Source organism: Ruditapes philippinarum, unplaced genomic scaffold (assembly GCF_026571515.1).
Source record: "Ruditapes philippinarum isolate M1 unplaced genomic scaffold, ASM2657151v2 ctg1164_1_1_1_1, whole genome shotgun sequence".
Lineage (NCBI taxonomy): Eukaryota > Metazoa > Mollusca > Bivalvia > Venerida > Veneridae > Ruditapes > Ruditapes philippinarum.
Window position 1 is genome coordinate 1262 of NW_026862141.1, and position 102124 is coordinate 103385.

The 102124-nt window shown below is 30.9% G+C and overlaps 1 protein-coding gene across 14 annotated transcripts; it reads left to right on the forward strand.

The window, feature by feature from the left end:
• The first annotated feature begins 4955 nt into the window (after nucleotides 1-4955).
• LOC132718075 (dual specificity calcium/calmodulin-dependent 3',5'-cyclic nucleotide phosphodiesterase 1A-like) lies at nucleotides 4956-93286 on the forward strand. 14 transcript variants are annotated; one of them, XM_060701702.1, is made up of 20 exons: nucleotides 4956-5010; nucleotides 26383-26448; nucleotides 32469-32486; nucleotides 45155-45335; nucleotides 45981-46094; nucleotides 51499-51558; nucleotides 54703-54885; nucleotides 55545-55611; nucleotides 58217-58474; nucleotides 61039-61139; nucleotides 61584-61709; nucleotides 63756-63857; nucleotides 64959-64988; nucleotides 68175-68295; nucleotides 69737-69818; nucleotides 70085-70264; nucleotides 70621-70692; nucleotides 73307-73456; nucleotides 77419-77479; nucleotides 81106-81805. In XM_060701702.1, the coding sequence occupies exons 1-19, from the start codon at nucleotides 4971-4973 to the stop codon at nucleotides 77463-77465; spliced, it is 1998 nt and encodes a 665-aa protein (XP_060557685.1). In that variant the 5' UTR covers nucleotides 4956-4970; the 3' UTR covers nucleotides 77466-77479; nucleotides 81106-81805. The 14 variants fall into 14 exon arrangements, with proteins under 14 accessions (XP_060557685.1, XP_060557684.1, XP_060557675.1 ...); XM_060701701.1 differs by lacking the exon at nucleotides 81106-81805 and adding an exon at nucleotides 78772-78872; XM_060701692.1 differs by lacking the exons at nucleotides 77419-77479; nucleotides 81106-81805 and adding an exon at nucleotides 92072-93286.
• Nucleotides 93287-102124: the final 8838 nt, after the last annotated feature.

The following is a 102124-nucleotide window of genomic DNA, read 5'->3' on the forward strand; positions in this document are numbered from 1 at the left end:
GTGATGCGTGTTACAATGATTATTCTTGTTATAAGATGATGCTTCCATTGATATTCTTGTTATTAAGATGATGCTTCAATGTTATTTTTGTTATATGGTTGATGCTAACAATGATATTCTTGTTATAAGGTGATGCTACATTGATATTCTTGTTATAAGATGATGCTTCAATGCTGTTATTTTTGTCTTTATTATGGTTGATGCTACAATGATAAATTCTTGTCTATAAGCAATGCTAACAATGATATTCTTGTATATAAGGTGATGCTACAATGATATTCTTGTTATAAGCGAGTGATGCTACATTGATATTCTTGTTAAAAGGTGAATGCTACATTGTATTCTTTATTTCTTGTTATAAGATGATGCTTCAATGATATTTTTGTTATATGGTGATGCTACAATGATATTCTTGTTATAAGGCAATGCTACAATGATATTCTTGTTATAAGGCAATGCTACAATGATATTCTTGTTATAAGGCAATGCTACAATGATATTCTTGTTATAAGGTTTGATGCTACATTGATATTCTTGTTACAAGGTGATACTTCAATGTGTATTCTTGTTATAAGGCAATGCTACAATGATATTCTTGTTATAAGGCAATGCTACATATGATATTTCTTGTTATAAGGCAATGCTTCAATGACATTCTTGTTATTAAGGTGATGCTACAATGATATTCTTGTTTATAAGGTGATGGTACATTGATATTCTTGTTAATAAGGTGATACTCAATGTTATTCGTGTAATAAGGTGATGCTACAATGATATTCTTGTTATAAGGCAATGCTACAATGATATTCTTGTTATAAGGCAATGCTACAATGATATTCTTGTTATAAGGTGATGCTACAATGATATTCTTGTTATAAGGTGATGGTACATTGATATTCCTGTTATAAGGTGATACTTCAATGTTATTCTTGTTATAAGGCAATGCTAAAATGATATTCTTGTTATAAGGCAATGCTACAATGTTATTCTTGTTATAAGGCAATGCTTCAATGATATTCTTGTTATAAGGTGATGCTACAATGATATTCTTGTTATAAGGTGATGCTACATTGATATTCTTGTTATAAGGTGATACTTCAATGTTATTCTTGTTATAAGGCAATGCTACAATGATAGTCTTGTTATAAGGCAATGCTACAATGTTATTCTTGTTATAAGGCAATGCTTCAATGATATTCTTGTTATAAGGTGATGCTACATTGATATTCTTGTTATAAGGTGATGCTACATTGATATTCTTGTTATAAGGTGATACTTCAATGTTATTCTTGTTATAAGGCAATGCTACAATGTTATTCTTGTTATAAGGTGATGCTACAATGTTATTCTTGTTATAAGGCAATGCTTCAATGATATTCTTGTTATAAGGTGATGGTACATTGATATTCTTGTTATAAGGTGATACTTCAATGTTATTCTTGTTATAAGGCAATGCTACAATGATATTCTTGTTATAAGGCAATGCTACAATGTTATTCTTGTTATAAGGCAATGCTACAATGATATTCTTGTTATAAGGCAATGCTTCAATGTTATTCTTGTTATTAGGTGATGCTACAATGTTATTCTTGTTATAAGGCAATGCTACAATAATATTCTTGTTATAAGGCAATGCTACAATGTTATTCTTGTTATAAGGTGATGCTACATTGATATTCTTGTTATAAGGCAATGCTTCAATGTTATTCTTGTTATAAGGTGATGCTACAATGTTATTCTTGTTATAAGGTGATGCTACAATGTTATTCTTGTTATAAGGCAATGTACCCTTCAAATGTTATTCTTGTTATAAGGCAATGCTACAATGTTATTCTTGTTATAAGGTGATGCTACAATGATATTCTTGTTATAAGGCAATGCTTCAATGTTATTCTTGTTATAAGGTGATGCTACATTGATATTGTTGTTATAAGGTGATGCTACATTGATATTGTTTTAAGGTGATGCTTCATTGGTATTCTTGTTATAAAGTGATGCTGCAATGCCTTCACTAAAATGACAATTATAAATTATTGATAAATACATGTATGCTTCATTATATTTCAAAGAACATACTTTAATATTTATCATCTAACAATTTTGTGTCTGTATTGCTGTTGTGTGTTTTTTTTTCTGCAACTGGTATTTTTTGTATCACAATGTTGTCCGGTAAAGAAGAGAAAAAAGACACGATATGCTGGAAGCAGGCTGTTTAGAAAATTGAATCTGGGAATGTCATTCATTTTGTTCTCGCAATCTCCAGCCCCGAGGGGAGCCAAACAATGTAAGAAAATCTATAGAGGATTTCTATGTATATTTAGTGTCGTCATGTAACTAAGCTTCCAGCCTACAACTCTTATGTTAACTATCTATATTCTGAGGCAAATCTTTTCCTAGCTTTTTCTCAAGTTTTTGTATGAGCTATATACTGGTAAATTGAAACTTCTTTTGCCAAGTTGATTGAAATAATACTTTGTTTACCATTGACATTAATTTAAAACCTGAGTTACAGAGTTCACTATAATCGGGACGTATCTTGGTTTAAATGTATTTGCAGGCCAAAGTCTGCTTATGCCTTCCTAGAACTTTTTTTGTCTAAGAATGTCAGAGGTGCATTTTGGCATATATTAAGTACAAGTAAAAATGTATGTTGAATGTTACTTTCAACTTGAAAAGCTTTGAAGGAATTCAATTAAATGTTCACACAGTAATATGGACTGGTGGGAGGAAGTGCACTGTCCAAGTACCATAACTCCGCCTTGCTTAATTTTAAATCTTCCATAATGCTTGATACACTTGCTTATATTGCCTTTATTTATAGACTGATGTCTTACATATTTGGTAAGAACATTTGATGGTCTAACTTTGGGTATAGTCTAGAAGGGTAACTTGGGTCAAGGTCACTGTTGCTTAATACAGACATTTACACTTTTGCTCATAGGTGAACTTCTTTCATATTTTTGTACATATACATGTATCATTGGTTGCGTCAATTCTTGAAAATAGATTTTTACAATCTTTACTTATTGACTAATGTGCATTAAAATACATTGACAAATATGCAGGTTGGGAGAATCAGTCACACTAAGCAATATTTTCTTGATGTCTATATTTAGACATATTACAATAGAGAAGACTAGGTATTTATTACAAAAATCATCATTCTCTCATAACCAATAATTACCAGTTGTGTTTCAACCCTTTAATTTATATAGGAGATAATTTACTAGGGATGTCCTTTGTGTTGGAAACTGGGAATATTTAAGTACAAGAATTATTCTTTCAGTTATTATATACATATGAAATGTGATGACTTAATGATTGTCTCCTAATATCTTCATGTTTATGTCATGTACAGTATGTAAGACTACATTATAACATAGTTTGACAAGGTTCTGTAAGTGTAAAAACATTAAACATGTATGTACCTCCTTCTACACTTGGATTTTAGGTGTATTTTTAGCTCACCTAAGCACAAATTTATCAGATCTCCTTAACCACTTAGAAGGATTTGATCAAACTTTATAGGAATTTAGGTGACTGACTACATAAGTTATTTGAATGGTTCAAATCAGATTTACAATTGAAAATTAAATCTTAAAAAATCTACACCTCAGAAATTATATTTGCCCAGAGCTTAGATATTTGACATGTTGTATTTCCTTGTGATTCTCTGCAAAATTTATTATAATGAATCTAACCTCCTAGGGTAAAAATTGGCCCAGAGTGTATTGGGGTCACTTATTTTACATTAGGAAACAGAATTTTAAAATGTTCACCCCAGCGTCAAAATTGGTCCAACCATTGGGTTGACTAGTTTACACAGACTTGAAAATTGCTTGTGGGAAGCTACATAACTCATGGAAGAACTTAGATATTAGCCATATAGCTTTGCCTATTTGACCCCCTGTAAAATGATTTGAATCAACGCCCTCTTGTCAAAAGTGACCCTGGTCCCAATATCACTCCATGACTTCAGACTTATCTGTATTAAAAAATAGTAACAGGTCTCTGGTAACATCGCCCTCTTGTTTCTGTATATTTTATTATAATTATTATTCTAAAATGTTCCCTGAAGATGAAAAATTCTGGCAAACTTGGGCAGTATTAGTTTTTTTATCGTTAGTATACAAGTTTCTGTGATGGACAATATGTAAATGAAATCTCCTACAGACGTTATTGAGTGAACATTCGCATGTTAGGAAAGGCAAATTTTGTCCAATTTGCATGTCTTGTCAGATAAGATTCACTTAATCATTGTGTTTTAGTTTTTAAAGATACTTGAAAAACAGTAGGATTATGAACTAAATCAAGTTGTTCATAAATTTTTGGCTGCAGCATGCAAAATAATTGACAGTGTATGTGAGAGGTGATGGGATCTTGTTACAGGATAGCTGCTGCTCACATCCTTTATGGAGACAAAAGTTTCTCCATTCTCTAGAGAGAATATAGGGAAACATGATGAACTGATTTTTCCACAATAAAATATACAATTTTGGACCTAAGTTTGTGGTTTTGTTTCGCACATGTTTTTAAGTATATAAGTGTAGTTGAACACCTTATTATAACAACATGGTTGGAGACTAAATTATAAATGGACACTTGTTTGCTGGATTGATGTGACTGTAGTTATTGTATTATACAGTCTCTGCTGAACAATATTTACATTCCAGTCTGTCAATAACATACTTGCTGGAAAAAAATCAGATTGGGGGAAAAAAAAGAAAAATAGAAAATACAGATCGGGCAAAAATAACAGTGTTTTGATTGAAAAGAAAACTTAAATGAAAAAGTAACATTTTGGGGAAAAAAAGCAATTAATAGATAAAGACTTACAGGTTGAAAAAAAATACATTTAATTTAAAAAGAAGTTGATCCAGAAGAACTTGAAATTTACTGTTTCTGTTATTATATATGGATGTGAATGATTTCTTGTTGAAGAGGAACATTGAGGAATACAAGTTATAAGTATGCAAAGAGCACGCAAAGTATCTCGACCACCACAATATGGTGAGTTTTAATTTATGACACAAGTTTTATATCAGTCACATAAATGTGACTAAAATTGAGATTTATTTATGCTCTCATTAAGCCCTAGTAGCAATATTGTGGTACATATGTCACCAGATTAGAATGGGGACAGGTACTGTACATCCATGTTATCTCACATAAATGTATGGTTTACTGCAAATTTCCCCTACATCAAAAGTATAATTTATTTTGATTTTTTATCAAATTTCCCCTAAATCGAAAGTAAAATAAATGGTTGACGGTCAAACAGTTATGGTAACCTTACAAGATACAAAGGCCCGTGCTATCTAAGAAGCTGTTTTGTAATGGTTGATATAGCTTGAATTTAAAGTTTGCAAGTTTAAGTGTTTGTGTCCACTGTGTAGATTCAGAAGCATAAAAATTGCTGACAACTTATCTATTTACTAAATTTAAGAAAGGATTGATCAAAAAATATTTTTTTATCTATATACATTTATACCTTAATTTATAAGATCTTCACTGACATCTAGCCTAAGGATTCAGGAAAATAATAGTATACAGTGAGACAGCTGTCTTTATTTCAATAACTATCACCAGTTAAATCAGGTAAAATATTAGTAAATCTCAGTTCTCATGATTTCTTTTATATAGGAGACAAAAAACTAATTATGATTTGATGTGTTGAATCATTAATGTGCTTTGTAAAATAACAAAAAAATCAGCAAGGGTGGCAAAATCAATTGTCCATTTTGCCCAGATTGTCCCACAGCCTGTATGGGCAAGTGGAAATATTTAAGAATTTACAGTATAAATATTATACAGACAAGTTAAATAATGCATCGGATAAAAACAGGCAAGTAAGTCAAAATCTCATATTTATGTCATTGTGTACAATATCTCAAGTTTATATGTCATTCTGTGCAATAAACCTCATATTTATGATATTATGTACAGTGCCTTATGTTAATGTCATTGTGTGCAATGTCTCATGTTTATGTCATTGTTTGCAGTACCTCATATTTATGTCATTATGTACAGTACCTCAAATTTATGTCATTATGTACAATATCATATGTTTATGTCATTGTGTACAATATCTCATGTTTATGTCATTGTGTATAATATCTCATGTTTATGTCATTGTGTACAGTACATCATGTTTATGTCATTATGTACAGTACCTCAAATTTATGTCATTGTGTACAATATCTTATATTTATGTCATTGTATACAATATCTCAAGTTTATGTCATTGTGTACAATATCTCATGTTTATGTCATTGTGTACAGTACATCATGTTTATGTCATTGTGTACAGTACCTCATATTTGTATCATTGTGTACAGTACCTCATGTTTATGTCATTGTGTACAGTATCTCATGTTTATGTCATTGTGTGCAGTACCTCATGTCTATGTCATTGTGTACAGTACCTCATTTTTATGTCATTGTCTACAATATCATATGTTTATGTCATTGTGTAGAATATTTCATGTTCATGTCATTCTGTGCAATGTCTCATGCTTATGTCATTGTGTACAGTACCTCATATTTATGATATTGTATATAGTGTCTTATGTTTATGTCATTGTGTATATTACCTCATATTTATGGTATTGTATATTAGTGTCTTATGTTTATGTCATTGTGTGCAATGTCTCATGTTTATATCATTGTGTACAATATCTCATGTTTATTAAATTGTATACAATATCTCATGTTTATGTCATTGTGCACAGTATCTCATTTTTATGTCATTGTGTACAATATCTTATGTTTATGTCAATGTGTACAGTATTTCATGTTTATGTCATTATGTGCAGTATATCATGTTTATGTTATTGTGTACACTATCTCATGTTTATGTCATTGTGTTCAGTATATCATGTTTATGTTATTGTGTACAATATCTCATGTTTATGTACCGCCTCCGTGGTCGAGGGGTTAGAGTGGACGACTTCTCATCCAGTTACCTCTCTGAAGTGGGCTCGATCCCTGGGAGATGCTTTGGTAGTTTAGCACAGAGGAAGGTAGTCTAGTAGTGGTGTAACACTCCAGGAACAATGGTTAGGAAACAACCCGCCTATATGACTGAGAAATACTGTTGGAAAAAGGCGTAAAATGAAACGAACAAACATCATGTTTATGTCATTGTGTACAGTATCTCATGTTAATGTCAATGTGTACAGTATATCATGTTTATGTCATTGTGTACAGTGTCTCATGTTTATGTCATTGTGTGCAATATCTAATGTTAATGTCATTGTGTACAATATATCATGTTTATGTCATTATTGTGTATTTTGTTGACCTGTTTTTGTCATAATTGTGCAGAATATCATATGTTTATGTCATTATTGTGGTCTTTGGTATTAACATGCCCATGGCTAGTATATGAGTCCTTCTGATATAGGTCATTAGGTCAAAGGTCAAGGTCACAGAGACACTAAATGTAAAATCCTGGTCAAATCAATAATTTGAAAAGGAAAAAGCCTTGATTATTAAAACTGAATAGTTATTGATTATGGCCTCTTCACAACCCCAATATGTTCTGAAGACATTATAAATGTAAAAAATCAAGGTTCCAGTATCATGGTGATAAAATCTTGTCCAATCTATGACTTGAGAAGGAATAAACCTAAACTTAATAGGGATGTTACCCTTAAGCAGTAGATGACCCTTATATTTTGTGGTCATTAGGTCAAGGTCAAAATGACATTTAATGTGAAATCATTGTAATATACTTGAGTTTCTCACTCTAGTTTTCTGAAATTTATTAATTAAAATACTATTTTTACATTTTTTATATACATTACTTTTTAATAGTAGAAGGTAATTACTTTTGTATCTATATAATGTCACTGGTAATTATAGACAAATAAATTGGTGGCATCAGTGTCATATGGAAGTATTTCTAGTTATTCTTAAAACCCAATGAATTTATTTCAAGATCTGCAAGTCATCATACTGCAGATATGATTATGATAAACTCTTCAAATGATGAAACAATAACCCTTCTTTATTTGGCATAAAATGACTAAAAATGTGATGCCAACAAAAGCAAGACAAAAAAAAAGAACAATGCTTCATTGAACAGGGATTTAAAGCAAGACCATTGTTACCAGTAAATACTTAGAGGTTACATACCATCTAGAATTCTTTATCGAGTTTAACTATTGGTATTCAGTCTGATACTTGTAATAAAAGAGAAATTTAAGTAATTTCTGGTTACTTTATTAGCCGATTTTCCATGTTTGATTTCTCAAAAGACAGCAGTTATTTACCAATAAAATGTAAATAGGGAATTATTACAAAAATAATTGAATAATATCTTCAATTGTTGGCAGAATACAGTAAAATAAACTATAATTTGAAATGATTTGAATATTCAGTATAATTAATAAGAAAGACACAATCTCTACTGTGGTTTAAGTTCAGTTAGACTCCTAAACTTGGCTTGTCTTATCCCCCCCGGCAATGTTTAGGCATTTGCTAACATATCATTCTATAGTTTTAACCTTGTTCTACTGTATGCTACTAGAAATTTTTGTGAATGGAAGTTATTCTCAAATATTTGATTGTGCAAAAATTATTTCTTCTTAGGAAAACTTTATTCTATCATTTGCAAACACGTTTTTATACATGAATAAATTTGACTGTTCAGGCTCTGAGATTTTTTCTCATTGCATGTTTGTTTAAGTTTTAACAAATCATAATTTTATGTTTTAATGAAACAATATATGTGTGTTAAATAACACAATAGGTTATTCATATAACAAAAGAATGTTTCAAAATATGACAAAGAAATGTGTGATCAGGTCTTTATCAAACTAACAGAATTTATATTTCAAACAGTTATATATGTTAAATAATAAAAGTATGAAACAACTGAATAGGGGCCTCCGTGGCCGAGTGGTTAAGGTTGCTGACTTGAGATCACAGGTCCCTCACCGCTGTAGGTTCAATCCTCACTCGGGTCGAAATCTTTCATGTGAGGAAGCCATCCAGCTGGCTTACGGAAGGTTGGTGGTTCTAACCAGGTGCCCGCTCGTGCCTGAAATAATGCCCGAAGGGGCACCTGGGGTCTTCTTCCACCAATAAAGCTGGAAAAAAATCGACGAAAAATCTCGGCGGGACGCTCTAGGATGACCCGACTTGAGTGTACGGTCGCCCATATGGGCTTTCCGGCGGCGACCTTAAATAAACGCATTAAAAAAACAAAAAAAACAACAAAAAAACAACTGAATATATTGATTACAATAACGGCATAGTCTTAACATGTACCTGCGTAATTAACAGTGTTAAATTCAAGAAATCATATTTTTGCAAAAATTTCTGCATGCTAAAACTCCAATTTTTGACATTCGCAAAATTTTTGTGACGCATAAATATCCACTTATACAGTATCTAGAAGTCATTTGTCAGATAATTATTAAAATATTAGCATAGTTGATTCACCATACATCAGTCAACTGATCGCCAGTGTTTTCTAGGGAATAGAACTGATCATGATTTTAAAGGAAAGTATTTTAAAGACAACAAGCCCTTGAACAATAAGCATATATAATATGCCTTAAATAACAGTGTCATAAAGGGGACATAGGAAATCTTTTATTTACAATGTGACCACACAATAGATATTATGTATGCACGCAATAGCTGGTACATCTGCTGACAATAGTGGCCAAACAGTAGCTTATATATGGCAAGGGGATGCATTTTACATATGAAAGCATACATAATATACATCACATGTCCAAGTAATAGCTGTCACATGAGCATGTTATAGCCATAGTGGCCTCAGCCATTGTGGCCTCATTATATTGTCACATGTACACATACTAGCTTTTACATGCACACATTGTAAATAAAAAAACTTGAATGTCTCTTTTATGCCATAGTATTAAATAGAAAATATCTGAAAAACAAATTAATTCAACTTTTACTTTGATTTTTGTATCACTTGCTACAGAGTAGCTGCAATATATATTAGGATCATTTCTCACTTGTAAGTCCATCCATCACAAAATTTGTCCGGACTACTCCTTAATAACTATTAGTGCAATTTCATCCAAACTTACTGAAATGATCTGTCAGTCAAAGTGTGGCTATCTTCAGCATTTTCAAGTGCATTGACTTTAAAGCTTGGCCAGACCAATGTCTCAAAGTAGCACTGGTGTAAAAATAAGACATCTGGCCTGACCAATGTGATAAACTAGCATTGATGTAGAGATAAGACTAGCACTGGTGTAGAGATACAAAGCCATCTGGCCTGAACAATATGTTAAACTAGCACTAGTGTAGAAATAAGAAGACATTTGGCCTGATCAATGTGTTAAACTAGCAATGATATAAAGATAAGTAGACATCCAGTCTGATCAATATGTTAAACAAGCACTGATGTAGCGATAAGTAGACATCCCACCTGATCAATGTGTTAAACCAGCATTGATGTAGAGATAAGAAGACATCTGGCCTGATCAATGTGTTTAACCAGCATTGATGTAGAGATATGTAGACATCCAGCCTGATCAATGTTATAAAAGTCATTGATGTAGAGATAAGAAGATGTCCGGCCTGATCAATGTGATAAACTAGCATTGATGAAGAGATAAGTAGACATCCCACATGATCAATGTGTTTTAACCGGCATTGATGTAGAGATATGTAGACATCCAGCCTGATCAATGTTATAAAAGAGCATTGATGTAGAGATAAGAAAACATCTGGCCTGATCAATGTGTTAAACTAGCATTGATGTAGAGATAAGTAGACATCCAGCCCTATCAGTTTGTTAAACTAGCATTGATGTAGAGATAAGTAGACATCCAGCCCTATCAGTTTGTTAAACTAGCACTGGTGTAGAGATAAGAAGACATCTAGCCTGATCAAGGTGTTAAACTAGCATTAATGTAGAGATAAGTAGACATCAGGCCTGATCAATGTGTTAAACTAGCACTGATGTAGAGATAAGAAGACATCCAGCCTGATCAAGGTGTTAAACTAGCATTAATGTAGAGATAAGTAGACATCAGGCCTGATCAATGTGTTAAACTAGCACTGATGTAGGGATAAGAAGACATCTGGGCTGATCAAGGTGATAAACTAGCATTGATGTAGAGATTAGTAGACATCCAGCCTGATCAATGTTATAAACTAGCTTTGATGTAGAGATAGGTAGGCATCCAACCTGATCAATGTGTTAAACCAGCATTGATGTAGATATAAGTAGACAGTCAGCCTGATAAATGTGATAAACCAGCATTGATATAGAGATAAGAATACATTTGGTATGATTAAGATGATATTAAACTAGCATTGATGTAGAGATAAGACTAGCACTGGTGTAGAGATAAGCAGACATCTGGTCTGATCAACATGTTAAACTAGCACTGATGTAGAGATAAGACTAGCACTGGTGTAGAGATAAGCAGACATCTGGTCTGATCAACATGTTAAACTAGCACTGATGTAGAGATAAGACTAGCACTGGTGTAGAGATAAGCAGACATCTGGCCTGATCAACGTGTTAAACTAGCACTGGTGTAGAGATAAGACTAGCACTGGTGTAGAGATAAGCAGACATCTGGCCTGATCAACGTGTTAAACTAGCACTGGTGTAGAGATAAGACTAGCACTGGTGTAGAGATAAGAAGACATCTGGTCTGATCAACATGTTAAACTAGCACTGGTGTAGAGATAAGAAGACATCTGACCTGATCAATGTGATAAACTAGCACTGATATAAAGATAAGAAGACATCCAGCCTAATCAATGTGATAAACTAGCATTGATGCAGGGATAAGTCTAGCACTAATGTAGAGGTAAGAAGACATCAGGCCTGATCAATGTGTTAAACTAGCACTGATGTAAAGATAAGAAGACATCCAGCCTAATCAATGTATAAAATAGCATTGATGTAGGGATAAGAAGACATTCAGCCTGATCAATGTGATAAACTAGCACTGATGTAGAGGTAAGAAGACATCAGGCCTGATCAACATATTAAACTAGTACTGATGTAGAGATAAGAAGACATAAGGCCTAATCAATGTGATAAACCAGCACTGATGTAGAGATAAGAAGACATTCAGCCTGATCAATGTGATAAACCAGCACTGATGTAGAGATAAGTCGACATCAGGCTTGAACAACATGTTAAACTAGATAAGAAGACATCTTGCCTGATCAATTGTTCATTTCTTATGTAGTTTATGCTAAGATAAGCAATTTATTTCTAGTTGATTGTCCAATAGATTTTATGTCAACTTATTTGTGCCCATTATTTCTTAATGTTTTGTTTTCCCAGTATGGAAAATGGGACAAAGTCTTTGTTTGTTAATCTGTCAATTATATTGTAATGTCCAGTATACATATTTGTGTACTTGCAGTGTCCATATAAAAATAGTTGAAAACATTATTATTGTTTGTCATTTAAAAGGAGCTCTGCTCAGGTTCAAAGACCCAAAAGAAAATGAAATTCTTACCAAGGTCAACTGGGGCACTTAAAATGGAAAGAATATATGAAGGAAATATGCTTAAAAGTTATGGTCAGAATTTAAACCACCTAACCCTCATGGTTGTTATTCAGATCAGAGCAGACACAATGGATGACATTCCAGGAAGTTTGCAGCCAGTTAGCTAGGTTATGTTGACTCAGATACCTTTCTTGTAGGAAAGTCACCATTATGATCATGGCTGTCTCTGTTTGAGACAATATAAAATGATATCAACAATAATGATTGTCAATTTAATACAGTTATAATAAACAAAATATATATAATAGTCTCACAAAAACCACATCTATTTTAGAAGTTTTGATGCCAAAACATGTTATAGATTGTACATAAATTTTCAGTTATTGTTTAAGTATATTGATTTGTAATTAAATAGGTTCATATTGGGCCAATTCTTCGAATATTTCAATATAAAAGAGTATAAAATTGTTTTAGGATGTTAAAATCTTATATAAAATGCTCCTTTCACTTAGATAGAAAAAATTGTTTATAAGAAAAAGTAAAGAAAAAGAGTTTACACAAGTCACTTGTTTGATTACATCTAACAAATATAATTACTGCCAGTATATAGATACATGGACACAATATTAGAGTGAAGTATATATTATTTCCCGAGGGAGCAGGCATGATTAAATGGTGGGAATGTTAGAATGAAGCCTGCAATTACAGCCTGTCACCTACAGCTGCACTCACTCCACCTCCTAGAATGGACATACCATGTATATTTGTCAAGATGTCAATCCGACTGACACACGTTCACATTTGCCATTAATCAAATGAGATTATTTGAGTTGTTGTTTTTTTTATGAGAGATTCTAAATGACATTGAATGGATTAATTTAGATATCTGAGACCTTCAGGGCCAAGTGGTTAAGGTCTAAGGCTTCTTCTCTGAGTTTTAACTCACGATGGTGGGGTTCAAATCCTGCCATGTGTGAAAATATACACATACTTAAGTGGCTATAGGACAATAAGATAAAATAGATTTCGTCATTTATTCAGTAAGCTATTATGTGGCTTCTCTTTCTCTTACATGGCTAGAACAATAGGGAGAACAAAAGGTTAGCCACATAAGTACCAAAATTTAAGGATGTGTGTATGGGGCAATTTCACAAAATATCTCTGTCTATTTTCCTTGAAACATTGTAGGAATATTTATATGAATAGGGGGATGATGATCAACATGTTTCATATAAATCCATACAGTAGTTATTGCCCTTTGTAACTTCAAAAATTGGTAAATTGCCATATTGAGCCATATTTTACAAGCTGTTGATCACATTGTAATTTAACTCAGCAAGAATGTATATAATAGTAAGTCAATGTTGTTCATGAAATACTATCAAATTCTTAATTATGTCAACATACACATTGTGTTATTTATAGATTTGAGTCAGGAACATTGTATTTTATGAACATATTACATTTATTTCAAATGTTTTGAAATGTTAGGTTTTGAAATTCGTGTGAAAGAATTGACTGATATTGGCATAAGAACTTCAGGAAGTGATATAAACAAATGGTCCCCAGTATTGACAATAAATTTACCAATGTTTATGCAAATGATTTTCTTTGAAACAATTGTCATATTTTCATTATCTAAGTAATGCTTTATCAGATTATTTGTAACAGATTCTCATTTGTAACTGTATGTTAAAGTCATAATACAATCAACCAACAATGACACTTATTCTTTATCCAGATCTTCCTTATGAATATTACTAAGAGTGTCATTCAATGCTATACATTCATATCACAGTCAATGCTGAGAGAACAGTAAGATATTATAATAGACCTCAGCATCCCCTGGGATTTTCATAGGAAAACAAATGGACATGTGCCAGCACTTTAAATTACCCAATTATTGCTATGTGTCCAGCTATCAATCTCAAATCACTGACCTTATACTCTCACAGTTTTCTGGGTAAAATGATACTGTTGAAACAGTATTTTCTGATTGTCTCTTCCACTTTATAATGTTCAATATAATCATTATATGTAACTTTGTAGTATCCTTGATAATGGGGTCAACATCCTAACACAGAATCACTTAACTTAAATGAATTCTTTTTTTATTTATTACTAGGATCTGTCCTGCTTTGAATTTTACAATATAAAGCAGATGAAATTTAAGATTTGTCAGGTTAGGCAAGTTATTAATGAAAGGGACTCCACTGTGGTCCATAACATTTGGAATTCTAACATAAGATCTATTGGTGCATATGAAATGAAAAATTATACAACAGATAAAACAGAAATATGCTCAGTATGAAATTGAAAATCAATTTTTATCAATTCTCAGGAACAATTTGAGTTTTAAGTGTTTAAATGCTTTCCAGATACCGTATAAGTACTTTAATTTCTGCGGGCTTAATATTCTGCGATTTTTATTAAAATAAGGGGTTTTAAATTTCTGCGTATCTTATTTCTGCGGTGTCATCATTCTCGCATTTATGTTTTTTATTTCTGCGTTTTAATTTAGATATTTTTACAAAATTAACCCATACAAATAGACAACATTTCAAGATTTGTTGATGTAACATGTACATTACTTCCGGTAACCATGCAGATGACTTATAATGTGTTTCATCATAATCATCATGTATCGGTATATAAACGTTAATAAACAAAAATCAACAACGTGCGTTTATTAATGACAACAATTAACTGTAATACTGCATGTGTATAAATATGTAGTGTGAAAAATAAACAATGGTAAAATTGCACGTAAACACAAGATATTGTGTACAAATACAAAAGGGTATGTTTATTGCACCCGTCACACTATAAAAGTTTTATTTTACAAAAAAAACAAAAAAACTTAGGGTGAGCGAAAATCATACAAACATGATATTTATTTAAACAGAAAGAACAAGTAAAGTAACTTTTTTTCTAATATATTATTCATGACAGATACATAAAGAAACATATCTATAAAAGCCGATAACTCTACAGGGTAATGTAATTATACAGTACCGGTAGTTGACATATTCCGACATAGACATATGGAAAGGCTTAATTTTCTGCGGTTTTTAAATCTGCGGTGTCGTTACGAACCGCAGAAATAGCAGAAATAAAGTTCCCGCAGAAAAAAGTACTTATACGGTCATTTTGAGCAATAAAAATTATTATTCAGGAAATTGTCTGAACCAACATGGTATAGTACACAAATCTTGAAGAAATAAATTCTTGTCTACCAGTTACACAAGCCCATGTATTAATATTATGAACTGTGTAATCTGATCCTAACCAGAATATATTTTTCCCTCCTTTTTTGACAATGTTCAACATCTGAATAATTTTTGAATTTCACTGATAATTTAAGCATTCTTTGTTTCTTGCTTCTTCCATGACAAATATTCCCATGCATTATAGCTGGTAAAAGGGTGTTTTCTTTTTGACTATTTAACCAAAAGAAGTTAAAGTAGATTACAAACAGGTAAATTATCTGGTGCTCATAGTCACTCTTGTGAAGACTCTACCAGTTAGCTTGGAAGAATTTGAGGTTGAATCGAGAAAAGAATGTTGGCTATTTTGTTTCTAGAAAATGTACCTCTTGACCAGGTTTTTACTGTAAAAGTGCACCTATATATAGTCTGATTTTATAGACCTGTCAATTATGAATACATTATAGCACTCATTTAAATATTCAATACCACTGTAGTTTACGAGAATAGTTATGGAGTAATTATATAACTAATGTTTTGAAAAGTCACACCAGCTTAATATATAGGTTGTCGTCACATCCACAAAAGCACTATAGGTTAAGTGATTGCCTAATATGTGAGAAGTCTATGGTTGGATCCCTTACTGTTGCCGTTGTTTTAGACTAACATGTTCCCTTTCTTTATTTTTGCAGTATAGTTTAATGGAAATGGCCGAGTGCTTGCAATATTGTCTACACGGATATGAAGCAACTTAGAAACACTGTTTTGTCTCGATTTGTATTTTGTTTTATGGCATTGAAATGAAATTTATTGATATTGTAACTTGAATATATTTTGAATATATTAATTCTTAATCTATGTTATCTAAAAAGAGTATAGATTTTAACAAAATAAGTGCAAAACATATTAAAAACAAAACAAACAAATTTGACTTAAACTTTATAGAAAATAAAGTTCTAATTACCTCCCTTTATTAACATGAAATGTAAATTGGTTATATCTTTACATATAATTCTTTTTGGAATTTACAATATTGATAAATCTTCATTTGAGCATTATATTTATGATATAAAACCATAAAAAAATTGAGTTACATGATCTTTAAAAACAATCATAGCTTCAATAATGTTGTAAATAAAAATAAGAAAATTCATGGACCTAACCTTTCTGTATCTAATTACAACATGTGGGACATATAGACATTTACCCTATTGGCTAAAATGCTGAGCACACAAATTAAATTAAATTGCATCTTACTGTGTAGATCTGGTGGACCTTACTGAAAATCTATCGGAGATTAATATGTTGTCTGTATTGACTGAATAATCAGTATGCAATTGACAGGTTAAAAAATCAAACAGTAATAGTAATCAAAAATGTAATTGTACAAATTTCTTGATCACATAGAATAATTTTGACCTAACATCACTTTTTAATTTGAATGACATTACTGTCTAATTTGGCTGACTTACTGTTGTTAGTGTATGATTATGATTATGAATAACTTGATGTAAGCTTTCAGAATTATTTTATGTCTCCTGTCAGTCTTTTATCTTAATTTACTGACAGAATTTTCTCTCCCAGACAAAATTACATTTGACCAAACCTTCATACACATATTATTCCTTAGATGACCGTCTTTTAAATTTCTTGAAATACTACAAGTCTGATTGTCATAGCAACCAAAAGGAAACACTTACAAAATCCACTTTTCAAAATTGCTGGACAGATTTCTGGGAAAGGATTCTAAACAAAATTTGATGACATTATTTTGATCTGTCAATAAAAATATGTTCCTCATATAGATTGATTTTTATCCAAACCTTAAAATATTCTTCATGAAGAAGACGGAACACAAAGGATATAATAAATATATATCATTATAAGTGATGGAAAATAAGTTGATATAAGTTAGAAGTATTAACACAAAGAAGCTGTAAGAGAAAATAGCAGGGTTCATTTATATTAGGTTAATGCCAGTATTTGCCTGTTAATTTCCAGCAGAAGATACTGTGATCCTTTTGTCTAGTAAAAAATACATGCTGTAAATATGTCACCAACATTGTGATTTATTGCCTATTATTCACACAATTCCATCTGTGATTTTGTAATTAAAAGTTGTAATGAGTACATCAAGCTGATCTGTAGGACATCATTGAGGTTACAGGACAAGTTGAAGTTATTTAGAGATATGCCAAGGTTATAGGATGGGATATGAGTAAAGGGTATGTTGAGGTTTAATGTGACATGATGAGGTTAAATGTGGAGACATGATAAGGTTAAATGTGGAGACATGATGAGGTTATATTGGTTGAATATAAAAGACATGATGAACATGATGAAGTTAAATGTGGAGACATGATGAGGTTATATGTGAAGACATGATAAGGTTGAATATAAAAGACATGATGAACATGATGAAGTTAAATGGGAAGACATGATGAGGTTAGATGTGAAAACCCGATGAGACTATATCTGGAGGCATGCTGAGGTTAAATGTGAAGACCGTAATGAGGTTATAGGGCATATTAATGGTCCTGCATGCTTTAATTTAGGCTGTTACCACATTTTAGTGAAATTTTATATATGTATATGATTATGCTTCTAAAACAATTTTCGAACATCAAAGACTATGTAAAATATGTACTGCAAATATTTGTCCACATTATATGTAATCATTAAAATATATGCATTCAATTCTTATTGAAAAAATTGACTTAGACTTTAAAGAAAATAAATTTCTAATTACCTCCCTTTATTAACATGAAATGTAAATTTGGTAATATCTTTACAAATAATGCTTTTTGGAACTTACAATATTGATAAATCTTCATTTGAGCACTATATATATGATATAAGACCATAACAAAATTGCGTTGCAGGATCTTTAAGGCTTTAAGAAAACACATGAGAAAACTTTTGGTAGTTACATGTTATATTGGGATGCTACCAACAGTAAACAGTAACCCTTGTAACTTCCTTACAACCTACCCGATCATTTATCAATCAACAGTGCAGTCAGTTTACATATAAATGTCAATAGTATGTAAATATGGACTTACCATATAGAGGGTTGTTTTGTTAGGAATTATATTCAATGTATTGTAATATATTAAATGTATTGTTATATTAATGAACGGAGCTTTCATTTTAAGTTATCTATTTTGCTATGTTTTGTTTTCTATGCAAAACTTTGATTTGATTTTTGTCAACAATTTTCAACAATTAATTTCATGCTAGTTCACTTATAACATTCCTACAAGTAACCTTTATTTCATTCTTCCCTTCCTGACCAGTTTTCTGTCCAGTTGGCCTGTATTAATTATGCTGCATTGTTTGCTCTTACATATTATCTCAAAGTCTGACATACGAAGGTTCTTTATTCTTGATCTCAAGCTTTGACTGTTAATTATAAAACCTATGTCACATGTATAGACCTTAAAAGGACAGCTGGTTTATTATTGAACACCATCAAAGTTTTAAACAAGTGTTCAAGTATTTTTTACACCAGTTCAGCTGTTTAAGCATAAACTTCTGTTACCAAGTGGTCAGTCTAAAACAATCATGAAAGTTTATGGTGTCACACACACTGTTGACACTTTATTTCTACACATACTAAACAAGAATCAATAGTTTGAGAGATTTGTTTGTTAGCGCTGAAGTTAGGTATATACTTGTTGTAAGCAGCTTGCTATATTATGCAAGCAGTGCCCTATTTAGCATTAAATACAAACAAATTTTGTTTCTGGCATTAAGCAGACTGTTTGGGGAGGCTAAAGACAAATTGGGATAGAAGATTATTGATAGTTATTTCCAACATTTGGCGGGGACTTTATAACGGGCTTTCTAACGGTATTGGAAATCAGTGTACACTTGGAATAGTGTTGCTGTAATAATTGGATAGAAAAAGTTTAGAACATTAATGTCATTGATTGTTGTCAGATTATTTTGGACTTGAAGATATGAATCTATCCAGTGATAAATGGTGTAAGTTATATCTTTTATATCTTATCCTCATATTGTTTTAAGATAGTATTAAAACTTCAAATGTTAATAAAGTGTGTATCTTTTTATACATTTATTTGTTATATTTATTTTCTTATCTATCATTTTCTTGGACACAAATAACATGGTACATTTACACATTTTAAAATTCTATATAGCGTGAAATAGTTTGCCAAAATGTTTCACTCTCTAATAACAATGATAAATGACTGTTGCTAATAAATTGTCAATGTAAATACAATGATTGCATTGCCCTACTTATTGTCCAGTAATTTTGGTTATATCCTAGCACTTGCCCCATCTTGGTGATTATCCTAGCACTTGCCCTGTCTTGGTGGTTATCCTAGCACTTGTCCCATCTTGGTGGTTATCCTAGCACTTGCCCTGTCTTGGTGGTTATCCTAGCACTTGCCTTGTCTTGGTGGTTATCCTAGCACGTGCCTTGTCTTGGTGGTTATCCTAGCACTTGTCCCATCTTGGTGGTTATCCTAGCACTTTCCCTGTATTGGTGGTTATCCTAGCACTTGCCCCATCTTGGTGATTATTCTAGCACTTGCCCCGTCTTGGATACTATCCTAGTACTTGCCCTGTCTTGGTGGTTATCCTATCATTTTCCCTGTATTGGTGATAATCCTAGCACTTGTCCATCTTGGTGATAATCCTAGCACTTGCCCTGTCTTGGTGGTTATCCTAGCACTTGCCCTGTCTTGGTGGTTATCCTAGCACTTGTCCTGTCTTGATGGCAATTATAGCACTTGCCCCATCTTGGTGATAATTCTAGCACTTGCCCCAACTTGGTGGTAGTCCTAGCCATTGTTTACCTGTTAATTATGTACAATGTTTAGAACAATCACATAAATTGGTATATAACATAAATTGGTATATAACATGAATTGGTATAAGATAAATGGTTATATAAGATAACTTCTTTTTAAAATGTTATCAAAAACTCCATTCTAAAGGATAATCTTGAAAAAAGTTAGGTCAAAGAACTCTTGATTTAAATTTTGTTCTCAGAAACATTGATGTCTTGATAAATATTGGTAATTTGTGGGCAGACTTCACATAAAATGCAATGTAATAAGATCATGACTTCAAAAGAATTTTTGCTTCAAGTGATCTGTTAATTATGTAAACACTGTTAAGCAAAGTGTCACACTACACAAGTGTCCACAATTATAAGATGCAGCACATTTACACAATTAAGCTTTAGATTTATTTATTTCAAAGAAATTTAAGTAGTTAACTGTTTTTTATGTCAGTCCCTGCTGAAGTTTTGTAATTGAGTTGCCAAGCTTTGAATTCGGATCAGTCCTTTTCAGGGATGTCAATATGAGAATACAAATATTGAGGTACCAACAGTATAGAGCTTAGTCAGGCTACACAGATGTGCAGGCTGGCCTTGCTCAAAGGCTGTTCACTTCCAGTTCCAGCAGATAAGGGTTAAAATATATAGCAAAGTCTCTAAGGCCATATATTACAGGACTGGTTCTATCTAAAGCCAGATATCTAACACCAGAAAAGACAGGTTCCATCTAGGGCCAGATATGACAGGTACTATCTAAAGCCAGATATGACAGGTTTTATCTAAGACCAGATATGACAGGTTGTATCTAAGACCAGATATGACAGGTTGTATCTAAGGCCAGATATGACAAGTTTATGTAAGGCCAGTTATGACAGGTTTTATCTAAGACCAGATAATTCAGGTTCTATTTAAAGACAGATATGACAGGTTTATCTAAAGCCAGAAAAGACAGGTTTAACTAAGGCCAGATATGAAAGGTTGTATCTAAGACCAGATATGACAGGTTTTATCTAACCAGATATGAGGGGTCCTATCTAAGGCCAGATATGACAATTCTATCTAAGGCCATATATTAGAGGTTGTATCTAAGACCAGATATGACAGGTTGTATCTAAGGCCAAATATGACAGGTTCTATCTAAGACCAGATATGACAGGTTGTATCTAAGACCAGATATGAGGGGTTCTATCTAAGGCCAGATATGACAGGTTTTATCTAAGGCCATATATTACAGGTTGTATCTAAGACCAGATACGACAGGTTTTATCTAAGGCCAGGTATCTAAGGCCAGATAAGACATGTTCTATCTAAGGCAAGGTATGTCAGGTTCTATTTAAGGCCAGATATGACAGGTTTTATCTAAGGCCAGGTATCTAAGGCCAGATAAGACGGGCTCTATCTAAGGCCAGGTTTGACAGGTTCTATGAATCAATCTCTTAAAGGACTCTTTGTTGATTTAACTAGAAGCTAGTTAGAATATTCTCTTGTTCGCCTGCCTACCTAATTCAGTTTTGGAGGGCATTGGACTTATAATCTAGGGTTCACTCAGGTTCGATCCTCAGGCTAGGTGTGAAATTTCTCGTACATTATGGTTATTTGTCTCTCACTGCTGACTTAGAAATCACGTGAGATTAGTTGTCAGACACTTGCAAGAAATTGGTAATTACTGGTAAGTAATCCAGGAAAACTGGTTTGGCGGATTAACCACAAGATCATGACCAAAAGAAAGTTAAAAATAGTGTAAAAAACCAGACAAACAAACAAAAACATTAAGAATATAGAGTATAGAATTACCACATATTTCATTCATGTATCATTTCTATAATGTTTTCATAAGACTTTTAAGTCTTCAACTATTCTAAGCATCTATTATTTTCCTCTTATTCTTTTACATTTTCAACTATCTCATTTACTTATATGTCTTCTGTGGCAGTGGTTTCTAAATTGTCTAAAGCTCAGAACTGTTACTTTTGTCTGTAATTTCAGCTTTCATAATTATATAAAATTATGTTAAAGTTGTCTTTAAACTTCATTCACTGTTAGTTAAAAGGTTCGTGTAACTGGGTTACATAAAAGCTAAGTCAGATAAATCAAATTCAAGAATGAAACAATCAAAGTGTTTAAAAACTTTTTTTCTGGTTACAGTTTGCACTTTAACACCACACTTGTCACCTTAATACAGCACATTTTTCTGTGACATCTAGACATCTATTATCATTTTGATATTTATTGATACTTATATCCACTAGTTGTCATATTGACCTTGGCAAATTATTCTTGTGGCATTAGTTTTGTTTGTTTATACAAATTTATTTTAGTTTGATTGTGTTGAAAGCTATAAGCTTAAATTGAAACACTCTTGAATAATTATGTTCCACAAACTAACCAGTACTAAATAGCAATGAGTGTAATGTTTCTTTGCTTAATGAAACAATGACTTGCTCCTAACGGGGTCTGAACCCACATGGCATTAAATTACTAGTGTGGCGTGTTAACAACTTGGCCACCCAACCCCACATGTGAGGCATTCATGTCACATGCTCAATTAACCCTTTTCCTCATGAGCATATTGTGAAAAATGGCCGTTTTCATTGAAAAGCCTCCTGTTACAAGTTCAAACTGCTATGAAACTATGAAAAATGCTTCAATACTAATCAAACTTGGCACAAATGTTGACTGGACCATTGCCTTTGTAACGACATGCTCAGTCTTAAATTTCCTGTTACCTAGCAATGAGGGGACATCTCAAAATTGCCAAAAATCACTGTTTTGCGTTGATTTTTTCCATCAAAATTGATTTCAAAGTGCTGCAACTTCTCAATGGATTGAGATAGAGTCAAAGGCTTTGCAGCGTTGGTTACACATTACCTTATGATTGACCTGGGATCATTTTTAGCCTCTCACAATTCCGAATTTTTTTTGGGCCCCTGATGTACCTTCTTGATAGGGGGCAGCGCCGAAAAAGTGATCACTTTTTTTAGCAACATTTCCAAAACGAAAAACAGTGTTTTTGGCCTAAATATGGTAATTTTTCACTTTTTGAGGTCTCAAAAAAAGGGGGGGGGGGGGGGGGGGGTCGAAAAAGCAGTAAAAACACATCTATATGAAGTCTTGAAAGCTTTTGAAGCTGTCAACATTGTAATCTGTACTTTATTACATAATATTGCCTGTTCTAGTGAACATATTTTTTTGTATTCTATATATTTCTGTTTTGAAATTGATTTAAGGGGTAAATTTGACCATGGGTAATGCATTACCTCCACTTTGAAGAGTATTCAAATAGGCTAGAATCGCTTGTAAACTACATTGAAATTGAAGGGCGTGGGTTCAAACCCCAGACGGGGCAACTTTTTTTTTCTTTCTTTTTTTCTTTTTAACATTTTTTATGTATCTCCTTGATCCCTTATGGAAGAAAAAAAGTTTGATTTAAATTATATAATTATTTTAGGTAATTTTTTTGCTAAATAATGCCAAAATTTATAGCAAATATGATACCAGATACAGTGTATTTTCAAAGTTTGATAAAATAAAAACTACACGGTAAAAGTATTTTATATTTCACATGATCAACTAAAATACCTTTGAAAAAATTTAGGCAAACTTTGAAAACAGACCCTCATTTCGATAAATTTTAGGGATAATTTGAATAAGGCATTTTAGATAGGGAAATGGTAAAATAAGTGTTAAAAGTGGGTGGGGTAGGGTAACATTTTTATACATATTAAGAACATTTTGTTTAGAAACAAACATTTTGCTTGTGTAATGTGTTACCTGAATGTTATTATTTGTTTCTTAACAATGAGCAATAGAAAAACATTTTTAATAATGATGATTTTACAGATTATTTACAGTTTCCTCATTTCTGAAAATAAGCCCTTCTAATGGCAAAGTCTTAGTTCAGAAATATATCCATAACTCATAAACCACACGGTAAATTTTATTTAAATTTTGCATATAGGTGACCTTGAAGACATATAACTGTCCTATGTTGTCAATTTTACAGTTCCTTATGGTGCCCATTACCCATGGTCTACCTTAAAATGGATTATTAACGGAATGAAAAATTTAGGCAGCTGACAATATAATTTGGTGACAGCTTGCACAAAACTGCCCTGCATATTATTTTGAAATTACATTATGGTATTTTATTAAATGACAACACTTTTAGGAGACATAGCTAGTTAAATAATATGAAGAAAGTTTATGTTAGAAATCAATGTTCTTTATTTATGACAGTGCTGCTTCAAGCAATGAAAAATAGTACATTTGTTTTTACATTAAAATTTAACTTGAATAGAAGACATGATTAGCTCCTCCTGGTGAGTTGTCAGCAGCCATGAGAAACTACTCCAGGTCTTCTTGTACAATGATAATTCTTTCTCTGCTATGTACCAAGAAACAAAATCTTTTTAGATGTATTGATACCAACTTTCAATAGATTCTGTTTCAAACAATATTTCATGTTTTATTTTCCATTAAATTAATTTTCTTGCAGTAACAATACTTTTAATATTGAATTCTGTGATGAATTGCCCACAAACAATATTGTAGATACTGTTCTGAAAGCTTGTTAAAGATCAATTACAAACAAATTGAAGAAAATTGAAGTAATTCATTGTTCCCTGTAAAAATGGAAATTTGATCAAAGCCATGATTGAAGAGGCAAACTTAATTTAAATACTTTATAATAAGATATATATAACTATATATAATTATATATGTTTTTACAGAAATAATACCAGTTTCACCACTGAAATACATTTATGCACTTTATTCCCTATATATGTTATATTATAATAATAAAAAGAAATCATTAAAAAAACAATCTTTGTCAGTTTTTGTTATAATTTTTAAGAAAATTATTCTTAGCAAGATTGGTCAAATAATTATGTTGTTTTCGTGCCAAATAGTATTCATCTTATGGCGTTTGGTAGTTTCCCAGTGTACCTAGGTGGGGGAAAAAGAAATTACGAATCTTATTGTAAACTCAGATAGCCATTACTCAATCACAATGAATAATGATTATAAACATGGAACATAGGGCACTTTGTAATTTCTGTATTGTACAGTAGGTAATTTATCAGTCAGTGATTGGAACATTTATTTTAGTGGCTTCATATTTTCATTCAGAGTTAGGAAATATTGTATAATACTTGATTGATGATTTAAGAGAGAGACAATATGAAGAAATATTTGGAAATTTTCATCTAATACAATACACAAACTGTAGAGGAAAACTACTATTTTTGAAACATTAACATCACAGCATATTGTTATATCAGTAAAAATTACAAACACTCAAATATTTTCTCTGAGACGTGTAATTTTGTGTGCCTTGAATTGCTCTCAAATGATGCTGTATTGTATAACGAATAAGAAGATTGTTCGTAAAGACTTAATTAAGAAGAAAGAAGAAGCCATAAACCCTAAAGCTACTTACAATACCAACAACAAAACAAATATTCACATACATGCTCATTATATTTTCTTTTTGACCGGCATTTTTTTTGTGCTGTTCTTTGTATAATATGTTTTTGATAAGGTCTTATATAAATGAATTTAATCACCTTGTAGAAGAAATCGATGTGTATCCAGTTACTGTCTTTGTCTCACATTGTCTCAAGGGAGATTATCCCATTCAGCGCATTCAGCGTGTGGTACGAGATGTGAGATATTTTTATTCTTTTATGTCATTGATATGATAAGATTAAAAACTTGCTTCTTTTTCTATCGCATGTATTATTCAAGTAATTTCTATTTTTCTATAGTATAGAAATGATTGGTTTCTTTAGAACTGTTGTCAGCAGGACCTCCCTATTTTAGCTTCAAGAAAAGTTGTTTTGTTTCCATAGAAAACATTTTTTATAGTTTTTATATTATTTTATTATTTCAGTGGCTAATCCACCTGAAAAGTCCAAAGATGACAGTAATCTTACATCACGTAATGGACAATTAGCTCGTAAGTATTATTCTTATTAATTTTACCCAGAAAACTCTTAATTTTTTTTTACTGTCTCAAAACCATCTTTAGTTAACACAATGACGCCATATCAAAATAAGATTGATGGTTTCTTTCTCCCTCTATATACATTTTACAGACAAATTAGACAGAAATCATTTTTCAACACATTTCAACATGGTTTTGTCTTTGGAGACCTCTACTGACTTCTGTGGCTGTAATAACTTTTGTATCTGCAACTCTAACTCACTTATATGACGACATAGGTCTGGTGAACGATGTATTTGCAACTGAAGCAGTTAATTTATTATGAGGGCATAAGTCTGGTGAACGATGTATTTGCTACTGAAGCAGTTATATGAGGGCATAAATCTGGTGAATGATCTATTTGCTACAGAAGCACTTATATGAGGGTGAACGATGTATTTACTACTAAAGCAGTTATATGAGGGCATAAGTCTGGTGAATGATGTATTTGCAACTGAAGCAGTTATATGAGGGCATAAGTCTGGTGAATGATGTATTTACTACTGAAGCAGTTATATGAGGGCATAAGTCTGGTGAACTATGTATTTGCTACTGAAGCAGTTATATGAGGGCATAAGTCTGGTGAACCATGTATTTACTACTGAAGCAGTTATATGAGGGCATAAGTCTGGTGAATGATGTATTTACTACTGAAGCAGTTATATGAGGGCATAAGTCTGGTGAACGATGTATTTACTACTGAAGCAGTTATATGGGGGCATAAGTCTGGTGTGAACAATGTATTTACTACTGAAGCAGTTATATGAGGGCATAAGTCTGGTGAATGATGTATTTTTCTACTGAAGCAGGTACAGTATATGAGGGCATAAGTCTGGTGAACGATGTATTTACTACTGAAGCAGTTATATGAGGGCATAAGTCTGGTGAACAATGTATTTACTACTGAAGCAGTTATATGAGGGCATAAGTCTGGTGAACGATGTATTTACTACTGAAGTAGTTATATGAGGGCATAAGTCTTGTGAACGATGTATTTACTACTGAAGCACTTATATGAGGGTGAACAATGTATTTACTACTGAAGGAGTTATGTGAGAGCATAAGTCTGGTGAATGATGTATTTACTACTGAAGCAGTTATATTTGGGCATAAGTCTGGTGAACTATGTATTTGCTACTGAAGCAGTTATATGAGGGCATAAGTCTGATGAATGATGTGTTTACTACTGAAGCAGGTACGGTATATGAGGGCATAAGTCTGGTGAACAATGTATTTACTACTGAAGCAGTTATATGAGGGCATAAGTCTGGTGAACGATGTATTTACTACTGAAGCAGTTATATGAGGGCATAAGTCTTGTGAACGATGTATTTGCTACTGAAGCAGTTATATGAGGGTATAAGTCTGGTGAATGATTTATTTACTACTGAAGCACTTATATGAGGGTGAACAATGTATTTACTACTGAAGCAGTTATGTGAGAGCATAAGTCTGATGAATGATGTGTTTACTACTTAGGCAGTTATATGAGGACATAGGCCTTGAAAGCAATGTATTTCCTACTGAAAAATTTATATGAGGTTATTCTTCCAGCATTATAGAGTATTTGCAACTCAAAATTATATTGAGATAATTTATAATAGTAAATATATTTGTATGTATTATGCTTATCAAAACAGGTAAGTTCAAAAATCTGACATCTCCATTAAGGGTTACATACTGTCTTTTTATGTGTTTCTGTTAATGGTATTAATATGGTGCTTTAACCATTATCCTTTCTATCCATGCATGCAACCAGTGCAGGATCAGCTTAAACATCCATGCTGTTTGATCATGGTCTACAGTGTTTGCTCTTCAACTCAGGACATATATTATAATCAGTTCAATAAAAACAAACACTTTTCTTAGCCTGAGTCTTCTTCATTCAATTCAGGACTTATTTTGAAAGTTTTCCCTAAAATGATAAATTTGTTTTGACCAGATTGAAAGATGTGCAAGTCATATTAGGATATTCAGAATTGTAATAATTTACGAGGAAAGTTGTAGTTTAGACTGGGTAATTCCTAGAATCATACGAACAATTGGTCTTCAAAAATATGAATAATGCTTATTTGAAATTGTTTTGACTCTAACAAGACAAGTAAGCTGGGGATTTACTCATAATGCTATTTGTCATGTGGAAGTTATTTCTACTGTCAAATTTTAAAGAATCAGGGTCTATTCCACACCATTAAACTTTGCCATGTGTGATTTTACAGTTAACTGTTACTTTTGAATTGTAATATATAGAGGATATTGAATGAGTGTAAGTTTAATACTGAATTTATTGAACAAGTTGAATAAAATTATATTATGCGAGCCTCTGGTGAGCATAATATTATTTTATTGAACAAGTTCAATAAATTTAGTATTTTAACTTAAATGAATTTAATATTTTTTTATCACATAACAAAAAATTACTGCTTGAAGTAAAAAAGAACTATTTTTCATTGACGCGCCTATAATATAACAAAAACATTAAGCACGTCTTGACACTACTATGGCACGGGTATGTGATAAATATCTTTATTTCCCAGTATGTTTTATTTGTTTTTGGACATTCAAAAAAATAAATTTTGAAAATAGTTCATGTATGTAAATGTTTAGAAATTGAATAAATATGTACATGATTTCTAAACTTTTCTTTATATTATACTCTATAAACTAAGGCAATTGTCAAATAATTTTGATACATATTATGTTTCCCTTTATATTGGTTAATTTGATTTCTTTGTTCAGGATTTAAGACACAAAGTTAAGTATTAAATAGTTTAAATATATATGAGAAAATAAAACTTCATCTTTTCACCATTTGTCTGCTAAAATTGATGCAAAGTGTTAATTTGAAAATAAATGAAGGACATTAATTTTTCATTTATCCTATAATGTATCAAAATTGTATACAACCAGCAACTGTGAATTTGGTCAACTTCATTTATTGTATGTTACTTGAAATAACTAGTAAATCACAAGTAGCAGAAAAATAGTTATATGTGAAGCATTAGTTGTTGTGTGAAATCCTGGGAGATAGAAATAGTTGGTTAGTTAAACATTGACTGCACCTGTCTACTTCCCAGACTATCAATTGTTTTCCTATCTAAATGATCACTTATGTCACTAAATAGCTGAATATTTGTCAGTTTATCTTATTATCAATTGATTGATTTGGTAAAGTCCCTGTTTTTCACATATTGTTAGGCACAGAAAAGTTTCATTTATAATATGGCCAGTTATTGAATATTACATAAAGGGGAAAATAAAAATGCAGACATTATAAATATTTCATAATTATCCTTGCATCCTTGCATTATTCCCCCCCCCCCCAGTCTTCCTGTGAACAACATAAACCAAGCTTAATTAGCATCATAATTAAACTTAAACCTTCATATTTAGAATGTATAATTTTGTTATGATGTAATAAGACTGTGACCCAGATATAACATTGATCTATAAGGATCAAATTTAGAAATGTCACCAGATAGAGACATTTGTGTTGTATAGACACATCTAGTTAAGATTGGTGTTAACTGGAATTCATCTTTTGAAGGAAATATGTTGTGTTACCAATGCTTTTCAATTGAAGTAAACATGGAAGTTAATGTTTGTTGATGCCATTGTATTTTAAAAAAATAATGTGAAGGTCAATTGATAGGTCCCTACTCAGACCTTTGATTTGAATGCCACAAAATTGACATGTGCTCTTTTGTTATCAAACATGTTGTTATGAAATTCTTATTGTATCCACTTATCTGATAATTATTATAAGACAGGTCAGGGATCTATGCATTATGACCTTTTGTTATGGTGTAAGTCAGTATGTGTAAGTCAATGTGGTCAGAAGTCAATGTTAAAGTTAATTGGAAAGTAAATGTGGTCCAATGTGAATGTTTAAATTAATGTGGTCCAATGTTAATGTGTAAGTCAATGTGGTCCAAAGTTAATGTGTAAGTCAATGTGGTCCAATGTTAATGTGTAAGTCAATGTGGTCCAATGTTTATGTGTAAGTCAATGTGGTCCAATGTTAATGTGTAAGTTAATGTGGTCCAATGTGAATGTGTAAGTCAATGTGGTCCAATGTTAATATTTAAGTTAATGTGGTTCAATGTTAATGCATAAGTCAATGTGGTCCAATGTTAATGTGTAAGTCAATGTGGTCCAATGTTAATGTATAGGTCAATGTGGTCCAATGTTAATGTGTAAGTCAATGTGGTCCAATGTTTATGTATAGGTCAATGCAGTCCAATGTTAAAGTATAAGGCAATGTTGTCCAATGTAAATGTATAAGGCAATGTGGTTTAATGTTAATGTATAAGTCAATGTGGTCCAATGTTTATGTATAAGTCAATGCAGTCCAATGTTAATGTATAAGTCAATGTGGTTCAATGTTAATGTATTAGTCAATGTGGTCCATTGTTAATGTATTAGTCAATGTGGTCCAATGTTAATGTATTAGTCAATGTGGTCCAATGTTAATGTATAAATCAATGTGGTCCAATGTTAATGTATAAGTCAATGCAGTCCAATGTTAATGTATAAGTCAATGCAGTCCAATGTTTATGTATAAGTCAATGTGGTCCAATGTTAATGAATAAGTCAATGTGGTCCAATGTTAATGTATAAGTCAATGTGGTTCAATGTTAATGTATAAGTCAATGTGGTCCAATGTTAATGTATTAGTCAATGTGGTCCAATGTTAATGTATAAGTCAATGCAGTCCAATGTTAATGTATAAGTCAATGCAGTCCTATGTTAATGTATAAGTCAATGTGGTCCAATGTTAATGTGTAAGTCAATGTGGTCCAATGTTAATGTATAGGTCAATGTGGTCCAATGTTAATGTATAAGTCAATGTGGTCCAATGTTAACGTATAAGTCAATGTGGTCCAATGTTAATGTATAAGTCAATGTGGTCCAATGTTAATGTATAAGTCAATGTGGTCCAATGTTAATGTATAAGTCAATGTGGTCCAATGTTAATGTATAAATCAATGTGGTCCAATGTTAATGTATAAGTCAATGCAGTCCAATGTTAATGTATAAGTCAATGCAGTCCAATGTTAATGAATAAGTCAATGTGGTCCAATGTTAATGAATAAGTCAATGTGGTCCAATGTTAATGTATAAGTCAATGTGGTCCAATGTTAATGTATAAGTCAATGTGGTCCAATGTTAATGTATAAGTCAATGTGGTCCAATGTTAATGTATAAGTCAATGTGGTCCAATATTAATGAATAAGTCAATGTGGTCCAATGTTAATGTGTATGCTAATGAGATCCAAAGTTAATGCTTGGTTAGAAGTCAACATGCTTCAAAGTTAATGATTTAGTCAAAATATTTATAAGTTCATTTGTTGCTTCACCATAATGTTTTTGTGGTCTTCAAAATAAAGGACTTTACTTTATTTATTCAGTCCACATCCAATACAATAAGGCTGTTTACTTTGATAACAACATCAACTGTGATAATAATTCTGTCTTTATCAGGGGAAAATGAAAGTAAAATCAGGTCCTTATTACTTTTGATGATAAATTGTGCAATCCAATCTTGAGAATTGGCTTGATTTGATAGACTGGTAAACTGTTGGTTGTATTGATCAGATCAAATGTATGTTGATGATGATGAAAGTTACAACTATTATCTCCTGCCAACAATAAACCAGTCCATATTTCACAGACATTTACTTAACTTGTTTCTCACCAGTCACTCTTTCATCTTGCCTTCTGACATTTATTTATCAAGATAGAATCTGCAGTGGTGCCACTGAAATCGCACAAATATCATAAATATCAAATCTGTGAAATCTGTGTTAATAGTTGATGAGGAAAATACAATATTATCAAATATTGATTAAACGATTAAACTGAACTTTCTTATGTTTTTTTTTTGTGCTACAGCACATTTGGTGAGATGACACTTCCAACCCAATTTTTTTTAAGCGCATCTCTAAATTGTGGAAATTATTTTATAACAACTGATAACCTGTTTATTTCAGATGAGAACTTTGAGCAAGGTAATTCTACTGGGACTATCACCTATTTTATTATTTGCACATGAGTTTTTATTCCATTTAAGCACTAGTAGTTGTGTTACTATAGAAAATTAACATTTTACTTACCCCTACCACTTAATAAAGCATTTTGGCACACATGGTATTTTTTGTTGTTTTCTTCCTTGAAACAATAAGGATCATTGCATATATTATTAGAAAATATGATTTGTGCATGTTTTATTTTGCATACTAAAATGTAACATAGATACAGTGTCTTGTTTGACCATTTTTAGACTGCTAATTATAGATTAGTTTGTTTATAGACAATTGGTTTCCTATCATTTCCAGGCAGCAGCAGATAAATATGATGGTATCTACATATGTCAATAAATTTCTAAAATCTGTGTCAATGTATCACAGGTCAAGGTCATGCCACAGAAACTTGTATGTTTCTAAAATCAAATAATTTCTTGTATGAGACTGAAATCGATATCTTGCGCTAAAAATTCGACAAATCTGAACTGTTGCTAGAAATAGTTAAAATATTTATAAACAAACTTAAAATAGTAGACTCTGTACATAATTAATTTTGCTTTTTAGTCAACATAGTTTTAGCCTACAGTATCATAATCAACACATGATGAACATGTAAATATTAATATTAAAAATCTTGGAGTAGCAAACTGTGGCTATGGTTCACGTAATCTGATGCTCTGTTTAATAAAAGTTGTTCTAAGCTGTATATAAGTCAAAAAGATTGAAGTCCTTGAGATATGTAATTTGATGTCTTAGTGAAATGTAATTTGACATATTAGATATATGTAATTTTATGTCTTAGAAATATGTAATTTTACACCTTAGAGATATGTAATTTTGCGTCTTAAAAATGTGTAATTTGATGTCTGAGATATATTTGACTTCTTAAAGATATGTTTTGTTTGGGTCATCATCATGCTTCTAGTAGGAGGCAAAGATATTGCCCATACAAAAAAATAACTCAATATCTTCACTCTTAGTACAATAATAGCGTACCTGTGTACATGTATATGTATTGTTAACTTTAATATGATGATTTATAAAGTTATTATCAGTTTTATTGTTCATACTGCTTGGGTGATACATGTATACCCAGCACATCAAATATAAATCTATTTTTGATTTTTAATATGGTTTTATTCAAATATTCATACAACATTATATGAAACATTAATGATATTGATGAAATTACCATCAATAAACCTATCCATGGTTAATCAAAGTTCATTCCGTTTCAGCTCTACTGAACAAAAATGATTATTTTGCTATGAGATTAGGTGAAAGATGTTTTCTGTAACACTATGAGAGTTTCTGGAATCACTTGCCATACTTTCCAAATTAAATAGAGAGAATCACAGTATATACATGTACAGTTAAATAGTGTTATAAGACATTTGTATTTCTATAACTGGTAAATTTGATAATTAGTATCTTGGACTGTTAAGATTAGTTACACAATTGAATTGTGATGAAATTTATGATATTATTTTTTTTTCATACAAGCCCATTATTTGTATCAGTCTAATAATTTTGAAGCATGTGGTAATTCCTTTCAGTAAATATCTTACCTTTTGATAGCTTGCACAATAAATTTTCTTATCTATGGACAGCAAGCACAGTGCATTTTATATACAGTGTATTTGGAAAGCAAGCACAATGTATTCATATCTTTTGCAAGCAAGCACTGTATATTTCCCTTATTTAGGAAGCTTAAGCACTGTACATTTCCTAGTTAAGTTAATTTCCTACCTAGAGGAATCAAGCACTATACATGTTTTATCTTTGGGAAGCTAACACAATACATTTATAATTTTTAGGAAGACAGCTCCCTTTCTTTTGGATTAGTTAACACAATACATTTCCTACCATTGGTGAGCTAGCACAGTACAATTCCTCTCTTTGGGTAGTTATCACATAATATTTTCTATCTCGTGTAGGTTACTCAGTTCATTTCCTTCCTTTGGGAAGCTAAGCAGAGTAGATTTCTATCTTAAGGAAGCTAACACAGTACATTTCCTACTTTTGGGAAACTAGTAGAGTAAATATCTATCTTTAGGAAGCTTACATGGGATATTTTCTACCTCAAGAAAGCAAGATTAGTACATTCCCTATCTTTCTGAAGTCAGCACAGTGCATTTTCTATCTTTGGAAAGCTAGTAAATTACATTTTCTATCTTTGTAAGCTAGCATATTGGGTAGATAACACAATATGTCCTATCTTGAGAAGCTAGCACCATACTCCTATCTTGAGAAGCTAGCACCATACTCCTATCTTGGGAAGCTAGCACCATACTCCTATCTTGAGAAGCTAGCACCATACTCCTATCTTGAGAAGCTAGCACCATACTCCTATCTTGAGAAGCTAGCACCATACTCCTATCTTGAGAAGCTAGCACCATCCTCCTATCTTGAGAAGCTAGCACCATACTCCTATCTTGGGTAGCTAGCACCATACTCCTATCTTGAGAAGCTAGCACCATACTCCTATCTTGGGAAGCTAGCAACATACTCCTAATCTTGGGAAGCTAGCACCATACTCCTATCTTGGGAAGCTAGCACCATACTCCTGTCTTGGGAAGCTAGCACCATACTCCTACCTTGGGAAGCTAGCACCATACTCCTATCTTGGGAAGCTAGCACCATACATTTTCTGCATTGAGAAGCTAGCAGAGTGCATGTTTTATCTTTGGAAAGAGTGCATAGTGCCTTTCTTATCTTTTGTTAGGAAACATTGCCATCTGATAGACAGTAAAGTTCAAACCTATGAAAGATAGGTCAATTCATTTCATATTCTATAAATAACCACCCCTTTAAATCTGGTGAATCTAGAAGAACTTCCATAGTTTATACAGCAAAACTAAGCTTTGCTTTGTAAGAAAGAAAATATTTATAGATTACATAATTAGAAAATAATTGATGTTTGTATAAGGTATACAGATGTTACAGGATAAAGTTAAGTCTGCATTTTGTTTTGCAATCTGTTTGTAATTTATACTTTCTGCAGCATTACTTCCTTCTGTGTCGCTTAATACGAAATAAATTAGTATATTGTAGTGGCAAGTACAAACAAAATGCAGTTGCTCTACAGTAGACATAAAACAGCATTGTGAAAGTTTTCTATTCATTCCTAAAATAAATAAATGTCAACAGGTTAATACTCTTTTTATGAAAGATATTTCTGCTGAATGTTACAAAAAGAATAAATATCTAAGATTACATTTTCTGTTACATAGCAAGAGCTTGAAAAAGCTGTCTGTAGTTATAATGGCTTGAAATAAAAAATAAAGAAGTAAGTTACTTTTGCAAGCATAGGTGCTTTGTGTCCTTAACTTACAATGGCTTGTAATAAAGCAGTAAGTAACAGTGTCTTGTAATAAAGCAGTAAGTAACAATGGCTTGTAATAAAGCAGTAAGTAACAATGGCATGAATATAAAGCAGTAAGAAGCAATGGCTTGTAATAAAGCAATAAGTAGCAATGGCTTGTAATAATTGTAATAAAGCAGTAAGTAGCAATGGCTTGTAATAAAGCAGTAAGTAGCAATGGCTTGTAATAAAGCAGTAAGTTACAATGGCTTGTAATAAAGCAGTAAGTAACAGTGTATTGTAATAAAGCAGTTAGTAACAATGGCTTGTAATAAAGCAGTAAGTAGCAATGGCTTGTAAGAAAGCAGTTATTTACAATGGCTTGTAATAAAGCAGTAAGTAACAATGGCTTGTAATAAAGCAGTAGGTAACAATGGCTTGTAATAAAGCAGTAAGTTACAATGACTTGTAATAATGCAGTAAGTAACAATGGCTTGTAATAAAGCAGTTATTTACAATGGCTTGTAATAAAGCAGTAAGTAACAATGGCTTGTAATAAAGCAGTAAGTAACAATGGCTTGTAATAAAGCAGTAAGTTACAATGGCTTGTAATAAAGCAGTAAGTTACAATGGCTTGTTAATAAAGCAGTAAGTTACAATGACTTGTAATAAAGCAGTAAGTGACAATGGCATGTAATAAAGCAGTAAGTTACAAAGACCTGTAATAAAGCAGTAAGTTACAATGGCTGGTAATTAAACAGTAAATTACATGGCTTGTAATAAAGCAGTGAGTTACAATGACTTATAAAAAAGCAGTGAGTAATACAAGGTCTTGTTATAAAGCAGTGCATTACAATGTCTTGTAATAAAGCAGTGAGTTACAATGGCTACAAGAGATTGAAGTAAGATGACTTGAAATAAAGCATTTTGTTTTATAGAGACTGATTAGCTTGAAATTAGGCAGTGACTTACAGCAATTACCAGATTGTCTCTAAATTAAACATTAAGTTATAGAGGCTGCATTGCCATTATTAAACAAGGATTTATGAGGGAATTTGCAATGTCATCAAGTAATCATGAAGTTAACAAGCAGACAGTATATGTTGCACTATGTGAAATGTGCAATTATAAAATCTGAAAATACAGTCTGCCTGATTGTTTAGCTGGGGATAATTTCCGTGTTAAAGTACTATTATAGATTTACTTGGTGAAAAAACAGGAAGTTTATAGCATGTAATGAAGCGTTATTAACTAGAAATGACATGCAATATAATGATTTTGCTTAGTTATCATTATACTTAACAAGATATTAGATTTTGGAACAAAAAGAGTTTGAAATGACCACCAAAATCAATCATAGACAAGTAATGTATGAGATATCTGACTTCCCCATTATCTGTGACTCCCACTTCATCTGTGCATGAAAAATAAAACAATGCTGCTGCATTGAATAAATTGTTACACTCTTAACCATTTTTTCTTGTATTTAAGTTATCTATCTTAATTTTTATGCCCCCACAATGTGGGAGCATATAGCGTTGCACTTGTCCGTCCGTCCGTCTGTCCGTCAGTCCGTCCGTCAGTCCATCCGTACGTCCCGAAATCTTGTGAACGCAACTCCTCTTAAACCGGATGGCAGATTTTGCTTAAACTTACAGGGATGAACAACCTTAATGTGTAGATGGTAGTAAAGGAAGGAATTTTTGCTGCGACCAAATTTAACAGAATTATGGCCCTTTGTTGATTTTTTCACTTTATACTATGTAGAAATTTTGTGAACGCAACTCCTCTTAAACCGGATGGCAGATTTTGCTTAAACTTACAGAGATGAACAACCTTAAGGTGTAGATGGTAGTAAAGGAAGGAATTTTTGCTGCGACCAAATTTAACAGAATTATGGCCCTTTGTTGATTTTTTCACTATATACTATGTAGAAATTTTGTGAACGAAACTCCTCTTAAACCGGATGGCAGATTTTGCTTAAACTTACAGGGATGAACAACCTTAAGGTGTGGATGGTAGTAAAGGAAGGAATTTTTGCTGCGACCAAATTTAACAGAATTATGGCCCTTTTGATTTTTTTCACTATATACTATGTAGAAATTTTGTGAATGCAACTCCTCTTAAACCGGATGGTAGATTTTGCTTAAACTTCCAGGGATGAACAACCTTAATGTGTAGATGGTAGTAAAGGAAGAAATTTTTGCTGCGACCAAATTTAACAGAATTATGGCCCTTTGTTGATTTTTTCACTCTATACTATGTAGAAATTTTGTGAACGCAACTCCTCTTAAACTGGATGGCAGATTTTGCTTAAACTTACAGGGATGAACAACCTTAAGGTGTAGATGGTAGTAAAGGAAGGAATTTTTGCTGCGACCAAATTTAACAGAATTATGGCCCTTTGTTGATTTTTTCACTTTATACTATGTAGAAATTTTGTGAATGCAAACCGGATGGCAGTTTTTGCTTAAACTTCCAGGGATTAACAACCTTAATGTGTAGATCGTAGTAAAGGAAGGATTTTTTGCTGCGACCAAATTTAACAGAATTATGGCCCTTTGTTGATTTTTAGTTTTCAACTTGTGGCACATGTAGTCCAAAAAATATTTGACCTAGAGTCATAAGATTGACAGAACAGTGGTGTGTGGGGGCATCAGTGTCCTATGGACACATTTCTAGTTGTAATATAACTTGTGGTGCAGTTGACATATTTGCTATATTTGAGATTGACGATTTGATTGCATGACACCTATCAGAGGATGAAATTAATGAATCACTACATAAAATAAATGGAAAATTTCAAACAAAAGATTTGTGATATTGTTGTAGGAAAACAATTTCTTGTATTGATCTATTCATTATATCCATCCTGTCATAATTGATTTGTCCATGTATTTGCCATTGTCTGTTTTCATTATGGTAAAGAATAAACAAAAACTATTGATGTATTGTCATTACTGATAATGTTGACTGTTTCTAATAGTACCATAACATTGACCTCATACGGTAGGTATTGATGAATATTTAAACTATAATCATAACACTGACCTCATATGGTATTGTTGAATATTTAAAATATAACCATAACACTGACCTCATACGGTAGGTATTGATGAATATTTAAACTATAACCATAACATTGACCTCATACGGTATTGTTGAATATTTAAAATATAACCATAACACTGACCTCATACGGTAGGTATTGATGAATATTTAAACTATAACCATAACACTGACCTCATATGGTATTGTTGAATATTTAAAATATAACCATAACACTGACCTAATACGGTAGGTATTGATGAATATTTAAACTATAACCATAACACTGACCTCATATGGTATTGTTGAATATTTAAACTATAACCATAACATTGACCTCATACGGTAGGTATTGATGAATATTTAAACTATAACCATAACATTGACCTCATACGGTATTGTTGAATATTTAAACTATAACCATAACATTGACCTCATACAGTATTGTTGAATATTTAAAATATAACCATAACATTGACCTCATACGGTATTGTTGAATATTTAAAATATAACCATAACACTGACCTCATACGGTATTGTTGAATATTTAAAATATAACCATAACATTGACCTCATACGGTATTGTTGAATATTTAAACTATAACCATAACACTGACCTCATAGGGTATTGTTGAATATTTAAAATATAACCATAACACTGACCTCATAGGGTATTGTTGAATATTTAAAATATAACCATAACACTGACCTCATATGGTATTGTTGAATATTTAAAATATAACCATAACACTGACCTCATACGGTATTGTTGAAAATTTAAAATATAACCATAACATTGACCTTGTACAGTATTGTTGAATATTTAAAATATTACCATAACACTGACCTTGTACGGTATTGTTGAATATTTAAAATATAAACCATAACACTGACCTCATATGGTATTGTTGAATATTTAAAATATAACCATAACACTGACCTCATATGGTATTGTTGAATATTTAAAATATAACCATAACACTGACCTCATATGGTATTGTTGAATATTTAAAATATAACCATAACATTGACCTTGTACGGTATTGTTGAATATTTAAAATATAACCATAACACTGACCTTGTACGGTATTGTTGAATATTTAAAATATAACCATAACACTGACCTCATATGGTATTGTTGAAAATTTAAAATATAACCATAACACTGACCTCATACGGTATTGTTGAATATTTAAAATATAACCATAACACTGACCTCATAGGGTATTGTTGAATATTTAAAATATAACCATAACACTGACCTCATATGGTATTGTTGAATATTTAAAATATAACCATAACACTGACCTCATACGGTATTGTTGAATATTTAAAATATAACCATAACACTGACCTCATATGGTATTGTTGAATATTTAAAATAAAACCATAACACTGACCTCATACGGTGTTGTTGAATATTTAAAATATAACCATAATACTGATCTTATTCAGAAGTGTTGAATGTTTATTTAACAAGAACTATGGCACTAATACCTTATACAGCATGATTGTTGAATGTTGCAATCTACTTTTTGCTCATAGGAGGCTATGTCATTACACCCCTATTAAAGGTGGCTCTTGTATGGTCTCACATTTTGGTAATCTGTTTAAATGAGAGCTATCAACATTTCCATTGTAGAGCCATCGACCAAATCAAAGCTGAAAAGGTAAACACAGTTTAAAAATATCTGATTTCAAGAACATGCTTGTGTTTCAGATTTTGAAGAATGCTTTGCCACGCAGATCATTTTTCGCATCATTTTGAATTCAATTTCGATACAAAATACCTCAAAATGATGTTGCTAGAATTTTTACTTTTAATGCCATGGGAATGCCATGGTGTCTAAATGTTTTAATTTCACTTTGGCTAAATGTGTCAATGCTATTGGGTCTAAATGTTGTAATGTCATAAGGACTAACTGTTTAAATGCTATTAGACCTGTAATAAAATATTGTCTGATTTCCCTAACTGCCTGCAAATTATATAATATATATATTATTGCTACCCAAAATATTTTTGCCAAATAAAAAATATTGTTTACTGAATATAGAAGCAGAGTCTGTATATGAAAATTATTATCATAACATCTTTATGTCTGTCTCAGGTTTTTTTGCATTATACGTTATAGTTGTATAAACTGGGATTTATATGAAACAGATGCTATAAGCATTCACAAGTTATTTTTGAAATCCATATCAATCAGATATAAGTATGTTCAATAAAAATGTTTTGGATGAAAATACATCTTACCGACCTCCCTACTCTACTCAAACTGGCAAAGGTTGCAGGACAGGTTAAAGTCTAAATGTTTCAAGTCATTAGGACGAAATGTTTTATAATGTCATTGGAATGGTATAAGTACCTTATTTTTAATGTTATGAGAACTATATGTTTTAATGTCATGGGGATTAATGTTTCCATGGTCATACATTATGTTCAATGTCATGGTGATTAAATGTTTCAATGGTCATACATTATATTCAATGTCATGGGGAATAAATGTTTCAATGGTATATGTACCTTATGTTCAATGTCATGGGGATTAAATGTTTCAATGGTCATACATTATGTTTAATGTCATGGTTGGTGATTAAATATTTCAATAGTATAAGTACATTATGTTCAATTTCATGGGGATTAAATGTTTCAATGGTATATGTACCTTATGTTCAATGTCATGGGGATTAAATGTTTCAATGGTATATGTACCTTATGTTCAATGTCATGGGGATTAAATGTTTCAATAGTATAAGTACCTTATGTTTAATGTCATGGGAATTGAATATGTCAATGGTATAAGTAACTTATGTTCAATATCATGAGGATTAAATGTTTCAGTGGTATAAGTACCTTATGTTTAATGTCATGGGGATTAAATGTTTCAATGGTCATACATTATGTTTAATGTCATGGTTGGTGATTAAATATTTCAGTAAATATTATAAGTATAAGTACATTATGTTCAATTTCATGGGGATTAAATGTTTCAATGGTATATGTACCTTATGTTCAATGTCATGGGGATTAAATGTTTCAATGGTATAAGTACCTTATGTTTAATGTCATGGGAATTGAATATGTCAATGGTATAAGTAACTTATGTTCAATATCATGAGGATTAAATGTTTCAGTGGTATAAGTACCTTATGTTTAATATCATGAGGATTAAATGTTTCAGTGGTATAAGTACCTTATGTATAATGTCATGGGGATTAAATGTTTCAATGGTATAAGTAACTTATGTTCAATATCATGAGGATTAAATGTTTCAATGGTATAAGTACCTTATGTTTAATGTCATGGGGATTAAATGTTTCAATGGTATAAGTAACTTATGTTCAATATCATGAGGATTAAATGTTTCAATGGTATAAGTACCTTATGTTTAATGTCATGGGGATTAAATGTTTCAATGGTATAAGTAACTTATGTTCAATATCATGAGGATTAAATGTTTCAATGGTATAAGTACCTTATGTTTAATGTCATGGGGATTAAATGTTTCAATGGTATAAGTAACTTATGTTCAATATCATGAGGATTAAATGTTTCAATGGTATAAGTACCTTATGTTTAATGTCATGGGGATTAAATGTTTCAATGGTATATGTACCTTATGTTTAATGTCATGGGAATTGAATATGTCAATGGTATAAGTAACTTATGTTCAATATCATGAGGATTAAATGTTTCAATGGTATAAGTAACTTATGTTCAATATCATGAGGATTAAATGTTTCAATGGTATAAGTACCTTATGTTTAATGTCATGGGGATTAAATGTTTCAATGGTATATGTACCTTATGTTTAATGTCATGGGAATTGAATATGTCAATGGTATAAGTAACTTATGTTCAATATCATGAGGATTAAATGTTTCAATGGTATAAGTAACTTATGTTCAATGTTATGAGAACTATATGTTTTAATGTCATGGGGATTAAATGTTTCAACGGTCATACATTATGTTCAATATCATGAGGATATTTCAATGTTTAAATGGTATAAGTACCTTATGTTTAATGTCATGGGGATTAAATGTTTCAATGGTATAAGAACCTTATGTTCAATGTTATGAGAACTATATGTTTAAATATCATGGTGATTAAATGTTTCAATGCTCATACATTATGTTTAATGTCATGGGGATTAAATGTTTCAACGGTCATACATTATGTTTAATGTCATGGGGATTAAATGTTTCAACGGTCATACATTATGTTCAATGTCATGGGGATTAAATGTTTCAACGGTCATACATTATGTTAAATGTCATGGGGATTAAATGTTTCTTTGGTCATACATTATGTTCAATGTCATTGAGATTTAATGTTTCAATGCTCATACATTATGTTCAATATCATGGGGATATAATGTTTCAATGGTATAAGTACCTTATGTTCAATATCATGGTGATTAAATGTTTCAATGGTCATACATTATGTTCAATGTCATGGTGTTTAAATGTTTCAATGGTAAAAGTACATTATGTTCAATGTCATGGGGAATAAATGTTTCAATGGCCATACATTATGTTTGCAATGTCATGGGGATTAAATGTTTCAATGGCCATACATTATGTTCGCAATGTCATGGGGATCAAATGTTTCAATGGTATAAGTACCTTACGTTTAATGTGATGAAGAATACATGTATTAATATAATAGGGTTTAAATGTTTCAATGTAAAAAAAAAAAAAAGAATTTCAAATTTTATGTTTTTAGGCATTTTGACTTCAGTGAATCTTCTTTAAAGTATCATTGTTTAAATGTATGGTAGTGATTAAATCTTTAAATTTAATGCAATTTTCTCAGTTGTAGATTTTAAAGGTTGAATGTTTTTATACTGAATAAAATCCAGTGTAATGATGACAAAGTAATGGAGGTTTTGTGCCATTTAAAGTTCTAGTAAACAATGTGTAGAATTTCAATTAAACAGTAAACAATGCATATTCTTGAATTTCAGTATCAATGTGAATAAAACATTTCCCTAGAAAATAAACATGGCCCCATTAGTTTCTTTTAATGTATATATTTCTGTAACTTAAACCCAATTTCTAGGAATATGTTAAATTTCCAGTTTGCATTAGACAACATTAAGTGCAAGTTGTAGTAATATAGTCTAATGGAGCTGCCCACACAATTCTGTAATTCTGTATGTAATAGATTGAGTGTTTTATAAACATAACACACCTGAACTCTGTGCTGACAGGAGCAGTTTTAAAGTTGAAATTAGTAACACAATATTTATATCTGTTTTAGCTTGACTTTGTATAAGAAAAAAATATAAAAGACCCCTAGTAATATTTGGTTCCACTGACATCTTACATTGATTTGGTTTCATTATTATTCACATTTGTAGCATGCTGACATGTATATTAGCTTAGTGAATATGATATAAAAAAAATAATGTACCTAAATGAAAAATATATATATATAAAAATAATTTTACTGATATATTTATTCTCTTTGTTTACTATTTGTCACTTACTAATATAGTGAACCAACATTTTGTTCTATGTAGTGGCCATATTTCTGTTTCTTGTTTGATTTCATTACCAATTATATGTGAGATCTTCATCTATTTCAGGGACAATAAAAATTCTGATAGGATAACACTCAAGCTGGACATTTGTTTCTTAAACATCTGTTTCAGGTTCTATATAGTTTCTGACTCTATATTAAATACCAGGGTTAAAAAAAAATTTCATGAACTTGTTTACAAAACTTGCAAAAATCATGCACCGTCATCAATAACATACAGTGTGTCAGTTTGTTTCATCAAAATATTACAGAATTTATAATTTAATAGTTACTTTTTCAATGGTAGAAATTTTTGAGATTTTACTTGTAAAAGCATATCAGGTGTTCACTAGCAACAAGGTGTCAGACATCTTTATATTTCATCTGAACATCTGTTTCAGGTACTGAGTTTCTGATAGTGTTTGATTTGTTCAGGTATATGTTTTCTGTGTTACAACTGTATACATCTGGTTCGTGAACAATGTATTTGACAGGGTTATATTCCAGCTTTGTGACACAGATTCTCTGACAGTGCTGTAATTTGACTGTTAATGTCAGAGTAATATTTAAGCTGCACATCTGTTTCATGTACAAGGTATCTAATAGGATTATATTTAAGCTGCACCTCTGTTTCATGTACAAGGAATTTAACAAGGTTATAATTTATGTTAGCTGTATATCTATTTCATGTACAATGTATCTAACAGGTTTTTTAAGCTGCACATCTGTTTCATGTACATTTAGGTTTCTGACAGTATTTTGTTTCAATTTCAGGTACAGGGTCTTTGACAGTGCTTCGGAGATCCAATTCAAAGAACAAAGTGGTGTCTGACAGCAGTAGTCGTACATCTAGCATCACAAGTGTTGAGAGTGACTCATACGCTAGTGTTGACCTTGGCACTGACCGGCTTCCACCAGTTGATGTTCCGGAAGCTTCACATGTTTGCTCATTAAGGTTACTGTTAAGTTAGAGTCTATGAAATAAATTTCATAAAAATAGAGAATATCCTGTGGTATAATCATTTCTGTTATAAAGGCTAATCAGTGACATTAAGTTTAGTGATCAGAAAACGTAATATGATGATGCCATCAAACTTAATGGATATATTAATTTTTTATTTTTATGAATATTATTCAAGACAATAAGCAGGATTAAAGATATCTTTGTAAATTTGTAACTTGAATAAAAAGTGGACTTTACTGGTACAAATCACTCTGCCCTTGTTGCCACTGTGGGTGAAGAAGCTAGATATTTAGTTAGCTAAAAATATGGAAGATAGGTGGTTCTACTCAGGTGTGCTTTTTTTCCTGGAATTATGTGTGGTCTTCCACCAGGAAACCTAGAGTGTCATCTTGTAATCTTTACAAAGTTGGTTTGATTAACAGAAAACTAAGTGCTCTGAAACGTTTAACATAACTTTGGTAGAATTTTCGAGATTTAAATTAAAAAGTAATTGATGCATACAATTTAGATCAGACTTTATTGAGATTTAAGAAGATCAGAAAACTGGCAGTATTATTATCTAGACATAATTTGTATGTATTCAAAGTGATAAAATTGTTTATGAGATTGATATATACATCTCCAACTTTATTCCAGATTAAAACATATTGTTCGAAAGCTTCAGAAAGAAGATGTTTCAAAAGAAGATTTACTGAAGAACCTTGAATATGCAGCACAAGTCTTAGAAACTGTTTATATTGATGAAACAAGGTATTTTATATACACATTAACTCTTGTGGTTTTTCTTTTTTAAATCTTATTTATCTTTTAGAAGTAAGTATATAATTATATTTATTTTAGAAAATGTTAAGCATATTGGTTTAGAAGATAGGTATATTGATTATAGAAAATGTATGTTTTTTATTTTATATAGCTTGATTGCAATTGCTTTAAGGTGCTAGTTTGAGGGAGTGAATTATAAGGGGTTTCTATTTGAATTGCTGAATTAAATGTGCTAGTTTGAGGGCATACAAGGGGTTTGTATTAAATGCTTTATAGCTTGAGGGGTTTGTGTTTGAAAGGATTGTGTTAAGGTGCTTACTTAAAGGACATATAAGGGGTTTTGTAAATGTATTGAAATCAAAGACATATCAAAATGCTAAATAGTTTAAGGGCACACGATATTGAAATCTGCTTAACTTTGTTGTGAATTTATAGAATTCTTCTTATATGTCATTTGTTATAAATAATTATATTAAGGCTTCCGCCTTCAGATCAGGAGGTTGAAGGTTTGAGCCGGAGGGGAAGCGTTAATTGAAGGATGAATGTTTCTTGTGGGACTCGTTCCGAAATGGCCGCTTAGGTAGTTAAAATGAATGGTTACTGATTTCTATCTGCCGTGCGCCTGGCATAGTGATAGGAGTTGGGAGGTACATGGTATGCAAGCAAAAGGTGTCTAATAAGTCAGAAATGGCTGGCCTTTTCAGTATGGGTGACACTATAATAAACAAGACCTTTTCTATATTTAATTAGAATTATTTGCTTCATTGGAGTAGGGGTTTGATGTGTTTGTCATCAGCAGATGTGTGTGTGTGTGCGTGTGTATTTTTTAATAGTTGAATTTTAAAGTAGACTGAATAACTAGAACAGGCATATGGTTTTATAACCTAGCAAGCAGTTCTAGTTTAATATAGCAATACACATACAGTTGTTGGACTGCTGAGATTGAATATTTGGAATGCCTGATGATTTAGTTGATTGCAATATGTATAACTCTGTCTGCTGTCTCAAATGAGATTTGCTAGTTGTTAGTTTCTTTAGAAAGATTGGTCTGCTTGAAGCACTTAAGTTAGGCAATTGCTGTCAGTGATAGGTCAGTTTGAGCACTTATGTTAGGTAAATGCTGTCAGTAAATGTGATGCAGGCACTTATGTTAGGCAACACTCAAGTTAGGTAACTACATTGTATTGTCAGTAAATCAAAGCTTTTAAATAAGGTTACTACTGTCAATAAATTGAGACATTCATGTTAGGTAACTGCTGTCAATAAATGACCAAAAAATGTTGAAATTCCTGTATAGTGATAATCAACTTCAGTTACAATATGTTTGATCATAAAAAGAATGTGTTGTGAACATATTAAATTAATAGCTTAAGTTGAAACGATCTCTCGAATACTGTTGAAATTTTTTGTCAAAAACAAAATAGAATGTTTTTTCTCTGAGCTTAAGTTAATTTGAAAGCTTGAGATATGTGACAGCTTTAAGAAACATTTTAGCAAAGAATCAATAAAGCACAATCTTTCTTATTTGAGAGCTAAATCAATTGTATTAAGTGGTTATACTTTGTCTGTAATCTTTATTAATTGTATGTCAATATTTATTTAAGTTAAGTTACACATCTGTAGCAGGTTTCATTGATTTATAATGTTTAATAATTGGAAGGGAAAGGCTATGTGCATCATTTCATTGATTGAGGTCCTCACTGACAGAAACTTGCATTAGTTGAATTGGGTTGTGCTGTCTCTCACTGTCCCAAACAAAAATAGATAATTAAGACAATCACTTTTGAAGTTTCAAACATTGATGGAATAGCCAATGTTTGCTCAATGACTCATCATTATAGGATGTTGAGTACTATTCTTAATATTTATAGACATGATATTTTCATAATTACTAAAGAATTCAATATGCATCCCCCACAGAGTGATGGCCCTTGATTTGTATCAATTAATGATAACGTATCCTTTGTCAGCACATTTGTATGGCAAATTATAATCAAGGGCTTATATTGAAACTTACCAAAACTTTAGGACTAACAGTAACATTGCATAGAGTAATTAAGGAGTGTTATTAGAGAGCAGAAATTGCATACCACTGATGTTAGGACCCTTTTTCATGTCCATAAATATATGACTGGAAGTTCTACATATATTTTATTATTATTATTATTATTTTGATGCAAAATAGTGTCTTTTGGTATATAATATACCAACAGACACTATTTTGCATCAAAGTAATATATAATAAAATAATCTGAATGAAACATGCCATAATATATTAATTAAAAGAAATTAATTGTTAAATGCATTTGTGCCCAGCATTGTAAATTATGCTGTATATTTGAAGTATCGTGGACTAACCAGTTCTCAAACCTCTAAGCATTCAATTAAGAGGTCTTTTAGTGTAAATGAAAATATATCTTTATAAAAATTCTTTACATATTTTACACTTTCATCTTTATGGAACATATCTGTAAAATTTGACTGAAATTCAACAATTAAAAAAGGTCTATTTCCATCTTGGAAAAGCACAACCCTCTGTTTTAAAACTGACATGGCCTCTTAAAATAAAGAACCTAATCTCAAACCCCTTCAAGTATCCCTAAAATTCTACTGTTTAGTTAAGTCAATGAAGTGATTGTTATATGACTATCACATAAAAATAAAGAACCCTACAGGATTCAGGTACCTGCTTTAAGATATTTTTGTCTCTTATATTCATTTTCACAAATAGTTAATGGTGTATTTACAGGACCTACAAATGTAATAGCTATTTGTATGAATAATTACACTAAGTAATAAAATATGTTATGTAAATATAGTATCCTATGCACTGTTTTCATTTGACATCAGCAGACATGTCTGTCAGAAACTAAGCTTTTATGCACACAAGTTCAGGACATCATAGTCACTTCTAGTAAAAAAATAACAGCACATGAATGAAAGGTTTGAGAATAGGTTGGGTGTGAGATTAGGTACTTATACGATAATTCTTTAAATTTCTAAATTAATTTAATGTAAATATGAATCAACACTTTATTTGACATATAGTAAAATTCATAAATAAAAGTATTGCTTTTAAAATAATTTGATTAATTTAGTTGATGATTAAAGGAGAAAAGAAAAGTCATTTAAGCATAAACACATATTCAACTGGATTTTATCTTTGAATACCACATGTACATGATTATGACTTTCTTTGAGTGAAAGGAAATTTATTTCACAAATTGTAGAGAAAAGAAAACTATAAAACAATTCCTCCTTTTATGCATTTCTCCAATGCCAGGACACCTTTACATTTATTTAGTGTTGTTAAAATCCAATTAAGATTGATTGACATGCTTCATGACATCACATCAGTGATGCAAGTTGATGATGTCATAGCTCATGCTTAAATTCTACAAAATAAAAAACAAAGATGGCTGACAGTGAAACAGAAGGCAATCCAGAAATAAGTTCAACTGCACTGGCTAAACTGTAGGTGAAGGAAATGATTTTCAATTCTACAGTTCTTATTGTTTTGCTTTAGTTTGTTGTATTGGTGTACAATAAAAATCTGCAGTGAATACTTTTTGTGCCAGATCTATTTATAGAATGACAACAACAACAACTTTAGAAACTTAAAATTCATTTAAACATCTTTATCCTTTCACTTAACAAGGATTTTTGCTTAAAATGTTTTGTATGACAGGGTGAAGTGGTCAATTTTACTTTATATTGGGACTTTACAAATTAAATTAAAATTGAAGTTTTCATTATCTATCAAGGCAAGACTCCAAGAGTCTTAAATATTTAGACTAGAGAAATGAGGGACAAGACACATGATATTTTTTTGTTAAAACATCAATTTGAAAAAATCTTAATATTTAATAAACTAATAAATTATATGACAGACTCCGATTAAAGGCCTCTTCCCAATAGAAATTTTCTTTAAAATTGTGCAGTTTTCCCAAAAATCTGAATTTAAATCTGCTTTTTTACTTCCCAAATTAGCAATTTTAGCGATAATTTTTCCCTCAATCAAGAGGCTAAGGCCTCTTCCCAATTAAGTCAGAAAAATCCCTGCCTGATCAGTGATGACTCTTCCCTTTATTAAATGATAATGACATCAATTTTATTAATTTAAGAAATTTAACACTTATAATTAAAAGGTGCAGACACAATCATTTGTTTTCGATGAAAAACTGAATTTGAAATGCTGTAGCGTTGTGGTCAATTAGATGCTATATTGCACAAAAAAAAGTTTGTTTTTAAGTTAACTATTTATGTTATTTTAAACAGCACATAAAATATTATCTGTTTCCAAATTTTTGTGTTCTTTAATTTAGCTTTTTCATGGTGGATCTTTGGTTCAATAAGATTGCCCCTCTGTTTTACTATTAAACTTTTGAATAACTTGCTCCACAATGCTGAGCTGGAACTTAGAATTTTCATTTGAGGTAAGCAAATGCAAGAAAAATGGTTCTATTCTGAGATGCCCATTTGTGCATGAAGTAATGAATGGAGGGGCATCTTAGGTATTTTTTCATGTAAGTAAAGATGTAAATTTTACAGTGATATAATCAATTTGAGTTAAATTTCACTTTGCCTGTTCATATTGAATTCTATTCTTACCACAAACAGAACGTTGTTTGCATTGAAAAATACACATGTCAAGACACATTTTAAAGATAAACTATAATAGACATATCCTAACACTTCTTTGTCTGTGATAAAAGGATTATATGTACCGGTATGCTTTTAAATTTGGACAGTTGATAAGGAAACACAATTTGCCATACTTCACAGAAATGTTTCCAAAGTGGACCTTTATCAGAAAATTCTTTAAAAAATTAGTGATTGTGCCAAAAGCAAGATACATTTGCTATAGCATGAATTGTCATATGTTCTCATAAATGGTTTCAGTATCAATTTCATGGAAAAATTACGCTATTGACTGACCCTTGATTACTTCAAAAACTAAAAGGTTCAAAATGTTTCCTATAAATTGCTTTATCAAACACTAGCTAAACTACAAAGTATAGTGGGAGGTCATAAAAAGTAAAGAGAATATCCTCTTTTTCCTTGGAAATATGTCTACAATCAATACATATTAATAGGAAAATTACTCACACAAGCACTAAAGGGCCATCACAGCCCTCGTGTACAGAATCAGAATTGGAATTTATAATGATCAAAGTCTTATATAAAGATATATATAATATAGCTTGAAAGTTACATTTTTTGTGTGTTTGAAGTTACAGGTATACATACAGGCATGTACTCTTGTTATTTCTCGTTTAAGCAGTGAAGAAGTGTACAATTTCTTCTTTATTTCTCTGTGGTTTGCATTTCTTCTGTCATTCTTTCTTGTATGCATATTTCTTTTTTCATCTTTCTCTTCACCAAACAATAGATGCAGAGAGTGTTCGAGTGATGTAATATGCAAGTGTAAACAAAAACTGAATGACGCCAGGTAAAAAAATAGCGCTCATTTTCTAGATCTGCATGATGCTACGACGGCTGTATTGAACGTTTTTAGCTGTATGCGTTTTGCTGCTTGTAGATATTAGAAAATCACTTTAACTTTGAGATAATACAAAATTAATCACCTAGATATAGCATGAGTTTTTGGTTTTTTCTACTTTCTTTTTTTTTAGAAAGGTTGAGATTTGAAATGTTTGATATTGATAAACTTGTGTCAAATTCTCACAATCTATTTGTATTGAGCATGTAGCCATGTACTGTGAATGACCAGGCGATTGCTATTATGTATATATCTCAACCTTTCTATGTAAGCTCAGCACTTTCAATTTCATATATTAGATAAAGCTACACTTGTAGTTTAGAAGTAGTTTGCCTCCAAATATATATAGGAAGTGAACATTTTGATACTTTATTAATATTGATATTTATATTAATATGCAGTATAAAACTGGCCATTCACATTGAACATACACAGCACATTTGCAAGATGCATTAAAGTGATGTCACATACTCAGGTAACTTCCCTGTACTAGAAAGACGCATGTAGATAAATGACCCTTTTGTTTATTATTTAAATTATACTACTAACTAGTTATATATTGAGGCAGTTTTTGTATCAAATAGTCATGTCACGTGACTTTGGACTATGTATAATCTTACCTGCGTTCCATTTGCCAAATTAAAAAAAATATATATATATAAGCTAAAATTAGTGTTGGGTATCGGACTCAAAAGTCACTATCGATAATCGGACCACCACAATCGATTGTCTGCCGATAGTATAATCGAGTTTCGCATTTTTTAAGGCCCTGTTTTCTTAAGGTACCAATCCTTTTATGTATTTTTTTATACAGTAGTGACCACATTTTTAGAACAAATAAACTTTTGTCTCCAAGATTAAAGTAAGATTTACTCTTTGAATCCAATACAAACAACACAAATACCTTATACAACTTTGTGACAGGCAATTTTTGTATTATACAACTTTATCGATTTTTAAAAAGGACTATCGATTGTCGCCGATTTTGGGGTGGTCCGATTAGTTATCGATTTTCAGAGACAATCGGGACAACACTAGCTAAAATAGCTTTATTTAACTCTAAATTTGAGTTTAAGGCCTGTTAAAAGACATATGTAATGTGGAATTGGCCCATTTAGAGGATAGCAGAGCCTGTTGTTACTTTAACTTAAAGGATAATTTTAAAAGTACTTGCTATTGTTACTTTAAAGTATTTCTTATAATGTTGAGATACTTAATTTGAACCTCCATTTTAGGTTTGATCAGTCCGGATGGATGTGCAGATAGGCTGTGTTACACTAACAGTAACATATCAGCATATCATTATCATATGAAAATACCCCCATGTTATTCATAAATTAGATTTTTTGATTTTTGCTAACAAAAATTTGTAGTTTGAAACAACTTACAAAATAATGTTACATTAATGATTATTAACATAGTTTACTGTATGTTAACTGTCTTTCAGTCTTGTACGTTTTTGCCATATTAAACCCTATAATTACAAAACTAAAATTTATCTGTTTAGTGTTACTTGCAGACGTAATAGTTGATTGGATAGGAACAAATAAATGCATTGCTCAGATTGTCAAGATCAGTGTAACATTTGGTTGAAGGTTTGGCATGCAATTTCATATCTCCTGGAGGAATTCTCCTGCAAATTCTTATTAATTCTAGGTCTTACATCAAGATGCATAAATGTAGCAAAAAATATTTACTTGTTTATGCCCCTTCAATGTGAATGTTTAGAATTTTGCGTGCAAAACATGTATTCATTGTAGGTCAGTGACCAATATTATACATGTATATATAACTAGTATTGATTCTTAATGAATTATTCCACTTGTCAGATGACCCAAAGCCTTGTTTTACTTATCATAAACAATCTGCAACTTTAAAATGGTAATGGTTAACCTCTAAGATTAGATTGGAAATATTTAACAGTTTCAGCAATGAAGAAAATGAAACAAAAATTATCACTGCCTGTTAAAAGGGTTAATTTGCTACTTTAGGGATTAGTGCCCGAGTAGTTTAATATATACCATATTATTCTTTACATTGCATCAGTACTGTACTGGTTTAAGTTCCTGAGAGTTGTTCAGTTCTAAGGTCATTTTTCACAATCAATATTAGATATGCTTAGAATCACTGCAAAAACAAAGTTATTTGTCTTGTTTTTGACATTATGTTCTTACTTCACTTGTTGAGAATTTATAAAAGAAAATTTATGGTATTAGACTTAAGCAAAAAGGCAAAATGCTTACATTCAAGTGTGACATATAACTTAATAATAACAACAAGTAATGATAAACAATGTGAAGCTAACTCAGTGTTATTAATTTTTCATTATTTCTATCCTCACTTGTTTTTCTTACTCCAACACATACGAGGTGATTTTTTCTCACTTTGCACTTCTGTTTTTGCAGTTGTTTTTTTTTTACCTTTTTGATCTAACAGTCCACTAAAACAATAATTATGATTCGGATTAATTCCTTTTTGAGAAAGTTCTAGGTAATAAAATATAAAATTATATGTTTATACAATCATATTTACATGTACCCAAATTAGTCTACATTTATGTCTGTGGTGCATTCCCCTTTCTTTCATTTCAACATGTTCCATGTGTGAATTAAACAACAATTTTTACAGACAGCTCTTGTATAAATATAAATTTAGAATACACAAATTTTGATAATAATTTCAGTTACAGTCCCTCTTTATCTTCAACTTTATCTTTTTCTCTGTATAGATTAGTTTATACAATTCTTTTATATTTTGAAAAGAACATATGTTGTTGTAATGATGAACATACATTATCATACATGAAATATGCCTATAGTTCTTTCTTATCTTTATCTGATAAAAATATAAATAATTATAGGTATGTATTATTGACTAATTTCTGTGAGGTTAGTTTATGGAAAATAAAGATTTATGTCATCAGAATGTATGGTAGGTGATGGTGGATAACCAGCAGATGTCGTTGACCTGTAAATTGAACATCATTCTTAGTTATTGTTTATTTGTTGTTGTTGTTGTTGTCTGGTTTTATTTTACATCTTGATTCAAATGAATGTTTTTTGATTATAGCAATTCTGTTTCCATATATTGCAGACGCCTTTGTGATGAAGAAGATGAGCTCAGTGAAGTTGAGCCGGATGCCGTCCCGACAGAAGTGCGGGATTGGTTAGCTCTAACGTTTACACGTTCTATGAGCAACATCAAACGACGTGGGGATGATAAACCTAAATTTAGAAGTGTGGCAAATGCAATTAGGGCCGGCATTATGGTGGACAGGTATAAAAATGAACAAGTTAAATTTTCATGTTAAAAGTTCTGTTTTCAAAATTGTTTTTTTAATTTTACTTACAATTTTTTTATAATGACTTCCAAAAACTACCAAACGAAGTAATGTGAAGCTGACATAAATGATAATTAGTTAAAATGTTTGTATAATAAAAACATTTAGTGCTGTTCAATTTGATTGTTTTAGGGGACATTGTGGCTGAGTGGCTTAGAAGCTCTTGCCCTTCACCGATTTTTTGTGAAAATCACAGGGACTTAAAATGATTTACTGTGAGGAAGCTATCCCTGAAGATTGCTGGTTCTACTACAGTTCCCATTTATGTTGAAAATAAGGCACAGTCGGGCACCTTAGGCTTCCTTCTTTCACCAGTCAAACTGGCAAGTTGGCATTTGGCCTGTACAACAAAAACATTTTTTTTAAAGTATGATAGAAGATTGTGATTATATAGAAGGACAAAGTCATTTCATATTGATAATTCAGAATTAAACTTTTAATAACAAACAAGGAAAGTTACACAAATTATTATATTTAGGTAATAATGTTAAATGTTGACCAGTTTTAATTTCCATGTTTTGTAACTTAGCTTAATGTTAATTTAAGATGTTAAAATAATGTAAAATGTAAGTATAAATGTTAAAACTGTTTTCAGAATATACCGCAGACTTTCAAGTTCTACTGGTTTAAATGTTCCACCACATGTTCTTCTTATTTTAAAGGTATGTCAAAGAAAAATGGATGGATGATAATGTATGTAACCAAAGTATTTACTGATGAACATGTTGGGTTTTTAGCACAGCATTGTGATCGTTATATGTCTGTTATTAAAGTCACCTAAAAATAGTCCCCTCAACCCTCCTGTATTACACCCAACATGAAACAAAATTAGTTTTTACATGCTGGAATTTTTAAGCATAACAGTCAAGGCAGTGTCTTTTCCAACCCTTTTGAAAAAAGGTATTGGGTATTTTTGTAAGTCACAAAATAAGTTACTACTGCCAAATTTTGAGTTATTATCCATTTTGGAACAATAGAATTGCTGGCAAATTTGCAAATTTGGAACGGATTTGTTAACAAGACCCCCTGTGAAGAAGGGAAAAAAGCACTGCATAAAGAATTGTAACAGAAATGTAGAAATTTAGAAAATATAAGAGAAAATGCTAATCAACTTGTGCTGGTAAAAGTGTGTAGTTCTATCTTTCTGTCTCATTCATCTATCATAAAGAAATTTAATTAAAATTGAATGTTTCTTGGAAAATAAAAACAACAAAGAACCTGCACTAGGCCAAATGAATGAGGGAGGAGGGACAAATTAAAATCTGATTTTATCCATGAATTTAAATTTAGGTGGGCGATGAAAAAGAAGTTTGTTAGTAATTTCTTTTTCTGTTAAGTTTCTTTTTTCTAAGTTATGCCAACATTTTTGAAGTTATATTAATACTTCTACTAGCAGATTGTATTTCCATATGTATGTCTACAGTTTGTATAGGTTTTTTATCTGAAAAAAAAATGCCCTAGTCTTACTTTTAAACAGACAAATTATATTATTATATGAAATAGCCATATATTAGAAATGTTTTAACCCATGACCTTGTTAGCAGAGACATTCCCAATGACTGTATTATGTATATTCCTATTTTTCCTAATTTGGCTTTTTTTAGCAACATGTCTTTGCTAAATCTATCTAATTTCATGACTTAAGATTTTTAAAAAGTGTTTAAAATACAAAAAAGGCACTGCTTACACAAGATTCCTTTTAAAAAATGGTTGATTGATGGCCCATATTTTAGTTACTTGAAAAATAATGTCAAAAGTTACTTGTTGCTCATATTTTTTTTTCATAAAAAAAATACAACTGGGATAAACTGCTAGGGGATTGATGGCATAACTTTGAAAAAAGAAAGAATAAATTTAATTCTGCCTTTGAGAAAAAATATTGCATTCTTTATCAGTGTATAACAGCAACATTTTTTCTGGACACAAAGGGTTATAAAACTCCTTGTAGAGCTGATAATCATGTTACATCTGCTTTTTTTGCAGATTACGATTTGTCCCATTAAAACATGAGTGTAATGAGGTATGCCCAGTTTCGTGTGTGTTCATGTTCTTATGTTTGAGTGCAGAAAAATACATTTTTATTCTAAATAGGTTTCATACCTAAAATCCTAAATTCCAATTCGTTCAGTAAGTTATAAGGGAGATAATTATTATTATTGTCAACCTGGTCATATAGTTCACAGAACTGCTTTTACTGCACAACTTTAAAATATTTTATGGATTAAAAGCTCCAGGATTTTTACAGTTAAACTCTGACATGTAGACTAAGAAAATGTTGTCAGATCAGACTTATTTCACATATTTTTATACCTAAGTGCAGTAACAAGGTAACTCCTATTAAATTTAATAGGAGTAAAACTATTATTGCGCTAAGGTGACAAAAGGACATGCTGGTCTGACACACAAGGGAGGTAACTTTTATTTTGAGTTGTCTTTAGTATGAAAGTGAGAGTGAAGAAGTCAGAGAGAGTGAAGAAATAATTGCAGAAATGTTCGGTAACAGTTTCTCAACTCTACCTGGAGCTTTTAATTCTGTTAACAGTTTATATTACAAGAAGTGGCCACCTCTAAATTTAGATGACTTTCATACTGCTTTGTTTTACAAAAAAGAATTTGTAAGAAATGTTTGGATTTTAATAAAATTTATACCAGAAATAAAGTTTAACTTCACGTGAAATAGAGGTGAACACTGCTTCATGTTGATTTATCTGTTATTTTATATTGTTAACTGTTACCCAATTAATATGACTGTGATAAATTGATTAAAAACAAAACTTGATAAAAACAGTAACATCATATAATTTTTACAGTTCATTTGTACTTATTTGAGAAAGTTGTATTCTTGCTGCATAATATTTCAAGAAATCCATTGTTATAAAATCTTTATGAAATCTTTATCATTATATTTAGATATGCTTTTTTTCTGATTTATTTCATTGAGTTAAAATAATATGTTTGTTTGTCTGTTATATTTCAAATCAATATCACAAGCTTTAGTATATTATTATTATCACAAGCTTTAAGTCTGTTATTATTTTTATTTTTATTATTTGTCTGTGATTATTCATTTTGATATCATTGCCATTTATTATTCATTTTGAAATAATTGGCTTTAATTATTCATTTTGTCAATTTGATATCATTCATTGACCTACGATTATTCTAAATGATATATATGATCTCTGATTATGTTATAACCCTATGATTAGCCTATGATTATATAATTTATATTGATGACTTGATAATAATGATGGTTTTATGTTACAGCAACTAGATGACTGGTCTTTCAACGTGTTCTCTGTAAATAGTGCCTCAGATGGACATGCTCTTAAATATGTTGGATATGAACTATTGCAAAAATATGACTTGATAACCAAGTTCAAAATAAATAACAGTGTGTTGGATAGTTTTCTGTTAGCCATTGAAACAGGTTATAGCAAGTACAAAAATCCGTACCACAACTTAGTACATGGGGGAGATGTTGCGCAGACTGTACATACTATACTCTCTCAAAGTAAACTTGTAGTAAGTATATCATATTCAACATTCATGAAAGAATTTACATTCTGATGTAGTGTTTAAGAAATTAATATAAAAGAATATCTCATATAGATTAGTGATTGTTATGATAATCTTAGATGTAAGGACTGTGCTCTCCCTTAACCAAGTTTTGGAACAGTCTATTGTCAATTTTTGAGATATCAAAATGTAACTATGAAGTTGGTCAGGTAGCTGTAAAGAGCACACTTGTACTGGCTGTCCTGGCTCTATGCTGGTGACAAAGGATAAACACTTGTAGTTAGTTCCATCACCTTAAAAGTTAAATTCTTAAAGTAGTTAGCAAATAATTTGAGAGAAGCTGGCAGTTAAGCACTCTTGAAGGTTTGGCTAGCCAGCATTAAAATTCTTCTACATTAATTTTGAAAGTTTTGTCAAATTCTTTATAATATTTGTTCTTTAATTAATGACATATTTTATCTATGTATATATAATCATTTTAAAAAGACCTTATTAATGCTATATTTTGACTAGTATAATACAGCTGACTTATATTGATCTGGCAGCTTATTTTCTAGTAACTCAGATGAATTAATACCAGTTTTATGTCAGGACTATATTTGCATTTTATATATGGCTTTAATGTATTTGAGCAACCATTGAAACTATTTTCTGAGAAAGACCAGGCCTGTTTAAGTCACTAATATTTATTTTATGGCTATTTAAGAAAGCTTATAGAAGATTTGGTTCAACAGTCCGCCTTGTGTTTCAGCAAGACAAATTGTTTTATTCTACAAGTACTTTGTAAATGTCTTGTGATTTTCTGTCTCCCTATACTTTCTCTAGTCTGTGAGATAAACCACTGATCTAAATAATGTGCCCGCACCAGACATCTTTTGTAATTGAAAAAAGGATAGGAAAATGAGGGGGGTAGTTTATAAAAGATGAAAAAATAAACTGTTATTTTAATGGCTGGTTAACTGTTTAGACAAGGGGATTATCTGTTTTCTTTTACATGTGAAATGTTTTCGAGATTTTCATCTGCTTTCTTTCTGTTAGTTGTCTGTTGTACAACAATTTTGTTCCAGTCTGTTTTAATTTAGGTGTTAAATAAAACCTCTCACACATTATAATTTAAGAGATGAAAGAAATCATTGTGTACTGTAGAGTTAACATATGTGCTTGCTCTTCAGTCAGTCAGTTTTATTTCTTCAGTAAACTATAGATTCACATCAATTTTGGAATTTTAGTTTTTACTCTACTGGCATGCGAGCAGTTCCCGTACAGAAGCAGTACCCGTATTTTTCATTTAAACGCTTAATTTTTACATGCATTCTTCAAAAATTCATTTCAAATCAAGCAGATACGAGACAAAATCTAAGTGTCAGTTCGGCAGTACGTATAAAAAGTCTCATTTTAAATCACTTTCACCTGTGCGTTGTCAAAACGTGACCTTGTTTTATCTGGGGGATTCCGTCCTTGCGCGCATGCGCAAACATACTTACACGTGAGGTATGTTAAAGGGTTTTCCACTAATACCACCTGTTTACAGATAAGAAGGCAATGTGATGAAAACTTGTTTAATTATCAGAATTTTGACCAATATTACTATACAAAATAATTTTATGGCTTTGATGCGTAAAATATCATGCATACAAGCATGCCATCGCATGTGAATGCGTTGGGGGTAACGGTACCGGGTAATAGATACACGCGTTTAGTCTACTTTCTATTTCCTGAGTTACATCTATTTATCTCTTAGAAAATGGTCTGTTCAACAATTATAAATGAAAAATAGGTCCGATATAATAAAATTGTATAATTATAATGGGTTAAATTTTATGTACGGGAACTACTTCTCTTCATACAAAATAATGGATAATTTCTGTACCCCACATGAGGCCTCATAACTAAGGGTTATTCTATGTTTAGAACATGATGGAATTTCCATGATTTGTGTGACGAGCCGAATATTGATGTGTAACATTCAAATTTTGGTGAGTGAGCGTAATAAAAAATAATGTTTAAGTAACCACAATTTTTGTACGGGAACTGCTCGCATGCCAGTACAACAACTGTGTTTATTTTAAACTTGACACATATACTCTCAGCCATTAACACAGACCTGGCATATCATGGATTTATAATCAATAATTCCATTTTATGTAATAATAAAATTTCTGCATGATGTTTGATTGAATTACCATTGGTCTGGCAGCTCAGTCTTGTTTTATTTTTACTTATATAAGTAAAAAACATTATAATCAATATGGTCCCTGGTGTATATACATGATTATAATACTGCATGTTTGTAACGTCGCTTTTCATTGGATAATCGTGATGTTTATATAGTTTTATATACACTGCTACTGTCGATTCATGAAGAAATCTTACTTTTTTCTCTAAAAAATGATGTGTGCTGTATTATAAATTCGTTATAAAGATTGTTGACAGGATATATGGCCGTATATAAACGGCTGTTTGCAATATAACCCTTGCCTAGCAGCTCGGGTTATATTTACAAACAGCCATTTATATATCGCCATATAACCTGTCAACAATCCTCATAACTAATATTGTTATGATTACAGAATTGGTTGACAGATCTTGAAGTGTTTGCAACTATTGTGGCAGCTTTAATACATGACTATGAACATACAGGGACAACAAACAACTTCCACATACAAACCTCGTATGTATTTATTATTATTTCATGTTATTTTAGTTTATAAAGAAGTGATGGAAACTTATTTGTATATTTAAAAGATTATTTATTAATGCTTTGTAGCTCTCGCCTGAAAAAGCATTTCTATATAGGTAAATGAGTCTGATTAATGTCATTCCAAAAAGGCAATTTACTACCATATTTATTTCATGCTAGTACAAAATTTATTTTAGAAGTTGAAGATAATTGAGAAAGTCTTCATCAGGAAAAGAATCTGAGTGTATATTTAAACAGAGATTAATCAAGGTGAACTACATGTAATTTGTATAAAGATATGTCTCTGTCTGTTGTTATCCAGTCAGTCAGTCAGTCATATTTTCCCTCAATGACTGAGCTCTTATATCAGTCAACAATCTATCAATAAAATAGTAGAAAACATACATAAGTTGTGAAATATGTGCTAATTTTCAGGTCTGAGGTAGCACTATTGTACAATGATAGAGCCGTTCTAGAGAACCATCACATCAGTGCAGGTTTTAAAATCATGAGAGATGAGGAAAGTAATATCCTCTCAAATCTTAGTAAAGAAGAATACAGGTTTGTATTTTGTTTATATATTCCTCAAATATTAGTAAAGAAAATGGCATAAACAGGTTTGGTTTTGTTTAGTTATAAGTTTTAAATTATGGTAAGGAAGGTAATCCAAGTTTGTTTTGTTCACTCATCTCAGAAAAACTTAGATTTGCCTCTCAAATATTAATGAAGCAGAACTCACTCTATGATTCCATAGCAGTTTTACTAACAAAGATGTTTGGTTTATGAGGTCAACGGTTTCAAATTAAGTTAGACCTAAATTATTTCTCATGCAATAAAGGTTTGACAATAATTCTTAACTTGTCTATACAAGGAAGTATCCTGCATGGTCTGACTGCATATTATGTAAATTTCTTGTTTAAATTGTCTTGTGCAATAAAATATATTTTTCTATTTACTAAGTGTTTAAAGTCACATCCATTCAAATCCTATCAGTCAGCTAACAATTGTTAGCAACTTATCATTGGCAGTTTATACTTAATCTTTTTACTAACAATTTGTTAATTTATCTTTTCTGATCAGTAAGTGTCATAATGTTCTTAAAATTTCTGTCTGAATTGACATAATAGGAAAAGTCATGTTGTACAATGGTTAATATTATCAACTAAAAAAGAAACACCTACTTAGTTTACAGTATGAAGGGGTCAATGAAGGGGTCAAAGTAGTTGATTAAAATACAATCACAAAACTTAAGCTTGTATTCAAACCAATTTTCTCTCTTAAAGTAAATTAAAACTAGAATGAATTTGACACAAAAACAAACAATGTAATGTATTTTTGTAGCCATATTACAAATCAAACTATCATGGGCCTTTAAATTGTTGCAAATGGCAGGACTCAAGTATCATGTGACACCATAAAATAGGATATCCAGTAATCCATAATGGGTTGAAATATTTATGGAACAGAAGCACATTAAAAGCTGTAGAAGAGAGGGCATAAAACATTGTCTAAATGTGGCTAAAGTAACCTTTCCTGGTTTTAAGCTTGTCTGAACCTTTTAGTAAGTGTAATTTTAGGAGGTATTGTCTGAGTATCATTGTCAATGCCATGCATCAATATTTGTAAATATCTCTACGCTCAAATACTTAAAATCAGCATGCTTCAGTGCAAGAGAAATGGTAAAATCTTTATTTTACAGCATATCTTTTTATGATTTCCTTAAAATTGTCAATCAAATGTCTAGTGTTTTTATTTCAAATGATGAAAATTTTTCAATTTTCTATTCAGACCAAATTCTTCCAAAAATCATTCTTAAGGCTGTTATCTATTTTACTTTCATTGACTTTCTGATTTTAAGGAAAACTGAAGCATTTGCAATAGATACTTAGCAAATAGATATCAAATTTTAGAGCATCAAAGAATAATGCATTGTTTGGGTTTTAGAGCACAGAAATATAATTACGAGGTCCACTAGGCCTGAGTGACTTATAACAAAGCATTTAAACAATAAACAGTGCATAATAATACAACGCAAGAAAAATTAATATCCATTTTCATTCTAACATGATAATTATAAAAACAGTGATGAAATATGTTGAACTCCTTGTTGAGCATTTAAGAATTTTCCCTAACATTATTTGACCTTTTGGTGTCATATCTGACATCATAATTAAGTGTGTAAGCATTCCCTTTCATGCTTTGCAGATCATAAAATAAAGTAACTGACTGCTTATCTGTTTGATGGGGGAGTAATGTGAAGCTTGTTAGAATGTATAATATACCCCCATGCACAATAACAATGTAAGTTATTATACAGAAACCAGTTTGTCCATCTGTCTGACTGTTGGGGGGTTTCTTTTTGTCCAGATTGTAAATAAAAAGGTATTAGAATTATAATGATGGTATTCTTAGACTCTAAGTTTTTGCATTAAGACTGGTAGTTCTAGTGGCACTAGACTTCTACCTTAGATAAAAAGCATTTATTTATGAGAATCCAATTGCTTGTTGTTATGATGGAGAAAGGGAGATAACAAGTACTATACTACATGTATTTTAGTTGAGATTTCTATTTTATCTGCTATTTATTGATTGATGTTACTATTACAGAGAGTTCCGAAATCTAGTAATTGACATGGTGCTAGCAACCGACATGTCCTACCACTTCCAGCAAATAAAAAACATGAAAAATCTCCTCAGCATGCCAGAAAAGTAAGTACAAATATTTTTAATATGTAACTATATTAGCTGTTACTACATTTACAGTTTATTTACATTATTAATGATATGAATATATTTATATAAAATGATATAAATTAATACTATAAAAGGATTAAAATTAAGAATGATAAATTGATATTGACAGTAAAATTACATTGTATATACATGTACTTTGTACACATGAATTTTAATGGTATAGATACATTCAGTGTGGAATTATTGTATTTATTATATAAACCATTAAACTGCAGAGTAATTTTTAATAATGGAATCAAAAAATTGTAAAATGAACTATGGATATTGATAGTAGCTAAATAGTTACTGTCGGCCTATTCCATTAGACACATGTGGAATTGTATACAGTACATAACTACATTTCCTCTGGTATTATTCGTAGTAAAAATACATCAACTCAGTAAAATATGTATTAATTACATTATTCCTAGAAACTTTCACGGAAACAGTATTTCGCGTTTTATCATAAGATTGGCGTTCCCGCAGAGTCAAAGTTTTGCACAATCATGGTGACCGTGAATTTCACAAATATTAAGTCGCTGGGGATAAAGAGCATATATATAATTACTAATTTCTGTATTTGTTCACTCTATACCCGCAAGAAAAGACTTATATATGAAATTGACAAAAATCAAATTTACCTATAAACAATATACATGTATTTAAGATATAAGGTATCATCCTGACGTAATTCTCAGATACCAGAAAAATGAAAATGCATTCAAATGACTTATTTTTTTGCAAATAAGGTTATTTGCTTGTAAAATAATAACACCAAGGCAAAGACATCACATTATGTAATTCTCAAATTAGATACTTTCATAAAACTATTATTTGTTCATGTTTTAAAAACTTTAATAATAAAAAAATTCTTTGAAGGAGAATAATGTTATTATTTCAGATCATATAACTTCCAAAAAAGTCTGGTATAATTTTATAGTTGCTTCACAGAAATATGTTTTACAGAAATTTTACAGATTTTTTTTTTCTTTCTGTGTGTTATTGCAAAGAAGAACTTGTAAGTTATATCACATTTTGGTTAACTATATCTGGTCAAAATAAAGCATGTAATTCCAGCAAAGCTGATCCTGGTGAATTTCTTCAAAGGTAATTAATATACAAGTTAATAAACATGTCACTTTCTGTTATATTTTAACTTCATTCTTGCTGATTAATACAGTTATATGTTAATTTTGATACTCTGTTTCAGTTTCTGTGTTTTTTCTATGAAAGCAACAAATATTTCATACAGGCAAATTGCCATTGTTGAAATATTTTTTAGATTGCCTATTTTAAAAATAGAAGAGCTATCAAGATATACATTTTTATTACTCTTGCTGGCATCTCATTAAAATCATTACAATTTACCCTCCTTTTTTACTGGCAAGTTCATGCAGATAGTGAAATAACAATGCTTACTAGATGATAACAATCTGATTAGATGCTTAAGTATCTGATTGTGACCAATATGAGGGAACCTTCTTGTGATCTTCAATTTCAATCTGCTTTTGTGTTCTTGAAAGAGAACTGGTTTCTATTTTTAACTGTTGGGGAAACCAGAAATGTACATGTGATATTCATAAAAAAGGTGAATAAAAATGATGAAGGTTACACCTTTTAGATAAATCACCTTGAATAAAAAATTATATAGAGGATATTTGTTATAAAAAATAAAATTACATCTTACAAACAAACAAACAAATTTTCTTTTTATTTTATGCTTAAAAACAGGTTAAAACGAAATTTCCTTGATATTTACTTTAATATTAAAATCTGTTTTCCCCACTGGTAGCCACTATTATGTACATGTATCAGTCGAATTTCTCATAAAATACAAGAAATCTTGGGCTGAGAAATAAGTTCGACAATCAACTTTAAATGGCCATAATATTATTCATTTTATTAAAAAAATATGAATGATCGCTTATTTTAATAATAAAAACAAACAATTATATTAGGAGAAAAAGTGCAACCATCCATCTATATTTCTGTTACTTACTGCCAATTTATATTAGACCTGGCTTTGTTAAATGTAAGCGGTCGCCATTTTTAAAAGTTGTGAATTTCACTGGAGATAAATAATTGTGTTTGGTTCAGAGGGATATCATTTATACAACTTTTTAAAAGAAAGAAAACTTATTTGAGGATTGTAACAGACAATAAATAAGTGTTGACAGAAGTGTAAACATTCAAAAAGCGGTTAGGAAAATGGAAAACTTGGAAAGTTGAAAGGCTGCCTAAAGAACGCTGGGTTGTTTACTTATTCTTCGAGCTGATGGCTGTTATTGCTTTTCAAGTCTTCATAAAGCATACGGCAGTTATTGCTCGTAGGATACTTAAACATACAAGAGCAGTTTTGCATGTGGAAGGAATGTATTTTTCAGCAAAAAATAAGAGACAATATTTGGTGATTGGTAATTTGAATGGATAGAAGTAAGTTTTCGTCTTTTATTACTTTTGACATTTAAGTTATTTATAACTTTCAGCTTTGCTTTTCTCTGAACAGCCTGACATTGTCAGAAAGGTCGGCAAAAATAAAATTGAGGTACCACATGGGGAAAATCTTAAGAAAGTAGTTTCGTCATTGAAAAGTGTGAAATTATATTTTGATAATTTTCACTGTGAAATTATCAAATATAATTTTCACGGATAAATCAGTAATCCACTGAAAAGCATAAGATAAACAGTCCTATCTTCAGAAAAAATATGAAATATCTACTTAAGATTTTTCTCTAAGGCAAAATTAATGACTTTTCTGGCTTCATAGATGGTCACCATTTTATCAGATTGGATTGTAAACTTACATACTTATAGATTTAAACAGATTTTGTATTTCTCCAGATTTTTATTTAGATTTACCCTTGTCCATCTGTCCGTCTGTCCGTTCTCTTATTGTGTCGCACGTAGCTCAAACAGTAATTGACCTAGTCATGAAACCTTACAGGAATGTTGCTTAGCATGTAAAGTTGTGCACCTGAGTATTTTCATGTGGATATATTTAGTGCTTTTAGAGTTATTGCCCTTGACTTAGTAAAAATTTCCAATTTTCAGCTTGTGTCGCACGTAACTTAAAAAGTATTTGACCTAGAATCATGAAACATTACAAGAAGGTTGCTTAGCATGTGTAGTTGTGCACCTGCATATTTTTGTGTGGATATTTTTAGTATTTTTAGAGTTATTGCCCTTGACTAAGTAAAAATTTACAATATTCAACTTGTGTTGCATGTAACTCAAAAAGTATTTGACCTAGAGTCATGAAACCATACAAGAATGTTGCTCAGCATGTGTAGTTGTGCACCTGTGTATTTTCATATGGATATTTTTAGTATTTTTTAGAGTTATTGTCCTTGACTAAGTAAAAATTTACAATATTCAACTTGTATTGCCTGTAACTCAAAAAGTATTTGACCTGTAGGCCTGAAAGTTTACAAGAATGTTGGTCAGCATGTGTACTTATGCACCTTGGGGTTTTCTTGTGGATTTATTCAGTATTTGTAGTATTTGCCCTTTACTTTATAAAAGATTTTTAGTTTTCAACTTAGGCACATATAGCCAAAAAAAAAATTTGACCAAGAGACATAAGATTGACAAATTGGTGGAGTGTGGGGGCACCCGTGTCCTATGGACACATTTCTAGTTTGCATCTAAAATATCAAGTACAATATGAAATAGTTTTTGATATATTAATTATTTGTATTTTGAAATTTTTATCTCTTGTCTTTCTTTTATTCAAACTTATAAAAGTGCTCTTGCAGTGTTGAATATTCAAGCATAAAAAAATTAATATTTTCAGATTTGTGAAGTAAATATAAACAATATTATGATAGTCTATGCCAGCATATCTTTAATAAGAGTTAACTGTAATGAAATTGTCTAGTATTATGTTGTTGATCAAACAGTTCTTCTTCGATGCCGAATTGGACACACTAAAATTACCCACTCTTATCTCCTCACAAATGACAATGCCCCTTTCTGTGTAGGTTGTAATGAAAATTTTACTGTCAAGCATTTTCTTCTTGAATGTCATGATTTTTCACAGGCCCGTAATAGATTTTATTCTGTAAATTCACTCAAAGAACTTTTTAATACAATTCCATCAAAAAACATAATTGATTATTTAAAAGAGATAAACTTGTATTCTAGGATCTAATTGGCTCATTTTTATTGTCATTTACAATGTTTTACATAATATTTTAAGCCTATTATAGCATTCGGCACGATATGGCCAGTTATGTGTTGACGTGCCGTAAAATCCAAACAAACAAAAAAATGTTGTTGTTGTTGTTGTTTTAGTATTGACAAGTCAAAAGCACTGTCACTGGTTCTCCATTGTGCTGACATCAGCCATCCTGCCAAAGACTGGGATATACACAAACGCTGGACAGATCTCTTGCTGGAAGAATTTTTCAGACAGGTACCAATTGTCTTACATAGGTGTCTGTATGTATAGACATTTTAGCTGTTGATTTGTTAACCTAAGATGAAAATATTATAGAAACAGTGATACAATATAAGTTGCTGAAGGGATATATGGTAGAATATAGCCTGAATTAGGTAAATATTACCTAAGGCATTAGCCGCTGGTTATATTTATGTCAGCAAGGCTATAGTCTCTGCTTTACCCTGTCAGCAACTTGTATACTGGATTAAGAATAACACAGAGTGTTTTGACAACAAGTTCATAAGAAAATCCAGCACTTGGGCTGTTGTCAAAGAAAGGCAGGAAAAGTTGAATTGAGAAGTATGCCGTATAAAGAACAAAATGTTATCATTAATTTTAAGTAGGAGATATGGAATACTGAAAAATTGATCTAGATATACAGTAGAACTTCGGTAAGTCGAAGTTGATGGGACTTGCGTAAAAACTTCGACACATCGGGACTTCGACTCATGAATTGCTCTCAATTCCATGACAAAATTTCGACCCGTGACTAGTCCTAATTATAAGCTCTATAACGAAACATATTTCATGTTTTTCCATCATTAATCTTATCTTTAAATTTTACAATGATAAATATAGCATGTCAAGTTACGTTTTTCACGACTACCCAAAGAGTTACAAAAGGCGTATGATTACGAAAGGGCGATTACTAAACCAGCTTATAGTAAATATTTCGCGTGTTATTCTCACGCGACACCGGGTCAAGGATGTTTTCAAATGAAAGTAGTAAAGTAGTTCTTACTGTTTACTTTCAAATACCAATACGGCAATTAAAAAAGTTACGATTAAAGCATTTTATCACACATTTTATCGCAAACAAAGGCTGTTCGAACACACGGCTGTGTTATTAACACCTATCACACAAGTTGATTGGAAATCGTCTTCGCAGCCAGATAAGGTGTGAAAAATGTCTGGAGGTCAAAGGTGTCAAAACAATCCAACGACTTCGACTTATTTGTGGTAAATTGCACTAGATTTACTTTATACGGACCACGAAAAAACCTCGACACATCGAAAAATTCGACACATAAAATTTCGACTCATAAATAGGTTTTTATAAGGAATATATAGGGGGGAAAGTCGGGACTTTCATTTTTATTCGACACATCGAGAAAATCGACTAATCGAAGTTCGACTCATAGAAGTTCTACTGTATGTATTTCTTCAGTTGTAAATAACTGAAGTTTCATCAGAAACTAAACTTCATCAGAAACTTCATAAATATTTATTAACTATTTATTCATGGAGCAAAGTAAAATATTGAAAATTGCAGGGTGTACATGTATTCCAAATATTGATGTAAGTCAGTTTGTAATGTTTGGTATAAAACCAGTGTTTGTATATAGTTTGTAATGTTTGGTATAAAACCAGTGCTTGTATATACTTTGTAATGTTTGGTATAAAAATATTTCAGGGAGACCGAGAGCAAGAGCTTGGACTTCCATTTTCACCACTCTGTGATAGAAAAAATACTCTGGTAGCTGAGTCTCAAATAGGTAAATTAACTGATAAGCTTATAGACATAGCGCTATTTTTTTCTTCCAGAAAAGGGGTTCGTTCACAAAGGCTAAAATATGAAATTCCCCCTAAAAAATGTTGTCTAAAACATCATTTTTTAAAAAAAAAATTTCAGTCAACCTTATTTTCAAAATGAATGCAGCCAAACCCTTTTAAAAACTGTTAAGAAACTTATCTTACTAAAATAACAATTTTAAGAAAAATCAAAAGATACAATGTATAATATTTTGATACATATTTTCAGGTTTTATTGACTTCATTGTGGAGCCAAGTTTTCAGGTAATGGGAGACATGCTAGATAAGATTGTGACTCCATTGCGTACGCCATCACAGGCAAGCATTCAAGATGATGCCATCTCTGAGGAAGTGTTTGAAAAAGGCAAATCTAGCTCACCTTTAGCAAGAACTGCTTCTAGAACTTCAGGTAAACCTTTAGTTCAGTCTGAAGCATGGAAGAAACTTCAGATTTACCTTAGATAAAAATTAACTAAACTTTGTAACATCATGCTTTGTTTGTTTGTTTGATTGAGTTTTATGTCACACTGATAGTATAGGTCATATCATGACGTTCCAGCTTTTACTGGTGGAGGAAGACCTGAATTGCTCTTCAGTGCATTATTTCAGGCACGATTGGGCACCTGAGCTATGCAAAAAATGCATTGCATTGTCACAGTATTTTAGAATTGTTTTAGTAAATAAGTTGTTATATGTTTTATATGGTTTTATTGGTTAAGCCTATTTATGTTAGAATTGTAAAGACACATTACTTATTTTTTACAGGCACAGTTGGTCGTCCATGGGTAGAATGCCTTGGCAATAATAAATCTATGTGGAAACAAATTGCTATCAAAGGTAATTTCTTCCTTTCTGAACTGTTTGTTATTATCATTATATTGCCAATATAACATTATCAACATTATTTATTTACTGATTACATCTTGACAAAAAGGAAAGATGAATACAGATAATTATGTTATTGTATATTATTATCAATATATTTACTGTTATATACAGGTTTACAATTATCAATATATTGACTGTTATATACAGGTTAATCATTATCAATTTATTGACTGTTATATACAAATTTATCATTATCAATATATTGACTGTTATATACAGGTTTATCATAATCAATATATTGACTGTTATATGCAGGTTTATCATTATCAATATATTGACTGTTATATACAGGTTTATCATAATCAATATATTGACTGTTATATACAGGTTTATCATTATCAGTATATTGACTGTTATATACAGGTTTATCATTATCAATATATTGACTGTTATATGCAGGTTTATCATAATCAATATATTGACTGTTATATACAAATTTATCATTATCAATATATTGACTGTTACATACAGGTTTATCATTATCAATATATTGCCTGCTATATGCAGGTTTACCATTATCAATATATTGACTGTTATATACAGGTTAACCATTATCAATATATTGACTGTTATATGCAGGTTTATTATTATCAATATATTGACTGTTATGTGCAGGTTTAACATTATCAATATATTGACTGTTATATACAGGTTTATCAAAATCAATATATTGACTGTTGTATACAGGTTTATCATAATTAGTATATTGACTGTAATATACAGTTTTATCATTATCAATATATTGACTGTTATATGCAGGTTTATCATAATCAATATATTGACTCTTATATACATGTTTATCATTATCAATATATTGACTCATATTTACAGGTTTATCATTATCAATTTTTTGACTGTTATATACAGGTTTATCATTATCAAAATATTGACTGTTAAATACACATTTATCATTATCAATATATTGACTGTTATATACAGGTTAATCATTATCAATATGTTGACTGTTATATACAAATTTATCATTATCAATATATTGACTGTTATATGCAGGTTTATCATTATCAATATATTGATTGTTATATGCATGTTTATCATAATCAGTATATTGACTGTTATATACAGGTTTATCATTATCAATATATTGACTCTTATATACAGGTTTGTCATTATCAATATATTGACTCGTATTTACAGGTTAATCATTATCAATATATTGACTGTTATATGCAGGTTTATCATAATCAATTTATTGACTGATATATACAGGTTTATCATTATCAATATATTGACTGATACAGTGTAACTTCCGAAAACCGAACACCCATGGGACTTGTCAAAAAGTTCGGATTTCAGAGGTTTCCGGAATTCAGAGGTTTATGATAATGTGGACAAAACTAAGCCACTTAATGTCGCTAAATGTCAAGGAAGATGTGTCCATTACTGTATTATCATATATAATAGTCTTTTAATCAAGATAAAGATGTGCATGAAAAGAATACATTTTTATCTTACTGCAAATGCTTTTGAATATCAGTTTGTAGAAATGTTGTTAATTGCATAAACTTACATATCGTCCGATGCTAGTTAATTAATTATTACATAAAATGCAATAAAATCCCTAAAGACATTTGATGCATACATTGTCCAATTAATTGTCATTTAATCTGCTAATAAACACTCCAAATTAACTGACCACCGTAAATAACTTAACCGCATCACTTCAAACATACCATTTCACAGTTTGTGATTTTAACGCGTGTCAAATTACACGATCACCGCTAATTAGTAAACAATCGATAGGGAGATTAAATCTTCCTGCAGGGTAAAAATTCTCGTTTTACAATGTATTTCACACCTTTGGATATTTCCGGTTTTTGGAGGTATAATTGCATTGATTTGACTCCAATTTTACGAAAATATCGTCCGGAATTCAGAATTTAGAAGTTCCGGAATTCAGAAGTATTATATTAATAGAAAATAGAAGGGAAAAATCGGGAACGAAAAAAATGTTCGGTTTTTAGAAGTTTCCGGATTTCAGAAGTTCCGGAATTCGGAAGTTACACTGTATATACAGGTTTACCATTATCAATATATTGACTCTTATATGCAGGTTTATCATAATCAATATTGACTGTTATATGCAGGTTTATCATAATCAATATTGACTGTTATATGCAGGTTTATCATTATCAATATATTGACTGTTATATACAGGTTTATCATTATCAATATATTGACTGTTATATGCAGGTTTATCATAATCAATATATTGACTGTTATATGCAGGTTTATCATTATCAATATATTGACTCTTATATACAGGTTTATAATTATCAATATATTGACTGTTATATGCAGGTTTATCATAATCAATATTGATTCAGTAGTCAAGTATTGATTATGTCTTATTGCTTTTTATAAAGTACATGTTGTTTAAATTAATGCAAAATTAATCAACAAATTGATTTGTTGTCAAATTTCATGACATTATGAACCATGATACATGTAGTTTGAATAATGGTAGTATTTTGTGATGTTTTTGTCTGTCTGTACATCAATTTTAGTAACATTTATTGTAATTATTAAAAAATCATAACAACAGATGCTGAGGAGAGGAAAAAGAATGAAGCGGCTGTTAGTAAACCTGATGTTAAAGAAGACACTGTGGAGGAAAAGCCAAACTCAGAAAAGGATGATAAACAAAAAAGTGAAGAAAGTGATAAGAAAAAGGAGGAGGATAAAAAATCGAAAGGTAAACCTGACGCACCAGATAAGTTGAAGAAGTGATGACAGCTTTTTGAACTATCAGCTATTTCACGTGACTCTCATTATGCTTGCATGCAATGTGCATTTCTCATTCTATGTTTAGTCATTAATTTCATCTGTCTCCACTCTGATAATGAAAGATTATTATTAATACATTGTTATCTTTTTTTTCTCTTTATGGAATTATAGTAAATAAAGGATATAGAATAAGTGTAAGTGAATTATAAATGCATTGAATGGGTTGAATAAAATTGTATTAAGCTATCCCCTGGTGAGCATAATATTGTTTCATTCAATATGTTCAATTAATTTTTAAAAAAGCTATACAAATTTAACATTCCTCTTTACATCACATGTACACGCAAAAAAAAAAGAACTTTTTACAATCAAAAAGAATTTTCTTTTAAATTGATGTGCATATACTGTAATGCTAACATTTAGCATGTTTGTATAACACACATGACGTCATGTCAAAAATATATGCACAGGCTGTGCCATATCATAATTTTTTAGTCTGGAAAGTGGCACAGGTATATGTATGGGATAAAAAATTTATATTTAGATTAAGATCCTTAATCTTGGATTAATGAAGATATGTTTTTTTTGTTTAATGGAGTGGAAATTATTATGATGAAATGGCTAAACACTGCATTTTCAGTGCTCTAAACATTGTGTTGGCATCTTTGTAGACTTTGTTATGACATTTCTAATCTTCGTGAAGATATCTTTGTGACAATATCTTTGTAAACATTGTTATGGCAACTCTTATCTTTGTGAAGATATCTTTGTGAACTTTGTTAAGACATCTTTGTGACAATATCTTTGTAAACATTGTTATGGCAACTCTTATCTTTGTGAAGATATCTTTGCAAATTTTGTTATGACATCTGTGAACTATGTGAAGATATGTCTTTGAGCTTTGTTATATCATCTTTGTGAAGATATCTTTGCAAGTTTTGTAATGGCATCTTTGTAAACTTTGTGGAGATATCTTTGTAAACTTTGTAATTGCATCTTTGTAAACTTTGTGGAGATATCTTTGACATCTTTTTAAACTTTGTGGAGATATCTTTGTAAACTTTGTAATTGCATCTTTGTAAACTTTGTGGAGATATCTTTGTAATGACATCTTTTTAAACTTTGTGGAGATATCTTTGTAAAATTTGTAATGGCATCTTTGTAAAGATTTCAAAAGACTTCAATGTACTTAATAATGGCATAAAGGTTTATTTTGTGTCAACTTTCAATACTCTATATATACTTTGTGAAAATACCTCTTTCTACATTTCATCTATTTAGTTTATTCTGTTATCTGGCTTATAATGTATTTGTTATCAGTGAAGTTATTATATGCTGGGGAAAGAAAAAAAGTATAGAAACTTTTTATTTTGCACATTACAATTTGTTTTCTGTGATACTAAATCAACAGGAGAAGAGGCATACAAAGTTTTGTTTGCACATTTATCATAATATTGCTTTTATAAGGTACTATATAAATGTTCATTTATTGTGTTATATAAATATATATTATGTATATGCTTAAAAAACCATCAAGTAGAGTAAAACTTGCAATTAGTGAAACCATTTATATAAAAAAAGCATTATTTGTAAATGTACTAAATTAATTGTTTTTTGTTTTGTTTTTCTAAGGGATGTTCATGCATCAAGTTTCATTTTTGTAATAAATTATATTTTATTGCCGCAAGGACAAACAAAACAGTATTTAAAATAAAATAGACAGTATGATAAAAATCAGTATATATATTGACATTTTTATCTTGACTATCCAAAATAATAGGGAGAACTGTTGTACTCACACCATTGTCAGTGTTTTGGTTAAGTTTTTGTAAGTTGTATCTCCAAAACTATTGAAGGGAATGGGTCGAAACTTCACACCATTGTTTTCTATTATTGTCTTATATGATGGGCACAGGTCCCATAGCTCTGAGTTTACTTTTATACAGACTATGTCCATTTTCTTACTGGCAAGTACTGAGGTATGAGAATAGTCATGCACTGTCTTATTGACAGCTCTTGTTTAAGTTCTGTTTTCCAATTTCTCTGTCTTAAACTCTAATAAACCAAAGGAGGCAATGTGAACTTTTAACAAGTTATTAATGTACACTTTCTTTAAAATAAATTTTTTTCAATAATTCAGATTATCTGATGATAATGAAAATTCTAACACTATCGAAAATTTTCCTATATAGACAAAGAAGGTCGGAAGCGTGCATTATTCTACAACAATGCACTCGCCGTTCTTATTATCTCCCTGTGTATTTTCACATTGAGGGCGCCATTTTGTTAAAAAAATCTGATAAATAAAATCAAAATTTGTCGAATTTTGTTGTGAAAACTGTCTAGAATGAAAGAAAATGGTCTAGTCTAACTAAGAAAATTAATCCGAACACCAATATCTTTAATTCAGTCGTTAACGTTGTACAGGCGTTTAAAGTGTTGTTTACGTGACGTCACAATGTAGGGCCAAACAGCACGTGCAAAACAATCAAATCAAGTACGCTATTTTAATGTCGCAAACGAGTTAAGTTTTACATTTATTTCACTTTTAATAATTTGTATTTCGCTTGAAAAATTATAGAGTGAAATAAAATAAACAAACAAAGTTTTATTAACGTTTTCAAAATTCGTTATTCTCAAAATGTTTCTACACACGGTAGATTTAAAGATAGTTTTTTTCAACCCACTGGAACAGCCTTTGAAGAACGTTTCTATTGGAAACTCTGAGACGAAAACAAATTAAACCACCAAACATAAAGTCCAACTTTAAAATAATAATTATATTTTTTCTTGACGTGTTAGAATGGAAATAGATATTAATTCTTCGTGCATTATTGTATAATAATGCACGGTTTTCGTTCAAATGCTTTGTAATTAATCACTCAGGCCTGTCGGCCTTCGTGATTATATTACTACGCATTTGAACTCAAACCGTGCATTATTCTACAACAATGCACTCAGAATTGATATCTATTTCCTAAATATATTTAGGCAATAACATTCAGAAAAATTAAAACATGTGATGTTAATAAAATAACAGACATTACAGTATCAGATGTATGTGATAATTCTCAAACTGGCAGCTTCTTTTAATGAATATAATGTTTTTATAAGTAGAAATGTAGGTGTATGAAATTAAGTTAGGACTGCACTTATTCTCGTAATAGAATCATTTACATCTTTAAAATTCCAAAGACTGTTACTAAATCCCTTGTAAATCTTGTTGGGGATTTTAAAAAGTCATCACACTTCTGCAGATGTTAATGCACTGAAAAAATAACAGTATATTATAAAGTTTATATTTCTTGATATGGTATTCTGATATGTCCATAGCTGTACATTATCATTTAAATGTCTATTAAAGATTCTGTATAGGAAAACAATATGTAAAGAGAATGTACATTATACAATTTTGAAATAATATTTTAATGTCCAACTGGCAAGTCTGATAAATTACACAATGAAAATATTTTATCATAAAATGGAAAACAGTTATTATTTTATACATCTTTTCTAAAAGATTAAACAAAATTAAAACTTCAGTGTTGTTAACAGAAGAAAAAGTGATTGCTTGAAAAATAAAAAAATAGTAAATTTTTTGCCATTGTGGCTCTTAATTAACTTTTTTAAGTGAAAATTTCAAACAAAGCAATCAAAAGTAATTACAAAGAAAGAAAAAAAAACATGTGTTTTGTTTTAAGATTTACTTCATTATAGACCCTTATTTGATTAAGTTAAACAATGATGCCATTTGGTGTCTAATACACAAAAGTATTTGATAATGTGTATTAAAATGTATTATATATTTTGTACAAAAATTCCTTTATAATTATCAATTATAGAGCTTAAAGATGCTAGCAATTTTATACTGAAAATATTTTATTCTTTGTGTATACTATTATTATATGTATATATGTGATTTTATTACAGTTGAGAAACAGTTTCATAGATGTATTAAAGTATGTGAGATTGGTTGAATGAGAAAAATTAGGTATATAAATGTTGACCACTTTCATTTCATTTCCTTACAGTTTAGGGCTGAATTTATTCACCAAGCCCCTTTTTAAAACCGTAAACAAGCCCTTGAATTGTTGAGACAAAATTGAAGTAACAAAAATTGTGTTGACCACTGACAGTAAATTGACAGAAATATTACACTTATAATCTATTATTATAAATAATATATCTGGTTTATATACCTTTTAGACAAAAATACTAATGGAATAGGAAACTGGTAAAGAAAACAGAAAATTTTCTCAATATATCAAGGGCTAGTTTTAGGGAAATTCCATTTATTGTTTTTCTCTTGTAACTTGTTAAAGTTTGGTATTATCAAAGGAAACATTCTGTATTAATGTTTATAGAATGGGGTCAAGTTTCCTATTCCATTATATATATACACAATATACATGTACTTTAATCCCCTATTTTCCCCCCTGGTAAACAGACCTTTACTTTCAGTTCATGGAAATTGCTTTTTTCCCAATTTATCTTATCTAAAAAAGATTTTTAAAAAATTCCAAATTTCAATCTTTTCTCTAAATGGTGATTACTGATTCTCCAAGCCAATTGAGATTTCATGAAAATAAAATTAACAGTGATGGTTATTTTGGTAAGAGGAAGGATATTACATGAATGGGATAGAAGTACATGTACATTAATAAATGTTGTTTAACCTGCTGGAAATTAAAGTTGTTACCTTTGCCACCAGTATAGGACTTAGCCAGCCTGAACATCTGTGTAGTCTGACCAGGCTCTATACTGTTGCTGGCTCGATTTTTTACATTGACATCAAAATCCCTTCATTTTAAAAGAAAGGACTGTACCAAGTTCAAGGCTGGATAAATCAATTAACAAATCCCATAGGTTAAGCGCTAAAATTGTTTCTCTTCTGTTTTATTTTAACTTTGGAAAATATATAAATGGAATAACCCAATCTTTATTTTATCATTGCTTTGGTATTTTTGAATAGTTTTCTTTTATTTTATTTTATTTTTCAATTGAAATAAATTATTTGTAATTGGAGAAAATATTGATTGTCTCTGTAATTTAGACTAAATATTTCAATAAATTATCATTCCTGAATACTATTTTTGTTAATAGTATATAAATCATAAATGATAAATATATTAAAATTAACTTTTAAAAAATTTAAAATTATGTAACTGAAATATGTTATTTATTATGAACACAACAATAATATCTATATTTAGAGAGGACATTTTTTAAAACAGAATGTTAATCACTATGGCAGTTATGATAACTTGGCACATTTATTTACAGGTTAGGTATAATTGTGGCCAAATAAAGTCAGGGATCCTGCTACAGTTTCCAGTTTATATACAAACATTCATCCTTTTCATTTAAAATATGGGCACATTTTATGACCTAAAATATAAAAAACCCGGTGTCTTTCAAAATAATTTTAATAATTTTTTTATTTTTGAATTTTAATTTCTACTTTTTAATTTTTTGTGGGTTTTATATTAAAAAAGCTGGAATAGGAGAAATGTGGCCAGTTTTTTATAGCTGATGTTAATATAAAAATACAGAGAAATCCAAATAGTTAATGATGTCTGATCACTTTTGGGTTTTTAAAATTTTGCACCATTAGAAATATTGGGGCTTCCTACTTGTTCAAAATAACACTTTTTAAAATTTAATTAAATTAGTATCTCTTCAACCAATAAGGCCAAATTTTAAATGTCTTTTAGAAATAAATTGGGGGTTACTATCCAAAATCTATATAATAATTAGCTTGATTTTGACGACTTCCCTTTGAATTAAAATAATTCAAAATGCAAGAAAAATTTCACAATACTGAAGGTATTTTATTTGAAAAAACCCCCCATTCTTAAGTGTTAAATATTTCTTATGGAATTTGCTGAATAATAGTCCCTTGTGATTTTAGAAAATTAGAACTTTTTAATTGATTTAAATGAAATGTTCTCCTTCGTGAATAAGTACAATCAGGCTCTCGTTTTACTATTGGCCACTGAAAATAGCCAAGCACTTTTTAACTTTTTTTTCAGACTTGTTTTTATTCCATATTTGTACTGAGAATAGTGAAGCATGCTGTCTTCCTGATAGCTCCTGGAGTGTAATCTAGCTTAAACTGTTATAATATAAGGCAAACGTTTGCTATAATGTTTATATGCATAAAATATACTGGTAATTTTAGTCTTTTTTCATGATATACTCAGGAAATGGTAATAAGTTAATCACCCTTAAACCAGTCATCTTTTAATTGAGAATTCAACTCCCATACTCTAGTGAAACCAAATCTGTATGTATGTGCTGATTTATTTTTAAATTTTGTTTCTTTACAAGAAGTCAATTCTTAAAAGATTCCAAATAAACCATTTTTACTCCAAACTTTTTTTTATTGTGCATTACCTTGTACTTATCCCAACTGAGTTGATAAAATCGTCAAAGGTACCAAATCAAAGGAAATTTAGTTTTGTTCAGAATTTAAGTATTGTTAATACATACTTTTAAGTAGACAGTGAAATTATGTTTTGGTAATTTCAAAGTAGTCAAACTATTTATGACTGCAGTTGTAAAGAATATATATCATAAATGACATAAAGTTTCGGTAGAAATGCACATCGTCATGAATGAAATGTTTATGGTTATGGGAAGCACATGCATATTTGCACACATCATGTTAAAAATGTAAGAAAATTTGAGAGAAGTTTTAATTTATATACTTGTAACATGATGGAATGCTTTTGAAAATCAGTTTTAGTATAGATCTCATTCAATCATTTGTTTTCTAATTGTAAGTTTTAAAGGATGAAGTATTCTGTATAAGATACCAGAAATAATTTTCTGGATAAAAGTCTCACTTTTAAATAATTGTCATTTTAATATGTAAATGAGGAAACAGCAGTTTGTCTTCTATGTTCTCAGCTGTAGATAAATATATTTTATATGTGTATTATAACTATCTACTCATATATGTTTATGTATGTTCTTGTTTGTCCACATAGCGTCTGAGAACATGCTTTATAGTGATATACAAAAACTCACATCAAATCAGTTCATGTAATTGATATTTTAAAACTGTTGCTGATAAAATGTGTAACATAATTACTAAATAAGAAGACAGTTTGTTCTTGAAACAACATTTACTTTTTAATTTCTAATGGTTGTAATGGCATTATAGAGCCACCCAGCCTGTAATTCTGCTCAATATTAATATATTCATTATAAAATAACTCAAAGTTAACAGCTTCAAAATTGAAACAGAATATTATACTGCAGTATGCATTCATTGAGGTATAGTAGTATATAAGTAGATCTTTAGTATATTTCTCAATATCTATAATACAACTAAGCTTTTGTTTTTATAACTTGAGAAATAAAATGATAAAGTGTTTATATATAACTACATGTTAAGTTAAAATCCTGTGGCAACATTTGATTATATGTCTTGTTTTTATTTTTTAATTCATATTTAGTATGTAGGTTTTTCTATTTATTCAAATTATTTTCATGGATACCTTTTAGCAATAGAAATAGTCATTTCAAGTTACAGTAAGAGATATGAATTCTATTTTATAAGTGAGAGCCGGGAGCCAGTATGAGATATAAAGTGATTTTATGACATTGCAGTGGAACCAGTCACATGTTGTGGATCCAGTCGTGGAATGTAACCTTGACATTGGTCAGTTTGTTTAATAGGGAGGTTGATGATTCTAGAAAATTAGAGACATGTTGGGAGAGAGTTAATCTTTAACCTGTTTGAAACAAAGTGGCAAGTGTGAGCCACCAGTATGGAGCCAGGCTAGCGGTAGCTTGCACTTCCATGCACTCTAACCAGGCTCAATACTGCTGGTTGACTAGCAATAAATATTTTCATCTTGATGCTTCTGAAATTTATGGAAATTGAAAAGTGGATAGTTTTTTAAATGGATGGTCACCAAGGTCATTGAAGATGTTGAGCAGGTTAAAGGTGAAGGTTATAATGGTAACTGTTTGGACAAGTTTGTGTATGTGAGGAGTGAATGTGTTCTTAAAAGGTGCTCTACTATCTATATGTAGTTTTAGTGTTATTGTTATTTTTTAAAAATCCATAGATAGTTTATCATTAGTATTATATTAACAATGTAACAATGTTTATAGAGTATCATTGTGTAATTGGGTCTTTGTTAAAGTTTTTTTCTTTTTTTATTTCCACACTATGCATATACTGTAATTATTAAGATGAGGCATTTGTTATAGATGTTACACATATTTTGAAACATGATGTTTGCATTACACTGAAACATATACTTTCCTTCACTGTTGCAACCTAGAATAAATATTAAATGTTTCTTTTCTCATGCTTTTTTCTTCTATTGTCTGGAGTTTCCTTTTGTTCTGATGTCTAGTGTTGTCCCTGTATGACATGGCCATTGCTTGCATACTTAAAATAGCTGAAACTGAAAGAGAAGTCTTTGCTAACAAAACAGACTGGAGCTGACCTGTATATTTGTTCAGTTTGACAAGACTTTATACTTTCAGATGACCATCTTAATTTTTATGTCATTACCTCAAAAACTAATAACAGACAGATCCATAGATTAAAGCTAGAAAGTCTGTTTAATCTAAAAGTGACATCTAAGTGTAAATACTAGTGGTACATTGTAATTGAACAAATTAATCAAAATGACTTTACATTTAACCATAATTGTGTTCAATTTTATGATAAAAAAAGAAACAACTTTCCATGTGACCAATGGAAATTTCTATGAATATCATTTAGAATGTATTGGTAATTTTAAGGTAGTTTATGCTCACCTGTCACAAAGTGACATGGTGAGCTTTTGTGATCCTATTTTGTCCAGCCATCCGTCCGTAAACTTTTACTTTAAATGACATGTCCTCATAAACCAGTAAGTCAATTTCATCCAAACTTCACAGGAATGTTCCTTGGGTGGTCAACTTTAAAAATTGTTCAAAGAATCTAATTCCATGCAGAACTCTGGTTGCCATGGCAACCGATAGAAAAAATGTAAAAAATCTTCTCTTAGAAACCCCAAAGATGTTAACCATGAAACATTTTTTAATGGGTGTCTACCAAGTTTGTTCAAATAAAAGCCCTTGGGTCAAAATTGGACCTGCCCTGGTGGGTCATTCATTTTCATTTTATGTATATAGTAAAATCTTAAAAAATCTTCTTTTAAAAGACCAAATAGCTAGAGCTTTATAGATATTAAGCATGAAACTTTTTGTAGTAAGTGTCTACCAAGTTTGTTCAAATAAAGCATCTACCAAGTTTGTTCAAATAAAAGCACTGGGATCAAAATTGGCCCCACCTAATTGACTTTCCATATTTATATCTAGTAAAAATCTTCTTTTAAAAAACCCAAATAGCTAGAGCTTAGATATTAAGCATGAAACATCTTCTAGTCAGTGATTACAAAGTCTGTTCAAATGAAAGCTCTGGGGTCAAAATTGGCCCGCCCCAGGGGGTCATTGATTTTCATTATATGGATTTGGTAAAAACAAAAAAAAATCATCATTTAAAACCCCAAAAAGCTAGATCTTAGATATTGAGCATTATACATCTTCTAGTTGTGTCTACCAAGTTTGTTCAAATAAAAGCCCTAGGGTCAAAATTCGCCCAGCCCCTGGGTGTTATTAATTTTCCTTATATGTATATAGTGAAAACTTAAAAAAAAACTCTTTTAAAAGAACTTAAAGAGATAGAGCTTAGATATTAAGCATGAAACATCTTCTAGTTGTGTCTAGCAAGTGTGATCAAATTAAAGCCCTAGGGTCAAAATTGCCCCGCCCCGGGTTGTCATTGATTTTCCTTATATGTATATAGTAAAAACTTTAAAAAATCTTCTTTAAAAAAAAAACCCAAAGAGCTAGAGCTTAGATAAGCATGAAACGTCTTATAGTTGTGTCTACCAAGTTTGTTCAAATAAAAACCCTGGGTCAAAATAGGCCCCACCCCCTGGGGATCATTGATTTTTCTTATATGTAGACATCTTTTGGAACTGTTGTTTTCCCTTAGTAATAGCAAACCAGTAATGTTTTTACAAATGCACTATTTCAGATACAAATATGAACTGCTTTTGTTTATAGTTTACAACATTACTTATTCCTTGTCATGGAGAGCTTTTATATACATGTGAACGATTTAAGGGCCATGATGGCCCTCTTGTTATATTTTTCATAAACATTTTTCATTATAAATTATTGGTCAATCACCAATATAATAGTCAATCTCTTGAAACATATTACTACTTTAACTTAACTTGACAGAGTGTTACTTTAAGAATGTCAACATTCATGTATAAAGAGATAGGCAATGAATACAATTTTATTGGATATGTTTCTCAAAATAACAGTGAATTAAAATTAGTATTTGTGAAAACTTGGCCGATATATGGACCTGTGACATAGAAAAGTGGAATTTGGACAGTGTTTCTGTGATCATGAATACTATAGTTTTGCAAAAGCAAAAATAGTACTTTTTATCCTTACATAATTGGATACTGGACAACATGGTGAGTATTTATAATTTCATGTCTCTCTTGTGGGGAAAATCTGCACACCATGTCCAAAAATAAACAATATTAACTATCCATCTTTGTATAAATTTGTCTGGCTAAAAATCTGCAGACAAAATGAATAATATTCTGACAAATTTACATATTTGTTGCCTATATGTCCATATAACTGCACGCCAACCAGAATGTAGTTTGAAAATTTACCACGTATTGCAGAATGCTTATGATGCAAAGGATACTGAAAGTAATGTTTTGATTCATTGCTTTCCACATAAATAATGCAATGATAGTTGACCTGATAATAATTGGTACTTGATTCTAGTAGAGCCAATATGTTATATTTAAAATATTGCAGCCATGCGAAATATTGAGTTGCTTTTGTATTCCCATTCAAAATTGCATTGAAAATGCTAAATTCACTACGACAATGCATGTAGTGTACAGGCTTAGACACTCTTTATAGTATCTTATAAAGATTTTGACAGGTTTTATAACCCTATATAAACAGTTGTTGGCATATATAGTGGTGAGGGTCATATTACCGTTTATACACGGTCACAAAATCTGTTGAGAATCTTCATATGTAGCAAACTTCCTTAATTTGAGAGAAAAAAATACTATTTCATAAATTGACAGCAGCCGTATAAATGTCACGATTATCTGACGTTACAAACGTGCAGTACAGTATCGCAAGAACAGTGCTTTTTAATATTTCTTTAGAAAGCAGCATTGTGCCAGGAGTCTTACATAATATTAGTTATAATGCTCGCAGATGCCATGAAAGTAAGTGATGTTTGTCACGCATGCTAGCTACATCTTTTATGTTTTCTCCATATCTGCATGCACTCTGTCTCTTAGTTTACTATGAGTTCTCTTAGATACCAAAATAGTCAGTTCTGTTTGGCCCCATCATATTTGTGGACATCAATTCTGGAAAGCGCCGACATAAAGCGATTTTCTTCATTTACCTTTGAAAACTGCCTTGAAATAAACTATAACTTAAATTACTCATTTAAATGTTTTGAGTCTTGCATAGAATACCTTGATTTTAATGAATCGTAATTTATGGTAGAAGTTTGGAATAAATAAAATATTGGCAAGTTTATTTTATTAAAAATACATCACTTGATCAGTATATTTAACAGATGTAAAACAGCCATCATCAGGGTGTCAAATCCACTTAACTTTATGGAAAAGTTCTAGACTGAAACTGAAAACTAAACAATAAATTTGCATTTATTAGTTGTTTAGCAAATTAAAGAACTACAGTTGAGTTCACACTAAACTTCCCACCCTTGTGCACTTCTAGTGCACTAGAGCTGAACTAGAAGTGCACACCGTGTGCACTTCTAGTGCACTAGACCATATGACCAGGCTGACCAGGGAAGGTGACACCTAAATGGTTTATTGGATAATTGCATATCAAGTGACAGGGGGCATCCATTGTTAAGCTTCTGTAAGAAAAACAAAATTTGGGAATATAATTATGGCCTATTCATGAATATTAATAAGTAAATTTTAAAGTCAGCAGTTTTAACATTTTAAGTGATATCATGTTAAAGCTTAAATAAAAAAACAAATATATTTATTGTAATCATATTTTTCTTAGCCCGTATTTAATTGTAAGTGTAAAATAATACCACTTAAAATCAAATTTATAGAATTAATAAGGTTATTTGTAAATAATAAATATGCTCCTTAATGGATATTTATATAAGTGTTTTTAAAGCTTACTTTTTAATGGCCAAGCATTTCAACTTTTCTAGTGTACAAATGGGAAAATCTGATAATTCTGGCCTAATTAATTTAGTTTGTAACAACATAAACTTTTTTCACAAGCTCAAACAAATCAAGGAAAGGTTTATATTTAAGCTAAAATATTATTTCTATAATATATAAATATATAACTTAGAGATAATTCCTCATGTTGAATATTGAAAGAGAATATTTTTAAAAAAAATCAATATACTGTGATTATTTAGTATTCAACTGTGTAATGCTTGCATATGTTTTAAAGATATCAATAGTTAAAATATTATCAATAAAATAAATAAATTTGATAACTTTTACATGATTTCAATATTAAACATTTAATGTATAAGGGGAATTACTTTTATTGAAGAGGAAAATCTCAAGTCATGCTGTGTATTGAGGGACTGTTTTCATTATACCACTCTCCTGCTGATAGGAGAGCCTCAGGGTAAATAACAAAGAACAGTCAATTTAGCAGATTATAAGTATGCATTGAAATTCCCTTGTTTTCTCAAAATGCATGTTAGACATAGGCCTGGGATTCATCAGGCGTTGGATCCCAAGCTAGTTAGTCATAAAGATAAATTACCATAATTTTTGTATGATCAAATATATACAAAAAAAAATCAAAATGGCAGAATGCGTATAAGATATACTATTGTCTCTAAAGCGAAAATTTCTATATTTATCCATTTATCCACATTTCTTGCCATTCTGCATAATAATAAATAACTTAAGAGGACATTCCTGATGTTCAAGATTGAAAGAGAATATTAATTCATTAATTTTAAAACAATCCATACACTGCGATATTATGTTTTTCAACCATGATATGCTTGCATTCTTTTTAAAGATATAAATAATTAAAAAATTTCCATGAAATAAATAAAATTGATAACTTTATTCAAGATTTCTATATTAAGGATTTAATGTATAATGGGAATGCTTTTATACAAGAGGAAAGTCTCAAGTCATGCTGTGTATTGGTATTTTTCTGAGAGCGACTTTTCATTACACTGGTCTCCTGCTGATAAGAGGGCCTCAGGGTAAATAACATAAATGCAGATGTATGCAATATTTATTTAAAATTTCCTGTTTTTTTCCCAAAATAAAAGTAAGACATAGATAAATGACTATAATGTTTGTATAATCAAATGTAAAAAATAATCACAATGGCATAAACGCATGTTAGATATTATTGTCATTATTGTCTTTGAAGTGGAATTTTCTAATCTTATCATTAAAAAAAACTGGTTTAAAATCAATATCAGTGTTAACTATTCTAGAAAGACCTCATATCAATATTTATCCACATTTTTTGCAATTCTGCATTAAAATTTTGAGCATCTTTTAGTTTCTGAACTCGGAAATGTTATTTTTTTCTATTTTAGATTTGACAAATTTGCCTTGTCAGTTTTAACACATTAAGAAGATAACATATTTTTAAGAAAATTTAAATATTTAAATACATGATTATAAAACCTTTGCAACCTCCTTTTTATCTTTAATGCAAATCTGTTGTTTTTTTTGTTTGTTTTTGTTTGTTGTTTTTTTTTAAAATAAAATATCATACATGAGCAGAAGACAGTTACAGAAGATTAAAGTGTCAAAAGTCATGCTGTGTATTGGTATTTTATTATAGTACCCTGCTGATAAGAGAGCCCCTTAGGGTAAATAACAAAAGGCAGATGATAAATATAAGTAGGCAATGTAAATTCTGTATGTGCAAATAAATTTCATTACAAGTAGTACAAGAAGAAAAAAGAAAACTGAAATATTTTAGCATTTTATAATGAACTCATAAAGTAATCATATTGCATAATTATGTTACAATGCATAAAAAAAGATAAAAGATTGGTGCTGTCTCAAAAAATGGAAATGAAAGATTTTCTAATCTTTTTGTTAATATCCATGTCAGTTAAAATATACTAGTGTCCAACAGGTACATATCCACTTAATCCACAATTCATACATACCACCATTATATGTAAATATTTTTATTTTCAGAATAATATATATCATTTATATTAATCCTAGGTAAATCTTGGTTTGAGACGGTAAGAGAGATTTTAAATTACATAAAATTGACAAAATTTAGGCCAATTATAAACATATTAAATTAAAGGCTACTAATGCTTAAAATCATAACCTTTAACTAAAACAATTATAAGATAAGAAAAAAAAATAATTTGTATAATTTGCCCCCCCCCCCTGCCCCCCCCCCAAAAAAAAAAAACAAAAAAAATATGACTGAATTTTTTTCTTAACATTTCAACGTTTCATAATTATTTCATTACCAGATTATAATAAAATAGAATCAAATATTAATAAATAAATATCTATTACTTTTGTTTATTTATGCACTAACTTATTAACATTAAAGTTATAATTATTTATATTTACTTATTCTAACAATTAAGTTATAAAGTACAAAATCAGTAAAATTAATGACTTTGAACAATTATTGTTCTAATATTTTATGCCATATTTTACAAAATCCAATATTCACAACTTCAAATTTATTATGGAAAACTATTATACAGATATCTATATTTTTCTATCTTTTTGTAAAAGTCAAATTGCTATTCTTTGAAATAGTAGATAACTGCTTACATATAATAGGTCTGGTGCACTACAAAGTGCACTTATGAAGTGCACTAGTAGTGCACTACTAGTGCACTTTGTAGTGCACTAGTAGTGCACATCTAGTGCACTCCTAGTGCACTTTGTGTAACCTTTAGTGTGAACTCAACTGTACGTTGTTAGAATTTTAGCACCATGCAGCTTTTCTAAAAATATGTATAAAAAAGGAAAATACAAGGAATTTCTTAACTGACCATCATTTCAAAAAATTAGTCTGTTAGTGGTTGTTGTAGGAGAAAATTATCTTGTCAAATGTTAGTTCAGGCTATGTATGAAATCTAATTCCTGAAAAAAACATTGCATTTAAGCGACGCTGATAGATGAGAAAACAAGTCGTAAAAAATAAACCTGAGCATGTAAATGAAGTAAATACTATATATGTCGTCTAGCTGAGAAAGCCAACATAATAAAACAACTAGTATCGCCATTTATACAGCTGAATCTTACCTAAATATAATAGTAGTTTATACAAAAATTGTTTGGTGAACTGACTTAAATAATTTAAATGAAACATTTTTGAAAATTGCGTAGTAACAGAAAAGATCAAAACTCTTCACTCTCTCATAATAGCAAAATGTATTCTAAGAAGCTAGAAAAGTAATTACAATGTACGTCCTGATAGTAACTATTACAATGTACATCCTGATAGTAACTAGGTCTTCAATGCTAAGTATAAGATTTATCAAATACCCCTGTCGCTTTTACGAGTCCGTTTAAAGGCATTGATCGGGCTATTTTGACGCGATACGTACACACACAAAGACACTACTGGCATGCGAGCAGTTCCCGTACAAAAATCGTAGTTACTTAAACATTATTTTTTATTACGCTCACTCACCAAAATTTTAATGTTACACATCACTATTCAGCTCGTCACACAAATCATGGAAATTCCATCATGTTCTAAACATAGAATAACCCTTAGTTATGAGGCCTCATATGGGGTACCGAAATTATCCATTATTTTGTATGAAGAGAAGTAGTTCCCGTACATAAAATTTAACCCATTATAATTATACAATTTTGTTATATCGGACCTATTTTTCAATTATAATTGTTGAACAGACCATTTTCTAAGAGATAAATAGATGTAATTCAGGAAATAGAGCGTAGACTAAACGCTGGTATCAATTACCCGGTACCGTTACCCCAACGCATTCTCATGCAATGGCATGCTTGTATGCATGATATTTTACGCATCAGAGCCATAAAATTATTTAATAAAGTAATATTGATCAAAATTCTGATAATTAAACAAGTTTTCACCACATTGCCTACTTATCTGTAAACAGGTGGTATTAGTGGAAAACCCTTTAACAGGCCTCACGTGTAAGTATTTTAGCGCATGCGCGCAAGGACGGAATCCCCCAGAGAAAACAAGGTCACGTTTTGACAACGCACAGGTGAAAGTGATTTAAAATGAGACTTTTATGCGTACTGCCGAACTGACACTTAGATTTTGTCTCTTTTATGCATCTGCTTGATTTGAAATGAATGTTTGAAGATTGCAAGTAAAAATCAAGCGTTTAAATGAAAAATACGGGTACTGCTTCTGTACGGGAACTGCTCGCATGCCAGTACACTATATTCTTTTGCACTTTTAACAGTTTTAGCAAAAGTAGCAATCGTAGCCTGTTACATTATTGCATTTTGTCCATGGCATATTTATCAATATTTAAAAAATAGTTTAAAAGTTACACCGCTATGTAACTTTTTTTATTGCGCAGCGTTAAGGTAGCCGGTGACTTCTAACGTCACCTTATTTGTTCCCGCGAATATTTAATTTAAAAAATAATTCTAAAATAGCGAAAAACAGAATCTCTAAAAAGGGCTCAAAAAGACAATATTTAACACGTGGCAGGCCCTGTTCATGGACGGTACTTGAAAGTTTAAGCTACCGCCCAAGCTCCCTTAAGCAAAATGGTGACAAACTTGCACAGATGTATTCATATGAAACATTAAGTTACACGTTCGTGAGAGGAGTATGATCATCGTAAAAGAAAGCGTGTGCCCTAAATGACAAAACAATGGATAGAATTAAATAAAATGAAATTTTGAAAGGGGGCCAGGATAAATTTAATTTAGGCCTGCATATCACAGACAAGACATCAAAAGACATTTTTAAAGGCTGGGGTGATTATACAATATTCGAGTGGAAATACTGAAACCCAAATTTGAAGGAACTAGAATTACTACAACATTCACACACAACAGTTATGTCTTGCTGAACAATCTTCAAGGATCGGAAATGTAACATCTTTGATAAAATATACGGGCGACTTTTAACGACCTCCATCATTGCACAAATAACACTAATGTGACAATAAAATAGCGCTTATTTCAAGTCTAACTATATAAGTCTAAAATAGCGAAAAACAGAATCCTTAAATAACACCCAAAACGACAAAATAGAAAATTGTCGAAACTCGCTTTGTTTGAGTCTGTTCGTGGTGCTTGAAAGTCCAAGCAACGTCCAAACCCTCTAGCACCAGCTTGAACGGCGGTTATCATGGAACCTTCAATGTGTCACGTTCGTGCCATTTATCTTATTCAGGCTATATTCGCCCATATATCACAACTAATAATATAAATAATTGTTTGCATAATTGTTATATATCAAAAAATGGCATTACTTAATCAATTGAAAGCAGTCGTGTACACCCATATTATTAGTTATAAAGATTTTGACAGGTTATATGGCGATATATAAACGGTTGTTTGTAAATATAACCCGAGCCACCAGGCGAGGGTTTTATTGAAAACAACCGTTTATATTCGGCCAAATAACCTGCCAAAAAGCTTTATTACGAATTTATAATTTGGCAAACTTTTGTTATTGGAGAAAAAAAGAAGATATACTAACCGACTGCTGGCGTATATATGTATACGCTAATTCATTTCTTTAATTTTGGTTTGCTGTGAAATATATATTGGTCCATTTACTTGTCGTGTTTACTTGTCGTGTTGCTCGGTTTTTGCACCATTTGGCGTTACTTTTGCAGAACTTGTTGACATATAATTCTGTTTACGGCCAGCATAGTTCAACAACACATGTAAATTTTGACAAACTTTAACATTAATTATATGTAAATGGTTCGAGACTTTGTAAACAAAGCCCAAAATCTAGAAATAAATTAGATAATGTCTGAGAACAGTCGTTTATGGACCATGAAAACACATTTAAATTAAAGGTTCTTGTTCCTAATTAAATTATGATCCCTTGGTGAAAAGGTTCTGTTAGTGGTAAGTCTTAAATGTACATGTATAGAATAAATTTTAAAATTCTCGACTGTCTAGATGTATGGCATTTAGCAATGCCAAGAGGTCCACTACAAAATTCAATTTTCTTGGGTCAATATAGACAATGAGCAGAGATTACTATTGGCGTAGTTAAAAATCCCAAAATTAAATACTTTTTAAAAATTTATCCTCGTCACAACTCGACATGTGAATAAAACGTAAAATTACATATACATATAGTACTATATAGTAAGCGTTTCCGGTGAAATTAAGTAGATCTATAACTAACGTTACTGGCCAGACAAAATTATCATGTACATTTTACTTACAAATGTTATTAAACGTAGCAGATATTTTTAGAATTATGTGTGCAAAGAAGTGCATGCTGATAACACTTTTTGTTTGTTCTGTCTCAAACATTTATCTTCATATTTTCTCAGGAATTTCCCGCCAGACGTCAACTACGGGGTTATTTATTTTATCTCGAATGACGTCAACAAGCGGGCTATCGAGCGGAACTGGCAGACACACGTCTACATCAGGGTTACCACGAGTTGTTTCGAGACAAACTTCGACCAGTGGTTTAGTCGACATTTTAACTGCAAGTCGGGTTCGTGAATTACGTGCATCAAATAAAGACACGGGTTGTTCCGACGAGGAGTCGTGCTCAGATGACGCCATGGAAGTTGATACATTTCAAAAATAAGAATTGTAGATAAACAAATATATATGTGTTATAGTGATACATTTAAACTAGAGAAATCATTGTTGAACAAGAAGCATCATCTTTCATACAGTTATCATTTCCGTGACACCATCATATTACATATGCTGCAAACTGTGTGTACATGTATATGTACTACATGTAGTGGGCATTTGTTCAGACAATGTGTACATGTAAGTACACGTAGTGGGCATTTGTTTAAAACACTTTAAATATATTTTCCTCAGTTTATTGCATGAATGAAGTTGAAACAAAGTTCATATTGGTAGAGAGAAGTATAAGTTATTTCTCACAGACAAAAGGTATAATTCCATTAATAAATAAAAGGGGTCTTGAGTGAAAATGAAATTTACCTCTCTGAGAAGAGAAAACGCATAAAAATTCCAACGAGCTGTGGAGAAAGAAAACAAAGTTACATGTATTCTGAAAGCAGATGTACCGTATGCGTATGTCTCGTATTTACAATGATTTTTACTTTTCATATGTGGCACATAGATCTACTGACAAAGTAGAAATTTATATACATAAGTGTAGGACTTTTGTCTCACAGAAATAAGCCTGTATTAATTCACAGAATAGATGTTGTTCCCATCGCTCGTTTATTATTTTATGAGAATAAGCAAAACATTAAAAAAAAGAATAAATGAATGTATATTGAGATGTTTCAAGATGAAATTTGTCGAATGTAAATAGTCTGTCGACCAATGATCATCATGTAACACACGTTTAATGATAGATTCTCATGTAGTACTCATGAACATACAATAAACTATCTATATAAACTATACATGTATATTCTATGTACTTAAGAATAGCGTTAGTACTAGTCTTTATTCAGTTTTAAGGGACTGTTGTTTTACATTCATGAGTAATTGCTCACTTGTTGCTCGTCATTAAAAAGCCAATCGCTAGTTATTTGGCCCACCATAGTCACGTGATTAAATTTTAAGAAAATTGTAATTAATTGTTCAATAACTTTTGTCTGTAAACAATATGCCAAATAGTTTTACACATGTAATGTACAAATGTATCAATTCTTTAACTAGCATGTATGCATGCATAAATTGTATATAAGAATAAATGATCATTGTCCACTTCAGTGTTGTTGTTGTTGTTGTTCCTGAAGACGAACATGTTGTACGTAATTATTAGGCATTTAAATACGAATGAAAGTTTTATCATAATACATATTGTATTTGTTTCATGATACAGTAGACTAGTTAATGTTTAACTTATCTTCGTGACAGTGTAATAATTTAGGCAATTGAAATATGTTAAGTGCATTGTTTTTAGGGCCTTGGTTTGTCAATGTTTATCTTGCTGCAATATCACTTGGCTTGCCAACGATTTAACCGGGTTTGCCAAGATTTTACTTGCTACAATATCACTTGGCTTACCAGGGTTTGCCAAGGTTTGCTTGCTACAATATCACTTGGCTTGTCAACGATTTAACCGGATTTGCCAAGATTTTACTTGCTACAATATCACTTGGCTTGCCAACGATTTAACAGGGTTTGCCAAGATTTTACTTGCTACAATATCACTTGCCTTGCAAACGATTTAACCGGGTTTGCCAAGGTTTTACTTGCTACAATATCACTTGGCTTGCCAACGATTTAACCGGGTTTGCCAAGATTTTACTTGCTTCAATATCACTAGGCTTGCTAACGATTTAACCGGGTTTGCCATGTTTTTACTTGCTGCAATCGCGTTGGATTTACTTTGAAATGACAACAATATTCGATGAGATTATGCATTTAGCGAAACAAGTCACAAAACAAACGTATTTTAATCTTAGTTAATTATTTCAGCCTATTCTCCATTAACCATCATTCTGTATTTGATTTGTCCAAACTATGGCTTCCTCGTTTTCCCAGTACTCTTTAAGCTTATGTCGAGTCAACTTCATGGGATCTATTAAATACAGGTGGAAACATGGTCGTCTCCCTGATACGACACGGGCCAACATAGCCATAGGTTGAGAGGCAGAGACTTTAACTACTATTATACGTCTATAGCAGTGCACATTCGGCGCACATTTCAAATGTGTACAATGTATAAACAAAAAAAACTATGGCATGTTGAACGTTGCAATATTCAATAAATTAAATTTTTGTTCTATATCCAATATTCATATTGTTTAACACTAATTTTATATTCTATACCATAATATTTATTCATCATAAAAATATTTATGTGCGATAATTTTCTTTATGTATGTTCTATATTTGAAAATATATATTGTATAATTAAAATATTTATTGTATAGATCAACTGATTAGTCGCCGGTAGAAACCGGCGACTATATTTGTAGCAGTTTAATATTATATCTATGGTAGGAGAAGGCCTTAAAATCTGAAAATAAAAGCAAATCAATTACTGAACAATTAAGGACCACAATTATTTTTCATAATCTTAAAAATTCAAAAATAAATTAACGTTGCTCAATGAAATGAAATATACAAATATTGACATCTTAAAAAGCAACATTACAATTTTCATAAAATGAATTAATAACGTATCCCTATGGACCAGTCATTGAATTTAGGGATACTTTTACTTTTTTCTAAGTGTCAAGCGTTGCTATTTTATAATTGATAAATCATGAATGATATTTAAAATGACACATTTAAATTATCTGGTTGTTTATATCTTATGACACCTATTATATTTCGTTATTTTATCTAATTATAAACAGATTCTCCCTGTTCTATTTGTAAGAATCACGTGACTACACGTTGTATGTTAGTGTTATAGAATCTATAAATAGTAACAGATTGCTGATAAGAAAACGGTATGGCGGCTAATTAGATGCAAATGTATAAATAATTACAAAGTTATCTTTCATTAATCAGTTTCATATTTTATATCATTAGAAAGGATTAGCACATTAAAGAATTAAATAAATTTTCAAAACCTTTTCATTTTATCTTGGTAAAGGGTTAAATTTTGCCCTTTCTGTCAACGTTCAATAGCTTAGTTTAGGTTGAACATCACAAAATAGATTTATGCTAAAGAGGCACATTTATTGAAATAAAAAGTGGTAATCGTCGTCTTCGTTATATTCCGTCGATTTCCGTCGCGCAGGTTACCAAAACGGTACGACGGATCGTATTAGATACATAATAAAGAAAACTAATAAAATATCTTTTTGTACTGAAAGGCAATTAAACGTTTACTATATCGTATGTATATAACGACAGGAATATTGATTTCAACTAAATAATTTATTTTTTTCGATAGCGCAAAAAATAGTTTTATGAAAACTGCAAAAGGGATTTTCAAAGATTCGAATTTGGCCTACTAGGTCACAACTTCGTCCTATACTTACCACCTGTAGGCCATCGAGCAATATTAATTAATTCAATATCGAGATCTATACTATCAATAAAATCTTTAGCATAAATCATAATAAGTTACGTAAACTAACGTACGAAATACTTGCCTAATAATCATAGCAGTTCCTTGACAATATTGCTAAGCAAGTTTGCTTCATATAATTATATGATGTTTTACTGTGAATAAACAGTTACTCAACATAATTTTTTCCTCTTTTCTTTATACCTGAACCATTAATTAAACTGATTTTTTTTTATATTTATGATAATACAGTCGATATCCGGCGACTTGATGCTTTAGCATCAAAATCTCTACTTGTCATATAGTGTAGTTGAAATGATCAGCGTCCCTGTGAATGCGTATTGTCTTTAACGGAGCAGCTCTTTACGAAATAGGCAAATACGTGTTTCACATGTTGTTAATTGTGGCTGTAAACTTCCATTCTTCTGGGACTTGATTGCTGGAAAATCGCCCATGAAATAAACTTTATTATGTCTTATATTAATATAATTTTGCTGCATGATAATGTATTAGTCCAACTAATTGTACTGCGCGACGAGATATTGAGCTATTTTCGTGTCTGGTCTATGATGAAACAGTCCATTTCAACGCTGAATTCGCCAACTGGGAAACGCCGCCACAACTACATTTCAAACACAATTATAACAACTTTACTTTTTCTGGAAACTTTAATCAAATCTTCATGGCATAGCATTCTCCGAATTTCGATATTTGATGTGGAGTTTACAAAATATATAAAAATTTAAAACATTTGACACTAGATTTTAGCGACATGCACTAGCTCGGAAGTAGCGATAGAGCAATTTACCGTATACCTCCGAAAGAGGTATAAGCTCTATCAGGCGTGTTTAAAATTTTACTGGAAACACGTAGTGAGACTGGAGCCTATATATGTATTTTTCCAACTTATTACACGCACACGGTGCAATTCATTGCCATTTGTGCAATCACTTATGTACAGTTTGACGAGGGGACGCCACTTTTGGTTAGATAGAGTACACGTGTGTGCAAAACGACCACTAAATACGCAAACATTACATGGTATGTATGATAAATGCACAAAACAACCATTTTTTGGAACTTTTGAAAATTGTTATTCCTTTTTATAGAAGAATTGACAAAAATTGTTCACAACGCAGACGGCGGTCGACTTGATTGCAACGCAGTGCGTTTGTCCCGATACAATTATTGTTTGTTATGAGGGTTTACTTCACATAACTCATTTTTCAATAGAGAATTCATCAGAGAAACGTGTTTCTTTAGAATATATTTAAAATAATATGATTATTTATGCAAATAGATGTACGAGGTGGTTTCCCTTTGTTGTCTTCAGGGGAGGTTACTCTATCTGGCTTATTAATGAAAGGTAAAAGTGATTTCCCTTAGTTTTCTTAAGGGGATGTTACTCTATCTGGCTTATTAATGAAAGGTAAGAGTGATTTCCCTTTGTTGTCTTCAGGGGAGGTTACTCTATCTGGCTTATTAATGAAAGGTAAAAGTGATTTCCCTTTGTTTTCTTCAGGGGAGGTTACTTTATCTGACTTAATAATGAAAGGTTAGAGTGATTTCCCTTTGTTTTCAGGGGAGGTCACTCTATCTAGCTTATTTAATGAAAGGTAAGAGTGGTTTCTCTTTGTTGTCTTTAAGGGATGTTACTCTATCTGAAAAAATGAAAGGTAAGAGTGATTTCCCTTTGTTGTCTTCAGGGAAGATTACTCTATCTGACTTCATAATTTAAGGTTAGAGTGATTTCCCTTTGTTTTCTTCAGGGGAGGTTACTCAATCTGGCTTATTAATGAAAGGTAAGAGTGATTTCCCTTTGTTTTCTTCAAGGGAGGTTACTCTATCTGGCTTATTAATGAAAGGTAAGAGTGGTTTCCCTTTGTTGTCTTCAGGGGAGGTTACTCTATCTGACTAAATAATGAAAGGTAAGAGTGATTTCCCTTTGTTGTCTTCAGGGGAGGTTACTCTATCTGGCTTATAAATGAAAGGTTAAGAGTGATTTCCCTTTATTGTCTTCAGGGGAGGTTACTCTATCTGGCTTATTAATGAAAGGTAAGAGTAATTTCCCTTTGTTTTCTTCAGGGGAGGTTACTCTATCTGGCTTATTAATGAAAGGTAAGAGTGGTTTCCCTTTGTTGTCTTCAGGGGAGGTTACTCTATCTGGCTTATTTATGAAAGGTAAGAGTGATTTCCCTTTGTTTTTTACAGGGGAGGTTACTCTGGCTTATTAATGAAAGGTAAGAGTGGTTTCCCTTTGTTTTTTTATTAGGGGAGGTTACTCTATCTGACTTAATAATTTAAGGTTAGAGTGATTTCCCTTTGTTTTCTTCAGGGGAGGTTACTCTATCTGGCCTAATAATGAAAGGTAAGAGTTGTTTCCCTTTTTCTTCAGGGGAGGTTACTCTGACAATAATTTAATGTTAGAGTGATTTCCCTTAGTTGTCTTCAGGGGAGGTTACTCTATCTGGCTTATTAATAAAAAGGTAAGAGTGATTTCCCTTTGTTTTCTTCAGGGGAGGTTACTCTATCTGACTTAATAATGAAAGGTTCCAGTGATTTCTCTTTGCTTTCTCACTCCATTTGCAATTTTCAGTAGGGATAGCCTTAATAATGAAGGATAAGTGTGTTTACCGGCCCGTAACACAATTTGTATTTTTCGGGGGAGGTTACTCTATCTGACAAATATTAGATAAGTATCTTATTATTTGGGGAAAGATAACTTAACACGATCAGAAAAATCCTTTTTAATTCAAGTACTATTTCATCGTATGCATACAAAAATACTTGTAATTTCAAGTATTGTTCCAGATTCAAACTAAGTTAAGATATTTCATGTATTGTTCCAGACTCAAACTAAGTCAAGATATTTCAAGTGTTGTTCCAGACTCAAACTAAGTTAAGATAGTTCAAGTGTTGTTCCAGACACAAGCTAAGTTAAAATATTTCAAATATTGATTCAGACTCAAACTAAGTCAAGATATTTCATGTATTGTTCCAGACTCAAACTAAGTAAAGATATTTCAAGTATTGTTCCAGACTCAAACTAAGTTAAGATATTTCAAGTATTGTTCCAGACTCAAACTAAGTTAAGATATTTCAAGTATTGTTCCAGACTCAAGCTAAGTTAAGATATTTCAAGTGTTGTCCCAGACTCAAACTCAGTTAAGATGTTTCAAGTATTCTTCAAGACTCAAACTTAGTTAAGATGTTTCAAGTATTGTTCAAGACTCAAGGTTAAATAAGATAATTCAAGTATTTTTCCAGACTTAAGCTTATTTTAGATATTTCAATTATTGTTCCAGATTCAAACTAAGTTAAGACTCAAATTAAGTAAAGATATTTCAAGTGTTGTTCCAGACACAAGGTAAGTTAAGAAATTTCAAGTGTTGTTCCAGACTCAAACTCAGTTAAAATATTTCAAGTATTGTTCCAGACTCAAGCTAAGTTAAGATATTTCAAGTGTTGTCCCAGACTCAAACTCAGTTAAGATGTTTCAAGTATTCTTCAAGACTCAAACTTAGTTAAGATATTTCAAGTGTTGTTCCAGACTTAAACTAAGTTTAGATATTTCGATTATTATTCAAGACTTAAACTAAGTTAAGACTCAAAATAAGTAAAGATATTTCAAATGTTGTTCCAGACACAAGCCAAGTCAAGAAATTTCAAATGTTGTTCCAGACTCAAACTCAGTTTAAATATTTCAAGTATTGTTCCAGACTCAAGCTTAGTTAAGATATTTCAAGTTTTGTCCCAGCCTCAAACTCAGTTAAGATATTTCAAGTGTTGTTTCAAACTCAGTTAAGATATTTCAAGTATTGTTCCAAACTCAAACTTATTTAAGATGTTTTAAGTATTGTTCAAGACTCAAACTCAGTTAAGATATTTCAAGTATTTTTCCAAACTCAAACTTAGTTAAGATGTTTCAAGTATTGTTCCAAACTCAAACTTAGTTAAGATGTTATAAGTATTGTTCAAGACTCAAACTCAGTTTAGACATTTCAAGTATTGTTCAAGACTCAAACTAAATTAAGATAGTTCAAGTGTTGTTCCAGACACAAGCTAAGTTAAATGATTTCAAATTTTGATTCAGACTCAAACTAAGTTAAGATATTTCAAGTATTGTTCCAGACTCAAACTTAGTTAAGATATTTCAAGTATTGTTCAAGACTCAAGCTTAGATAAGATATTTCAAGTATTTTTCCAGACTTAAGCTAATTTTAGATATTTCAATTACTGTTCCAGACTCAAACTAAGTTAAGATTTTTCAAGTATTGTTCAAAACTCAAACTTTGTTAGGACATTTAAATTATTGTTCAAGACACAATTAAGTTAAGATATTTCAATTATTCTTCATAACTCAACTTATGTTAAGATATTTTAAGTGATTTTCCAGACACAAGTTAAATTATTTAAAGTAGTGGTCTTCATTAAAACTAAGCTTTTTTTTCATTTATAGTAAAGCAACTTACCACGACACAAATTTCATTTTTTTCCCAAATATTAACAAATATATTAATGTTTCAAACTATGAAAGGACATCGTTCCACTCGAACAAATGTTACATGTTTTAGCATTTTAAAAATAATTGTTACTAAGATTATAAGTTATTTGTTTAAATGACTGAAATGTTCTTAATGACCAATAACTCAGCATTATTATGCTCATTTGATAAGAATATATTGTAAACTTAAATTATTATTTTAAACATGACTGCTTTAAATCAAGTTAACTAAGTGGCATACATGTAATTATATAAATCAAAATCTAGTTTAAAGTTAAAGGTGTTTAGATTATGTTCCCCGTTACACAATCATAATGCATTCTGAGGAAGTTACACACAAAACATGCAAAACGAAGTGTTTTACAAGAACAGACGACCAAGTGACTTAAATAGCCCTTACTCGTTTTTCAAACAGTTGGGCTAAAAATGGTTCATTATGAAACATTAGACAGTATTGATATGTCAACATAATTATTAAATTGACACGAAAGTGTTTTTTTTTCCCAAAAAGTAAACAAGACATAAATTACAAAATTATGATTTCCTTTTTCAAAACCCTAACCTGCTGAAAGGGAGTTCAGGATAGAGCTAGGCCAGCCTGTAATTTCGGGTGCATGATTGCATCTGCGCGACTACTGTCGTCTGCTAGGATTGTTCCCGCCATTTCCTGCTTATGATCAATAAACATTTTACCATCAATCGAACAATAGTCTGAAATATATACTGGTAATATTTAGAAATATACAATTTTATCTAGTTTTGTCTTTCAAAAGTAATCCAGTGATGTTTTAGTAATTGTCATCTGAAAACAAACGAAAAACCAAAGAACAATAATATTAAACTACTGTAGTCTAAAATGTCGCTTTTGCATCTTAAATAATCAGTATATATAATTGTTAAAAATGTCGCATTCAACACCCAAATATCATTATTAGAAATGTCACGTTCTAAATCTAAAAGAATAAATGTTATCTTTAATATATTGTCGCATTCTCCACCTATATATTAATATAATTATCAAAAATATCACATTACTCATATTAAACATCAATATAATTATACAAAATTGGGTATTGTACAGCTAAAAATTCAATATAACTATAAATGTGTCTCCCATTTCTAATGAAATTGATATAACTATTTGAAATGATGAATAATAAAAATTCGACTAGTATAACAAAATCCAAAATTTTCAAATCGATCACATTATGTATCAGCAAAGAATCAACTGTCTTGTCGACCACCAATTCCCAAACTATTCAGAAATAAGGCCTGAATTTTCGACAAAGAAAAACTACCATAACACACAAATGACATTAACAACTCCAACAAAGACAAAGAAAAACTACCATAACACACATAAACAACTCCCACACAGAGACAAACTAAAACACCAAACCCAAATTAATAACTCCAATCACACACCAACTCCAAAAATTTGAGAAAGAAACCAAAACAACCAAAATCGATATAAACAATGCACACAAAATATCGTCAATATACATAAACATAAAACATAGTTTTCAATTTTGAAAAAAAAATCTTCATTTCTAAAATAAAATTTTGTAATTCTACGCAATTTCAGTTACTGACATAATATCATTTACATGTATATATGTATATCAAATTTCTTATGTCAAATTTTCCAAATGAAAAATTGAATTAAATAAGTATGCTGTTTTTACGTTGCATAATGTGTGCTGTCCTTGTTCCACAAGCATGGCCTGATATAGTATGATTACTTGCATGTTCATTGGTTCCTTTTCATCTTCTGAAACTGATAAAACTTACGAAGAAAAGTTAAAACTCATTTGTCTTAAAATAAATAGTTCCAAAAAAGCTAGTTTCTATAAATAACTAGATTTACCTGATGATTGCTCACTACCATGAACAACGCCATTTCAT

Bases quoted from the DNA above. Each gene is read 5' to 3' on its own strand.
- LOC132718075 (XM_060701692.1), top strand. From the start codon at position 4,971: ATGCAAAGAGCACGCAAAGTATCTCGACCACCACAATATG. The intron at 54,886-55,544 runs GTATAAAAATGA...AACTGTTTTCAG, and splicing joins GCCGGCATTATGGTGGACAG to AATATACCGCAGACTTTCAA. The intron at 70,265-70,620 runs GTAAACCTTTAG...TATTTTTTACAG, and splicing joins AACTGCTTCTAGAACTTCAG to GCACAGTTGGTCGTCCATGG.